General features: G+C 40.5%; 2 protein-coding genes and 1 long non-coding RNA gene across 5 annotated transcripts; 1 reads left to right on the top strand and 2 right to left on the bottom strand.

Moving 5' to 3' along the window:
* Positions 1–10,886: 10,886 nt before the first annotated feature.
* IL22 (interleukin 22) lies at positions 10,887–15,382 on the bottom strand. The gene is made up of 5 exons (XM_025882688.1): positions 15,197–15,382; positions 14,696–14,761; positions 14,428–14,571; positions 13,455–13,520; positions 10,887–10,964 (listed from the first exon to the last, which is right to left on the bottom strand). Exons 1-5 carry the CDS (start codon positions 15,380–15,382, stop codon positions 10,887–10,889), a joined length of 540 nt encoding a protein of 179 aa, XP_025738473.1.
* A 31,941-nt stretch (positions 15,383–47,323) lies between these two features.
* MDM1 (Mdm1 nuclear protein) lies at positions 47,324–80,294 on the bottom strand. 3 transcript variants are annotated; one of them, XM_025882960.2, is made up of 15 exons: positions 80,129–80,294; positions 79,026–79,140; positions 75,147–75,520; positions 73,920–74,054; positions 67,981–68,148; positions 66,359–66,462; positions 66,178–66,277; positions 61,089–61,118; positions 60,576–60,751; positions 59,212–59,523; positions 58,319–58,428; positions 58,120–58,229; positions 51,017–51,127; positions 48,732–48,791; positions 47,324–47,468 (listed from the first exon to the last, which is right to left on the bottom strand). In XM_025882960.2, the coding sequence occupies exons 1-14, from the start codon at positions 80,144–80,146 to the stop codon at positions 48,774–48,776; spliced, it is 1,881 nt and encodes a 626-aa protein (XP_025738745.2). In that variant the 5' UTR covers positions 80,147–80,294; the 3' UTR covers positions 47,324–47,468; positions 48,732–48,773. The 3 variants fall into 3 exon arrangements, with proteins under 3 accessions (XP_025738745.2, XP_025738743.2, XP_025738744.2); XM_025882958.2 differs by having other exon boundaries at positions 50,875–51,127; positions 80,129–80,293; XM_025882959.2 differs by lacking the exon at positions 61,089–61,118 and having other exon boundaries at positions 50,875–51,127; positions 80,129–80,293.
* A 225-nt stretch (positions 80,295–80,519) lies between these two features.
* On the top strand, positions 80,520–121,387 carry LOC141374117 (uncharacterized). The gene is made up of 4 exons (XR_012380730.1): positions 80,520–80,638; positions 84,883–84,936; positions 120,412–120,562; positions 121,235–121,387. It is a non-coding gene; the product is annotated as an uncharacterized lncRNA (long non-coding RNA).
* The last annotated feature ends 22,792 nt before the right edge of the window (positions 121,388–144,179 follow it).

Below are 144,179 nucleotides of genomic sequence, written 5' to 3'. Positions count from 1 at the left end.
ATGTGCACTTGTAAAGAATGTGTACTCTACAGGTATTGGATCATCTAAATATGTCAGGTCAAGTTGGTGAGAGTGTCACTTAAATCTTCTATATCCTTACTGATATTTTGTAATTTATTCTATCACATATTGATAAGGGAGTACTAAAATCTCCAGAAGAAGAAGAAAAGAAAAGAAGAAGAAGAAGAAAAAAGAAGAAAGAAGAAGAAGAAGAAGAAGAAGAAGAAGAAGAAGAAGAAGAAGAAGAAGAAGAAGAAGAAGAAGAAGAAGAAGGAAGAAGAAGAAAGCTTCACGTCATAGATTAATTAGCAGCAGTTTTTCCTTTCTTGGAGATAAATAAAATACTGGTGCAACTTTGAATGTATGGTATCTTAAATTTGTTGAAATACAATGATTAATGACCTCAGTGATTGGCATAATTCCTTAGGATCATAAATCTTAAAATCTATAAAGTTATAAATAAGTAGATGGATCTATTTTAAAACTAGTTATGCCATTAAAAAACCCAGAAATACAATAGGTCTTTTCCAGGATAGAGCCAGAAGATATAGGTAAGAAACAGTCACAGATTGATCAAAATACTTAATACAATGACATCTTGGTTTTTTCCTTTCAGAAAAGGTTGGTCCCTCTCTGTCAGACAGTTCCACCCAGGAAAGATGTTTATCCTGTGTTTACATCATCAGAGAAATGGATGAGACCAGGCTAGAGAAGGAATGAAGAGTGCTGTAAATGGTCTGGATGGGAAAGAAAGGGGATATGGAAGCTGGACTCATGGAAGAGCATGAAGAGGAAAAGTGCATGAAAATCCTCTGAGAATCTCAGCCTGTGTTCCCTGCCTGTGCCAGGTGGCTTGTACTCTATATGTTTTCCCCCTTCATCATTCATTCAGTCACCAAATATTTTTTGAGTGCTGGTTATCTCCCAGGCTTACTGGGGCTTAGGATGCATCAATAAACAAAACAGAAAAGTGCTGATTTCATACAACATTCTTGTGGTAGTGGAGGAGGGAGAAGACAAAAAATAAGTAAACACAATCAATATAATTTATTATGTAAGTTACACAGTTGGAAAATGATAGATGCTTTGGAGAAAATGGAATAGAATAAGGAGGGTTGGTGCTCAGAGGGGGAGGGGTTGTAAACAGGATGATCACAAAAGGCTCGATGGAAAGGTAACATTTACGCAACAGTAGAATGAAGTAAAGGAGTAAGTCATGAAGATACCTATTCAGTCAAAAGTCACAGTCAGTGCAAAGACCTTAGGGAAGGTGTATGCTTAGGATGTTCAGTACCGCTCAGAAGCCTGTGCGATCAAACCAGAGCAAGTGAGGAGGGCAGAAGAATGGGACATCAATGAGGAAAGGTGGACGCGGGTCACAGCCCTTAAAGCTATTAGTGGGACTTCAGCTTCCAGTCTTGGTCATACGGGAGATTTGAACAAAGGAGGTGTACCATCTGACTTCGGTTCTTTAAAAAGAAAACAGGACCCAAATGTCTGTGAATGAATGAATGGACAAACCAGGTATAATATATCCATACAATGGAATGTTAGTCATAAAAAGGAATGAAGTACTGACACGCTACAGCATGGATAAACTTGAAAACAGTATGGTACATAAAAGACCCTGAACACAAAAGATCACATATTGTACGATTTCATTTCTGGGAAATATCCAGAATGGGTAACTCTAGAGAGACAGAGAACAATTTGATGGTTGCCAGGGCTGAGGGGGGTGGGGGTGGGGGAATAGGGAGCTACTGCTGGCTTCCCTTCGGGAGTGATGAAAATGTTTTGGAACTGGATAGAAGTGGTGGTTGTGCAACATTATGAATGTACTCAATGCCAGCGAATTGCTCATTTTTAAGTGGTAAATTTTACATTATGTGACTTTCACCTCAATAAAAGGAGAGAAGGATGGAAAGGAAGAGAAAGGAAAGGAGGAGGAGAGAAAGAGAGAGAAGCAAGGGGAGCCCAGCCGCTGATGCAGCGGGAGGGAAAGCAACCACCTGAGTCATAGCTACAACAAGCCTTATCTGCGGTCGTGGTCCTTCCCTTCTTGTTCAATCCAGAAGAGAATTTTTTTTTTACCTTTTTTTGAAAAACATTTTTGTATTTAGATTCAATTAATTAACATATAATGTATTATTGGTTTCAGGGGTACAGGTCTGTGATCCATCAGTCTTACACAATACCCAGTGCTCATTACATCACATGTCCCCCTTAATGCCCAACACCCAGTTACCCCATCCCCTCCCCTCCCACCCTCCAGCAACCCTCAGGTTATTCCCTATGATTAAGAGTCAGAAGAGAATTTTTTTTAACTGTATTGCAAATGTGAACAATTTAGTAGCCCTAGAAAAACATTTTTAAGAGGAAGAGAATCCTACCTCATCCAATTTTTAAAACATATTCAGATCCATCTGAATGCTTTCTTAAGAGGTGAAATCATGCCCTGTCTACTTGCTTTTCTGCTGAACCTAGAATTCATGAAATTAAGAGAGGCCTTGACTGTCATGTGTGACAACTTAATATTCCACAGGCTGGATGGAAGGAGACTGCTTTCATATCCTAAAATCAGGGGCTAGCTAAATACTTTTCATTATATTTGAAAATGTAGGTAGTTTTTAGATCATCTGGTATTGCTCCATTTTACAGACTCCAAGGAAGTTCAATCATACACCCAAGTGACCCTTAGATCAAAAAGGCAGGGGATTCCATCCATGTTGATGAGACTCCAAAGCCCTGTGTTTCCCACTGCCTGTGCTGCCTCCCACCGCCCTGGAGAACAGGACACATGGGGTATCGGAGGTTGTGATGGACACCACAGACAATAAGAGATGGGACAGTGGCCTAAGGGAAAAGGAACAAGAAGAAAAAAACTAAGGAAGAGTAAAACAATTGTTTGTGGTATTTGACAGCCCTTGCATATATATTATAAAAATATCTAACTTTATATTAAACTCACGAAGTATTCCTTTACTTGTTCTTCCCAACATTCTATAAGAGGTGAAGGAGGTCTTGTTTTTTCCAGTTTGCAGGTGGAAGAGCTGAGATGGAAAGAGGAAAAATGACTTCCCCCGAGGCACGGAGCCAGGCAGGAGCAAACTTAGGCTTGACCCGTGTCTTCGAAAAACAAACCCAGTGGTATTTCCACTAGACCATTTTTCCTCTGGGTTTATAAGTAAACATGATTTATGTGTGACTCCAAGGTCTTCTGATGGGAAGTATAAAAATAAACCTACTATTAAAAAAATCATTATTCATTCCAATAGCTATTTTTCGGTATCCATCTTCTTCATAGCTCTGTAGGTTTTTGGCTGTCTTAGCATTTGCTGCTTTGACACATTGGTACCACCCACACTGGCCATTCATTCTCTGGCAGTGAAAGGCACATCAGCCATAAATCCTGCAAAGAATATGATACCCTAACCAAGATTTAAAAAATACAAAATCAAAAATTAGAAGCAGATGATCATAACCCAGCACAAAGGATGACAGAAAACAGATCTCTGCTGCTGTCCCCTTCCCTGAGCTCAGCTAAAGAAAAGGAAGAGGAAGGAAGCACAACACAGATCCAGGCATCCTCCAAAGTGTTGTCAAAGGTAGCCTTTCTACCTCATTTTCAAAGTGTATTAAAAATAAGTTTTGCAGTAATAACAGCAAGAATGGAGACGGAGTTTAGAAATCATCTTCTGAGAGTCTTAGAAATAGATGTACCTTTTCCATCAAAATGGATTAATCGTTGGTCTGTCTCCTCAGCTCTGGGGCCCTGTGGCAATCAGCACCAACACCTTATAGACTGTACTCAGACTGAGTAATGCATTTGAACCTGAACTTACACTAGCAACACGATTTCTCCCCTAAGGACTTCCCCCTCACATTCAGAGTAAAAACCCAAGTCCTTTCAATGGCCTAAGGGCCTACCTGATTTTGCCCATTCCCTATACCTTTCTGGCCTCTTCTCCTATTGCGGTCCCCTTGCTCTCCTGATCTAGCCACAACACCTCCTCGTTGCTCTTCCAACTCACCAAGCACACCTTTGTCTCAGGGGCCTTTGTACTTGCTGTTCGCCCAGATTTCTGCATGGCCAGCTCTTTCAAATTTTTCAATACTTTGCTCAAATACCACTTTCTCAGCAAGGCTTTCCCATGATATCTGTTATGGGCTGAATGTTGTCCCCCTCTCCCCACCAAAACTCACATGTTGAAATCCTAACCCCCACTACGCTAGAATGTGACTGTATTTGGAGACAGGGTCTTCAAAGAGGTGACCAAGTTAAAATGAAGTCCTCTGGGTAGGCGCCAATCCAGTATGACTGCTGTCTTCATAAGAAGAGGGGGATTAAGACAGAGACACCCACAGAGGCCATCTGCAAGCCAAGGAGGAATTCCTGAGGACAAACCAACCCTCCTGACACCTGAGGTCAGGCTCCTGGCCTCCAGAATGATGAGAAAATAGATTTCTGTTGTTGAAGCCACCCAACCTGTGGGGCTTATTATGGCGGCCCTAGCAAAGTAATACACTACCCTAATAGAAGTAACCCCACTCCCAGCTCCTCTATCTCATTTTCTTTCTTTTTTTCAAAGCCCTTGTCGTTATCCAACATATGATATATTTTACTTATGCATTTTGTTTACTGTCTATCTCCCTTCACTAAAATCTATACTCTCCCAGAGCAGGGATTTTTGTCTGCTTGTTCATCGCTATTACACCTGTTCTAAAGAGTGCCTGGCGCATAGTATGCGTTCAGTAAATAGTGTTGGATTCCTGGATACAACCCAACACGATCACCACCCAATGCCCTGGAAGGGAAGAAAGACCAAAGGGCTGTCAGGTTTCGGAGGAAGAGGGAGGAAGAAATTTTGGTGCTGACACAATAAACTCCTCCAGGGAGGGCTTCTCAGATATTTCTTCTCGACCTGCTTCCGAGCTCTGCTGGGCAGCCACAAGCAGCTCTTTATCTTCTACTGTTGCCTAGAAGGTCTACAGAACCCATAGTGGGCAACCCCCCACCCCCTGACTTTCTGTACTGTTTCCTGTCTCTCCTCTGTATTTCAGACCCAACCAGAAGTGTATAGACAGATCAGAGCAGCTGACCGGCTGGGTCTGATGGGAACCTGGCCGGCAGCTCTGGGTTCAGTGATGCTGCCTACTCCTTTTTGTTCTGTATCTTTTCTCGTTACTTCCTACACACCAGCTCTTCACCTTACTGCAGTTAAACACACCTGTGTTTCTTGTAGTGCAAGCCTGGGTGCTCTCTGACGGCAGGAATCAGCTAGGAAGAGGTCTCTCATCCTTCCCACAAACTTGTTTTGGTGCTAATGTCTTCCAAATGTTCTGCCCTGAATCAATGTGTTCTTTTATTCTTTTCAAATGCAATATATATGCAAAATTTTTTGCCTCGCAGGGAGTTAACTTCTCACCTCTGAGTTTTACCTGGCCCATCAGCGCTTCAGGGGAAGAAAGACTCCACAGTCTGCCCCACGGCACTTTTCCTGAGTCTGAAGTGGCAAAAGGAGCCAGAAATGAACAAAGCTGGGAACAAGAGAGGCCAAGAGAATCCGAGTCGGCCCATAAGATGGGATACAGAGATTTACTTTCTATTGTAATAAGAGAAATTCACAAGAAATAGCTAACAACAATGTAGATAACCAGTTGTGACAAATGTGTCATTCTGTTGGGGATGTCAACAGTGCGGGGGGAGGGGGGGCTATGCATGTGTGGGGGCAGGGCGTATATTTGAAATCTCTATACCTTCCTCTCAATTTTGCTGTGAACCTAAACTCTAATAAAATAGTCTATTTTTGTAATGGCTAGCAAGACAAAACATTGCTATGGTAATGATTACAGTTCATGGTTTTGCTGTAACAACTCATGGTTGATAGGGAAATTTAATTTTAAATGTAATTTTTGTTGACTCTGGGTTATCTTCAATGCTGAATACATTGGCCATTCTGTCACTCAGAGCAGATCTTATTAGTTGCCCACAAAGCCATTCCCTTTTAATCCCTCTCACAGAATTTTGTTTGTGCCTAGTGCTAGAAAATGAACTGTGAGTGATCTAAGCCAGGGGTTGGCAAATTACAGCCCAAATCTGACTCACACATTATTTTTATAAAGCCCATGAGCTATGAAAGGTTTTTATACTTTCAAAGGATAGAAGAGGAGGAGGAAGATGATGGAGAAGAAGAAAAAATGTGCAACAAAGGTAATATGTGGCCCCCAAAGCCTAAAATAGTTACTATTTTGCCTTTACAGGAAAAGTTTTCCCATCCCTGATCTAAGCCAATGATTGTCATGAGCACATGTACCATATCTGGACAACAAGATGTGGAGGCGGGCTGCCTGGGGTGTGTCTACTTTTTGGGTAGGGCAGAGAGGTGCCTCCCCGGGCTCCACACTTGAGGAGAGAGAAGGGAATTGGAGGGTGTTGCACCTTATTTCTCTTTTCTGAACATCATTAAAATTCAATTCAGGGGTACCTGGGTGGCTCAGTCAGTTGAGTGGCCAACTCTTGATCTCAGCTCAGGTCTTGATCTCAGGGTCGTCAGTTCAAGCCCCACGTTGTGCTCCACACTGGGCATGGAGCCTACTTAAAAAAAGAAGAAAGAAAAATAAAAATGAAATATTTTTTTAAGAATTCAATTTAGGAAATTCTACTTCTAGCCATGATGGAGTGATCTAATTCTTACATGAATGTAGGTGTCACTCTCCTCATTTGAAGAACAAGGAACCTGCAGTTCAAAGATTGTGGAGACAGTGAAGAACAGATTGCACATGCTCTGGGGACATGCCCCAGTCCATTAGAACCACCCACCGAAGACGAAAGCATAGAGACTTTGACAAAACCATGGACAGAAAACACAGAATGATGTTACCATGGCTTTAAATCAGGGGTTCTCCAGCAGACTTCACATGTCAGAGGTTATCAGCAAAAGTGGGCCAGGTAGGCTGTGGATGGGTCTCCTACAGGGTGGATGTTCTCCAGGAGGTGACATCTCTTGTCTGGCTGTGTCAGAAACTATGGAATTGCTTTGTATTTAGCTTTTTGAATGGATTTCACTCCATACCATCAGCAACATCACATTTCCCATAATTCTTGTGAGGCATTTGGTGGTGAGAAGTGTTAGTGGATGTCAGCTGCCCAAACTCAAGCAGGAGAAAGAGTACAGAGTGTTGAGGCAGTTGTCTTATCAGCTCATCTTAGGTTAAGGGCCAAGGCATGGTGTGAGCCCAAATCCTATTAATTCACTAAGCCCCTTATCTGCTTATCTGCTATAGTTCCTATTTTTATAGCTGTTCACATGACCTAAATTAATAATCATGAATTCCTTCTTCCACCACTCATTCCATTTTCCCTTTACCCTCTGCCTGCACCTCCATTGGATGGGGTCCTTCACCTGGTAAAGTGACTTAAACCCTCATTCCTATAAAAATGGAGTTCTTGATGATCCTGTCTTTTTCAACTGATGCAGTTCTCCATTGACGAGACTATTGAGTGAATTGACAAGACAATCCAGTCCATGTCTTTGGACCAGTTACAGTCTACCCAGCCCTCATGGTGTAGCAGCAATACACTTTTTTTTCTCTTTTATTTACTTTATTTTTTTGAGGTAATTAGGTTTTTTTATGTTCAATTAGCCAACATGTAGTACATCATTAGTTTTTGATGTAGTGTTCAGTGATTCATTACTTGCATATAACATCCAGCGCTCATCATCACACATGCCCTCCTTAATGCTCATCGCCTGGTTACCCCATCCCCTCAACCCCCGCCCTTTTGCAACCTTCAATTTGTTTCCTGGAGTCCAGGGTCTCTCATGGTTTGTCTCCCTCTCTGATTTCTTCCCGTTCAGTTTTCCCTCCCTTCCCCTGTGGTCCTCTGTGCTACGATTTTCTCTTGGTGATCAGGATCCATCATCCCAGTCTTCACCTGTTTTTTCAACAAACAGCATTTTCCAGCATTCCTTGAAAGTGTGTATGTGCATATATATATATATACATATATATATATATTGGGGATTTTTTTGTTTCTTTTGTTTTTTTTTTTAAGAGAGAGCACAAGTGGAGGGGAGGGGGAGGGGCAGAAGGAGAGAGAGACTCTTAAGCAGGCTCCACACTCAGCACAGGAGCCCCACGTGGGGCTCCCCATCTCACAACCCTGAGATCATGACCTAAGCTGAAATCAAGAGTCGGAAGCTTAACCAACTGAGCCACCTGGGAGCCCCAAAAGTATATGTTAAAGATAAAGTCACTAGAGCTGTGGTTGCCTCAGAGACAAAGGGACCTCAGCTTTCAACCTTTGGTATCACTGCTTCTCATCTGATACGTGTCTTCGCTCAAATCTTAAAATCTTTTTAGAACAAAATCCCCTGTCTGTCCTTACTTATATGAAGCACTGCATGCTAGTGAATAATATAGTGTAAATGAAGAACCAGAAGAAAAACTAACAGATCGCTTTTCCTCTTAGTGAATCTGACCTACATGTAGCCCTTATTTCCCAGGTAACCCAAACCGAGTGTCACAGAAAGGGTCACATGCCAGTTTTCTCCGGCTCTACTCTCATCCTCCCCAGTGTAATCATCACCTCCCCGATAAACTATTGTGCTGAACTTGCTTCTAGTCTTACCCCTCCTAGACTTACTCTCCACCCAACACCAAAGTGATCTTTTTCGAACATAAGTCATATTAAGTTTTTCCCACACTCAAAACCCTCCAAGCGGCTTCTCACCAGTCCTAAATGCTGGTTGGTGTCTCTGGGGGCTTATGTCTCATGCAGCCTCATAGATGAGTCTTCCTGAACACCTGGGTGTTGCCGTCTGCTACTGGGAGAGGAGATACCCAAGGCCTCTGCCAATGCCAAGAACAAGAGCAGTGTTGATAGCGCCAGCCAAATGCTGCCCACGGCCACTGGCACAAAGGGAATTGCTTCAGCAGGTACTGAGGATTATGTCAAAACTCCCTATGAGGAATTTGGACTATCTCACGTAGCTGCAGAATTTGCCAGCACTGCCCTTCGGAATTGAAGAAGATCCTGGTACCTTACGCTTTATGTTCTTTAGCATCCAGAATTTTTAAAATCTCTTCATTTCAGACTCCTTGCCCTAGATGGAAGCATTCATAAATCCAGTTCTAAGGACATTCTTCCATTTATGGCTCAGATAATAGATTACTCCATAATTGGTCAAAAATAAGTACAATCCCAAATTTTGCTAAGTTATTACACTGAGATGCATTTGGAAGAAGAAAGAGTCCTACACCCTAGTTTATCCCAGAAATAATTATAATTCTATTATCTATGAAGCTTAGCTTTGGGACCTGTCAGCATTTGGAGCCCACAGCCAAAAATATTAACTCCACTTTACCCATGAGTGAACCTGCAATTTACATGCGTGCTCACCAATCACCACCAGACTTGACCTACCCCTGCAGGAACTTGACAAACAATTGGTGAGTGACCTGTACAATAAACCCGGGGTTCCTGACTTTTCAGAGAAGGAAATACCATATACAGTCGACCACTGACCCACTGAGCTCTCCTGACCACTGACTTTCACTTTCTGTGGAAAAAAATTACACATCCCTCAATGCTGATGTCACTTGTCCATTCTTCTATATAGAAGCAGTCCAGCTATCTCTACTGCTTCTCTCTTCTCTCTACCACTGCACAAATTTTGAAGACTCCCCAGACTCAGTGCGCTTCCCCTTTACTTTATTTCCTGACTTACAGGAAAACTGAAGAATGCCCTCCCTAAAAGATTCAAACTAGAGCTAAAGTAGCTCCTCCCCAGCAGAAACCACTGTATTTGTATTTCTCTGCTGGCAATGGCACTCCATTCTTTTATCCACAACTGCTAATGAGGCCAATGGATTCTTTTCAGTGTCTTACTGTGTTTCTTTCACAATTACATGCTGACTCAACATAATACATTTATGTAGGCAATATAGCAGAGAGCCCAGAAATCAGACAGACCTCGCTCGATACAGGTCCACTACTTATAGTTACCCCAATGTTTGTAACATGTCTCTGATTTTCTGTTTTCTCACCTTTAAAATAGAGCTCATACTAACAGCCAATTAACCAACATATAGTACATTAGTTTTTGATGTAGTGTTCAATGATTCATTAGTTGCGTATAACACCCAGTGCTCATCATCACACATGCCCTCATTGGCTTAGAGTCAAGAACAAAGTATATGAGATCCTTGGCCCATTTAGCAAATGGGAATGATTACATGATGATGATGGTGATGGTGATGATGATGATGGTGGTGATGGTGAGGATGGTGATGATGATGATGATAGTAAAGGGACACAAATCACAAAGACACAAGATGTAGGATATCAAAGTGTTTATTGAGGTCAAATAAACATAGCTCCATAATTACTGTCATAAATATAAATATTAGCTTTATACTTAAGTCACAATATCATATGCTTCTATAAATAAATCTATATTATTAAAATGACATAAATAAAATGTGTACTGACAATAATAAATAAACTCATAAATATAAAGTATTGATCCTGGAAATGAAATTATCTAGGTTTTTTTTTTTTTCCCTAAAGGAAGGGGAAGTAATCTTTTTTATGGGAATAGACAATTGTTTTTAAAAAATCAATTTCTGTGTCCCAAACACCAACTACAATAAAATGTTATCAGTAATTCTCAATAAGCTTGGAAGGTCTACCTTCTGGTCTTCTGGACACAGGTGACATTGTTGTCTTTTTTAAGCTAAGCAGGGATTTGTTTAGAACCTACCCATGATTGTAAAGTTTGGCTTCCCATTTTCCCTCTGGTAAAAGAAAACCTGTAGGGGATCTTGTTGTTATTTCTAACAGGCAAGAAGGGTTAGTCATCTGTTTTCCAGCTTTGCTCTGGTCAAATGCAGGCATTTTTCAGGGCTATAAACAGCAAATTCAGTTCTCCAATTGCTTTGATCTCTCCATTCTCTCCAAGCTGTAAAAGTAAGAACACACGAGCATTTGAGCATTTATACCATGCTTTTTAAAGAGGAACAAATTAGAAAAAGATGGTGAAGTTGCTGGAGACAGAAACCAAGTTTTTGCCTTTTTGTAAAACAGTCTTAATAATACCCTTTTAGCGAGACTATAATATGATTTGCCATAGACCTTACAATTATGGCTAACTTAACTGAAAGGGCACCAGCAGGCACCACTCTCAATTGCATCTACACTAATAAAACTGTTTCAAGTCACTTCCTCCCCAGAGCAAGCGGATGGAAGCTGTGCAGGCATCTGCAGGACCGAATGCCCCCCATTAGGCCTCGACCTGCTTCATCCCCTCGCCGACAGTCTATGACCAACTAACTATAACAGCTCAGCTCACACAGCTTTGAATCAAAACTGCACATTTACCGGTACATGTGGGTTTTTTCTGTTCCCACCTCCCTAACAAAGGGGGAAAAAAAAAAAGGTTTTCACTTTTGTGGGGAAAATACCAAATAAGTCCCATCCAGTTGCTTTAATTAGTAGAAAGCCAGATACACATTCTAAACACCACGTCTTTCCTCCTCCTTCCAAGTCCTACGCGAGTGAGACTTCCAGACTCCATAGGAGACAAAGGTAAATTCAAGTCCAAAGCATCCTCCTCTGAAATTCCTCTAATCTATTAAATTTGCCGTAGATTCTTTCAAGGAAAACCATAAGCCATCATTGTCCTCGATGCTTTGTTCTCCTTTCTCTTCCTGCTGTCTCCCATCATTCCCCCTTTCATACTTCCTTGCACATAATGCCAAGCGGTACTTCTTAGATCTCAAAGACGCCCAAGAGCGCAAAGAATGCTTCAAGTTCTCTTGCCCTACCGTCTATCATGCGTTCGACCACAGCCTGCTCTCTGCTGTTACCTCCAGTGGCAGAGAATTAACACCTCCAAGACCGCCCTCCCATTTCAGCCAGTGCCGACCAGTTTCCCTCAGGTTGAGCTTCCTCAGAGTAACATTCCTCTCTCACCTATGCTTTCTGGAGCCACTGGGTTAAAAGAAAAAAAAAAAGAAGAAGAAGAAGAAGCATAACCGCTCTTCCACATGGCACCCTATTGCAAATGTGAACGTCGATTCTCTCAAAACGGGTTAAAAGCTTTAAAATCTATTTCCCCACATGGATCCCACTCAGATGTTTCTCTCTCACACTGCATTTTTCTAAGGCCAACAAAGGAAACCGACCTCAGGAATTCTTCAAACCGGAAGTGCAAAGCACTTCTTGGCAATGGCGTCCTAATATTCAGCACTCCTCACCTGGGTAAGAGACCCACGACAAGAGAATTGATCTTCACAGTGAAAGACTATGAAGGCTTCAATGATCACAGAAACGGTCACATTCAATAAACCATGAGCGAGAAGAAATACTTTTTTTTTTTTTAAAGAAACATCAAGGAGGGGAAAGGGAAGATTGAGGTTACACCTGTTACTAAAAATTCCATCAGCTAGAACCTTCGTGCTGCTGAGGTTTAGTTGTACCCGCTTGCAAGAGCATCACTTTCGCTGCTAGCAATCATTCCTCTGGTTTTTGGTGAGTCACAACTGCTAGCCTGAGCCTTCTACTAGTAGTTCTTTTCCCTAAATAGGCCACATGATAGTATCATTCTCTGTACAAATGCACACTAGCCTACACCAGATAGATGCTCACTGGGGACATGAGGGAGGGAGGAAACCAGAAAGGAAGGGGGAAAGAGAGAGGAAGAAAAGAGAATTTCCAGTTCAAACTTGCATTCACTCTAATAAATCCATTCTATTTGAAACTGCATAAAAGAAATTGGGGGTGGCTCACTCTTGCTTTTAAATTAAAATCAATAGCTGTTAGGTATGATAATTAAATATAAGTATCAATCATTCCAGAAATTCATCCTATCGGTAAGTACAACTCTTCTGTTATGGTTGTTCTGGGTTTAGTTCTCCAAGTTTTAGATCATAAAGTCAATGGCTTCCAAAATCACCTCAAATAAATTTGTCCCCAAGTACTCCTCTGTTTTTGAACAAGTGCTTGTTCAAGTTATATGAATCAGTAGGACTCTCGAATTTCCTGAAGAATTAATCATACTAAAACGAACACAAATTGCTGCTGGAAAGAATGCTGGACGGGATTCAAGAGACCTGCATTCTAGCCCTGGCTCTGCTACTGGTCATGCCCAGAACATGGCGTGATGAGATTAGAGGACCTAACTTCCCAGCCATTCTATGATTTGCAAAATTTGGAGACTTATTTATAAATATACAGATATATATAATATATACAGGTATATTTTATTATTATATATATATATATTTTTATATATATATATATATATATACACCTAAATAATCAAACTGATGTAGGCAAATCAGGTAGAAAGTTATACGTAGGGGAAAAAAGAAAGAAAGGGAAGGAAAGGAAAACAACATTTGTGTCTCCTATTTAATAGGTTAGCATTAATAGTTATTAGTAGTAGTACCTTTTTCACTGTGTCCTTCAGCATTTGCACATTTCTCTGGATATGCTGGTCATTGCTCTCAATATGCTACAAAATGAAAACCAGAGCACTTATTTTAACACTGTTGTACTGAAGCTTTATGAACTCCAGTATCCCTAATTGAGGTGTGTTACGATGCACCTGGAGTTAAAAGTTCTTAGCAATTTTGCCCACAATGACCTAGATTTCACCAGTGACCTAGATTTTCAGAGCTCTTGAATTCCCTTGGACGCCAAAATCCAGTCATTTCCCTTACATGGGACCTCTCTTCATCTTTGGGAAATCCTACTGAGGTTTAAGTTTGTGGAAAGAATGGAGTGGTTTATGCAAATTCTGTGAAGAATAAAACCCTAAATCTACCAAAAAAAAAAAAAAAAAGCATGCTCAGAACAAGAAACGGACGTAAAATGTCTTGTGTGAACAGGAGGCCCTCTTCAATAAATACTAGGTCCCTTCACTCTGTCTACTCCACTCCAGTCTTTTTTCATAATTTTAAATGTTCAGAGCCATCAAGGTCACACACCTCTGACTTTGTCACTTCTCCTGACATCCAAGGGGCAATCATCTTTGCCCACCCAGCACTGAACATTAAATCTTTCTGTTACTCTCTCTCTCCCATCCCTTCCATTTATACTCGGGGCATCTATGTCCACATCTAGGCATTTTTCCCTACAGTTCCCAACGCCTTTCTCGTCTCACATAACCTGAGTTGTTTTTTCCCAGGGACAAAGGAGCCTTCTGTGCTCTTGTCTTTCAGACCCCCTTCATCACCATATATTCAAAATGTGACTCAATTAAAGTAGTGATTCCAAGTGACTCTTGTGATGGTGTTGCTGAGGCACCTCTTGCTGCCAGCATGGAAAGGGGCAGGGCAGAGACGGGCTCTAAAGGGAAGAAGGGGGGCAGGCAGGCAAGTAGGAGAGGGTGGAGAGCCTAAGCTGAGAGAAGAACTCACACATTGGCTTAGCCTGTTGCTGAGCTTGGCCAAGAAGGGCACCACCTCCTGCATATAAGGCTGGAATCTATGGGATTGGGGGAGCAGCACTTCCTCAAGGGTAAAGTTCAGCACCTCCTTCATCAGATAGCAGCGCTCTCCTGCCTGCAGGCAAAAGTGAAACAGCAGGGATCATATTAGAGGGCATCCAGAAGACCCAAACCATCATCACTAGCATCCAAATAACCATGGATGCCACACTGCCCGGCTCATCATGACTATGGCTTACATTGACTCCGTGGAACAGTTTATCCCCAATGAGACGAACATCTGTGTTGTTATCTGCCAAACTAGCCTGGAAGAGAAGAAAAGACTAAGTGCCTGGACATCGAGGAGATAGAAGAAAAGTCTGTGAGTAGAGATGCACTCTATCCATTCTCCCCAGAGCAGCCCCGTGAAGCCTAAAGAAAGAATTCAGATGTGTGCATGAGTTTAAAATAATGCACAGAGGAGTAAGGGGAAAAAACAGTCAAGGTGGGCTCATAAATGGGCTTTTTGGAGTAAAACTCGACGTACATATCATCAAGGCCAAAATGGAAGGTCTTCTGGTAAAGCCCAATCTCCAAAGAGTCTCTAAAGAGACATAGGAAATAATCTCTGGTCTGCCAGTGAGGATAGATGATGGGTTCTTAAAGAGGATCTTAGTAGCGCTCTGGAGAAATTTTTAGGAACTATCATCAGGTTTCAAGTAGAGAAGATGCGAAAGAGAGAGAGAGACTGAGATGAGTACCTCCTCAGCCAGCATGAAGGTGCGGTTGGTTATATAGGGCTGCTGGAAGTCGGAGTTGTCAAGCCTGCAGTGAGAGCCGATGGGCACAGCTGCTCCTCCCTGCACCCACAGGGCAAGGAGAAGGAGGCAGCTGGAGGCCAGAGTCCCCATAAGGGAAGAGTCCACACATTTCTGCAGGGCAGCCATCGCAGACAACTCTAACTGGAGCAAATGGTGACTAGAAAAGGAGAACCTGGTATCAAGAGAACAAGAAGCAAAAACATAAAGGCAAACCATTAGGTATCAAGAAGTATATCACATCAAACGAACCCATCTTAGCAAGTTTGCTGAAACACTTACCTGTTTCGATGATTCTGCTTGTGAGGGGAAGGCAGAAGTTGCTGCTTTTATAGCCCCCAAAACACACATTTTTTTGGTAAAAAATATGACATCAGCAATTATCTAATTTCCAGTACTGTCTTCTGAGAACTACCTAACCACCACAGGAGCCCACAAAACGCCACCTCCTATTTTTCCCACCTTGAAATGCGAGTGTTTCCCTAAAACGTCACTATTAGGGCCCCAAAGGTGTTTTTTACAGATAAATCCCAGAAATTGTCTAAACCTCACTTATTTTTCAAAGAAAACAATCGCTTTGTCTTCGTAGATTCCAGATTCAGTATAATATTTTTTGATCTTCTGTAGTAGCTGAGTAAACAGTTTGGTCATGGACTCATTTTCCCACCAGCTTCATAGATTCTTATCTCATTAAAGGTGATCAGAAATAAAGGACCCGTGTCCTATATCCTCTGCTTTAAAATTAATAGTGATAGCTTGGAGGTAATTCCATTTTTAAAAATAATTTTGTCTCTCTTTTTTTTTAATATGCTGAATCCTGAGGAAGACTCACATTTTAAAAATAACAGTGTTGGCTAATCTAAGCGTTGTTTTCCTCCCATTCTGTGACTTTCTAAGGTAATCTTAACAACTATGGTGGATGCAAATAGATCTTAAAATTTTTTTGTTGGGGGATGCCTGGCTAGCTGAGTTAGTGGAGCATGTGACTCTCTTGATGTTGGGGTCATAAGTTTGAGCCCCACATTGGGTGTAGAGACTACTTAAAAAAATTTTTTTTATTGAATTATAATTGGTATCAATTTAAATTTGGAAATACTAATGCTAAACCATCTAATCACTATTTCTCCTGACATAATGAGTACTTCAAGAATACAGTGGGTATAGTAGCTCATCTTAAAATCCTACCTGTGCTCATTCTAAACAACACACAAATTAAGTCTCAAAATAATATTTCCAAAATTCTTATAACAATTTTTATTATGTATATGGATGTCTAAGGAAGAGAATCTGGCAATAAGGCAGTTATATGTTGACTTTGAATTATTAAAAATACGTCAAGTTCTAAACAACACCTAAAAACTAGACTGGAAACCCTTCCAAGGGGTGGACAGCAGGGAGCATGTGCACTGATCTGTCTCTAGGGGAAGGAATGTGCAAATTCGTTTGATCAGATTTTTCTCCTTGCAACTAGTCAAGATAAGGAGTCTTGAAGAACTGGAAGAAGGAAAGAGAATAACTATAGAATCTTGAGCATTGGTGAGATGGGAGAGATCCAGGTGGGGAGGCACAATGAAGGATTAGAACATCATGATGACACTGAGCATTTGGGAATGTGCCTTAGGAGACAGATGCAAACGGGAAGATTCGGGAGAGTAAATAAAAGCTAGACCCATTCCAAACATTTGCTTGAGGTCATTCATGAGCCCAAGATGAGGAAGCTCTTTTTCATCCAATTTTCTATTATATGAGATATGGCCAACTTGTCCAAAACTCTGTATAATTATATTAGCACTAGGTTTAAGCTATCTTGTGGATTAAATAGTCTTTTGTTGGTTTGCCTGGGAACCTGACAAGCACACCTAATTTTGTTCCCATGGAAAATAAGTTTTGACATAATCGAATTATATGCTTTCCAGGGAAGAGTCTTAGTCTTTTTTATCTTTGTACCTCCAGTACTTAAAACAGTGCCAGACATATGATCTGTGAATTTAAATAACTCACTAAATATCTTTGGGAACACGCATGGAAGTGATTTGGGACTGCCTTTACAGTACTCTTAAGGTGAGGGTTTGGTGCAGTCCTCCTTGCCAGCTTCATTATTATTCCTGAATAGGGAATAAATAGCTGTGAAACAAAAATAGAATGCCAGAAAATTACAAACCAGTCTTTAACAGCAGCGGCCTGGTTCATTATATAGCCCTGAGGGACAAACTTCCAAAAGATAGTGTTAATGGAATCGAGATCGTAGGCTTCCGTGAGCTTGACCAAAACCCACTAAAGTGAAAACCTGCCCTGGGATTTCTGAACAGTGATACAAGACATCTCAAAAATATTTGTTATTTAGAGAGTTGTGAGAGAGAGAACACAAGCAAAGGGGAGAGGGAGAAGCAGGCTCCCGGCTGAGCCTGGAGCCAACTGTGGGGCCATGTTTCCTTACATCCCCACCCACACTATCTAGCTCAGATTTTTGCCAGCTTTTGGAGGTTTCAAATACTATCTTATTATTGTTGTGATTTGATTTTTTTTTTTCTCATACACTTGGAGCCACTTGAGTTTCCCCTTCTATGAATTGATTGTTTATATCAATTGCCCATTGTTCTAGCTGGCTTTGGTCTTTTGTTGTTGTTGTTGATTTATAAGAGTTTCCTGTATATTTTATGTATTATTTCTCTTTTTGCTTGTAGGCATAACAAACTCTACTCTCAATTTGCATTCTACTAACTTTGTTTTTTTTTTTTAACAGAACCTTAATTTGGATGACATCTAAGACATTATTTTTTGTCACATGGTGACATGCACTATTCAAGGCTTTGTTTAGAAAGTCTCTTTCCACCTCCAGGTCACCGAGGTATTCTTCTATCTTTTCCTCTTTTTATGGTTTTACCTTTTACAATCAGGTCTTTAGTGGATTTTTGTATGTGATGGAAAGTAGGGAATCCAGTTTATTTTCCTCCACATAGTGAGCCAATTTTCCTAACACAGTTCATTAACAGTGAGTCCTTTATCATATGTGAGTTTCCATATATAAATAGCTATCTCTGAACTCTGTTTTGTTCCATTGGTTTCTTTCTTTTTCTTTTTGTTCTTGAGCCAGTTTCATAATATTTTTATTAATGAGGAATGTCTTTATATCTGGACAGGAAAGTCTGCCCTCTTTGCTCTTTTTCAAGGCTAACTTAGCTATTTATGGAAATTTCATATGTTTTTTTACAGGAATTTTATAACAAATTTGTCAAGTTCCTGTAAAAAATGCAGAAGAGACTTTGGGCTATCACTTAATTTGAGGAGGATTAATATCTTTATAATATGAACTCATTCCATCCAAGAGTATTTACCATCTCTCTACTAAAGATCTTCTTTTATATTTTTAATAGTGTTTCAAAATTTTCTTCATTGAGTCTTGTGTATTATTTTTATTTTTGTTTTTTAAAAGATTTTATTTATTTGTCTGAGAGAGAGAGAGCATGAGCAGTGGGGAGGAGCAGAGGCAGAGGGAGAAGCAGACTCCCTGCTGAGCAGGAGCCCGATGCGGGGCTCGATCCCAGGACCCCAGGATCATGTCCTGAGCCAAAGGCAGACGCTTAACTGACTGTGCCACCCAGGCACCCCTTATTCATTATTTTTAGTTCCTAGTCACTTTATAGGTGAAGTAAGTTATTAAACTGTTATTAATCACTTTCACCTTGGTGTGAATGAGTACCAAGTTGGGATTATTGGGATAGTCATTTCCTGGGCAAATGAAGGGCACATATTTTTTTTTCAGGGTTAGCAGAGCAGAGAGTTAAAGGTAGCCAACAACAAAGCTAGAGATATTTTACTTCCCTGTTATGCTCAAAGCTGACCCTGACAACACCCAGACAAACTTTCTCCCATGCCTACCACCCCTGTTAACACCCTGCCCACAAAGACACTTGTCAACCATAGCCACCTTTCTCCCCTTCTTGAGGAAGAAATCTTGTGAATCTGGACTGCATCTCATTTTCAAGGGAAGACTATACCCACAGGAATATGTCATAATAGAAATGAGTTTATGTTGCTCTCTAGTAAAACCAAGTACTGAGATCAATTTGAATGATAGAAGAAAGCAACATTTATCCAAATGCCTCCCTACACAAGTACATACAAACAGAATTTGGCATTGGCTCCCTAATGTCTGACCTCTGCTGTCATATATTTTTTCTAAATCAATAGGACTACCCACGTCTCTCATTTCATTTATTATTTTGACTAGTAAATAAGTTTTTAAAAAAATCATAATTCACACTTGCTTATAACATCGGATATTCAAAGTCATCATTAACTAATATCAGTGTATCTTTTATTCCAATTCTCTAATCAATTTTAGAATTATTACTGTTTCTCACAATCATTCCCGTAGGTTAAATACTATTTTAAAACATAACTTTTAAAAAAATTCCTATTCAAAACTGTGTATCTTGGTGCAGATTTATCAGACCTCTTAGTCTCTGGGGGAAAATTGTGAGCCAAGTAAGCTCAATATTTCCTACATTCTCACTACATTGTTGAACTTTTTAAAATACATGTGATCAAACACAATTCCAATCCTGAGGTGATTTGGTTTTAAAATATCATAAACATCATCCTGAGAAAATGCCTTTTTTCCTTTCTCTCTGTCACTGTCCTAATTCAAAAGCCGTGTGTGTGCTATGCATCAGGTGAAGTATCACTAATTTAGGTCAGTTGGAAAAGATGTCCCTCTGAATCAATGGCAAGTCTAAAGTGCAGCATGTTTTAAAAGAGGTATAATTTTGTTACCACTTCCAAACTCATACAACCAAATCAACTAGGCTGATAATATTTCGTTCTGTTTAATAAATACCTATTTTGTCACTATTTGAATATTTTACCACAGAGGGGTTCTTGGACTCATGTTTAACACTTTAAAGAAATGCAGTAATAGGTAACATAGTAATTGTGTTGTAGCAGCTAGGGTTAATCTGAAGTGGGCTTACTTAAAAAAAAAAAAAAGATTTTATTTATTTATTTGACAGAGAGAGAAAACACAAGCAGGGGGAGTGGGAGAGGGAGAAGCAGGCCTCCTGCTAAGCAGGGAGCCTGATGTGGGGCTCGATCCAAGGACCCTGGGATCATGACTTGAGCCGAAGGCAGACGCTTAACGACTGAGCCACCCAGGCGCCCCCTGAAGTGGGCTTACTTTTGAGAGAAAAGCTTGAGTGTACCTAAGTACTAATTAGAGGACTGGAATTTAAACTGTACTCATATTAGTTAATTAACATGATTTTAGAAAAATTAGAAGATCTACAGGCCCTTCGATGAGTAGAAAGGGAATTAAATATAAGAACTGGATGGAAATAGTGCTTGGAATACTTAACAGGTTGACAAAGGGAGGAGTTACAATAAATAATAAAGCCATAGACAAGTGGGACCATCTTTTGGAATATGCAGCTTAAATGCTGGAGTGTAAGAGAAAATGTCTGGGTGAGGTTTGCCAGGAAATAAAACAGAACCAAAGAGCTATTCATAGGGTGACAGGTGAGTGCTGGATGAGAGAAAAGGGGGCAATATGCTTTATTCATTCGTTTACTCATTCATTCAGTCATTCACTATAAGATCAGCGCCATAAGACCACAGACTCCATCTGGCACAATCCTTAGACTATCATAGGCCCTTGATAAGTTCTAGTCAACTGATTGAGAGAACTATGAGCAAAAGTGACCTGATTATTGTTGCAATCATTATATTTTGACCTTTCAATTTTTTAAGCTCCTAGCACAGTACCTGGCATCCAGCTGGCATTTAATAATTGTTCTTTTAGTGGAGGGGACAAATGAATATTTATTGAGAAAATAACTCTCACCACTTTTATCTCTTCTCAATTTTGCAGCCACCCCCTAGCCACCCTAATGTAGAAAAGACAAGTAGTTGTACCCCCTCTTTACAGCTGGGAAGAGTAAGATTTGTTTGTGACCTACCCAAAGCCACAGAGTCATCATGGAAAGAGCCAGAACTTGAGGTCAGTTCTTCTGATACAATGGCCACTGCTTTTACTCTCTATCTACCTCTTTCTTTTCCCATCCTCTGCAGTCTGGTTTCTTCAAGTTCATCGCTGAAAATGACTTTGGGCCATACATTTAATAAGACTGACATTTAGTTTGAATTAAAGAACTGAAGTCCCATGGTTGACATCAGGTCAACATAGAGTAGCAGGCAGGCAGCCATTAAGAGTATGGTCTCTCCAGGCGGTCTGCTTAGATCTGAATCTGGCTCTGCCTCTGCCTAACTAGATAGCCTTACGTAGGTTAGCCAAATGTTCTGTAAAAAGAGCATAATAACAGTACCCACTACATGTAGTTTTAACAATCTGAAGTGCTTGGGCTAGCGCCTGAAACCCAGTAATGTTCAGAAAACACTTGCTATTAACAATAATGAGCCTCTTCATGGACAAAACATGGAACAACCAAGAGAAAGGAGTGGAGATAATTATAAGGTAGCCAAGAGTTAGGAAACAGAGATTATGTAACTTAACTAGATGTTTACCTTGCACAGAGCAAATCTTTTGAATGAAGTAATGCATATTGTTTTTGACTTCAGATTTTAGCATGAGTATCTCTTCTCTTTCATCCACTATGGTCAAACCGTCCTAAATCCTTCTGTTTTTTTCCTTTGAAATATCTCTTAATTTAGGGTCTTTTCATAAATATCTACTGACACTTAAAGTAGGACCACTACAAGTGTGAGTTGTTGTTAAAAACAATTTCAGAAAAAATATTTGTAATATATCCGACAAAAGATTCAAATCCAGAATATGTAACGAGTTCTTGCAAATAAGTAAGAATGACCCTAGAAGAAACAAACAAACAAAGAAAAGCTTGAACATATGTTTTTCAAAAGAGAATATGAAAGGGGTTAGACCTCAGTAGGCATAGGGAAAGGCAAAATTAAAACCACACACCCAGTAGAATGACCAAAATGAAAAAGATAGACAATACCAAGTGTTGGCAAGGATTCAGAGCAAATGGAACTCTCATAAGCCACTTGCAGGAGTATACACTGCTACAACCACATTATTTTTTTAATGAAGTATAGTTGACACTACATTAGCTTCAGATGTACAACATAGCAGTTCAACAAGTCTATATGTTATCCTCACCACAACTCTAGCTACCAGCTGTCACCATACAATGCTATTACAATACCATTGACTATATTCCCTATGCTGTGCCATTTCTTCTCATGACTTATTCATTCCATAACTGGAAGCCTGTACTTCCCACTCCCTTTCACCCATTTTGCCCGTCACCTGACCTCCTCTCCTCTGGCAACCATCAGGTTGTTCTTTGTACTTATGGGTCTGTTTCTGTTTTTGTTTGTTTGTTTTGTTTTCTAGATTCCACATATAAGTGAAATCATATGGTATTTGTCTTTCTCTGTCTGACTTATTTCACTTAGACTTTTACCATCTAGATCCATCCATGTTGCTGTAGATAGCAAAATACCATTCTTTTTTATGGCTGAGTAATATTCCATTTTGTATATGTATCACATCTTCTTTATCCATTCATCTGTGGACAGACACTTGGGTTGCTTCCGTATCTTGGCTATTGTAAATAATGCTGCAATTAATATAGAAGTGTATCTATCTTTTTGAATTAATATTTTCATTTTCTTTGGGTAAATACACAGTAGTGGAATTACTGGATTATATGGTCTTTCTATTTTTAACATTCTGAGGAAATGCCATACTGTTTTCCATAGTGGCTGTACCAGTTTGCACTCCCACTAACAGTGCACAAGGATTCCTTTTTCTCCACATCCTCATCAACACTTGCTATTGCTTCTTTTTTTATATATACTAGTCATTCTGACATGTATAAGGTGATATCTCACTGCGGGTACAACCACTTTAGAAAATTGTTTTTGCAGTATTTACCCAAGCTGAACAGATCCATATCTATGACAAATTATTCAGTTTCTAGCTACATATCCGACAGAAATGAGTTTGTTAATGAGAGACATTTACAAAAATACACATTGCAGGATTCTTCACAATAGCCTAAGCCAAAATCACTAGAATAAAGTACAGTATGTTATATCCCAGAATACTACACAGCAATGATAATATACATGATACTGCTACACATAACTACAGGGATGAACATAAACAAATGCTAAGCAAAAGCAGCCAGAAAAATATAACCTATGTAATTCCTTTCATATAAAGTTCAAAAACAGACAAAACTGGTCTATCAAGTTAGAAGTCAGAAGAGTAACCACCTCCGGGGGGTGGTTAGACACTGAAATGGGATAAAAGGGGATTTCTGGGGTGCTCGTAACAATTCATTTCTTTATCTGGCTGATTATATGAGTGTGTTTATCTGGTGAAAATATATTGAGCTATGCATTTATGATTTCTTCATTTTCTATTTGTATTTTATAGTTTAATAAAAGTTTTCTTAATGTCAGTATTCCTCAAAATCAGTTAAACCTTTTCTGCTGTAGCCCTGTTCATGTTTTCCCTAATTTGGGCAAGAATTTCGAGGGCTTCCTCTGCTCAGTTGTATACCTCCCTAGGTATAGCTTGGAGTAAAATGAAAAAAAACAAACAAAAAACAGGAATATGAGAATATGGCTACTCTACATAACTTCCAATAAATTATATGACTGTTCAAACTGAACATGAAGGTTTTTTTATAGGAAACCTCCTCCCCCTTACATTAGGAGCAGAGATTGAGAGAGGATGGCCAGGAAGAAGAAGAGTGCCATGTGGCCTCAAGGGGAGAGGAGGAGAAACTGCACACCTCCTCACTTCCTAAAGGATTAAGCCTGCATTCACATGACCACAGCATGAAAGGCTCATCAAAGGCTCAAAGGCCCATCCTTTGAGCTATAGTAGGATCTCAAAGACTCACTCAAGGAAGGTCAAATCAGGAAGCATTAGGTCTCTGTGTCTCACAAGAGTTGTCCAGTTCTTCCTATCACAAGCAGGCATGTAGGCCCCCAGTGACCCAATGGCAATGGCTACCCAAGTTCCCCCCTGATCTGCTCTCTCCACATCAGTGGCAGGACTACCTTGAGGCACTCTGGTTGAAAAACCACAATGGCAACCACACATATCGTTACTAGCTCTGCTCTCCTCTTGTTCTGCCAGCCCTGGCCATGCTTGTATGGACCTCCATGCTATTCAGGGTCTCCAATGTCTCCTCCCTAGAGGCACAACCTCATTGGAAGCACCCCACATTCTGGAAGGTCCATCCTGCCCCCAACCTTATAAAAATTTTACCTAGCCTATGTTGCTACTACCCAAGGTGGCACCAGGTAACTGAGACTATAATGACCAACTAACCCATACCCAGGTATGAACAACTAAGACATTCTAAATGAAGATAGGCATTTTTTTGCAGTATTCTTTCACATCTTAGCTCAAGGAATGACGAATGGGAAATTTGGGGAAAATGGCAGGATTGTAATGGAAAAATTTGGATAAATGTCTTTTTAGAAAAAAAAAGATTTATTTTATTTATTTGACAGAGAGACACAGTGAGAGAGGGAACACAAGCAGGGGGAGTGGGAGAGGGAGAAGCAGGCCTTCCACTGAGCAGGGAGCCTGACGCAGGGCTCGATCCCAGGACCCTGGGGTCACGACCTGAGCCGAAGGCAGATGCCTAACGACTGAGCCACCCAGGTGCCCCTGGAAAAATGTCTTTTTGTAACTTTCTGTGCCTCTTTCACATATGTTGGGCTAGGCCTCACCTACCTCTGTCCCTCTGACTTTCTCCTAACATTAAAATTTCTGTGACCTCTTTGGAAATATTTGTGGTTGATGGAATTCACTGTAATTGAGAAAAAGTAGAGAGTGTTTTGATATTTTTGCATAGAATCCCAGAATAGATGTGTTATTTGGCATCAGGTTGACTTCAGGGACCTATAGCATATATACTACCAGGTAGCCATTAATTAACTCCCCAAGGTTGTCCAGAATACCTCTCCCAGAGACTCCTCTGAGGACATGTTCTCACATCACGTTTGCTAATGGGATTCCCCTGTATCACCCTGGTGGTTTAGTATTCTCGACAATGACTTAAAAAATGAACTGGATTGGGGGAAAGAACTGGAAGCTAGCATCACTTTACCTCAAGAGCCACAAATGTTTCCTTCTTTCATTTTTTTTTGCACCCACAGATACAACCAAAACTCCACCTTGATCTTTTGAGATAATCCACTTTCCTAGATGACCACCTTTGTCACACTGTGTCACTAGGTCATTTATTTCATGAATTGGCGAAACCACAGTCAAATTGGCAAGAGGTTCATTTATCAAAATAAATGAAACAATCTGGCATTCTGGTAGAAGTTCTAACCTGAAGTCCTAATCAAGCCACAAAGGACCTTCCCATGAGTTTACCAAAAGCCACTTCTCCCCACAAATCAGTCTCTCACAGGAGCTGAGTGACTACTGTGTGCCCAGCCCTCTACTAGTCCTTGTTATGCAGGAGGGAAGAAACACAGGGAAAGTTCCTCCTGTTATAATTGAATTAGTGAGATAAACACAAAGAAAAAGCAACTAGGGAACATTGCAGTAACAAACAGTATTGATATTAAGTAAAACAGAGATTCAGGCCAGAGTGAGAAACATGTGCATGTACAGATTTCTTCTTTAAAGTCCCTCTGGGTTGAGAAATCTTGCCGTCTTCCTTTTTCTGTTTCTATTAGAGAATAGAAAGAAATTTGCCCTTCAGGGACCCAAAGGCAGCTAAAGAGTTATCAGCGCCTGCTCACAATTCTGCTCTGCGGGACAGTAATAAAAGGAATCAGAATGCAGTATAATAACATTACTTTGGAGTGACCGCCTTCTAGGCCAGCAGAGAGTCAGCCAAAAACACAGGCCCTCCCTTGGATGTCCAGACCTCGAACCAGTTTCAAAAGAAGAGTTTTCTCCTAAATAGAACTGCTCAATAATGGATGCAATGGACTGTCTTGTAAAGGAACAAACTCTTATCGCTAGAATTTGGCATTGCTTATGTAGGACTTACCCTGCTAGGTAATTTCCATAGACCATTTATGATCCTCACCATCATCCTCAAGGGGGGCATGTTGCAGATGAGGAAACAGCCTCAGAGGCTTTATGTGCCTGTTACTTGGCAGTGGAGCTGTGTCCTTCAGATGTTTATTACAGGGCTCCCTCTCAGTGAGGCCTCCCCCAGCCACCTCAGCAACTGCCAATACTACCTAATATATATATTCACTATTTTCTTTTTGTATTCGTCACCAATTGCTATGTAACAAATTGCCCCCAAAATGTAGCAGCTTCAGACAACAAATATTTGTTATGTAATCTAATTTCTAAGTGTTTGGCGCTGGGTCACTCATGATGTTGTAGTCAAGATGGCCACGGTTGCATTCATAGGAAGGCTTAGCAGGGCCTGAAGGATCCACTTCTAAGAAGCCTCATTCACATGGCTGCTGTTGGAGGCCTCGTGTCCTTACCCCTGGGATTCTCCAGACGAGAGCTCATGATATGGTCTCTGACATCTCCCACAGTGTGAGATCTAAGACAGAGAGGTGGGAGTCACTGTGCCTTTCATGACCTAGTCTCCAAAGTCACACACCATCACTTCTGACTGACTCTATTCATTTGAAATGAGCCACTAAGTCCAGCCTACACATGTGGAAAAGGAAATTAGGCTCAGCCTCCTGGAGGGAGGAGTATTGAAGGACATGTGGATGTATTTAAGATCACTTCATCTTCCATGCTCTTTTCCTCCATGGCATTCATTACCAGCTGACAACACATTTTATTTCTTGGTTTATTGCCTGCCTCATACCACTGGAATATAATCTCTAAGGGAATTTTCTCTGTTTTATTTACTGTTGAATTCTCAAAACAGTGCCTGGAATACAGGAAGCACTCAGTAAATATTTGATGAACAACAGGTTGATAAAGGAATGAATAAATGAAGCAAAATTGAAGAGATTGGCAGAGGCCAGGCTGTGGAAGACCTGCTAGGCCAATGTCACCATGTCAAGGAGTTTGGACTTTGCCCTAGAAACATGGGAAGCTATCAAGAGTTATAAACAGGTCACATCACGTCCTGGATGTTGCAGAGTGATTCTTGCATTGGTTGTGGCATTTGAACTCCATTCCCCTGAGGTCCTTTCTGACTCAGAGTGTGGCCCAAATTGCCACGACACAGCCCCTTCAGCTTCACTGCTGGAGCTGGGCCCACCCCCATTGGTCTGCTGACTGTTGAAGTAGTCTCGCCATTTGGAAATTTCTTGCTATAACTAATTGACAGTTTTTAGCTTTCTGGCCAATTATTTTTGACTGACTTATAAAAAAAAGTCAAAGATTTTTATAACATAACCACATTATTATTCAAGGCTACAAAAAAAGTTAGAGTCAGTGAATTCGCAAATAGAGAATCTGCAAATAATGAGGATTGATGGTACATATATTCAGAAGAAGGAACAGTCATTCTCAAAAGAAATTAGCACTGTGGAAGACTATCAGTTAAAGGAGAAAACAAATAATAGTGTCACATTCCACATAGCATTCAAGCAAAATGAAGACTGAGTAAGAGTCCAATAGATGTTGTGAATATAAGGTAGTTGCTGGCATCTGTTAGAGCACTTTCATGGGAGCAGTTGAGACAAGGATTTGGTTACTATGAGTTGGGAAATAATTGGGGGGGGTGGAGAAATGGAGAGAAGGGAGACGGAAGTGTTTTAGGAAACTTGGTCATGCTCATCAGAGGGGAGAACATTCATTCACTGTTGAAACGTACTCTCTGTAAGGGAAGGAGTTTTCTTCTCTTGTGTTCATTGCTGCTTCCTCGGCATCTAGGACAGCATTGAGGAGCACCTGACACATAGGTGCTCAATACAAATCTGTTCCCAATAGGCCTGGTCTGATAGAGCTGGGGGGGGACCTTTGAGATCATGTGCCCTACCCCCTGACTTTACAAAGAAGAAAACTGAGGCCAAAGAGGCTGACCAATTTACCTACAGTTCCACGGCTAGCTGGGGGAAGAATTATGGCTAGAAAACCAAGACTCTTTCATCTTATTTCAGTGTACCTTTTTTTTTTTTTTTTTTCCTATTTTTTGCTATAGCATGGATCCAAAAATAGGAGAATGGAAATGAGAGGGAGCAAAAGTATTTGGCCTCGGGTGCCTGGGTGGCTCAGTTGGTTAAGCGTCTGCCTTTGGCTTAGGTCACAATCCCAGGGTCGTGGGATCAAGTCCCACATCAGGCTCCTTGCTCAGCAGGGCGTCTGCTTCTCCCTCTGCCTGCCACTCCCCCTGCTTGTGTGCTTTCTCTCTCACTCACTATCTCTCTCTTAAAAAGAAAAAATATTTGGCCTCATTATTACAACAGGGATTTCAGCATATGGAGAGGCTGAAGAAAGCAAAGTGCAAAATAGTGTGGATAGCATTTTGTAAAACTCCATTTTTGTAAAATAAGAACAATCTAGCCATCATACCCCTTTTTTAAAAAATGGGGAGTACTAAACGTTAAACTGGTTTTCTCTAAAGGGTGGGATTACGAGGGACCTCCACTTTTAACAATACATATTTCTGCAGTGTTTGGATTTTATCTAAGGTATACATTCCTTTTGTTAAGAGAAAAATAAAAGAAGTACTTTTAATGCCTATGAGAAAAGTCGCTGCTGTTGGAACTGTACAACATTGGCTAAGTAGGAGGTTAGTGGATCTTCGGCCAACATAGAAAACAGGTTTTGTGAAGACGCCTGCCACATCCTGGAACAGCTGCTGGGGTCCTCTCCAAACACCAGAGGGATCTAGAAGGAGAATGGGAGAAGCTAGAATTACTGTGCAAAGTGGGAGAAAGAGAAGGTGGTGGAAGACATTGGGAGGCATTCCCACTATGGGAAGGGGGCCAAGGTATGTTAAAAACAAACCACAGATAATCTAGGAATTAATAACATGGGCACTACTGAGAAAGAGAATGACTCAGAGGTTTGCAGTATCAAGCACAGAGGGTTTCCTGCCCACTCCTATATCTTGCTCAGCTTACCTTCACACACGCACGCACAGATAGCTCGACCATGCTCCCACTGTCTGAACAGTTTGTAAATTACCAAACCCACCGAGCTAACTTCATCAAGGCTGCTCCAGAAGCCAAAGAAGTGATGCATGCAGAAAGTAAAGCACAGCAGCAGACTCATAATAAGCTATTATTGTGGTGGCTGAATAAAAAGGCAATCCTCCTAACGCATACACCTTAGGGAAATGCACAGATTTATTTTATGTACATGCACATTTTCTCTTAATTAAACACCATTGTATAGCATTGTTGGGAAGTGGGAAATGTTGGATGTACATGTATCCTGACTGAAGATGATGCTGGAAAGTCTCTGAAAGGGTGATTCTGCTTTTTGAGAACGTGGTGGACAAGAGATGATTTAGGGGGCTTGTTTGCCAAAGTTCAGGGAGGCACTCTCTTTTCTTTTCCAGGCTGAAAAGTAATTGGATCTTTTGAAAGGTCAGTAAGCCAAAAGCTTGAAGCTCCAAGAGACAGGCATCAAGCATAAGACTTTCCACTTAGATATCACTTGGTAGTAATTAGATAGTCCCTTCTATCCCTAGTATTATTATCCCTAGTAATTAGATAGTTGGCTTCTCAGTGCTCCTCCAGGGAGGTTTCTTTTCAGGAATTGTTTCAAACATCCAAGTAGAACAGGAGATCAACTCTCCACTCAGCCCCAACCCCACACACTCCTCATGCCCTCCCACCCCCATCCCCACGAAGAGGAGGTATAAGAGAGCATCATTCATCATCCACTCCAGGCTGTAACTGCCCACTGCTGTGGCCCTTGCAAGGAGATTGGTGATGGAAGCATGCTGGTGTTAGTCTATATCTATGTGTAAAAGGTGAGACTTATACACACAATATAATTGGCAGGAGCGACTTTCTTTCCCCTTTAAAACACTAAGACAAGGACATCCTCTCCTCCTTAAAAGAAATATTATAAATCATTCAAATGTGCTATAAAGCCTCAATAATTAAATCAGTGTGGTACTACTAGACGAATAGACAAATGGACCAATGGAAAAGAACAGAAAGTCAGAATTAGAACCAAATGCTTACAAGGATTTGGTATATGACAAAGGTAGCATCTCCAGTAAAAATGGACTATTTAATAAAATGTGCTGGGGCAATTGGGCAGTCACATTCAAGAAGACAAAGTTAGATTCATAACATAATGCTCATCAGAATATCACCAAATAAAAAATTTAAACATGGGTGGAAAACAGAAGAAACTATAAAATACAATAAGAAAAGAGGGGAGGGGTGCCTGGGTGGCTCGGTCAGTTGGGCGTCTGCCTTTGGCTTGGGTCATGATCCTGGGTTCCTGGGATCGAGCCCCACATCAGGCTCCCTGCTTGGCGGGGAGCCTGCTTCTCCCTCTCCCTCTGCCTGCAGCTCCCCCTGCTGTGCTCTCTGCCTCTGTCAAATAAATAAATGCAATTTTTAAAAAAAGAGAAAAAAAGAAAAGAGGAGCATCCCTTTGTAGTGTCAGAGTAAGAAAGGCTAACTGTGGCTCCAAACCCAGGGGTCATGAGAGAGAATAATGATGTACTCAACTCTATAACAAATAAAAGCCCTCTGAATGGCAAAATGATGGCAATAGTAATGATGACAATAACAATACACCAAGGGCAATGTCAAAAGATAAGTGACAAACTGGGAAAGATACTTGTCACTTATATCTCAGGCAATGTAATGTCCCCACTCCACATTTTTCACAGAAGGAAACCTAAGTGCCCTTCAACGTATGAAAAGATCTCAACCTTGGTCATAAAAAAACAACTGTAAATCAGAACTGCATTAGGAAACCATTTCTTGCCTATCAGATTGGCAAAAATCCAAGAGTGTGATAACACACTCTATCGGCAGGGTGGTGGAAAGAGGATTTTATATAATGCTTGTGGGAGAGTCCTATAAAAGACAATTTGACAATAACCATCAAAAATGCATTTACCCTTCAATCTACCAGTCCATCTTCTGGGAATTTATCCTTTAGATACAACTGCATGAAAAAAATGTCATTTATACGGGTTTATTTATTGCAATGTTGTTTGTAATTACAAGATTTCAAAAATTTTAATATTCATTATGATTATCTTAATGCCCTAAATGCCCATTAATGGGAACTAATTAGATAAAATAGAGTATAGCCACACGATGGAATACTATGCAAATGTAAAGAGTAAAAAGTGAAACTCGTAGTGAGTAGTAAATAAGTCCTAGAGAGTTAATGCACAGGATAGTGAATAAAGACAGCAATACTATATTATAGTTATCAACTTGCTAAGAGATTAGATCTTAACTATTTCACCCACAAAAAGAAATGATGATTATGTGACAAGATAGAGCTGCTAATGATTGCTACAATGGCAACCATATTACAATATAGAGATGTATCAAATCAACATATTGTACCTCTTAAATTTACGTAATATTATATGTCAAATATATTTCAGTGAAAAATAAAAACACATCTAATAAAGAAAAAAGAGTAGAAAGTAGATCTTTTCCACGTGTTAACATAGAAACATTACCAGGTGTAATATCTTGACATAAGAAATATACATTTGGTCCCTCATCCCCGGCACAGATTTCATAACACCCTTGTGATTGATTTCCTGAGTGATAAGGGTGATAGGACCATCTTTTTTTTTATGTGTTTTTTTGTCCCTGATTCCTGAAACAAAGAGCTTCTAAGCCCCTTCGAACCTCCAGAGTGATGAGTGCGTTTTTGAATACTAAGGAGTAGACTCCTGGTGGGTCCCCGGGTAGCTTCAGGATGTGTGCTGGTTACACAAAAACCAGACAAAGGGAGGATTAGAGGATTGAAACTTTCAACCTCATCCCCCAGACCTTCAGGGAGGGAAGAGGGGCTTGAGATTGTGAAAATCACCAACAGCCAAAGACTTAATCAATCATGCTTATGTAATAGAGCCTCCATAAAAACTCTAAACAAAAGGGTTTGGAGAACTTCCAGGTTGATGAATGTGTCCATATGCCGGGAGGGTGACATAGCCCAAACTCCATGGGGACAGAAGCTTCTGTGCTCTGGACTCTTCCAGATCGTGCCCTATGTGCCCCTTTATCAGAATGTTCATTGCTATTCTTTATAATAAACCATAATAATAAGCAAAGTGTTTCCCTGGGTTCTGTGAACCATTATAACAAATTATGGAACCTGAGGAGGATGAAACAGCCACGAAATTCCCTCACCCAAAAGAGGGACTTGAGGCTATCTTGTGCAGGCAGGAAAGCCGAACAAAGCAGGACTCTATAGTCAAAGGATGCAGCTTGTAGATTCAGTCCAGAAGGTTCTTGGTCACATTTTCTGAAAATCAATGTACCATGGTGCTAAAGATTGAGATCTCCAAAAGCAGTGGGTTTGGATTGAGCCCCAAGTATACCATTTATAGAGGATGTGAACTCAGCCAAGTTACTTCATTTCTGTAAACCTGTTTTCTCATCTACAAAATGCAGGTGATAACGGGGAAGATTATCCACATATGGGCACTTAGCACAATGCCTGGCCCATATAAGTGCTTAGTAAATGGTAACCATTAATATTATTATTTGGCCTGTGTGAAAGGGGGCCTGTTATTCTGTATCTCATTAAGCAAAATATCATGCAGAGTCATTGCAGTTTTGAAGGAGGGATACCAAATATTTTCACTACCTCTCTGTCATTTTATTTTTCGTTTCAATTCATTTGAATTAAAGAGAGTAAGGCCCTCATTTGTACAGCTCCTACTGGAGCCAAGTGTGTAAAGGTATGAGTGTGAGTGTGGCATCTTCCAAATGAACCCACTCTTCATGTTCCTGGTGCAGAGGGTTAGCCCCTTACAGCAGGAAACAAGTCATTTCCAATGACTTAACCACCTAGGGGAGAAAAATCTCAACTCTGGTTGGACATCTTTGATTGAAGGCAACAAATCCTTTAAAAGCAGTTAAATCATTTGGCTTCAGAAAATCTTTTCCATTTAGGGTGCAAATAGCAGTTTGGCTTTTTTCCCCAGCTCTATTGAGATGTTATTGACATATAACATATGTAAGTTTAGGTGTATGATATGATGACTTGATACGTGAATATACTGTGAAATAGTTCGACAATAAGGTTAGTCACCACCTCCATCCCTTCATATAATTACCATTTTTTGTAGGGGTAACAGTTAAGATCTACTCTCTTAGCAACTTACAAATATAAAATACAGTATTGACAACTACAGTCACCATGCTTTATGTTAAATTCCCAGAAATTATTCATCTTACAGCTAGAAGTTTGTACCCTTTGACTGACATCTCCCCATCTTTCCCACCCCCAGCCCCTGGCCACCATTTTTCTTCCTATGAGTTCGGCCTTTTTAGAGTCCATACAAAACTGAGATCATGGGCGCCTGCGTGGCTCAGTTGGTTAGGCGACTGCCTTCGGCTCAGGTCATGATCCTGGAGTCCCGGGATCGAGTCCCGCATCAGGCTTCCTGCTCAGCAGGGAGTCTGCTTCTCCCTCTGACCCTCTTCCCTCTCGTGCTTTCTCTCTCTCATTCTCTCTCTGAAATAAATAAAAATAAAATCTTAAAAAAAAAACTGAGATCATACGGTATTTGTCTTTCTCCCTCTGACTTACTTCCCTTAGCATAATGCCCTCAGGGTCCATCCATGTTGTTGCAAATGACTGGATTTCATTATTTTTATGGTTAAATAGTATTCCACGGTATACATATACTGTATTTTCTTTATCCATTCATCTGTTGATGGACACTTAAGTTGGTTCCATGTCTTGGCTTTTGTCAATAAAGCTGCAATGAACATGGGGTTGCAGAACCTCTTTGAGAGAGTGTTTTCATCTTGGACTATATGCCCAGAAGTGGGATAGCTGGGTTATATGGTAATTCTATTTTAATTTTTTTGAGGAAACCTCGTACTGCTTTCCATAATGGTTGCACCAATTTACATTCCCAGAAACAGTGCACAAGGCTTCCCTTTTCTCACCCACACATGTCATCTCTTATCTTTTAATAATAGTCATTCTGACAGATACGAGCAATTTCGCTTTAGCTTTTGCTTACCATTTGCCTGGTAACAGAAATATGCATGCCCTATGAGGAGATTCAGTAATACTATCCTTGGTGACTAAGAACTGAGCCACTACCCAGAGAAATCATTTCTCTGCCACACCAGTTCAGGGGCGTTTATCTGTTACCTTCTGAGATGTTGCAAGCTCTAAGAGGCTGGTGCTTATCAGGGAACCTCATTTAGGGAAAGAGATTATTCATGCAGAGCATTTAATACAATGCTTACAGCTGCCATATGCAGCTTGATAAAGCTTTCAAATGGAAATAATAATAATAATTCTTATTCCACATGGTCATTGTGGTACTAAAATGAATTAATATATGTAAAACACTTAGACTAGAATAAGGGCATCAAAAGAGCTCAGTGAGCATAAACACTTAAGACAACAAAGCCTCCTCCTATTGTTACAATTATTATCTAATCCTGCTGAGGGGGGGAGAAGAAAAGTTAATCAGGAATCAAAGATTTAATTAATTTATGTATTTTTAAAGATTTTATTTATTTATTTATTTATTTATTTATTTATTTATTTGAGAGAGAGAGAGAGAGAGTGAGCACACAAATGGGGTAGGGGGGCAGAGGGAGTGGGAGAGAATCTCAAGCAGACTCTGCACTGAGCATGGAGCCTGACACGGGGCTCAATCTCACGACCCTAAGATCCTGATCTGAGCTGGATACTTAACTGATTGAGCCACCCAGGTGCCCCATGGAGTCAAAGATTTATTTTAATCAATAGTTTGAACCATGTGAAGTGTTAATATTTGATGACTTGGGACCTGCAGACATGGTAATTTCTTAGGGTTCAACCTAATAGTCTTTTTTAATTTAAACCTTGATGACTCAGAGAAGTGAGTGACACTTGCCCCATTGCAACCCAACGTCCCATGTGATGTTATGGATTGCCCTCTTAAGGACAAGTTCCTTAGACTGGGTGTCTCCTTTTAGGTCACCATTTTGGCATTTATGTAGCTGCCCCCAGGTGAACAGCGGTGCCTCAGCCTCGGGCTCTGCGGGACAACCAGGTGGGCTTTCCTCACCATGGCTAAAATATAACTACCTTAAATATCTAGTATAAGTATTTTTATCATGCTCTAATTAATTAGTAAAAACAAAGTAGTATGCAATGTAGAGTTAGATATTAAGATATTTGTTTTAAATCAAAATAAATATATGGGCCCACTGTAACACCTTCTTAAAACTGCTGTCTTTGCCTGTTTAAACTTTTTTTTCTTCTCTAAGGAAAATCTTTTAGTTTTTGACTGATATTTCAAAAGTCAAAAAGGTTTTGTGTAGCTTCTCATTATTTTAAATTTTATTTATTTATTTATTTGAGAGCGAGAAGACAAGAAAGAAAGCACGAGCAGGGAGAGGGAGAAGCAGGCTCCCAGAGATAATCTTAAGCAGGCTCCACGCTCAGCATGGAGCCCAACGCGGGGCTTGATCTCACGACCCTGAAATCGTGACCTGAGCCGCAATCAAGAGTCGGACACTTAACCGACTAAGCCACCCAGGCGCTACAGTCCTGTACCTTTGAGAGGGGCTCAGAAGTCGTTGGTATGAGGACCAACAGTCATGCAGGAAGATGTACATCTCAGCATACAAGGGGTAGACAGGTAACCGCAGAGGCCTAGTTTCTTTCCTGCCCCCATTGGTGGGCAAGAATGCGGAGACGCCCAAGAAGTGATCGGGAAGCAAGGGGGATTCCTGACCGCAATTATCTGGACTCCATTCCACCACCCACCTGCGTGAGACTTGAAGAAAGCTAAGTTTCAGTATAGAGAAAAGTAAACGCAACTGTTTTGTGCACACCTAATCTTGGAGCCTGAACTGTATACTCACCACTCGAACTCTTAAGAAAGTTGTAATACCACCTGGGATATGTCTGCATGAACCAGTTGAGAACCACTTCTCCAAGCTCTTTCACTGTAAAAGTTGTAAATATTTTTTTAAAAGATTTATTTATTTATGTATTTGAGAGAGAGTGAGAGAGAGCATGAGCAGGGCAGACGGACAGAGGGAGAGGGAAAAGCAGACTCCCTGCAGAGCAGTCAGCCTGATGTGGGGCTCAATTCTGAGCTGAAGGCAATGCTTAACTGACTGAGCCACCCAGGTGCCCCTAAAAGTGGTAAACATTTGATAAGTAAAAGCAAAACAGTATTAACCAACTTGTGATACGTTTTGGGAAAAAAAAACATCTCTTTGAATGGCGCAGTGGTTAAACACATAAGCTGTGTAGTTAAACTTTCTGGGTTCAGATCTTTGCTTTGACATGTTGATGTCTCTTAGACCAGTTGCTGAATTTCTCCAAACACAAGCCTGTGTTTGGTTCCTCCTACAAGGATGAAATGAGTGGGTCCACTCAGGATTATTACCTTACTAAGCGTTCACACAGTGAACGCTTAGTAAGCTCTAGCTATCGTTAGAAGGGAAATGACAGTGATCAATGCATTTTATGGGACTTGTCCTTTGGCTACATTATTTAATTCCTGCTTCCAAACCATTTTATGAGCATTGTCTCCCTTCTGCCAGTATGACAACTGAGGTTAAGATAAGCTGAAATCTAAACACAGATCTTCTAACTCCCAAACCATGTACGATCCTGTCCACTACCATCGAGCCAGGACAAGGGGCACCCACAGCCTTCTCTCAGTGACAAATCAGCGACAATTTGGTAGTCAAATGGACTGCAGGAGATTCTGACTTTAAAATCATGAGAAGTTGGGGCGCCTGGGTGGCTCAGTCAGTTAAGCATCTGCCTTTGGCTCAGGTCATGATCTCAGGGTCCTGGGATCCAGCCCCATATCAGGCTCCTAGCTCAGCAGGGAGTCTGCTTCTCCCTCTCCCTCTGCTCCTCCCCTCGCTCAGACTCTCTCTCTCTCTCTCATTCTCTCTTGTGAAAAAATAAAATATTTTTTTAAAAAAAGATTCTCCCTCTCCCTTTCCCTCTGCCCCTCCCCCACTGCTCACATACGTGCTCACTCTCGCTCTCTCTCTTTCAAACAAACAAACAAAAAAAACAAAAGTACAGGACAAATTTGAGTGCTCTTCCATGCCCATCTGAGGCCATGGAAAATTGTGGGATACTGTTTTACAACCTTTCTGCTAAGATAAGCCACAGGCCACATAGCAAGTCATTTGTACCTTTTGCCAGATGTAGGTTAGACATGCGATGGATTTCCAAAGGTTTGCCACCTCTCTAGACTTTACTCAGGAAGTGAGACAGAGGTCACCTTTATCCTCAGTAGTTCCCAAACAAGTGATGTGCTGGTAAATGTCTACCAACTAGTTCTCCAAGGGGAAAAGTCTTGATTTGTCTCAGGTGCCAATCTCTGGCGTGACGATTCTCACTGTGGCCAGGACTGGCCCCCACAATCAGGTGCAGCGGCTTCAGCACACCATCGCCTCACCTGAACTGAAATACCTGCAGTCCTCACTCATTCAATCAGCCCAGGGCTCCGTTCAGGAGAGCCTGGGGGAAGGACCTCTCCTCAACAGCCCACCAACATCTGTTCCATCTCCTTCCCATTTCCAGCTCTAGTCTGGCCACTTTGGGTCTCCTGCAGGCTAGAAACACTGGCTTCGCCTGACTACAAGGTCATCCAATGTTTATCTTTTGAAAACAAAATCCTAAAGCTTGACTTTGTATTTCACTACTCAGTGACAACCTTGTAGAGGTCATAACAATTTGTGTTCTAGTACCGAATTGGGAGAGAAAAACAGTTTAACAGAAAATGCCAGATTGGGGAATGGGGGTAAGAAGGATCTGTATTTACTATATAGAAATAATAGCTTACTACATTATAAAGAATTCACTCCCTCTCACCTCCCAAGCCCCCACCAGCACTGCCTGCCAAGGATTATTCTCTGGGTGACGAAGACGTGGCATGTGTTTCCGTGGTTGCTCAGGCTACAAACTCAGGTGTACAAGAAGCACAATCTCATTTATTTTCCTCTATAAGGAAAATTAACATTTTTAGGATGACAATCTGGCCAATTTATTAAAATTCAAAATACATGTACTCTGTAACCCAACAATTTCCTATTTTCGATACATACCTATTGTAGGCTGAATTGTGTCTGCCTCCCGCCCCCAAGTTCATCTGTTGAAGTTTTAACCTCTCAGTACCTCAGAATGTGGCTATATTTGGAGATAGGGTCTTTAAAGAGGTAATTAAGGTAAGATGAGATCATCTGGGTGGGCCCTAATTCAATAGGACTGGTGTCCTTATAAGGAGATGAGGACACATAGGGAAGACCACATGAAGAGACGGGGAAGAAAGTCACCTACAAGCCAAGGAGAGAGGCCTCGGAAGAAACCAGCTGTGCCAATACCTTAATCTCAGACTTGTAGCCTCCAGGTGTGTGAGGAAATAGATTTCTGTTCTTTAAGCCACCCAACCTGTAGTGCTGTGTTACAGCGGCCCCAGCAAACTAATAGAAAACCCTAGAAAAATACTTGCACATTTTTACAAGGCAGGTACTTCTAGAGCAGCGCTTAGACTTTGAGAACTTGACTGCAAGGAATCAGAATGACAGAGGACGAGAGAGCACAGTCCTGCTGCGGACACTAGGAGTGAGCCCTCTACCCGCCACCCGAGGCTTCAGTGCCCCTCTGCTGATTTCCAGCAGCAGCACCTGCTCTCCTGGGCCTGAGGGCTTTCCTGTCACTTCCATGACAAGCCAGGGCATGATGCCACTGATGTTCTTCACTTCCCTCCGCATCCCAGCATCCTTCCCACGGTGACTGATGGGAGTTCCTTCCACCTCCGCGCTGAGCTACAAGCTCCCAGAGTTTTCCCAGCTGTGCTAAACTCAAGTTACTCAGCACTGTAGCTGGCTTATAATACAGCCCCTTTACTGGATGCTTCTGTGATTAATCTCCAGGGTAGAAGCATTGCTGTAGTTGCAGTTTTCGATATGAAAAACATCTCTCTGGGGCGCCTGGGTGGCTCAGTCGGTTAAGCGTTTGCTTTCGGCTCAGGTCATGGTCCCAGGGTCCTGGGATCAAGTCCCCGCATTGGGCTCCCTGCTCCGCGGGGAGCCTGCTTCTCCCTCTGCCTGCCGCTCCCCCTGCATGTGCTCGCTCTCTGACAAATGAATAAATAAAATCTTTTTAAAAAGCATTGTCTCTCTTTTCTCTTTTTTTCTAACTTCTCTTTCAAGTCCCGTTCAGGTGGGTGGTAAAATGCCGTCAGGCGAGAGCACGCGTGAGGTCCAGACAGGAAGTCGCCAGTGCAGGGTGGTACCCCTGTTAGGGTTCGCCCGCCTAGCTCTTCGGCCACTGCCCCAACTTCCTGTCTCACTAGCTAACCACAGTTTCTTCAAATACTAAGTTAAAATTATTTTTATCCCTCCCGGTGTCCCTCGTCTCCTTTAAAATAGAGCAACTTTCGGCAATAAGATAGAAAATTACAATCACAGTTATAATTATTGAACTCTTGACTAGGTGCCAGCATTGTTGCTCCCCATGCATGAAATTATTTAATTTCCACAGGAACCGTTTGAGACAATGTGTTATTATCGCTATTACCATTACCCCGGTTTATGATCCGTATTTAGCATACTATCAACAGAACTCAGAGAAATTAGGTAACAGACCCAGGATCACACAACTAGCACGAGGTGGAACCAAGATTCAATCATCTTTTGTCGGACCCAAGAGGGAAAGCTCTGTTTAAAATGAACATTGATAGGTGTTTTGTTTTTCCAGCTTCTTTGTTGTCTTTTTTTTTTTAGATTTTATTTATTTATTTGAGAGAGAGAGAAAGATAGCGAGAGAGGGAACACAAGCAGGGGGGAGTGGGAGAGGGAGAAGCAGGCTTCCCACCGAGCAGGGAATCATGGGATCATGGGATCATGACCTGAGCCAAAGGCAGACGCTTCACCGGCTGAGCCACCCAGGTGCCCCCAGCTTCTTTGTTGTCTTAAGATTGTAAAGGAAATCTACTGCAGGAAGACTTGTGGCGATCGATTCATTCACCTAGAGAAAAAGATACTAACATAAAATAGGGAGGGTTATCAGATATTTTTCTAGAAGCTTCTCCAATCAAAAGTATTCAGTTTCTACATTTTATTTTTATGTTGTTATTTAAGTAGTGAATAAAGAACTATACATGTTGATTAGTCTCCAGTACTCTGTATTTTTATATTTCTTCAAATTATAAAAACAAATCTGAATGAAATGTCTTTTCTGGTCTCTACATTTTGATTCTGAAGGATGAAAGAAAGTGACAAGTTCTTAGATCATTGATCCACGATGTTTTTAAAGTCTTAGCAGCTATACTTCATGTAGTAATTAATTTAAATGATCAGGCTAGGGTGTTGGTAACGCCAGGTTATGCTAATTTGCAAAACATTTTCAATGTTTCTGTTTTTTATTTTTTATTTAAATTAAATTAGCCATGGTATAGTACATCATTAGTTTTTGACATAATGTTCAATGATTCACTAGTTGAATATAACACCCAGTGCTCATCACATCACATGCCTTCTTTAATTCCCATCATCCAGTTACCCCATCCCCCCACCCACCTCCCTTTCTGGAACCCTCAGTTTCTTTCCCCAGAGTCAAGAGTCTCATGTGGTTTGTCTTCCCATTCCGTTTTCCCTCCCTTCCCCTATTGTCCTCTGCACTATTCCTTATGTTCCACATATGAGTGAAATCATATGATAATTGTGTTTCTCTGATTGACTTATTTCACTTAGCATAATAACCTCCAGTTCCATCCATGTCCATGTATATGGTAGATACTCATCCTTTCTGATGGCTGAGTAATATTCCATTGTATATATGAACCACATCTTCTTTATCCATTTCATCTTCACAAAATTACAAGTCGTACCTATACTGTTAGTGGTTCTTTATGGAACCAAAGAGTTGGTGTTGTCATACAAACCTATTTTCAATTTTCTTTGGTTTGTCCAGAACCTTAACTGTTTTGACCTAATTTTTTTAACAGGAACATCAAATGCTAAGGTACTCATTGTGGGCAAAATCTTCCTGAGTGACATGCCCAAACTCTGACTGCAATTGAATTTGTAAGTGTAAATCTCCTACATTTTCCCAGAATGTGTGGCATTTAAGTTAGTTTATATTTTCTTCTTGAAATTACAAAACTTTGAGTTTTATATCATCAATCTCTAAATAAAAAACAACTTGTAGCAAACATAGGAAATCTTTGAAATTGGTTGGGTATATTCATTTAGAGACCAACCTTGCCTATCTTTCCTTTCATCAGTAATTATGGTGGGTCCTTTACCTCTGCATTGCCTGACTCATTCCTGATAACATCTCCAATTCATGGTTACACTGATACAGTTTGCATATCTCAGGTAATTGATTCCACCTTCTAGAGTTGCTGAGTCACAAGACTGTAGTCTTTTTTGCTTTACCACATAGCGGAAATAGACAAATCATTTCACCACCCTGCCCCATACTGCCTCCGTGTGAGCTGAATGTAGGTCATCACAGATAGGGCTTTGATGCCAGATGCCACAATTTTTTTTTAAGATTTTATTTATTCATTTGATAGAGAGAGAGGGGGAAAGCGAGCACAAGCAGGGGGAGCAGCAGAGGGAGAGGGAGAAGCAGGCTCTCCACTGAGCTGGGAGCCTGATGTGGGGCTGGATCCCAGGACCTGGGATCATGACCTGAGCCAAAGGCAGACACTTAACAGACTGAGCCACCCAGGCGCCCCCAGATGCCACGATTTTAGGATACACTGCCTCCTGCTTTCTAGATTTAAACTTAGCCTCTCTAAAACATGCTCTCCACCCCCACCCCCATTATTTTAATGAAAATTTGCCTTCAACACAATAGGACATTTTGAGTATCTGAATAGGGGATATGAAATACCTTTAGAGACCTTAAGCCATGGAATCTTAACTCTTGCAGATGAGGAACACAGAGTCAAAGAAGTTTAACCAACTTGCTCAAGGTAGAGTTGGAATTTGACCATAGGTTACTGTAACCCCAAAGCCAGTAGCTCCTAAACTACCTGAATATCAGAATCACTTGGAAGATTATACACACAGACTCCTGGGCCCTACTTCTGGGTAGTACCATGGATGGATCATGGATAGTCTCCCTCTACAATCTATTATCTGCTATTTGTAGCTTATTTTTATTTTCTAGGTGGACTTCAGCCAAGAAAGGAAACTAAACCAAAGTATTTTTATTTTTTTTATTCAAGTATAATTAACATGCAATGTCATATTAGTTTCAGGTGTAAAATGTAATGATTTAACAGTTCTCTACAGGTTTCAGTGCTCGTCCTGGGAAGTGTGCTCTTAGTTCCCCTTAACTCTTTCACCCGACCCCCCGCCACCTCCCCTCAGGCAACTACCAGTTTGTTCTCTATATTTAAGAGTCTGGGTTTTTTTCTTTGTTTATCTCTTTTTTTTCTGTTTGTTCATTTGTTTTGTTTCTTGAATTCCACGTATGAATGAAATCATGTTCTATTTGTCTTTATAAACTAAGGAAGATGTGAATGGTTTATAGCAGCTTTTCTTGGGCTTCCTCTTCTCCTTTCTGAAGTGGACTATTTTCTATCAGGCAAATGATATAAAAATAAAATCAGAGACTGGTGTAGTGGTCACATTGCTGGGCTTGAAACTGCCTCTGGTGGATAAGTGGGGAGAAAGCCCTGATTTATAGCACTGGCTGATTTCTATGGTATAAAGCCTCCCACCATGGTCAGTTTCAAACTACTGAAGGTTTAACAACCTGCTCTCAACATTTCTGAATATTTAATAATTGGCCCAGAAGCCAGCTCCAACATACGAGCGGGTGTAGAATAATGGGGGAAAACTGAACAATTTCCCAACATTATCTAGATTGTCCATTATGTGATCCAAATTGGTTATAGACCTCCCAAATATCACTCTATCTGTTGGCCTCATGCTCTGACTTCCAAAGGCACCTCAGTGCCCCCAGTTCTCATCTCTCACTCAATTTCCAAGGACATGCTGGGTCTGGAGCATAATGAAGCCATGGATGGGACTAGTGGATGGAGCATTTCATGGAAGAGAAGGGAAGGCCATCTTTGGGATGACTACTCTTTCCCTCTCACCAGCCATATAGCAAGGGTCAGACTATGGGAGAGCTGCCCTCTGCTTGAGAGAGGCTGCTGTCCTTCATGGGCCTCGCAGGATCAGGGAGGAAATGAAATATGAAACAGGGTTGTAGGAAGTTTGGCTCTCAACCTGAGAGGAATAAAAGTGGCTGATCTTTCTATGCTTCTGCTCACCCTGGGAGAAAGACCAGAGTGCAAGTTCAACACTAGCAAGATAACCCCAGCCTGCTTTTCATCCATGAGTTACGCTAGAGGGGCAGGCTGGCTTCTCACATGACCAGGCCTGGCAGAACACAACCCTAACTAGTCCAATGACGGAGACTGTTCCTCTGCCTGGAGTAGCCTTTGCACAGCTGACTCATCTTGGGAAAGTGAGTGGTGATGGCAATTTGACAAAAACTGGGCCCTGAGCATGCTAACATGACTAACACCACCTCACATAAAAGTACCAAAAACATATTCCAAAACCAAATGTAAACGATTCTAGGATCAGTTTCCATTTTAGATTATTTGTTCCTTTGGTGAACTTCCAGAAGTCAGGATAACTATTTTTTTGGGCGTCGACAACTACAACAAAGGTAAATAATCTATCCTTGAGCATCCTGGGTAGCCAACCACACCCATGCTCTATATAAGTACAAACTTGTTTTGAATATTGACTCACTTTCATATAATTCAATGTCCATATAACCTTTCCCCGACTAGAAAGACACTTCAAAAATTGAGTAACTCCCAAATAAATCAACCAGAGAGAGAAGTGATCACAGTAGGACTCAAAACTTTAGCATAAACTCTCTAGAATAGGTAGCACAGGTAGATTTCTAGAAGGCCTAGATTTAATTCACCAGCTATGAGATCTTGGTCCAGTCATTTAATCTAACAGCATTTTCCCCTCTGTAAAATGAAGATCTTTATACTTAAATCTCATGGTAACATTTCCTACCATGTACTAAGCATATTTATCATGTTCTTTATCCTTAACCCTCAAAATCAGCATTCAAGAGTTCTTAATATGGAGTTCAGATTCCCTAAGAGATCCAGAGGTGATATCAGAAATGAACATGCAAAGCCTACCATACATGCATATGTTTACATTTTTATCTGGGTTCTCAACCAGGGACACATGAGAATCTCAGCATCTGGGATGAAGATGGGTGAAAGAACAAAGGCACAGGTGTGTGCATTTTGGAAAAACTTTCCACTGTGATTCTGATGTTTGTTCCCCAGTCTAGCTCGTGAGATACCAATTTTGACAAAAAGACCAAGCCACCAGTTTAAAATAATGATTTTCATGTATATTCAAAGTAGAAATTATATTAAAGATGAATAAATACTGAATTACCTATTTTCCAGAGAAATGAAAGTGTATATCCACACAAAAACTTGCAAATATTAATAGCAAGTTTATTCATTACAGTCCCAAGCTGCAAACGATCCAAAAGTCCACCAGTGGGTGAAGGGATTAAAGGAACATAAATGTGAAAACATAGAGGACTTCCAAAAACACACTGCATGAAAGCAATGTAAAAGATGGTTCCATTTATATAAAATTCTTGCATACTATACTGACAGCAGATTAGTGATGACCTTGGGATCAGGGGTGGAGGGAAGGACTGAACTGCAGAGGGAAATGAAACTTTTAGGATGATGGACTATAATAACGTATCTTGGTTGTAGGGTGGTTTCATAGATGTATAGATTCTTTCCCAACTCATTGAGCTGTAATTTTTTTTTAATTATTGCAATTTGTTTTTTGTTTTGTTTTTAAGATTTTATTTATTTATTTGACAGAGAGAGACACAACTAGAGAGGGAACACAAGCAGGGGGAGTGGGAGAGGGAGAAGCAGGCTTCCTGCAGAGCAGGGAGCCCTATGCGGGGCTCGATCGCAGGACCCTGGGATCATGACCTGAGCCGAAGGCAGATGCTTAACAACCGAGCCACCTAGGTGCCCCCAATTGCAGTTTGTTGTATATAAAAGTATGCCTTAATAAAATCAATTTTAAAAATTAACAATGCCAGCTCCTAAACTCCAGCAAGTATCATGGCATATCTCTCATGTAACTAAAACTATTTACCCACCAACTCGAATGCATGTCCTTTGAGCTGCTTTCAGTACAGAGTACTAATCTCTCAACACTCTTCTCTCCCCAGGGCCACTGAGTAGGGCTTTTACAAGGTAGTCGGCAGTATACTACAAAGCTAAATTGTCACCCAGAGACTGGGGATAATCTCAGCCTCGTAAGAACCATACCCTAATCCATCGAACATCCAATAGAGCAAGTTCATGTGGTGAGACTTATTCCAACAGTTGTACCCATATTTTACAGTTTGTAGCTTAGGTAACATAGACTGTGTTTACACAATTCCCTGCAAGCTAGCTGTAACTCCTTTCTTTACTGTCGATCAGTGGTCGTTGAAAACTCTATCGTAACCAACTAGATTAACGAACTTTTGAGGAAGAAGACAATGATACCTCTAAGCGTCTAGAGACACCAAAGAAAATAAGTTCCAAAATTATTTTACAGATAATATGCCTCAGTACATATGTGTATGAAAACCAAATAATTTTGTGTTCTAAACTGCAATTACACACTAATTTCTAACTTTTATTCCCACCTTTAGTGCCTTAATAACTTCTATCAACAAACTATTTTAAAGTCAGTGAGATGTAAGCAAATATTTGTATGCCGTTATTTATAACCTCATAAGATCTTTAATAAATTATGAATATGATTTGCAAAAGCACTTTTGACCAAATTAAGCACTTTAAAACAGACTTTTCATTTGTTTTCTAACCAACAGGCATGAATATTTTGTATATTTTATCTTCAGTACCTTCTGTGTATTCTTGTAAACATCACATGTAATATTTATGAAATTCGTATTTTTCAGAAAATTAGATTTATGATTTGCAAGATGAAGTAAAGAGTAAGAAAACAGAACATGTCCTATGAGTAAAGAATAGTCAAAAGGTATGTGTTAAATTTTTGAAAATAAGTCTGCCTTAGAAATGCTGTATTTTTCCTATATTCATACAAAATTACTGTGGACTCAAGTTTTGTTGCATATGGACAGCTACAAAAGAAGTAGAACATTTGATTAACGTGTTATGAGTAAAATGTTTCTAAAAGATAATTATTTATTCCAGGTAGTAACTTTCTGGAGAAGCCAAAAACTTGAAACACTTCAAACAAACAGAATTGAAATACTTGATCAATTTTTATTTCAAAATGTCTACAAAGTTTTAACTCTCCATTATACAAATAATTTTTCAAAATTGAGACATTATTCAAATGTAAGCCAAAGTCCTTATACAAATAGAATACACACAAAGATCAAAAATATACATATTCTCTCAGCAAACTTTGTTACATAAATAAGAAAAATATATACAGCTCATATTTTCAATTTAAAGTACAATTGTTTTAACACTGCAACCACACACAGAAGGTACTAAAATAAAAAGAAATGCTACAGCAAGTTACAGGAACAACAAATTCATCTTATGACATCTACAAATCATAAAGATACACATAACCAATCTTCAAGGAATATATACATCACACTTGGATCTTAATTTTTACTTCACTTTGTTCATTTTTTAGAATATTCTGTGGATAGGTAAAATTCACAATTCTACCAGCTATCCTTCATACAAAACTTAGAACATGTGAAGAAAACTACGTCTTTGTACTTTGGAATAAGTGTCAAGAGAATTCTTTAAGTTGAATTTGTATGAACCTGTGTTAAAATTTTCCAAGTAAACTGAAATGGCTATTGAAAAGTCAACCAATTCTTTTTAAGTAGGAAATGTTGGGGGAAAATATCCAAACACTTGAAAAGTCTCAACATAGTAAAGCAATAAAGAAAAATTATGCCAATGGTGCCCTAGATTGTTAAGCAACTCAACTAGATATATATTTAATTATGTTTTGCCCCAGAAATTCTCCTTCCTTTTCTGAGCTCGTGCCAGAGTTTGAAAAGCCCGGAGGCTAGAAGCTGCAGAGCGAGCAGAGATCTCAGATAATCTGTCCTCATCTGCAATGAAAAAATTACAATCAGTGTAGAAAATACCTCTAATAAAAATACTATGTTTTATAACATTAACAAAATTAAAAGCATCAAGCTTTGTAATGTCAATATTGACTCTGTCAGAAAAAAATTATTAAAATATAAGATATTAACATTTTCAGGATAGTTCAACTATAATTTCCCAAGTTTACCATACTTAGAAATCAAACACTTTAATGTTAAATGAGCATTCTGTTTCCTGCCTGAAATCCCACAATGTCATTACCTAAAACACATGGCCTGTGATTTCAGTATTACTTGGAAACAATTCATCATCATACTGTCTTGTCCTACTTTAAAAAGCACAGCTGTTCTTGGCAAAAAGCTTTTATAAGCATTTTAAAAACAAAATGCTATACCTTAACATAGTGCTTACATCACATTTCCAAAATAATTTCACTTAATGTAGAAATAATGTTTGACTTTAACATGCTACCCTTCATTATTACAGAAATTCCTCATTCTCAGTAAGCAAATCTATTATAAGGTTATTTGTAAACACTGTTCTTCCATTAAAAAAACACAACTGGATTCAAAGTGTCCAGATGTTTGCATTTTAAAACATGGTAACTTGATTTCTAGCTCACTGAATTCTGAAAAAAGTCCCAAGTTTGCTAAGAGAAGAGAAAATCTTCAATGTATATGAACTTATAATACATAAAGTATTAATTCAAAGTTACTTTCATATCCAAAATTTATAAATTCAGTAATTTCATACATTTTAGGATGAATTAAATAATAATTTTGATTGTTCACATCAGGAATCAAAATTCCTCTAGCCACTATCAGAAGCAAATGAATTTGTCAGAATGCTACACAAGAAAAAAGTCCACATCTTCCCTAATCATATTTTTTTGAGAACTGAAAATTGACAATATACAGATATTTGGAAAAAATAACAGATATGCTAGAGCAAATTCCTAAGCCCCCAGCTAGCCAGGATGGAAAAACAGAAAGAGTACTGATCTCAGGTGTGATGCTAGGCATAATCTCTCTTATCATCTGTTTGCCCTAAAAAAATTCAAGATTTTAGGTCCCAGTTTACTCATTTGTAAATGGGGATAATTTTACCCCCCTCACAGGATTTCACAGATCTAATGAAATAATATCTGTGGAATTGCTCTGTAAACTATAAAATGCTAATCCAATGTTAAGATCATAATACTATTATAAACTACCATATAATAAAACCTCATATTTTGATCATATGTTATTTTATTACTGAAATACCTTCATCATTAAAGACTTCATGCTGAGGCAACTGGAAATTGTTCATCTTTGCTTTTCCCACTTAAAAAAAAAAGGCAGAAAAATTATCCTTCGAAGCCACCTAACAGTATATCTTATTTACAGGAAAACCTTAGTGAAAGTAGACTGTCAAAAATTTTATTAATTTTATATTTTAATAGAAATTATTATTAACAGACCATTCACTAATTTATAATGTGCTTAGCAAATATGTAAACAAACAATAGAAAATTTCTAGAATTCTCTGCAATGACAATATTGATCTATTCTAACTTTAAAGAAATGCAGTAGGCTTCTGTTTTTAAAGATTTATTTATTTATTGGGGGGGGGTGGAGAGGCAGAGGGAGGGGGGAGAGAATCTTAAGCAGACTCAGTGCTGAGCACGGAGCCTGACGTGGGGCTCGATCCCATGACCCTGAGATCATGACCTGAGCTGAGACCAAGAGTCAGACATTTAACTGACTACACCACCCAGGTGCCTCAAGAATGCTGTAGGCTTCTGTTTAAAGACGGTAGATGGACTACACACATTTACAAGAATGACATAAACCCATAGGACAAAGAAAATGAAAGACAATGAAACAGCAACAAAATTTTGGAAAATGGAAAGCAAACAGAAAAGCAGTGCGTATGTTATCATCATATCCAAACTGAATCCTAAGCCAGCAGAGGAAGGAAACCAAGAAGCAACCAATTTGTTCTCCTCTACTGGCTCAGGTTTAGGAGCACTAAGTACCCTTGAAAGTTGGAGGGAAGGTAAAACTGAACCAGGAAACTGGTTTACAGAACAGGCTGCCAAATCCTTCTTTAAATTTGCACCGTTGGCTATAACTCCTTCCTCCCAAAAGAAGAATGGAGGTTTCATCTTGCAAGATTTATCAGAGCGACTCTGACTGAAGGACACAGGTTCAACTGAGGGCAACGGTACCATATTCAAAACAGGGGAATTCTATATACCGCTTATCTCTTCAAAGGGATAGAACATGACATCCATAAAATAAGAACAGGATGCTGAATAAGGGAGTATACAGGGTTTAAAAATTCTTAGAAATTAAAAATACAGCAAAAAATTTTTTAAAACTCAGAAGAAGGGGTAGAAAATAAAAATGAGTAACCCTTTCAAATTAAAATAAAAAGACAGCAATGGGAAATAGGAACAGTAAGATAAGCTAATTAGATCATGTCCCACCTCGGAATAACAAGGATTGCCGGAAGAGGAGGAAAGAAAAAATGGAGGGGAAGGAATTACTGACTAATTCGAGAAAGTGAGGAACCAATTTCCCTGGCTGAAAAAGTCCACAGAGTACTAGCAAAACGGAGACCCGCGGTAAAAGTTCAGAGCACTGAGTGTGAAGAGAAGGTCCCCAAAGATGCCAGGGGAAAAGAAGCCACACACAAACGATCAAAAATCAGAAGAGCACAAGATTTCTCAACGGCAAAAGTGGAAGCTAGAGAAGAGCACAACAATGCCTAATAAGACGAAAGGAAAATAATTTATGACCTTGAATTCTCCATCCAGGCAGCGTTTAGCAATATCTGAAGACATTTTTAGATGTCACACCTGGGAAAGGGGCGCTGCTGGCATCTAGTGGGTTGCCTCTATGTGTATAGGAAAGAACTTGAAAGAAACCTCACACTTGGGGCACATGGGTGGCTCAGTCGCTTAAGCAGCTGCCTTCCGCTCAGGTCACGATCTCCAGGTGCTGGGATCGAGTCCCGCGACGGGCTCCCTGCTCAGCGGGGAGTCTGCTTCTCCCTCTCCCTCTGCTCCTCCCCACTGCTCATTCTCTCTCTCTCAAATAAATAAAATATGAAAGAAAGAAGGGAAGGAAGGAAGAGAGGAAGAGAGGGAGAGAGGGAGAGAGGGAGAGAGGGAGGGAGGGAGGGAGGGAGGGAGGAAGAAAGGAAGGAAGCTCACACTTACACAAAAGTGAACTGGGGTTATATCACAGCTGAGTGTTCCAGAGAGATGAATGAGACTTTTCCCATTTAAAGAAATCTGTTACATTAACTAAAATACTAGGTAACATAATTTATTAACATAAAGTACTTACTTAAGCCTTTGTACCCACCAGTGTAACACTTTCATTTTAAAAGACAAAAAATTAAAACCAAAATAATTACCATTATGCTGAAATTCTGGATCTCTCAGAGAGCCCTGAATTCGACGAGAGGGATGCCAGTAGGATGGAGCACAGGGTGGAGAAGGAGACTGCCCAGGTGTGTTTGTTGGATATTCTGGAATTTTTGAAACTGGAAGAGTTACCTCAGCAAATTTGGGGATACTGGTTTCAGAATCTTCCCTCAAAGGCAGGGGATCAACTGTTTTTATACCAGCAGCTGGAGAAGTCAGGAGGGATATAGCGTGACTTTCTTTCTAAGTGACAAAAAAAAAAAAAATACAGATATGTCTGTAATATATATAAAAAATCAAACCTTTAAACACAAAAAAAAATAACCATAAAAGCAGTAGGAGACATTATGGGGAAAATCTATGTAACCTCTGTGTAGGAAGATTTTATAAGCCAAACAACCAATATTGGTAAACATATTTAGCTATATAAAAATATACAAACATTAAAAAAATTTTAAATCACAAATTTGAGGAAAATATATAACTTATGTATTGACAATGAATTATCATTGCTCCATAAATATTTCTTTTTGAGTTGTAAAAGATAACTAATTAAAAATGGAAAAAGGATATACATATAAGCAATTTATACAGACATAAATTACAAATAGCAGAAATATTCTACCTCCCTAGTAAACAAATAATTTTAAGATAAAAGCATCAAGATATTAATTTTTCACTTACCAAATTAAAAGATTAAAATTTTTTTTAAAAGCTATACTATAATACCCAGTGCTGACAAGGATGTGGAAAAACTAGCACTCTCCTAGAGTACTGTTGGGAGCACAATCTTTCCAGGGAGCTGGAGAAACAGCAAAAGCCGTAAAACTTTGTGTTCTTTTATCACACAATTACACTTGGAGAGTATTTACACAAAAAGAGATAATATGAACAAAAAAGTAGCTAAAGGACAATTTCTTTACAGCATTTTTCCAAAACAAAAAAATTAAGAAATAGCAATAGGCATCTAGTTTTAAAAAAATTGCTTTCAACAGTAAACAACCAGTATAACTATAGGTTGCATATCATGTCACCTTTAAAACTTAATTGTAAGTGATATATAATGATATGTAAATATGTTCCCAATTCATTGCCAAGTGAGAAAAAATAGATTATGAAACCTTACCTCCAGCACAATAGCCAAATACACTATATACCTAAAGAACTCAAACATTCAATAGTGGCTGCCCTGAACAGTAGGGAGGACAGCATTTATTTTGTTTAGTTGGTCAGTATTTTCTATTTTCCACAATGATAATGTATCACTAGCCTAAAATCCTTGTATAATTTTACTTATTAGGAGAATTCGAACCAGTAAAATCAAACACAGTTCCAAACTTTCCTAGTTATTCCTTGTAAATGTGGCTTTTACTCATTGACTTTGGGTGTATCAACACAATATTAAAAACACTGCTTTCTGACCCAGAGATAACCATTTTCTGCAATGAAAGGACTGTTTTTTGTTTTGTTTTGTTTTAATTTATTTGGCAGAGAGAGACACAGCGAGAGAGGGAACACAAGCAGGGGGAGTGGGAGAGGGAGAAGCAGGCTTCCCGCGGAGCAGGGAGCCCGATGCGGGGCTCGATCCCAGGACCCGGCATCATGACCTGAGCCGAAGGCAGACGCTTAACAACTGAGCCACCCAGGCGCCCCAAGAACTTACTGCTTAAAAGTAGAGAAGGCCTAGGGTCTTATCCAACAAACGCTTCTTTTTAAAGCAAGATCTAAAATAAAACCACAAATCTTCCTCTTGCTTCCCTTTTCATAATTATAGGTATCACTTAGGAAAACTGTTCTTTTGATTTATTTTTTCTTTTTCTACATATATACATAGAATTTGAGATCTGTCATACTGCTTTCACGATTGCTAAAAAGGTCTGAATGAAATCTCTAGAATATTTGTAACATATGGGGTTCCCAAGTTTAATTTAACGGCCTTGGTGATCTGGGTTTGAGCCTAAAGCTTTCTCCTTGGCCTCACCATCCCACTCCCCATACAGCCCATTCTCCACTGAACAGCCAGAGGGATTTTATCACATAAATCAGACGTTTGCTGTGTAGATTTAAACCCTCCCAGGGCTTCCCAGTGCCTCAGAATAATAGCCGCACTCCTTACCCACCCTCCCTTCTAAAGCTCATTTCCTACCCTCTCCTCGCCCCAGCCCCACTGGTCTTCTCACTCTTTAAAACTCTCATTGCTGCACACTTGTACTTACTGCTCTTTCAAACTGGAGAACAGTCTCCGCTAATCTCTGCCTGGACACATCCCTCATGAGTCAGGTCCTGGCTAAAATGTCACCTCCTCAGAGGTGCCTGTCCTGACGGCCCAATGTAAAGCAACCTCACCCACACCTCGGAGGTCCTTTGGGATTTTATTTGTGCTGAAATTATCTCTTTAAAGATTTATCTATTGCTCAGAATGAAAAGGTAAGCTCCACAAGGGTAGGGATTTTGTCGTGATTACCAGTGAATCCCCAAGATACTAGAACAGTGCCTGACACATAGTAAGAGCACATTACATATCGAACTGAGTGAATGAAAGTGAAATTCCTGATGTCCCCCTCCAAAGGTGGCTGCTGTCCAGAGCTCTCTTACCGGTACATGGCATTCCCCATCAATCTTTTTGGGCAAGGCAGAAACCTAGAAGTCATTCATGGTCTCTCACCGCAACACCCCCTCAATGATGCAACCCAGCACCGAGCCTTGATGTTGTCTCCCTTACCCAATCCTTCAGTTTCATCCACTTCCGTCCATGCCCACCCTTCCTAGTCGAAGCTATCAGTAAGTCCTACTTCAACCACGCCCAGGACCGTCTAAGGAGAACCACAGTCTACTCTTGCCTTCCACTGTAACCAAAAAGGTCTTTAAAATATTTCAATGGCTTCCATTGCTCTCAAGAGAATGATAAAAATTTTCCATATTGCTATCTTTTCTAGACTCATCTTGACTTACTCCCTGCCACACACTATACTTGCCTTTGTTTCTTAGAACTCTACGGGGGCCCCTGGGTGGTACAGTTTGTTAAGCATCCGACTTGGTTTTGGCTCAGGTCGTGATCTCAGGGTCATGAGATCAAGCCCCGCATCAGGCTCCACCACTCAGTGAGGAGTCTGCTTAAGACCCTCTCCCTCTCCCTCTCCTCTGCCCCTCCCCACAATCGCTTGCACACTCTCTCTCTGTCTCTCTCTGAAATAAATAAAAAGAACCCTATATTCTTTCTCACCACAGAATACTGACACATGCTATGCTTCTCCTCTCCACCCTTTTTACCTCGTCAACTTTTCCTCTTCCTCAGTATCTCAGTATCTTCTAAGAAGCATCCCTGACTTCCAAGAAGCTTCCAGACTTCCAACTTCTGACCACCACCTCCTACCTTTAAAACGAATCCCCAGGGGCGCCTGGGTGGCTCAGTCGTTAAGCGTCTGCCTTCGGCTCAGGTCATGATCCCAGGGTCCTGGGATCGAGCCCCACGTCGGGCTCCCTGCTTCTCCCTCTCCCACTCCCCCCTGCTTGTGTTCCCTCTCTCACTGTGTCTCTCTCTGTCAAATAAATATATAAAATCTTTAAAAAAAAATTAAAAAAAAAAAACGAATCCCCATGGGTACCCTAATTTCAACAAGTCTGCCAAGATGTTCCACTGATCCTGTCACCTCTGCACTGTGCCTTACCTTCCCAAGTCCTATTTTTCTGCCCTAACTAACTCAGTCCCCAAGGCCAATCATCATAGTCACTTCCTGGCATATACCTTAGCTCCCTGACCCCCTTTCTCATTTCCTCTTCCTCCTTGACAAAACATGAACTCCAGTTAAATCCAACTCTCTACTTATCCTGCACCTCTGCAGCCAAACATTGCTGGAGAAAAACACACAACTCATCAACACCAAATTTGTGACCACTAGCCAAAAATGGGCCCTTTATGTTACCCTGCATTATCTCACATTTCCCTGCCCAATCCCTCTCCCACTCTCTTGAAAAGACTATTTCATGCCTTCTATTCTTTATTCAAATCTCCAACCTTTTCTTCCCCAGCCTCATTCTCAGCAAGGATCTTTCTTCATGTGCCACCAAGAAACAATCCAAAGAGACTTTCCCAAAGCCCCCACATCTCCCTAGTGCTCACGTATTCTGCCTCCTCTGTAACAATGAAGGAACTGTCAGAGTGCCTAAAATCAACCCTTCCACTCGCTCCTCCCCAGATCCTATGCAACATCTCGAGTGGTGCAGGGCACTCAGTGCACAGGTGCAAAGGGGCTGGCTGGGGCTGCATCAGCTTTTTCTCTCTTTAAAAGTGTTCCTGTTGGATTACGCAGCCATAAAAAAACCCGAAATCTTGCCATTTGCAACGACGTGGATGGAACTAGAGGGTATTACGCTGAGCAAAATAAGTCAATCAGAGAAAGACATGTATCATATGATCTCACTGATATGAGGAATTCTTAATCTCAGGAAACAAACTGAAGGTTGCTGGAGTGGTGGGGGGTGGGAGGGATGGGGTGGCTGGGTGATAGACACTGGGGAGGGTATGTGCTATGGTGAGCGCTGTGAATTGTACAAGACTGTTGAATCACAGACCTGTACCTCTGAAACAAATAAAACATTATATGTTAAAAAAAAAAAAGAAGAAGATAGTAGGAAGGGAAGAATGAAGAGGGGGAAATCGGAGGGGGAGATGAACCATGAGAGACGATGGACTCTGAGAAACAAACTGAGGGTTCTAGAGGGGAGGGGGGTGGGTGGATGGGTTAGCCTGGTGATGGGTATTATAGAGTGCATGTTCTGCGTGGAGCACAGGGTATTATGCACAAACAATGAATCATGGAACACTACATTAAAAACTAATGATGTAATGTATGGTGATTAACATAACATAATAAAATAAAATTTAAAAAAAAAAAGTGTTCCTGTTGGGGCGCCTGGGTGGTTCACTCAGTTAAGCATTTGCCTTGGCTCAGGTCATGATCTAAGTAAAGGTCCTGGGATCAAGCCCCCAAGTCGGCTTCTCCCTCTCTCTCTCTGCCCCTCCCCACTGCTCGCACTGTCACTCTCTCAAATAAATAATCTTAAAAAAAAAAAAAAACTGTTCTTGTCAACATATAAATGTGTTGTTACCTCCTTCATCTTGACCTCACTCCCAACTACCACCAGTGATTCTGCTTCCCTTCACGGAAAAGACTCTTAGAAGAATTGTCTGTGATGACTGCCTCTGATCTCCTCTCATTTCTCTTGAACTCACTTGCATTTAGGCTTTTGTCCCTCCCCACCACCAAAACTGCCCTTTGTCAAGGCCACCAATAATACTCATATTGTTAAATCCAATCACCAGTTCTTAGACCTTACTGATCCATCAGTAGCACCGACACTCCCTTTTTTTTTTTTTTAAGATTTTATTTATTTATTTGAGAGAGAGAGACAGAGATAGTGAGAGCGAGCACAAGCAGGGAGGAGAGGGAGAAGCAGGCTCCCCTCCGAGCAGGGAGCCCGACATGGGGCTCGATCCCAGGACCCCAGGATCATGACCTGAGCCGAAGGCAGACACCCAACCAAGTCACGCAGGTGCCCAACACTCCCTCCTCCTTGACACCTCCAAGGTACCACAGTCTCCGATTTCCCACCGCTGCTCAAGCTATTCCTCATCAGCCTCTTTGCTGGGTACCCCTCAACTTCCCAGTATCAAAGAACTGGGGCTGACACCTGTCTACACATACACTTCTCTATCTGTACCAACTCCCCTGGTGATCGTCCCCAGTCTCAAGATCTCACATACCTGTGCCACTGATACAATACACACTCAAATCTGTATCTACAGCCCAACCTCTCCTCCCACACTCCAAACTTGGAAAGGCAACTGCCTATGTCTACTAGTACATCTAATAAGTTTCTCAAATGTAATGTGTCCAAAATAGAACTCTTAGTCTTCCCTGCAAACCTTTTCCTTACACAGTCTTCCCCATCTCAGTTAAGTGGCAACTCCATCCTTACGCACAGGCCAAAAATCTTGAGTCATACTTGATTCTTGTCTTTCTCCCATGCTGTATCTTAACCATCAGCAAATCTGGTCAGCTACACCTTCAATGCATATCCAGAATCGGACTTCATCACACGACCTCCACTGCTACTGGTATGAACCGAACGACCATCACCTCTTGCCTGGAGAGTATAATTGACTCCTATCTAGTTTCATGCCCCTGCTCTCGCATCCCTACTGTCCGTTCCCAACACAGCAGCCAGAGTAACCACGGGAAAACCTAAGTCAAATCGTATCACTCCTCTGCCCCTCCAAAGGCTTCCCATTTCATTCAGAATAAAATTCAAAGTCTTTGCTATGACCTATCAGGCCCTATACGGTTTACTTCCCCGCTATGCTTCCGAACTCAGTGCCCACACTCTCCTTCTCTTGCTTTCTGGCTGGGCTCCAAGGAATCGGGTACCTGATCACCTCAGGGACTTTGCACTTGCTGTTCTTTTTACCCAGAATGCCTTCCTACATATGCACATGGGTCAATCTCTCACCCACTTCAGATTCTGCTCAAACGCCACCCTCTCAGTGAAAACTTCCCTGGCTACTTCCTATTGACCTCCCCTGCTTTATTTTTCTCCTGAGTACTTACCACTGTCTAAAATACTATGTACTGCACCTGGTTATCCTATTTATTGTCTCTCTTCTCCACTAGAATAGAAGTTCAGTAAGGGCCAGAATTTTTGCCTGCTTCTTTCACTGCTGTATCTCCAATGCTAAAACAGTGCCTGGAACATAGCTGGAATACAGCTGCCACCCAGTAGATACTCAATGAAAATTATTGTTTTTCTTCTCTTGCCTCCTGTTGAGTCACTATTGACAAGATTTAAAAGTATATCAGCAGAGGGGCGCCTGGATGGCTCAGTCGGTTAAGCGTCTGCCTTTGGCTCAGGTCATGAGCTCCAGGTCCTAGGATCGAGCCCCACACTGGGCTCCCTGCTCAGCGGGGAGTCTGCTTGTCCCTCTCCCTCTGCCCCCCTGCTCGTGCTCTCTCTCTAATAAAATCTTTTTAAAAAAAAGTATATCAGCAGAAATAGAATGTTACTGTCAGAAAAAACAATTCAATGCCTTTGCCTTACTCAAAGCAGGTTAATAGTATCATCTTCACATACAACACACAGAATTTTCTAAGATCTGAACCTATTATTCATTTGTTACATGTGACTAAAATAATCACTTCCTAAAAAGATATTTTTTCCCCCAAAATATAAATATTTACCTTCCTAAAATCATTCTTTGCAGTTTCTAAGCCATCCTGAGAAGATATTCTTTTCCTCTGCTCTGGGACTGGAAGCCTCACTTTAGATGGAGACACTAAAACAGCACCACCTGGAAAAATGCAGAAGACAACTGGTCTCAAACTAAATTCTCATGTAGAAAAAGCAGGTAAAATAAGAACTACAGTGTCTGCCCATTACCAACAGCTGGAGTGGTGAGATCGTGATGAGTCCTTTGGATTCCACCAAGTTCTCTTAGCTTTGGAGTAGGAAGCCGGCCTCCTTTTCCAGAAGATACAGAAGAATCTGACCTACAAGTCCAAACAAGCTACTATGAAGCATTTCCTCCAGGAAATAGGATTAAAAATATTTTGTCATTATTGTGCAATAATACAATACAATAATACAAGTTATAAGATAAGGCCATTTTGTTTCTGAAAAAATAACAAATCCACATGCGGTTAAGAGTGACTGAATATTGGAAAAGAGGGAAGATCACTGCAAGTCAGCAACAATAAAGCAGAGAATTCTTCCATTACATCAGGGCCTAAGTTTCCTATTAGGCACAAAAGTCATGACAGAATGAGAAGGGATTTGGATTATGAACAAAAAGCACCATTATCAGTGGTAAAGAACTACTCCCCAAAGGAATTAACATATAAACCAACAAGAATTAGCTATTTGCAGAAACCACTTATTTTAATATTACAAAATATTGTCTTTCTTTCTTGGTAAAACATTTGATATTAAAGAATATCAGCTATTTTCCTCAAGTCATAAAGAAAGCCATTCTCCCAGACACATTTACAAATCTAGCAAATCATAACTAGCGGGACATAAACAAAAATAACCCTAACTACTTCCTCCCCCAGTAGCTCAGTGTTCAACTGTTCACCTACCAATTACTGGTGACTCACATACCTGAGTCAAATTATAAATCATATAAAAAAATGCCTGCTTTGTGACATTAAAGTAACATCTGTTCTCTATTAGTCATAAAACCAAGAGTGTAAGCCACTGTACTTGGTGACAAAACAGAAAATATTAACTGTGTGCATAATGCTTCCATATACCGACTAATTTAAAACTCTCACCCTTCTTTTATCTCGTCTGCCTTAGACTTTTCAGGTACTTCCAGCTTCCCCAGCTCCCCCAGCTCCCCCGTAGGGACCTGCTTGCCCTTCTCCGTCTCCTCCTCCCCGCCCTCCTCTCGCGGCTGTTTCTGCGCGCCTTCACTGGGGTTCTCTCCATCCCACGCCAGGCGCCTTCTAACGGGTGTGGTGGGAGCCTCTGACATGCCCAACTTCTCTGTGGTATTTTTCTGCGGCTGCTCTTCCAAGACAGGCCTTTTTTCTTCCAGTGTTGTAGAAGGACATTTCTGCAAAGTCTTATGGCTTGTAGGATCTCTGCATAACAAAAAGTTTCAAACTTGACTTTGAGATTTCTAGTTTATACTAAATTTAACGAGTCTGTCATTCCCTTCCCGTGTTCACAACTAGGTTTCCCACAGATATTACCTTGCCCAGATACTGAAGAAAGAAATCTAATTAAGAGTTCATTTGACAATATAATAAACTAAAGCTACAATTTGGATTTTCTATTAAAATGCTCCAAAATAAAATATAGGTATCTCCTCTTACTCCTCCCTTCACACATGCATGCCTGTACCACTGCTGACAACACTCATGAGTGTCTCCTAGACTGGCATTTACACACATAAACCAGGACTCCACATGGTCTAACTCGTTCACTTACTCAATTAGGGTTTATGCACAAACTCAAGTATACTTGTGGATCAAGCAAATTGATTCAAACTTTACACTTTAGATAGATTAATCTTTTCCGGACATCCCTAAAGAATGGATTTTGTGATGAATTTTTAAAATCAGATGTCATAATTAGAACTTATAGTTCAATTCGGCTTATATGACTATTAACATACCATAACTAAAACTATTTTGCTACAAATCAATGTGCTATTTCTCTTATAGTTAAATAATGTTCACTTTAAAACCCAAAAGAGCAGAGATTTGTCCCACAGAATCAAGGCCTAAGTGTCTTATTAGCCACGGAAATCTGTTAATGAATGGTAACAGGATGTACACTAGCTTATATTCTCTAAGGTGTCATTGTTGTTGCTACCTTTTCTTCTTCTTACTTTTTAACGTTCTTTCCATCTATTGCGTAATCATTCCTAGTCTACCCTTCGGAGATATTATAAAAATTACATATATATAGTATAAAGTCCAGTCTTCCAGATTTACACTATATATTATTTACACACAGCTTTACTTTTCACAGAAAATACACTAAAAATAATGAAATGTAATAAATGGCTGGCGTATCTCCATTTGACCGGAAGACAAACTTTGAATGGTCATGTCAATTTCCTGTAAGATTCCGTGATCTACCTAAGCTACAACATACTTTTGTGCCAGCCACAAAGAACATAGCTCACCCAGCAAGATCTAGAGCTCTAATGTTACTACTAATGGTTCCTTCTGAGCTTGTGGTGGAGGAGACATCCCAACAGCAGTTGTTGTCAGACAGAATCTGATTCAGATGGTCCCGAGAAAAATGTGTTCCTTGAACTCGTTTCCTATAAAACTCAGCCTTCTCTCGGAGTTCTTTAACCTACGCGGGAGAGTTGAGACATTGTGTATTATTTTAAGTGCTCCTTTGCAAATATCACAACATAGCTTATCAAAGATGATGCACAAATACAGCCAGAGAACAAGGAGAAAGGAAGGCAAAAAGAGCCACAGACATTCGTCAGACTATGTGCATTTTTAAGCAGAAATTAAAACAGTCAAGCTAAAGCGCAATGCAGTTATTTTATTTCAGGCCAGCAGGCAGGAAGAAGAATTTGTAGCAGCTAAGAAAAATATTGACACCTGCTTCATATTTTGACTGAAATTATACAAGTACTCTATGCATTATTACAGTTTTTAAAAACTCAAAAGCAACCAACCTCCGCATACCACATGGCATTTAGAGAAGCCTAGGAGAGGAATACAGAAACACACTTAATGACAGGTTAATGCCATAGTTGAATATTAATGGGAATCAATGAAATACCTTATTATCCTTCCTTCTAAATATATAACAAAGTTGTCAATCAATATTTTTAAATTATTTTTAGTAATATTTAATTCACTGAGGAAGATATCTTAATATTACCTTGAACACCAGCCACATTCTTGCATGGCTGGAGTGCTATCAACGACAGGTAACCTAATTATTACTCCTCCTCGCCCACCTCTGGAAGAGCAGTGAGAGTAGGCCATGCCGGAAACCCCTATCCCGGCTTTATTTCCTGGCTTCCACAACAGCTCTACTACTCTACAAGCCCCCAGGGAGAGAATCATGAGGCTTCCTTCTCCAACCTCCTCAAGGTTCCGCTGGCATCAGCAAAACCTCAACTTTTAAAAAATGTACTAAATAAAAATTGTAATATATTCAGCAAAGTGACAATACAAAATAATATTCTGATGAATTATAAGGTAATCTGAATTCCCTAATATGCAAATAACATCTTTTCATATGGAAAGGAGCCTTTTATACTCTTTGAAACCCTTTCATTTTATACATCATACTGCCACCTGCTGGCTTCCCTAAATGCAATTCCACCTTATAAAAAAATTAAGTTGCAGCTTAAAATTGTTTAAAATCATCTTTATTTATTCTTCAAAAACTCAATTTCTCCTATCATAAAGATGGGATAATAACATTAAAAGGATATGCAGATACTGTCTGCTAAAATTGTCTTTCACTTACAGGCAAAAAAGCAAATGAAACTTGGCATTGCAAAAGCAATAGAGAAACACATCCTCAGTTCCTTAAGGAGACACTCCTAAATGCAAAAGGATGAAAGTCTTACATCTGGGGCGCCTGGGTGGATCAGCTGGTTAAGCGACTGCCTTCGGCTCAGGTCATGATCCTGGAGTCCCAGGATCGAGTCCCACTACGGGCTCCCTGCTCAGCAGGGAGTCTGCTTCTCCCTCTGACCCTCCCCTCTCTCATGTGCTCTCTCTCCATTCTCACTCTCTCAAATAAATAAATAAAATCTTTAAAAAGAAGGTCTTACATCTGTAGGGAATTAGCCAAAGCAAAAGACAACATCTGTCATGGTGGCATAAGAAACCATATAATCCTAGCAGGGTCCTACTGTTCTAATGAACCAAACCTGAAACATTCCTGAAGGATAATTCAAGATATTTTCTTCACTGCCAAGAAAAATTGAGCCATGTTCATCTAACATTTCTGTTCATTCCTAAACTTTAAATTCCTAGTAGTGGTTTTCGCATTTAACAGGTGGAACTAAGACATATAGTTTGAATCTGTTGAAATACCAACCAGGGTGTTTTGCTGTTTTTGTTTTAAGTAGGCTCCATATGCAACGTGAGACTGGAACTTAGGACTCCAAGATCAAGAGTCGCATGCTCTACCAGCAGAGTCAGCCAGGCACCCCCTCACCAGGCACTGTGAATGCACAGAGGCCTTGTTATAAAGTGCCTTGATATAATCCAGATTTTATTTCTATTAAATCCCCTAGTGTTTCAAATGTCTCACAGCTGCTCCATCACCTACAAGGTCAAATCTTCAAGCTCTAGCACAGCTTCCTCCTCCGTTCTCATCTCTCTTCATGCATATCCCCGTTAGTACTTATTTCATTCTACTGGAATTAATGGCTCTCATCATTCTCCCCCATTAACCTGTAAACTCCACAATGTGAGGGAAAATGCAGCACATCCTGAGTGTCCTGAGTGTGCACTAAGTGCTAGGCCTGAGCTGGATGTCTGGGAGCCAGAGATAAGCAAGAAAGTCCCCGCAGCACTCAGTGTGCTCATAGTCCGATAGAGGAGGCAGACCTCCTCCTCTATGACAAATTATCATCATAATACTGGAGGGTCTATGGTGCAATAAACAAAGGAGATATAAATTGAAGGAGTGGTTCAAAAGGGGGTCCATCAGCCCTGCACTGTATTGCGGGGGGGCGGGGGCAGGGAAAAGCAGCAGAGAAGGCTGTATTCCATCTAGGTGGGAGGACCTCCTGTCTGATGAATGAGAAGATGGGTAAATATCCCCCCATGTGCCAGTGATCCGGTTTTATTTGTCAACAATATTTTTTTTCAAAAAGGAGATCCTAGGGAAATTCTGTAAAACTGAATTCAGTTCTATTTTGTTAATGACATTCAAATCTCAATGTTTTAAATTTATCAGCAATCTTTATTGATAATCTTAGTGCTAATATAACAGTGGCTTACAAATACCTAGTTTTAGATTTCTATGATCCGAAACTAGAATGAAAAAATAGAAAGTTGATATTTCCTAAAGCAAGTTGTTCTACTAGAAAAAGAAAAAAACCTAATGGTATGAACTCAATATCAAGAACAATCCCTACAACCAACAAGCACAGCCACTAACAAGGATATGAACTCAAACTCAATTAAAACAAAACACACACATCCCTTTCCAAGTCAAGTAACACCATCAGATTATAGGATATAAAGGCAAGAAGTAAAATGTTTTCATTTCTGAATTTCTTTTCCCAAAATAAGAATTCAACTAAGTTATTTAAATATATACAGAAAATTCAAATTTAAAAAACTGAAAGATTAAAAAATAAAAATTTTTCCCCAAAAATCATCCCCATCAAAATGAGTCATCTTATGCCTAGCCATCCCTACAATGCCTGTCAAATTACAGCATGTCTCTCAAATGTGGAACTTTATCTTGAAATAAGGTCCTATTTGTGGAAGACACATTAGGAAAAAGTAGCTCAACTAATGTAGTTTGGATGATTAGAAGATTACCTAACAATCAAGAAAAAAGAAATTTAACACAGGTTCAGTAGTTATTCTAAGGATGAGACCAGACAATCACAACTGCTGGTTATTCTTAAAAATAACCCATTAAGTGAGCATCTTAAAAAGCAGTAGTGCCAATGGTTATATAATGGACATAACACATATACAGCCACTGGACAAATAAAACCAACCACTGTCATGTTATATGAACTGGTAGTTGGGTCTTAGGATAAAATACCCAGGCATTAGACTATAAATAGATTCAAAAAGTTTAATATTTCAAGCAACATAGGAGGAAATGAGTATGACATATGGACCAGAAAACTATAACAGGACTCAAAAAGCTAATATTCTAATAATAATAAAGTCACTGATGTCCAAGTGCATTTGAAGAGTGTGAATAATATTCCTTCATGAAACGTTTGGAGAGGGAAAATGAGGGAGTACCTTATATTTAGATACCTCATAAGCAGCCACATAAGTAAATGTCTTCAAGTTAAAAATGAAATCTAAGATTTAAGTAAAATATGGCCCATATTAAATATCTATGACCTGGTCAACTGAAACAGCTATCATCATCAGTGATAAAATTTAGATAAAACTTCTTATTCTTTTCTAGTTCCAATTCACTTTTTGAATTCTTTTGCCCACAGAGATTAAGGCAAACATTGCACTAATTTAAACACTAACAACCACCATTAGCAATGAGTTTTCTTGAAAAGCCTAAAATAGTCATGTTACCAAGATGTTATAATAGGAAACCTTGAAAAGACAGGTCTTAAATTAACATCAACAGAAATGTTTTCTTCCATCAGGGCAGGATAAGGACCATCATCTTACCATGACTCCAGACAAAACAATCCTCTAGTCCATTAAATTTTTAGATCTGATGCCTAAATACCAGCTCATCTTAAAGAGGTCTCAGAGACTAAGAGATAATCTTCCCACAATAAGGAGCCTCTCATGAGTTCAACCTAGTGAAGCCCCTAAATATAACAGGGCCAGAGGCTAATACCTATTAACTGGCCACACTAGCCGTCTATTGCCACGCTCTGGACCCTGCCTCCAGCCCCGGCCTTTCCTCATTCCCCTTGAGACTGCTCAGAGCTCCTTGCCAAGGTCTGGCATGGCCATAAACTGCTCAGGAGTTTCACTGACGCAGTTCCTTTGCTTCATCAGGCTTGCTCCCAATGCTCTTATTTTTAACTTTATTTCACCAGGGTGAATATATGAATTTTGCCTCCAACAATATTTGGGACAGCTTCAAGATTTGCCTTTTACTGTGCCTGTATTGCTGCTGAGCCACGCTCACGTAGGGCAGTAGAGAGCATGAGGGGCAGCCACAGTGGAAGGAATCAAGTAACATTCTGAAACAACACGTAGAATACAGGACTCTCCCCAGGACATTGGCCTGGGGGCTGCCAGTGCCAAGAGCCAGCTGCTCAAAGTGCCAAAGCCTTCCTCCAGAGGCTCATGGCATGCAACTGTTAACCATGGCTTAAAGTACAGAACTATAAAGATTTATTCCCCATTCAAATTATCTCTCTCTTCACAATGATGGCGGAGGGGGTGTTGACTAAAGTCTAAATTGTTTTACTTTTGCTTATTCACACAGAAAAGGCAGGAAACCATCAAGATGGGGTTTAAAAGATGGTAACTGCACAACAACCAGAAACTCCACTGTTTTTGACTGTACGAAGCTTCCCAATTCTAGATTACCCTTTTCCTCAAACCTTTCTTTAGGATCCTCAGAATTTCTCCCATATGTCGGGGTATCCCAACACTGGAACTCAAACCTCTAACAGCACAGGTCACTCCTCCCTTATGCTTACAGACGGTCACAGTACACACTGCCGGTGGATGCCACTGTCAGACAAACTAATCTTGAAAATTAATCTTCAGTTGAGAGACTGGAGGTCTGGATATTATTAAGAAAACTACAATGCTTTAATTCTATAAGCTGAGTTGTATTAACACAATGAAATATTGGATTGTAAAAAGCCTTTTTAACAAAAGACTTTAAGAATAAAAATCTCTAGTTGAAAAAGGAGCTATTTGATATAAAAAAAGTAAACATACTAATAAATTATATCCTAACATATAACTTTAAGGTCCTGATACTTTCAGTGCTACTATTGTATCACACATCTTTAAACTGTAGTCTCTATTACTAAATGAAACTCATTGTGAAATTAAACTAAGATACAGGCTCAAAGAAAATGTGGGCTTACTGAGCTTATGTATACTCACCTGATCTGGTATGTTTTCCTTCACATGGGTCCAAGCCCCGGCTTTATATAAATACTGGGCTGGGCTCAGAAATTTTGCCCTATATTCAGAATTCACCTTCCTAACAGAAATGAAATGAGAGTAAATATTTCACCATGTTGAACATCTAAATACCATGATATTTTTCCTCTAAAATACGTACCCAAGCCTTTGATGTCTCCAAGGAGTAAGCTTCTTTTTAGGCTGGTTTGACTCTTTTGATTCCATCTCTGCTTCTAATTTTAAAGGGTCATCTGTTTTATTACACTAAAATGGAAATAATTTAAACATTTTATGCTTAAAATATGTCATACATTAAAGTGAAAACATAAATGTTATAAATTATAATTGGATATCGTATTATAATTCTGTTTATGGAAGTAAGTTTTAACTACTAAAGATAACCTAGAATTCACAAGCAATCAACAAGCAAGTTTTGAAACTAGTATACCTGGTTGGTTTTTTGAAGTATACCTCAGGATTGGGTTCACTTTATAACAAAGAAATTTTATATCCTTAGCTAGGAAAAAAAACTTTTAATTAACAAATAAACATGTAAATAAATAAACTTGATGTTACTACCTACTGAACAGTGCTTTTACATTTGCCTTTGATATTCCAAATTTACATTTAATTGTGTTACAGTAATTAAGTAGGTTCCACCCAACGAGGTCCTGAACTCATGACCCTGAGATCAAGACCTGAGCTAAGATCAAGAGTCAGATGCTTAACCAACTGAGCCACCCAGGTGCCCTTGGTGTTACAGTAATTACATACTAGGTTCCACTGAGTAAGTTACCAACCACACTGCTTTACTGAATAACTTAACCCTTTTTTTCTGCCTAATATCACAGATCCAAAAATATGTATATATGTGTGTACAGAAATAAATATATAGATGCCAACTGACTTTTAGTCATATAATTTCTATTTTTAGAACCCATAAAGTATTAGCAATAATATTCCAAAAAATTTGAAAATAGGACTTATACTCCATTTACCTATAATTTACAATAATTTTAACCTGACACTGTAACTTAAATAAGGTGTAGTTTCAGAGGCAGGTACTTGTATGTGCTGAGGTAAATCACATAATTTAGACTAGCTATAATTTGGCATGCTGAAGCTTTGGTTTTAAAATGCATGTACATATACTTTAAATAAATAAATAACATAATATAACATAACATAAAAAAGGGGTGCCTGGGTGGCTCAGTCGGTTAAGCATCAGACTCAATCTCGGCTCAGGTCTTAATCTCAGGGTCCTGAGTTCAAGCCCTAAGTTGGGCTCCACATTGGGCGTGGAACCTACTTATAAATAAATAAATAAATAAATAAATAAATAAACAAACAAACAAACATACATGAATGTATGCGTGTTTGCGTTTGACTTCCATTATTTAACTTAAAGTATATATTTCTATCTCTACTGTTAGCCCTATAACTCACATTACTGTAAGGCCAGTCATTTGCTATTAGATATCACAGACTTAGCTGCTGTATTGCCAAGCACTTGCCACAGTATTATATTTAGTTACACATCTGTCTCCCCACTAGCCCAAGAGCTGTGTGGGGCTTAGTGTGGTTATCATTGTATTCTCATTACCTACCTAGTGCCCAGCTCCCACTAAGTGCTTAATGAATATGTGACACTTAATGAACAAACAAAGGAATTAATAAACTAGCTAAAACCAAAAATCTCAGGTAGTGTTTGGTAAAAGAAAATGTGTAGAGTCTAAAATCCTAAGTTTTTTATTTTGTTTAAAGTTAAAAGTTGATGAATACCTTCCTTTCAGGAGATATTGCTTCAAAATTTCCATTCTCTTTCAAATCATTTCTTGATTTTGGTTCTTTCACTGGAGATAAACCCTTGAAATTTCTTCTGTATTCAGTTTCATGGATGATTGAGTTACCTTTGAATTGTGGAACAAATTTGCTTTTATTGTGGAAAACCTTAAAACAAAAATTACTTTAGTTTAGTTTTTTTGTTGGTTAAATATACAAAAATTAGTTTTTCAAATGCTTTAAGAATTTCACATATAAAGTTGAATTATAAGATAACAATAAAGTGAAATTATGACTGTTTATAATTTCATTTCATATATCTAATTAACATCCAAAGGACAACAAAGCAAAAACAGACAAAATGGACTGCATCAAACTAAAAAGCCTCCATACAGCAAAAAAAACAATCAACAAAGAGGCAACCTATGGAATGGGAAAAAATATCTGCAAACACTACATCTGACAGGTTAATATTCAAAATATGTAAGGAAGTCAAGCAATTCGATAGCAAGAAAACCACCTGATTTTAAAAATGGGCAAGGGAGGGCCCCTGGGTAGCTCAGTCGGGTTAAGCATCTGACTTGGTTTCAGCTCAGGTCATGATCTCGGGGTCCTGAGATTGAGCCCCACATGGGGCTCCAATTCAACAGGGACCCTGCTCAAGGATTCTCTCTCTCCCTCTCCCTCTGTCCTTCCCCCCCACCTCATTTGCTCTCGCTCTCTCTCTCTGAAATGAATAAAATCTTTAAAAAATTTTAAAAAATAAATAAAAATAAAAATGGGCAAAGGGACATAAAAACAGACATATACATCAATGGAACAGAATAGAAAGCCCCAAAATAATCTTATGAATATACAGTCAATTAATTTACAACAAAGGAGCCAAAAATATACAATTGGGAAAGTATAATCACTTCAATAAATGGTGCTGGGGAAACTGGACCCTGTCAACCCAAAATAGATCAAAGATGTGAACATAAGGACTGAAACTATAAAACCCCTAGAAGAAAACCTAGGCAGTAAGCTCCCTGACACTGGTGTTGGCAATGATTTTTTGGATTTGACACCAAAAGCAAAGGCAACAAAAGCAAAAATAAACAAGTGGGACTACGTCAAACTTAAAGCTTTTATACAGCAAAAGAAAGCACCAACAAAGCGAAAAGGCAATATGGAATGGGAGAAAATATTTGCAAATCATATTATCTGGTAAGGGGTTAATATCCAAAATAATAAAGAACTCCTATAACTCAGTAGAAAAGCAAACGAGCTGATTAAAAAATAGAGGAATTGAACAGACATTTTTCCAAAGAAGACATATAGATGGCCAAAAGATATATGAAAAGGTACTCAACATCACTAATCATCAGGGAAATGTAAATCAAAACCACAATGAGATATCACCTCACACCTGTTCAAAGAGCTATTATCAAAAATACAAAAGATAAACCTCTTCGACCTCAGCCGCAGCAACTTCTTCCTAGAAACATCGCCAAAGGCAAGGAAAGCAAGGGCAAAAATGAACTATTGGGATTTCATCAAGATAAAAAGCTTTTGCACAGCAAAAGAAACAGTCCACAAAACCAAAAGACAACCGACAGAATGGGAGAAAATACTTGCAAATGATATATCAGATAAAGGGCTAGTATCCAAAATCTATAAAGAACTTATCAAACTCAACACCCAAAGAACAAATAATCCAATCAAGAAATGGGCAGAAGACAGGAACAGACATTTTTCCAAAGAAGACATCCAAATGGCCAACAGCCACATGAAAAAGGGCTCAACATCGCTTGGCATCAGGGAAATCCAAATCAAAACCTCAATGAGATACCACCTCACACCCGTCAGAATGGCTAAAATTAACAAGTCAGGAAACGACAGATGTTGGCGGGGTTGCGGAGAAAGGGGAATCCTCCCACACTGTTGGTGGGAATGCAAGTTGGTGCAACCACTCTGGAAAACAGTATGGAGGTTCCTCAAACAGTTGAAAATAAGAGCTACCATACGATCCAGCAATTACACTACTGGGTATTTACCACAAAGATACAAATGTAAGGATCCGAAGGGGTACGTGCACCCCAATGTTTATAGCAGCACTGTCCACAATAGCCAAACTGTGGAAAGAGCCAAGATGTCCATCGACAGATGAATGGATAAAGAAGATGTGGTATATATACACAATGGAATATTATGCAGCCATCAAAAGGAATGAGATCTTGCCATTTGCAATGACGTGGATGGAACTGGAGGGTGTTATGCTGAGTGAAATAAGTCAATCAGAGAAAGACATGTATCATATGACCTCACTGATATGGGGAATTCTTAATCTCAGGAAACAAACTGAGGGTTGCTGGAGTGGTAGGGGGTAGGAGGGATGGGGTGGCTGGGTGATAGACATTGGGGAGGGTATGTGCTATGGCGAGTGCTGTGAATTGTGTAAGACTGTTGAATCACAGATCTGACCTCTGAAACAAATAATGCAATATATGTTAAGGAAAAAAAAAGAAGAAGATAGCAGGAGGGGAAGAATGAAGGGGGGGAAATCGGAGGGGGAGATGAACCATGAGAGACGATGGACTCTGAAAAACAAACTGAGGGTTCTGGGGGGGGTGGGGGGATGGGTTAGCCTGGTGATGGGTATTAAAGAGGGTACGTTCTGCATGGAGCACTCAGTGTTATGCACAAACAATGAATCATGGAACACTACATCCAAAACTAATGATGTAATGTGTGGTGATTAACATAACAATAAGAAATTTAAAAAAATACAAACGATAATAAGCATTGGCAAGGATGTGGACAAAAGAGAACCCTTGTACACTGTTGGTAGGAATGTAAATTAGTACAGTCATTATGAAAAACAATATGGAAGTTCCTCAAAAAATGAAAAATAGAACTACCACACAATCTAACAATTCCACTTCTGGGTACATTTCCAAAGGAAATGAAATCAGTATCTCAAAAGAGATATCTGCATTTCCATGTTCACTGCAGCATTATTCACAATAGTCAAGATGTGGAATCAACCTAAGTGTCCACCAACAGATGAATGGAGAAGGAAAATGATACATACACCCAATTAGAGGAGTATCATTCAGCTTTAAAAAAGAAGGAAATACTGTCATTTGCAACAAAATGGATGAAACTGGAGAACATACGCTAAGTAAAATAAGCCAGGCACAGAACGACAAATACAGCAGAACTCACTTCTACTGGAATCTAAGTTAAGTAGAAGTCAGACACAGAAAGCAGCATAGTGGTTACCGAGTCTAGGGGTGGGAGAGATGGGGAGATGCTTGTCAAAGGGTACAAAGCTCCAGTTGGCAGAAAAAGTAAGTTCTGGAGATCCAAGGTACAACACAGTGACTATAGTTAATACTACTATACTATATACTGGAAATTTGCTAAGAGGGTAGATCTTAAGACACACCCACACACACAGCCAGAAAGGTAACTATGTGATAAATGTGTTAATTAGCATGACTGTGGTATTTTCCAATGTATATGCATATCAAAACATTACATGTATACTGTAAATATATCATTTTTAGTTGTCAATTATACCTCAATAAAGCTGGGGAAAAAAATTCAAAGATCAACTTTCTACACTCATTACTATGTTTTGAATAATAGTTACTATAATAAAAATAATGCTTAAGCCAAAAAAAAAAAAGACCCATATCTTTTCTCCCCAAAGTTTCCTACCTCTCCCTCCCATCAGTATGGTAATGGGATATGTAAAATAGGCATATTTTAATGATATGAACATAGACATTCACTTTATAAGGCAATTCTATTGTCAGCTCTAAAGGTTTTTTTCCTTCCTAGAATTTTTTTTTCTTCCTCCAAAAAGAGAAGATTCTTAACATTTTGAATGTCTGATGTGTTCATTTGTTCTGTTTTTCTCCTTTGCTTGCCTACCTTAAGCTAAATGCAAGGGAAAAAAATCAGGTAATTATTATGTTTTTATTTTTATTTATTTTTTATTTTTTTAAGATTTTATTTATTTACTTGTCAGACAGAGAGGGAGAGAGAGTAAGCACAAGCAGGGAGAGTGGCAGGCAGAGGGAGAAGCAGGCTTCTCTGAGCAAGGAGCCCGATGCAGGACTCGACCCCAGGACTCCGGGATCACGACCTGAGCTAAAGGCAGACACCCAACCGACTAAGCCACCCAGGCATCCCTATGTTTTTATTTTTAAATGTTTCTTCTTATCTTTAATATTTTATAATATGGTTTCTATTTTATGGTATATCACCACTGTCTACAAAGAAAGCAAAAGGAAAAGATAAGGAGCGCAAATTAGTTATATTACTGCTTTACAATGCTGACTAGTGCATCTTCATACAGATCAAATCCAAACAGAGTATCCTTTTCCTGAGTAAAACCTCAAGGACTTTTCTGCCAAAAACTGTTCAGACTCCTTTACATATTAATACAAGACATCCTTTCAGAAAACAGGTGTTCGATAAAATAGAACTGAATAGCTTTAGAGGTTCCCTATCAACAAGCATTGAAAGTTTCCATCACATGGCTCTTCAATCCACAGACCCTGAAATTGATATGCTTTGAATTAACAAAGAGCATTTGCTTCCCCACAAAATTATTTGAAACCTTCACTGATGAAAGCAATAAAACTACTAGTGAAGGTATCGCCAGCAATTTATTTTATACTATATTTTGGGGCCTATAAAAAGAGCATTTCTACACAATGTTTCCACTGAAATACATAAAAGCTGTCAGTGGGGCTTTGATTTGAATTAGCTTTAAAGGTTGAAAGGTGAAATGCTCTACAAAAACTGAACAATTATAATTTTCAGGCAGTAAGTAATTTTGTAGGTACACTTACTATTCAAGGACACTTGTGAGCCAGCAAAAGAAGTACTGTTCCTATTGACTAGATTCACAAAGGGTACAAACATCACCTTACGTTATTTTATATGTTCCTAAAATGTTATACAAATTTCAGTTTTTTACAAAACTGAATAACAAGTAAGCAAGCCCAAAGCCGCCACAATTTATAGGATCACGGGTATTATTACCTTAGTGTAAGATGACTAATATTATTGTCTTGTTGAATCTACCCTCTCAGTCCTCAGGGGTATATAGGTTACAAGTGAATGTTGAGATACAAGAGAAAATGAATGTGAGGGTGTATGAAGGGGAGTGTTTGTTTATAAAGAAAAATGCTAAGATTGTGAGAAAGAAAAGTGTAAGCTATCATGGGCCTCTGCAGATATTCTAAATGAGGTATTTCCTGACCTGGGCCTAGAAGTACGGTTAAGAACATAAATGAGAGTTAAGAGCCTAAGAACTGTCTAGATGATGATGGTAGTAAAACAAGAGTATTTATTAGTAATGGTTGTCTGGTACCAAAAACTGTACAAGTACACTGAAATCTAGTATCACATTTAGTTATCATAGCTTCTGAATTTTATAAATATAGTTAAGCTGACAATTCCTATTACTGCTTATTTGATACAAAAACAAGATTATGTATCTTGTGCTACTTTTAACGTATCTTGTATTTACTAAGATATTCAAAGCAGTTATGCCTTTCTTGCAAGACAGAAAACATGCAACGTATTAGTCAATGAACACAATGTTTTAGATTAAAACCAATTTAATAATCTTTCTATTAAATAAAAAAAACTCAGCATGCAGAAACTTACCAGGCATCAAGTTTCATTACCCTGTCTCATATTTAGTGTATGTGATGGATCTGGCAACAATGATCATCAGTAGCCTAGGACAGTATCATATTACTACTATAAATCAGAAGTAATAGAATGATTTTAGCAAAAATCTCATTTTCACTTTTCTAGAACCTACCTCCAAGCCTACTCAAGTACCTAATTTCTTTTAGCTCTTAGTTCTGTGTAAATCTGCATCACTAGATTAGATGATGGTACTTAAAAATGTATTACATCCATTAAACTACCTGATTGGCTGCAAAAACTGGAGCAGTTTCTTTAGGGGTCTTCCAAACAAACTGCCTTTGATATTCAGAATTCCTCAAGATATCACGTGAAGGAACAACGGTCAATCCTGCTTTCTTTCGAAGAACTCTATCCAACTGTTAGGGAAAGAAAAATCCCACCCAGAGTCATTAAGAGCTTCTATTCAAACTTCTTCTTGTACTTTGGTAAAAAAAAACAAAAACAAACAAACAAAAAAAACACATATAACATGAAATCCACCCTCTTAACAAATTTTTAAGTATACAGTATTGTTATCTACATGCACATTGTAGTACAGCAAACTTTTTTCAATTGGTGATAATCTCCCTTTTAAACTGTCAAACCATTTAAAATTCCTTTCTTAATACTGTCAAGGAATTTTATTTCTTCATTTCTGTGCATTCCAGAAAAAGATAGCATCTTTCAGTCCCTTCCTACCAATTACTCATAATTAGATCTATTACCAAGAAACAGCAGCACCTCACCTTATCCACACATTGCTTCTGGGACACCCTTCCCCTGCCCACCACTTACACATCACCTTCCTTGATTCTACCGTGCCCCCTTGGTTTTCACAACAAGCCAAGGATTCTTCACTTCTGAATGCCTCTCCGTGGTTCTGGTGGACATGAAATGCGGAAGAAGCAGTGGACTGAAGAAAAACGTGCGAGGCAGGCAGATGTCTGCACAGATCCCTGCAGCCTATGCTTATGTGCTCCCAGGGACCTTCCACAGGCCAGGTGTGACATAAGAGAGCAGAACTCCAAGATCTTTGAGATCCAGCCAGAACTGCCCTTCCTTTTGCATTTCGTCAATTGGGATTCTGTTTGTTGACACAGTAAGAAATTGAAAAGGGTCTGGGTAGAGGTCAGCTCACCGGTCCTGCCAGAGGTAATGGCCTACTACTCTCCCTCTCTGTCTCAATTTGATCTCTCCCTTAGGACTGTGGTGCTGATACAAGATGAATAAAATCCAGAGGCAGGCTGTCCATCCAATGAAGAGATATCTTAGTATAACCAGTACAAAATGGCAACTCTTAAGAACAGAATTCCCAATAACTAAAGTCAACAGTCTACTATTCTATAAGACATTAGATAAGAAAACAACAATGGAAAATTTTTAAGCACAAAATGTAGTATTACTGAAATGATGATGAAATTTACAAAGAATGCTATGCTTTCCAAAAGAAATACAGTGAATATACCTACCCCGTTATCTACATTTTCTGAATGCAGCTTGGTAGAATGCTCCAGGTCCTCATTTTCATTAACTGGTATATGGTTTGCTATTACATCCGCATCATTTTCCACAATATCTGGAGCCCCTTCAGCTCTGGAGTCTGTAGAGTGAGATCTGGTTCTTTTGGGAACCCTGGAGGCTTCCAGTGCAAGAACACTTTCTTGGTTAACAACATCTTTTTGTTCTGCCTCCTGTGATTCTGTTATTTCTGGGGCTTCAGGTTTTGGGGATACAACCACATCATTCTCTGAGATCGCTCCATTCCACTCAAGAGATTTTGAAATCTGTGCATCATGATAAGGGACTCTTCTTTTTGAAATAAAACTCGGCTCTCTTGTGATTCCTACAAAATATAGTGTAAAAAAATTGCAGCTACTGAAAAAGTTACAAAGACAATTTTTCATAACATTTATGAGAGAAGAAATGGAATTGAAAATTCAGGTGAGATACAATGTCCTTCAAGTTGCAGGATACAAAAAAAAAATAGGTATAGTTTGTCAACATAAGATCTTTAACTTTGCTTTTAAAAAAAAGTACTGAAAGTTTGACATAGAAAAACTTTAAAAATTGGGATCACAGTGTTTGAGTTATCCCAACATAAGTCACCAGAATCGCAACGTGACAGGCCTGGCAAGTGAGGCAGGACATGTTGCCTCCGTTTCTAATTACTTTCCTGTGCTACTTAACAGAACAATGGGCCCTGGTACTGTCAAAATTTGGATCTTTTCACAAAGCTTCTCTTATGCACAGTAGACCAAGAAGAGAAGGGATGAGATGTCATTATGCTGGATCTTGGTTCTACATTTGCCTTGATTTCCTGAGAATTAAAGAGAATGAACCCTTTTAACAGAAGCTAAGATACTAGTTCTCTATATTTCTGTCTGGCAAGCAAATGTCCAAAAAACTTAACCTTCTACCCAAGTAAGAGGAGCTCTTTGGAATGACAGCCACCGAGATACTGTCCTAGTTTGAGGTCATTCTTCAAATAGAAGGCTGTGCAGGGTGGGGAAGAAAGAAAAAGACTAGAGGGAAGGTGAACCAAAAATCTGGCATGACATAAAACCCACAGTTCTTAGCCTCTGCGACAGATGTTTTGGCCATTGAATCCAGGGTCCCTACCCTTACAACACTTCCCTAGTCTAGTGGCCTTCAAACTGGGTGCATGCATGTGTCTGGAGGCACATGGAGACATTCTGGGGGACAAGCAGAAATGGGCCACTTAAGGGAATCATTTTGCAGATCCTAACTCTATATGCACTATTTCCCAACACTGGTCGGCCTGAGAGCTGCACCTGCCATCTTCAGTCTTCATTCCCATCCCCCCATTTCCCACTTCGCAAAAGACACACCTCTCAGCCAGCCCCAAGGAACAAAAAATTCTCCTAGGTGTGGAGGATAAACAAAGAGACAATTCAAGAAAGTGTAACTACTGAGAATATCTGACAGCAAAGCAAAGAAGGCAGAGACTACAAATAACAAAGAAACAGTGCCTTATTTCATCCAGGTCCACACCTTTCCCACCTACCTATCTTAGAATTAAAATTCAGGAGTAAGAGGGTGGTCACGTGAAATGAATAGATATTAACATATGTTAACACATTTATAGGAATTGAAAAACAGAGTTAGACTTTTTTCTCAAAGAAAATAATTCTTTTTTTTTAAGATTTTTTTTTATTTATTTGGGAGAGAGAGTGAGAGAGAGCATGAGAGGGGAGAAGGTCAGAGGGAGAAGCAGACTCCCCACTGAGCAGGGAGCCAGAGGCGGGGCTCTATCCCAAGACTCCAGGATCATGACCTTAGCTGAAGGCAGTCGCTTAACCAACTGAGCCACTCAAGCGCCCCTCAAAGAGAAGAATTCTAATTTGCCTGGTTAGTTTGCCAATGAGGACTGACTTTACCGATTATATGATGAACATTTACCAAAAATTGAATCAGCTACACTGGCAGCTCCAAAGTTTTAAGAAAACATATGTGAAACATATGCACAATATTCAGTATGCCAGAAATCATATCCTTTGAAACTATTTGTTACACTTATGATTAAAAACATTAAATATCTACTTAAAAATACGAAAGGATACAAAGACTTACTAAACTCTCTTAAGGGATATGAAAGCAAGAAAGTTTAAAGACCATTGCCCTAGACTTCCCTCTGCTTTAACACAGAGAGAGGCTTCTGGTAGAATAGCAAAATGAAAGGGGAAGATTCTCAAATGGTCTGCCCTTCTCTTCCAGCATCAGTAAAAATACACTAAGGGGAAAAAATACACTACATTAAAAGAACATCCAGCCGATCCTAGGTAAAACTGTTGTTATTCCTTGTTGGTCTCCCACCTCCCTTTCTGAACATCCTGGAGTTCTCACTCTGCCCTTCCCCTTTACTTAATATTCCCCATATTCCCCATTAATATACCTCCCCTAGACCGTTCCTGCCTTCATAATGTACCATACTCCAAATGTTGCTGATCTAAGCTAAAACGTTATGGGGGCAACAATCTGGTTAACCAATTCCCCAGTGTCATAAAAGGCCATCAGTGGGATATCTACACTTTAAGATTTACTTTGGGTTAATCTAATGGAGCCTCAAATTTGTAGGATTTTGAGTCATTTGGAGGATTCTGAGCACCACCTTGTCCAAGAAGCAGGGACATCCACTGTTTGAAGTCAGGCTCTGGGTAAGGGATCCTGATGCTTCAGCGGAACCCACAGCCACCCACTCTAGCCCACTCTTCTTTTTCTTCTCCAAACCTAATCCTGGAAACACTCTTCTCATTTTACTAATTTCCTAGGCTTAGGAAAATTATGCTTATTTCCCATATGTCTTTTTTTCTCCCGGTTTCAAATATCTAATATTTGGGGGACATATATATCACACTTCAAGCACTCTCAGATGTGGGGCCCCAAGCACTATATATATGCATATATATATATCTATAATATATGCACCTGGCCCTCAACAGGCAATATCTCACTTAATCCCTCCCAGCAATCTTGTGCAATGGGCTTCCTAAACCCCACTTGGTAAAACAGGCCAAATTTGCCCAAGGTCACGCAGTTAATGTGCATTGTCACTTTTTTTCATTTATTCAAACACTAGTTTTAATAAGGACTAGAGTGTGTCAAGGCTGTGTGTCATCTACTAGGCAGGAAGATGGAGCCCTTCCTTAGAGATCTTATATTCTAGCAAGGGAGAATGAAACAGGCAGGTAGAATAAAGTCAGTCTGTTTATTTTCCCCTTTACCATGCTCCGGGAAACCTTGGCCCAGGGTTCTGACTTCCCTGGGATTCCAGGAGGAGACATGTGTGATGACAAAAATACAGCCTCCAAACTCATAGGCTTTCCACAAAAAAGACTTGATTTCAAATCATGGTTTTGCCACTCACTATGAAGTTTGGGCAAGCCACTTACTCTAAGTTTCCCTTTCTGAAGACCTTGGGAGTACACCTCCCCAGGTCTGTCTGCTCTCAGCTTTCACGTGTCAGCTCAAATATCACCTCCTCAGAAAGGCCTTTCTTGACCATTGAAGCTCAAGTGTATTCCTTCCAATCTAGCCCTCCCCCAAGTTATCTATAGGCCAGCCTATAACAACCTGAAATCACCTGGTTTATTTACTGAGTTACTTGTTTATTGCTTTTCCCTACAGTTAGAGTCTTTGTCTGATTCAAGGCTATCTCCCTAGAAGCTGGAAATAGTCGTGGCCTATAGGAAGCCCTCAATAAATATTTGTTAAACAAATGGGCAAGCCAACCCGGCCAACTGAACAGTGCTTCACAATTTTTAAGCATTTTGCAAACTTAACCCCAAGGTTTATTTAAGCTATAATGACTATTAGTTTGTTCAACTTACCTAACTGATCTGATCTAAGTCCAGCCCATGGGTACCTTCTCCCCACTGAGGGATTATAGGACTCTGACAAATAGGACTTTTTCCACAGAAAGTTTCTCTGGTATTCACTCAGCCCCTGTAATACAAAAGACAATTTGAGTACAAAGCAATTAATGAACGTTGCTTTAAAGAAGACATCAGTAAAAATAATTTCTGAACCACTACAGAGTTGAAAGTCTTGAGATTGATAAACACAGAAGAACTCCTTGATAACAGCCACTGTTTATCCAGCCCCATGCTAAGCAGTTCACACTGTTCTATCCTTTAATCCTCACAACCACCTGAGGCAGATGCTAGCAGGAATCTGAGGCCCTGAGCAGTCACATTTTGCTGGGTGTCCGAGTCCAAAGCCTGGGCTCTTGTCTGATAACTGGTGACAATCCAAATCCTCATCACTAGAATTATCCTAATTAAGTTCTCAGTTGAGTATGATGCCTCACCTTTCGAAATTTTGAAAAGTCAACCAAAGAAAAATTCCCCTCCCATTCTGGATACAAGCCCTTAAGTTAAAAGAAAAAAACAGGGTTTGTGAAATGCTGTGGCCAACTGTTACACTGATGGGTGCCTGACAGTTACCACCTACCTGAGACTTGCGCACAACTATGAACAATGTGTATTTCTTACACCCTATCTTTACATTGTCAAGGTCCCATTTCTCAATCCTTTAAAAGACACAGGCACTTTAAGGTGTTAAAGGGCAGGTAAGGGGCGGGGGTTAAAGGATAAGCTGTGAGATGGGACCACAGGTGTCCCAACCTGAAGCCACTTGAGATCTCATTACAAAGTGCCCTCCTTCCATCTCCACTTCCGTGTCCTCCAAAATCAGTCTCTCTCAACACCATCTAACGCTTCCACACTGCAACTTGGAAGTGTGTGTGAGCGGAGAGGGAGCTAGGTGGAGGAGCCAAGCATCCTGCAGGATCGTGACTGGCAAGCTCGGGAGCTGGCAGGCTCTGGCGGGGCCCAGGAGCGCCGCGCAGAAAGCCAGCGTGGCCCCCGCGCCCCACACCCGCCCCGCCACGACTTCCCCAGGCAGCCTTCAGATCCGGAGACCACGGCCTCACCTTGAAGCGCACCGGCATGTCGCCCGGTGCCGGAGCCCCCGCCACTCCGACAGTTAACGGGACAAAAAGCCCCGAGGGGGCGGGGCGACAACAGTCGGTTCCCTAGCAAAATCCTCGGCCTGGCGTCCCCGACTACGCGCCGGCGCACTCCGCGCTTTCCTCCTTGAGCCCGGTCGCTCTGCCTTTCCCCGCCCATTCTGAGGCCTAAGAACCAATAGAGACTCGGAGAGCTTCTTGCCGTCGTTAAGATTCGACCAATCAGTGCCCGAAAGAGAGACGCCCGCCTCCCGTGGCAAATCCCGGGGACTCACAGAAATGGCGGGCGGAAGACTGGCCAATGAGGCTCCCGGAACCGGGGTGGGTGGGGCCCACCAGCGAGAGCCTCGTCCTGGGGAGAGCTCCGCCGCTCCTGGTATTGCGGGTCCTGTGTGACAATGGGTCTACCGGCTGGTGGGATTCGTGTGTCGCAGGCCTCGCTGGGCCGAGTTCGTGACGTCACAAAACATGAAGGTGTGTTCTTAATTCCAGATCTGTGACGAAACCGAAATGTTTCTTTTTCTGATATGAAAATGTTCAGGTCTATTCTCCTGAATACCCGTTCTTCCAACTGACAGCCATGTTACACTACTTACTGTCACATCAAAAGGGGTCGGCAAAAAATAAATATTGCTTAGGCAGGCCAAAAAAAATTTTTTAGTGACTCTTGAAAGAGAAACTGCTTACGTCCAGTGATGTTCTTGCGTCCAGTTCTCCCACTACCCCGCCCCCACCAAAAAACACGCACATAGAGCTCTTATGTTAGAAAACATGAATGATGCTTGTGTCAACTTCCAAAGCTTCAGCGTTGTCTCTCCTTTCACTCATTTTAAAAAATAAAATTCCATCTGATTTTAATAGACTGCTGCCATCGTCACCAATAAATATTTCTCCAGATTCTACCATTGACAGAACACTGTGCTGCCTCTGAGAATGGGAAAGAAAGAAATTGTCCAGACAGTTGTCTAATATAATTGCAGAGAATGAACATCTATTTATTCAATAATAGTATAATGTATCATGTACTAAATTTTCAAATGATAGGTATAATAATAAGGGCTACAGGAGTTGGAGGAGGGAGTTGTCCTTAAGGGAAGAGATGATTAGAAGAAGCATCAGGAAGAAATATTCAGACTCAGCCTTGAAGATTAGAAGGACTGAAATAAGTAATGAGGAAAACGGGACCATCAAAGGGCAGATGTCTGAATGGAATGCTGCCAGGCTTCTTTCAGGAACAATGAAAACAGTGCCTTTACTTTTGTCATTTGTTGACTGAAGAAAAGTATACCCTCTTTTAAACTTTCAAATATTAATAGCAGTCCTTGATGCTCTAAGCATTTTCTGCAAAGACTTGTGTTCCTGAATCCTAATTGATGTCTTTGTTCTTCTTCATCATCACGGAGATACTTAAAAATTCATTTGAAGGAGGCACCTGATATCTGAAACAAAGAGAATATTAAATTAGCCCCTATGTGGCCATGCATCCAGGGGGCCCTTGATAAATGTTAATTGGTGATGACAGCATCTCTGTCGTGTAAATTAAGAATGGCACAAACAAGACATGATGGAACATAAAACAAAGGTCCTCTGCAGGAAAACAGCCCAGATCTTACAAAGTAGGAAAAACACAACTCTGGTTGTATACACAATTTTGTTACCACATAATGCTGAGGTGAAATCAGCAAAAGCAAGCATGTAGAATGTAGCCTGTCTGCTAAACAAGGGCCATGATAACTGCAGTAGAGCTCTACTGAGCAGGGAATAAAGGACAAGAACAGCAGAGGGTAAAAATAACTTGAGTCACAACCTGGGTTTGCTGAGATGGGTTATAAGATTTAAAGAAGAAGAGTACTTTATTTTATTATTTTTAAACAAAAGCCCACTCAAGTTAACGAGGCAAAGATGTGGAAATGAAAAAAAAAAGGGCCAACCTTAGTAAATGAGTTTGTAGCCTGTGTTTTGCCAGCCTTTACACTCTCTACTACCGCAGGAAACAGACCCAGTACCTACAATGTTCCACCCAAGAGTTTTGGGGGTCCCTAGGAGGTGTTTCACATGTGCTTACAGCTAGCACATATGGTATGCTGGGCAACACTGCCTCAAATTCCAATAGCCACACATCTGTATGTGTCACTCTTGCCGCTGGCCACCACAGCCACATTTGCTGAGTACTGAGTCTCCACTGGGCACAGCATGAAGCCTCCTCAGACTGCCCCACCCTGCTGGTGATCTGTGACAAGGCACCTCTCTCCCATTTTTGTGTTACCCTCTATTAAGTGAGTATCAAAGTGTCTTAGAGGGCTTTTCCATTTGTATTTTAGCCTTCCTTCTCTCCAAAGGGAATTCCATGGAGTCTGAGCCAGAAAGTAATCCTCAAGTGATAGGTTTCATTCTGTGTCAATCTATGACCTTCTATTCTAGACGTGCTTCTCTCTTCCACTGACCAAGGCTCTCTTACTAGGACAAGGGTGTCCTACCTGCCTCCCTCTTCCCTTTGTTGATTTCTCTATTTCTCATGCAGTTAGATTTCTCTTTATTACCTGTGAGAGATTAAATTAGTACCACCTCTATGAAGGACAATTTGGCAATCCTTTTGACCCAGCAATTCTACTTTTATAACTTTATCTTACAAATATACTTGCCCATGTGTGAAAAATATTTAAGGTTGTTTACTGCATTGTTTAGAGTAACAAAAATTGGAAACAATTTAAATGTCCATCCTAGTTAAATATATTATGGTTGCTCCAGGGCCCAGAGCAAGAACAGGCTATGCAGCAGGTCCAGGTGACAGTGCAGGCTGCTCTGCTCCTTGGGACTTCCAACCCAGCAGATCCAGCTGAGTCAGACCCACTTCAGGTGTCAAATATTACATCCATCAGGGTCTGGCTGGGAAAACAGAAACTACCAGAGGCATTTGGAGAAAGAAAGCTTACTATAAACTGTTGGTTAATGAGTTATTGGAGAACTTAGAAAAGCTAAAAGGAGAAACTGAGGATAGTAATTCCAGAAAGCAGCTCACACTCCTGAGGTTAGAAGAGCAGAGGAAAATGTTGATGTTACTGGAACACAGAGGTTTGCCCTAGAAGCTTCAGGGAGTTGGCCAGACCTCTGAGAAGGATCACTGCCCAGCTGGTACTGGTGCCTCTTAGGGAACAAAGTGAGGCTGCCTCTGGGAATGACAGGGAGGGAGGGAGGGAGGGAGGGAGGGAGGGAGGAAGGAAGGAAGGAAGGAAGGAAGGAAGGAAGGAAGGGAGGGAGGGAAAAAAGGAAGGAAGAAAAGAAGGAAGGAAGGAAGAAAAGGAAAAGTTGGTGACTGCAACCAGATGCTACCATGGAAGAAAAGGTCATCATTAAAGTGCTGCTGAGAGCAAACAGTGAGCAAAAGCGAGCATTCCGGCCTCTAGCTTTAGTTAGTTAGCAGCGTCCAAAGGGTCTGCAGAGCCCAAAAGGTAATATTGGAAGTGAGAGACTGTAACTTGTTAACTTCCACCCATCCAGCCCTTAAAAAGAAAGAAGCAGGGCGCCTGGGTGGCTCAGTTGGTTAAGCAACTGCCTTCGGCTCAGGTCATGATCCTGGAGTCCGAGGATCGAGTCCCGCGTTGGACTCCCTGCTCGGCAGGGAGTCTTCTTCTCCCTCTGACCCTCTTCCCTCTCGTGCTCTCTGTCTCTCATTCTCTCTCTCGCAAATAAATAAATAAAATCTTTAAAAAAAAAAAAAAAGAAAGAAGCATTTTTTAATGAGCTAACATGGAAGGTATAAAAAAAAAAGCAAACTATGGACATGTGTATAGTATACCATCAGTTGGGATAAAAGAAAGACAAAGAAAGAAAAAATGATGTTATATAATAGCATCATTCACAGGTACTTGTTCCCTCACTCATGAGTCTAACTCTATTAGCAGCAGCTATGAAGATGAAGAACATTTCATTCAACTTACTTATAAATACATGGAAACTTTAAGGTATTGGTAGTTACTATGGCTATTCTCTTTACCTAAAATAACTCCATTAACCCTTTCTAGATTCACTTTGATTTGCATATATTGCAATAAGTCTGTTCCTTCTTTTAGAGACAAAGGCATATCAAAATCCTTTAAAAACAACTTTTATTTGCACTTAAAACATAAATATGCTACCTATTCTATTAAAAGCAGGAAGTCAATCACTTCACAGATCTAACAATCTCCCATCATTTTCTTGGCAGCAATTGGAACATTGGAGAATTTGTACTTGTATTCGAATTTATGTTTGTGTTGAATCTGTATGTGCCTCTAACCATATTTTTATTTTACAAACAAAAATGTATTACATTTTTGTAATAGAATTACAAAATTACAATTACATTTTGTAATAGAATTACAAAAATTACAAATTACATTTTGTAATTTTGTAAGCAGGACACTGCTAGACAAAAGGGTTGAGGAAAGAAAATACAAAGATGAGTAAGACACAGAGCCTGCCTTCCAATCTGATTACAGTCAAATGAGGGAACAGACACATACAGAAAGAGCTCAGGAAAGGATAGAAAGAAGGATTCAAGGAAGGGGCTAAAAGTGAGCACTCAGGTATTCTGAAGATACTTTTAAATCCAGTGCCAGAAAGTTTGAGCCAAGACTGGAGACTAAAGAGCAGACAGGATAAGACAGCTGCTTTTAAGTTACATCCTGGGAAACACCTGATCTAGAGGACCTTTCACTTTCCCTTTTGTTCTGCCCTAGGTAGCTGAATGCAGGGCAGAACTAACATTTGCTCAAGATTGGGTCCCAAAAAAGGTAAGTTACTTGCTCTCTGTTGTCTTTTTTTCTCTTGTTGCTTCATAAATCAGAGTAAAGCTGTTTTAGTAACCATCATTCCATCAGCGCAGTGATTCATCCACATTGTGTTTGCATATATGTAATTTTTTTTCTCAGATACCTTGCAAGGTAACTGAAATTCCAGTTTCGAGGCTTAGTAATGCTCTTGAGCTCTGTCACTTCCTCTTGGGTCATATTTACGTGGGCTTTCCTTGGTAAATCTCAATCTCAGTCTCTGCCAAAAAGCAATCAGTCTGACAGCCGCTTTCTTTGGCATTTTTCCATCGGTTTTAACTGCTTTTTCCTCACATGAATGAATTTCTGATTGCACAACTGAAAAGAAAAATGACAAAATTAAATCAATGGATTCTGTCTCAGAAGCAAAATTGCTTATACTTCACATTAGTGTCACTAAGAATCAAATAAACAGGGTGTGTGATTAAGACTCACCAATGAGCCAGGAGCAATTTATCCTCCAGACTTTTCGCCACGGGGTGCCTTTGTTGACAAAGAAGTGTCTGGCTTTTGAATCAATGGGGCACCTTTTGGAGGGACTCCAGGTTCTCTTGACAACATGTACTTTTTTTTTTTTTTTTTTTTTTTTGGGTGAGCTCAAGGGACTCCTAACCTTACAAGGCCATGACTGAATAAAGAAAGTGATTCTTAGTAAGGCATAAGCCACTGCAAGCCTCACATACCATAATAACATGTTGTGCCTCTGCTGAACAAGACACAAGGAACAAAATATGAAGGTACAAAATTCTTTTCACTTTAATGCCTTCACTGTTGATGATTCTGTGATCTAAAAATTGCCTTCCCTTTTCTTCAGTGATTATTGTCTTAAATCACCATCTGTATGAAAGTATCCACAGGGACACAGGTTTTTCTAGAATTTCTAACTCTGTAGATTGGGAAGCATTAATTCTCTGACCACTCAAAACCAGACGTCATGTCTTAAGGTCAGGTCAGAGGACACTGTCTTTCTAAGAACCTTCTAAATCCATACCCTACACCAAAATAAATTTTGAAATATTCTTTTATCACATAGTGTATAGGCACCTTAAGAACTTCAGGTCAAGACCAAATGCCTGTTATTATTCCTTCTGCAATCACTATTCTATTAGTAATGCTATATCAGATATCAAAAGGGGAATAAGATTTTTTTCAAAACATAACTCAGTTTTCCTCTCCTTAGTGACTTATAATTGTTGGTTCCCTTTAAAACTTATTCATTTGGGTTTTGCTGGAACAATGAGTTCATAAAATCTTAGTACTGTGTTGTTCATCCTTCAGTCTCTCAACTTCCTGTAATTGAATTAATAATGTTCGACCCTACAGAGAATGATATACCCAATTGTAAAACACTGCACATATGAGTTTAAAGAAATTGTTTCAATATCACTGAGCACAACTTACAGAATAAGGTTTAGGAATCATGCTCATTTAAGTTCATCATAGCTGTGGCAGATACTGAGGCTGACACTGCAAATCCACTCCAACCTTCTCATGTACTACAGAAATTAGAAAGCTGAAAGTTCCTTTGACACTAGGCCCCTTCGCAGCTGAATGTCAGGTATAACTTACACTTCGCTGATGACAAGCACTTGCATAAACTGAATTAGATGGGAGAAAGGCAAAGCACAGGAACCTGTTGTGATGGTGTAAGTCATGGCCGGAGCGGCAGGAGCGTGGTTCTGATCGGGCAGCTCCAGAAGCAGCTGCCTGATCACTGCAGCAGTGACAGAGTTCTGGAGCCAGGGTTTACAGCAGTGGTTTATTGACTAGCCAGGAATTTCCTCGTTCGACAACTCCTGGCATTAGTGAGTCTATTCTGTGATGTGGCCCTAGAATTTACTTCTTCTGCCTTCCCAAGGATTCTGTAAGCCACTTTGTGGCTTACAAACACCTCCCCCCAAATGTGGTGGCTTAAAACAATAATCATTTATATTGCTCATGAATCTGTGGGTCAGCTAGCCAGTGCTAGGAGTCTAAGTTGAGCTTGGCTGACTTCATTGAGCTTGCTCAAGTATTTGTGGTCAACTGATGGGGACTTTAGAAGCTGGCTGGTCTCAGATGACCTCCACTAGGACAACTCACTGCTCCCTCACCTTCCAACAGACCAGCCTGGATTATTCTCATGGGAGAGGAAGGTACCAAGAGGGAGAGCAAAGTGTGCAAGGTCTTTTGAGGATTAGGTTTAGAAACAGCACACCATCACTTCTGCCGCATTCCATTGGCCAAAACAAGCCAAAAGGCCAGCCGGGATTCAGGAGGTAGGGAAACAGACTCAATCCCTTGATGGGAGGAGTTACAAAGACAAACTGTAAAGGAGGAAAGAAAATGTGGGGCTGTTATTACAATAAATCTGCCTCAACACTGAATATCCTGGAAATACCCTCTCTGCTTTAAAGGGCTGAATAAATTATGTTCTCTGCAGTTTAACTCTTGTGGGTTATACATTTGCAAGTATCTCCATTCCCTCTAAAAATGCTATAAAATGACAGTAAATGAATAAAACTGATATAAATTGGTGAGGTCGGAGAGAATGGCAGAGGAGACAACTGCAAAATAGAGATGTCGACAAATATTGGTGATAGGGAGAATAGAGTCTGTTGCAGGCCGGGCTCTGTGGGAAACAGACCCCAAGCTGAAGTTGAATGTGCTGACAGTTTATTAGTGAGGCCCCTTAGGACCAACACTTGTGGAAGGGAGCGCACAGCAGCAGGATGGGGTAGAAGAAGTCAGGCTTCAAGGCAGGCCTGACAACAACTTCAGCTAACCCCATGCGGAGTCCACAACTGAAAGGGCCTGTCAGCCCTATCCTGTGCTGGGTCTTAGGAAGGGCATGGCCTCGGGGAAGGTGGTTCCCTGCAGCAGAGGTAACAGCACAGGGCACAGACAGTAACAGCCGCAACGACCCTCCCCTGAAGTGGGACACGGACAGATGCATCACTGTAAGCATGTTCCTACTAAGTAAACAAAACAAACAAACAAAAACATGCATTTGAAGCCATAGGCGAAAATATCTCTGTTCCCATGGGGAGCCAGTCTCAATATAGCTATTAGAGCCTGAGTCCCCAAACCTTCAAGAGTGAAGGAGGGTACCTGTCAGCCCTGGTGCCCTTAGTTCTGGTTCAGAATGCCTAGAGACAAAACACCGGACCTGGATCTCACGGTGCCCTTTCCCTTCCCTAGGCTGTCTCCTCTACCTTACCATGTTGTGGTTCACTTTGCTCCCGCATCAGGCCACCCACAGCCTTGTGCTTCTGGAGATTCTGCCCGTGTTGGTGCCAGGCAGACAGGAAAGCCAGATGCAGGGGCCAGCAGGACATTCTGCTTATGAATTTCACAGGCAAAGGGTGGGAATTGGAGCTAGAGAGGAGCACAGGAACCCCTATCTTAGAGAGGAGCAAAAGAAAAAGACACTGGACCTGAGGAACTGGCCTAGGACTTGCCTTTTTACCTATAGGTAAATCAAACTCACATTTAAAAAAATTGTCAATACTAGTGAACCAAGAAGAGAAAAAAAAATATTGACTCCCTAAAATTAATTCCAATTACAATCATTTATAAGCTGGCCGCTACCATTTATACCTGATTACCATAGAGCACAATAACCAGCGTCCGTGTCATAAAGGGTATGTTCAGTAAATTAATTGATTGGAAAGCTAAACTTTCCACTATATGGACAGCCGTTAGGGTTTGCTACTTCTTCCTTGTGATCCAAGGCTCACCCCATAACCCTGGAGGGCACACGAACCAGAGGGCAACTCCATTCTCTCCTGATGAAAGAGCACTCTGTGGAACAAATCATGTTTCAAATAAATGTTCTCTTTACAATATAAGCCACTTTCTTCTTTGAATTCTGATGTTCTCTTGATCATGGGCTTTTATTGTTAAGAAAGCAAGGGTCCATTTCCAGTACATGCTTCACCTCAGCCAAATGCAGTGAAATGTGTGCAAACACTTTGTGAATTGGCAAACATTATAGAAATGTGAGCAGTTCCTGGTATTAGGTGTTAAGAATGGTCTCCTTTGTACCATTTTGTACCACTCCTCATCTTTGCTCTTCCTAAACAGTGGAAGTCATGCAGTTTAACATTACTAATTAGTCTCCAATTTATTGTGAACAATACCTTTTCTGATCATTATTATTATTATCTAATATTTATTGAGTACTCATTACATGTCTTAGGACTGTATATCCTGGATCAGAATGGTTTCATTAGGGAAACAGGGCCACTGTCAATAGTATAGGAATAAGGGGCTTCATATAGAAATGATGGCTTACATAGATATGAGAGCAGCTGGTGGAGTAAAGGTCTAGAAGGTGGCAGCCAGAGGAGTGGAGAGTCACTGATGTGTTCAGTCTGAAGTCCTAGAGTGTGGATGGAGAGACTCAGCTCATGGGGCATGTCCCAGAATCCTGCAGTAGCTACAGAATGCTGGGAACCTCTGTGTCTGGTGAAGCCCTAATGAGCCTAAGCAACTATTATCCCAGAAACAATGGTTGCCCTTCACTTTTGCCTTCCAAGTCTTGTGCAAGTCACAAACTAAAAGTCACTCACAAACTCCAATCTGGAACCATGTAGGAAAGGAGATTCTGGGAAGTTCCAGATATTCTGGTAGTTTCCAGACTTAGATAGGAATAATATTGGTGGTGCCAAGTTACCATCAGGCAATGCAGCACACAGACACCTCTAATATCTAGGAAACAAGTGTTACTATTAACATTTTTTGGCAATTAAAATGCTAGGATGTTTAATGACTTGCCTGAGGTCACATGCTAATAGATGTCAGAGCTAAAACTCAAAACCCAAGTCTGTCTGAGACCTATGATCATACTTTTAACAGCTCTTATTTAATGGCCCTTCAAAATCTATAAATACTGATTATCCGTCATAATATTTAATATTATTTCCTGTCTCTGTGAGAGCCAGAGACATATGTTTCGACTATTCTAGAACACTATGGTTAAGAGATACAGATCTCAGGACTAAAGTGATGTGTCAGGGATGCAAGTCTTCTTTGGGACCGAGCTGAGACATTTCTGTTGCCCAAGGTATCATGGGTTCAGCAGCTTACAGAGCTACATCATCAGGAAGTCTCATTTCTTCCTCTGGCTGGAAAAAAATTAATGCCTACACCCCTTAATTCTCCCATCCTTTCTACATGCTGTGACCTACACAATGATACCTTGAACCCGCCTTTTGGGAGAGAGGAAAGAATATACTTTCCATTACCTCAAGCCAAGTGAAAAGAGCTTCCAGGGAACATTTGGAGATCTTGACAAATGTTCCGTGGACTCTATGAAACAGAAAGGCTATTATCTAATTCCTGCCTGGGGACACACAATGGTGAGAGATTACAGCTAGAATTGCTGGTTTAATGGCAGAATGACAAGAGTTGGGTGCATTAGGAACAAACTACATTTCTGCCCACAGTAGGGCAAAAACATCTGAGTTTCCTTGTGGCCAAGTTGGACAGATGAGAGGGAGTCAACCTGGGGTCATGTTCGCTCCTACCTCAGAGTATTGCCTAGAGGGGAAATGTGACCGGCAGGTGGACTGTCAGAAGTCCAGGTGCTGAGGGTAGGATCATGGTGGCTATTGATGTACAGCCCCACCCACACTAGGGGAGCTGCTGTCAGAGGTCCTCAGTGGGCACACCTCCAAAACATCCATCCCTCAAGGGGAAAAGCCAGCAATTGCGCACCTGCCACCTCAGAGGAAGTCATCAGATTACAGGCTACACAAGCCACAAAAAGTCTTTTTCATTAATCCCCTCTCCTTCTGAGCCTGGCCCTGGAATGGTCAGAAGCAGCACCTACAAAACAGGGAAAAGTAGATGGACAAGGTAAAACAAGCAAGTAGAGAAGTCAAGTGTGTGTCTGTCTCCAACTGGGCACAGTTGCAGGGCAGTGGGGGCAGAAGGAAAGGAAAAAGGAACTGGATCTGAGTTTTATACTACATGAGAACTTTAAAAACTACCAACTGGAGGCTGTTCTTGTGACTAAAAGTAACCAAGGAAATTTTTTTTCCCCTATCTATGAGTAACTGAAAAACTTTGGGTACCAAGATTGCATCCAGGAATGGGATCTAGATGGGAAAGAATGAAGTTGATTTCTGCATGACCCTATTCAGTCCAGCTTGTAAGTAAAAATGATTATACCTATATAATAGGAACAATGGGACAACACGAAAGAACTCCTAGCAACTAAAAATATTATAGCAGCATCTTAAAATGCTATATAGGAGTTAGAAAATAAGTTGAAGCCACCTCTTGGAAGTTAGATCAAAAAGAAAAAATCCATAAAAAGAAATAAAATACAATAAAAGCAGTCGTTGAGGAGGTCCAAAATCTGACATTACAATAGGAGTTTGTAAAAGGGAAAATGGGGAAAAATGTAGAGTAAGAAATTTAAAAAATTTTTTTCAAGAAATCTTCCCAGAATTGAAAAGATGAGTTTCTAAATAAAAGTTCCCACCAATCATATGCATTAATTATTCAGCAAATATCTGAAAACACTGTTTTTGTGCTAGGCCCTATTCTAAAACTACAGCAAAGACTAAAGCCAAGGATGTGAGTCCCTGCCAAGGAGCTTGCATCCTACTAGGAGAGACAGGTAATAGACAAAGAAATAATGACATATGACAGATGGTGATAGGTGTCATTAAGGAAAATAAACCAGGATAAAGGAATATGGAATAATGCGGTGGTAGGAAGGGATTGCTATTTTAGGCTAGGTGGTCAGGGAAGGTCTCTCTGATCATGTAACAGTTGAGCAGAGGGAGCAAGAGATGCAGACATGCTGGAAATAGAAGCACAGCAAAGGCAGGATTCTTTGTCTGCCATATTTACAAATGTATCCCACCTGTCTAGAATAGTGCCTGGCTCATAGGAGGCACTCCAGAAACACTTGTTGAATGAATGAATCAAAGCATAGGGAAAAGCATATGCAAAGGCCATGATACAAAAACATCCTTGGCTTGTTCAAGGATGCCAGCGAAGCCGGAGCAACAGTAGCTTGGGGAGAAATAGTAGGTGATGACCTTGTAGGCCACGGCAAGGACTCTGGATTTTATTCTGAGACAGATGAAAATCCATTGCAAGTATCTAGACATCAGAGTGTCATGATACAATTGCTGTTGTTAAAGAACTACCCTTGCTTCAATGAGAAGGTAGACCGTAAGGCGGTGAGGCTGGGGGCAGGGGCACCACACTAGTCCAGGCAAACTTATATGTGGCTTAGAGTAGGCTAGCATGAGTGGAGATAGTGAGAAATTATCAGATTATTGATAAATCTCAAACACAGATCACACAAGACTTGCTGCTGAATTCGATGTCATATGTGAGAGAAACAGAGAAGTTAAGGATGAAGCCAAGGTTTTTAGCCACAACAATTAGGAGGAGGGAAGGGGACACTGTTAGATGCAAGGTGTGATGTAAGGACCAGATGCAAGGGTGAGAAATGAGAGGTTATTTTGGACTTAATAATTTTGAGATACCTACAAGACATATAAGTGGAGATGTCATATGTGTCTCTTTCCTAAACAAATAAATTCAGGGGGAAAATGCATATTCAAGTTTGGCCTCCTCAGTGCAATGCATCTATCTCAAGGGCCAGATAAGTGACCAGATTTTAAAGCCCATTTCCAACCCTGAGACCTAACAATCCAATAGTCCTCTCCTCACCGCTGAAGTAAAAGCTATTGATTCTCCCCTTTTATGACGCCTACAGGATCTTTCCTTCCCCACATGTATTCCTTGCATTTTTTTAAAGATTTTATTTATTTGACAGAGAGACAGCGAGAGAGGGAACACAAGCAGGGGGAGTGGGAGAGGGAGAAGCAGGCTCCCCGCTGAGCAGAGAGCCCAGTATGGGGCTCCATCCCAGGACCCTGGGATCATGACCTGAGCCAAAGGCAGCCGCTTAACCCACTGAGCCACCCAGGTGCCCCTATTCCTTGCATTTTCCACACCACATTCTCCCTCTTTCCTCTAGCTTCCTGAGGAATAGGTCTCTCTTACTTTGGGAAAAGGAGCAAAGAAATACAAACCCTTCATTTGACCATCCTGTTCTTTCTTCCTCATTTCCCTGACAAAACTTGGCCGCTTCCCCCTCAGGTCTCTGATGAAGTTTTCTCTTCTTAACCCTGATTTCCCTCTCCAGCCCTATCCCTAACCCAATTCTTTCAGGGCCAAGCCTACAGCCTATTCTCTGATCTCCGCATCCTCCCTGGGGCTCTGCACCATTCCCTGTGGTTGACTTCTCATGGGGGCATCCCCCAGGATTCATTTTTGGCCATCTGCTCTCCTATCTGCATGCTTTCTCCCTCAGGAAGCTCATCATTCCTATAACTGCAATGAACACCCCTGCATGGATGACTCCCACCTGTTCATTTCAGTCTTCGCTTCTTCTCAGAGTTTGACTTCCTAAGAGTATCTAAGCAAAGTGGTGACCTGGCATAAGTGCTGAAATCAGATGGCTCAGGTTTAAGTTTAACTATATACATTTGGGGTTATATTTAGCCTCTCATCCTTTATGAAATGGGAATAATAATAGTACCTAACTCAGTTTCCATGAGGATTACATGAGTTTTATGTATAAAACATATAGCCCCTGGCACATAGTAAACAATAAATGTTAGCTATCATTATTGGAGATCACATTATCATTGTAAACTCAATGTATACAACCCCAAATTCTTCCTTTGCTTCTCTCCCTCTCTAATTGGTTCTCAAGTTTTTCTGTGCTATCTCTAGTTCTCAGACCCACAGATGTAACATTTGTGATAATCTTTGATTTACCCATTACTTCAATTTTTTTAATCCAGTCAGTTGACAAAATAGGTCTTGCTAACTCTCCTACTAATTTTTTCTTGAAATGTAACTTCGATCTTTTTCTTTTTTCTTCATCCCCCTGCTATGCCCCAGCTTAGTCCCCATCTGCTCACACTAACGCAGCCAAAGCAGCAACCTCCTCATTAGTCTCCATGGACTCAGCCTCCAACCCCAAATGATAGAGATATTATCTCAGAAACTTTGAGTTCTTCTGTTTCCATTCCTATCAGGTGAAGAATCCTCTAAGTAGATAGAACTTTCTAGAACTTCCATAATACAGCTCCATTCTATGCAGTCTTATTTCCTTCCATTCACCTGCCTTGCCAGCTCTGTCCCTCCACTGCTCCAAGACCATCTCATGCTCTTTCTGGCCCCTCTACTTTCGTGCACATTGTTCTCATCTGGAATGCCCCCCTCACTTTTCTCCAGCTGTCTCAGTCCTACCTGTTCTTCAGCCCAGCTCCATTTCAGCCTTCTCCCTGAGGTGCATGAAATGAAATCTCATTCATTTCGATTACTCCAGCACCTAAAATCAGCATCTGATCCCATTTACATATTGTAGCATATTGTTCCATGAAGTGCGAAATATGTCATTTTTTTATGTATTAGATGATAAGATTTTAAAAGGTTACAATGTTTCCTAAACTTCAGTGTTCCTGCTTCACCCCTTCCCTACCCCATGCCTAGGAAAGCTGTAAGTAAGTGGTAAAGACCCAGGAAGCCTTGATGATAATATAAAAATAAAAATAATGATGATGATGATGATAATATACACTATGCTTTATACCAAGTACTCATCTAAGGAGCTTTTTACATATATTAATTTGTTTAATCTTCACAATAATTCTATAAAGTAGAGATATTATCTCTGTTTTACAGCTGAGGAACCTGAGGCACAGAGAGGTTAAGTAAGGTGACCATGACTGATTACTGACCCAGAATAATCTTCACACACGCAAATATGTGAAAGAATGCAGAATATAATCTAGGAAGACTATATTGTAAAAACTCCATTGAAGACCCAAAGAAAAGAAATACTACCACTCGCCCTCACTTCAGTGATACAATGTAACTGTATTTCTGGGTGGTGAAGGGGAAAGAATAAATAGGGATCACATTTTTTTTTTAAAGATACAATTTGTCATCTCTATATTTCTCTGATTCTAAATGAATCATAGAAGAGACTGGAAAAAACATCCGGTCCCACCCTCATTCCCCGCCCCCCATGTATAAATAAGGCCACTCAACTACAACCATCGTCCCTCATGAAATAAGCATCCATGTAAATTGGCTACTGCTCTGCCCTAGAAGGAGACACATACTACATGGTACGCTCCGAAAGTCACGTGCTTCTTTTCTTTACCAGTCACAAGGAACACTTTGGGATATGCACAAATAAGGAAGTGCTGTATGAACAAACTTGTGACTGTTTGAAAATCAGTGAAGTATTCCCCACAAATAGCAGCTTGTAGGCACCTACCTGAACTCTAGGTGTTCACTCTTTAGAAGAGAGCGTGAGGAGGCTGGAGCCATCCCTCCATGGCTGGCCCAGCAGGCTGCACTCTAATATGGAAAGCGAATCCCCAAAGGCTGGGCTGTCCCACCAACACTCAGCACCTCCCATGGGTGAAGGAAAGACTGTGGCTTGACTGCAGCACAAGACTAATGTGGTGAGGTGAAGAGTTGAACAAATCAGTCATTTTCCTGTTACGTAAGTAGGAATTTGTACCTCTTGGCTTTTTGTTAGCGAAGGAGGGAGAAGTGTGGCTTGTTACCTCAGAAAACTCTGCCCAATGAGAGGCTGGTCCTTCAGAAGATCTGCCCTGGTTGCCACACAGAGTTTTGCAAACCTGGCTTAAAAGTTCTTGAAATAGTTATATTTGCTTACAGTAGTGGTTAGAAAAATGAAATGGGAATTAAGAAACCTTGTAATATAATACTCTGTACCACCTCGTTGGTATTCAAATATGTTTTTCTAAGCTCAGATGATTTCCATATGGGTGGAAGACTTCAGATTTAATTTTATTAAAGATAATTAACATCCCTCTGAAACAGTAGTTATCTATATGTCACTCTACCTCCAGCAAAATATTTATGTGTAAGGATGTTTCACCTGCCACACATATTCTTGACTGGCATTCAAGTGGATTATTAGCTGTCTTGCCCCTAGCATCTATTCTGTCTTAATGACTCCTATCCTCCTACACTGCTGAAAGTGACTTGAGGCAGTACAGATTCCAAAGGCAGCCTGCCAGATGAAGCCGAGAAGCTGCAGGAAGCATACACGGAAAGAAAAGTGAGTGCAGTTCCCCTGAGATAGGTGTAAGTTAACGTAACCATGGTTTTTAATCTCCTCATATACTCTCTTTGTAACTATACATGTCTTAAATAATAGGTTCAAAAGAAGCATGATAATAGCTAACAGCTGGACTCTTTCTAGCACTTTCTTATCAAGTACCTTCCAGTTTGCAGCCTCCCAGAACAAAGAGTGTCTCTGTTGCTTAAGCCCAGAAGCTTGATTTATAAACTTAGCATAATGAACCCAGTCAAAATTTTATTACCAATTGGTTTGTACCATAATATATATGTGGAGCAGCTATTGTATAAGAATGACTTATTTTAATGCACTAGAACTGTCCCTTTGTTAACTTTCTCTTAGCCCTGGGAATTGTAATGTCCCCTTTGTTTGTATTTAGATAGCTGCCATTTAACCAGCTACCATAAGATAGCCATCCCCATCTGATTTCTTTGGAGCTACAATTCACATATTAAAGTGGAATCCATATCTTTTATCCCCCTGGGGTAATGAACAGAAAAGATCCTGTCCACAACTGATCTAACACCTGTGTGTTCTCATAAGAGCCAGTACCCAAGTTAAATCTCGAACTACGAGTACTTATTACAGTCTTTCTGGAACCCACAAATGCCAAGGTACTTGCTCCACAAGACAGCCTGGAACCAAGGTGTAATCAAGCTTTTCAATGGTCCCACTGGACTGGGCTATGAATCATCTCCCTTTCTTACCCAAGTGGCACAGATAAATAGCAACTGAACAGCACTTTGTCTCCTGAAGAGTATAATTTCCTTAAATTAACATAAGGTACTAGCTGTTGTATTCACTTGCAGCTTTTATAAGGCCAGACACATCTCAGGAAGGCCTAACTAATCTCAGGAAGCAACCCACACATGGAAAAAAACCTATTACAGAGTTGAAATCCTCTTAAGGAGATGGAGTAGGCAGAATCGTCCTCACGATCACCTGTCTGGGAAATTTGAGCTGATGGGACCTGAACAGCACTCAGCTCCAAGCAATAACGCCACCTTTTGTGCTCAGGTTCATTTTATTGCCGAAATCATTCTGTCACCTGCCTCTTCCCTAGGGGCTGAGGTAATAAGGGATTGTTACATCTATCGGCAAATCCATCTGGTTCACTGAAATTCATCTCACAAATAGTAGCTGGTCAAAAGATGAGAAAGTGCACAAAGTGGTCTAATTTTTATGAGTCCCCTCCCCCACACACACACACAACTTCGTGGGAAAAAAAGCACCAGATTTTCTTTCACTGGAGCAGCAACCTGTAAAGTAATGGATCCTTTCAGAGCCTTCAGAAATGACCTGCAGTGGGGCTGATATTTATTCCACTGGTTTCTGGTATTTTATTCCGGTTAAAATTGCAGTGTTTCGGTCTTCCACTGAAAGTGACTTTTTTCCCTAATCTTCATAACCTGGAAGGAGTGCAGATCGTTTAGGCATATAGAAAAGGTAATAATGCATTCATGGTATAAACAATAGGTAGGAAAAGTTTTCTTCCTTGTGGATTCCTGCTAAATATTTTAGAATCAGGGGTGCCTGGGTGGCTCAGTCATTAGGCGTCTGCCTTCGGCTCAGGTCATGATCTCAGGGTCCTGGGATAGAGCCCCGCATCGAGCCCCTCATCGGGCTCCCTGCTCTGCGGGAAACCTGCTTCTCCCTCCCCTACTCCCCCTGTTTGTGTTCCCTCTCTCAGTCAAATAAATATAATCTTTTTAAAAATTTTAAAAATTTTAAAAATAAATAAATATTTTTAGAATCAGTGGGGATTGTGATATGTATTCATTTTTTAACCATGGGTCAGATTTGCAGCACCCCATCCACCCCCTGGTCTGTACCTAGAATGGAGTTTCCCAGACTTGGTGCCCTAGTGATCAAGAACGCATGCTCTGCAGCCACCTGGGTTTGAATCCTTGCTCTACTATAGAGCTAATAGTGGCCTGGAGATAGTAATAGTACCTCCATCATGAGATGGTGATGAGAAGTCATTTGGCTAATACAGGTGAAATATTTAAATAGTGACTAGCTCATGATAAGTGCTACATAGTAGCTTGACTATATTCCACAGAATACTAGTTCCAAGAGATGTTCCTGGGGAAACAAGAGTCTGTGGTCAAATAAGTGTGAAATACTTCACACTAACATATATCATGAAATCTCTAAAGCTATCAGTTAGGTACCACGAAGAAATAAAAAGCAGGACACAAGGCTCTCCTGGGGATTTGGTGGTTTTGACTTCGGTTTTATTGCTTTCTTGGCACATGCTGGGTAACCCTTTTGCACCTATCTCAGTAACAAAATACACCCTCAACTACAGGACATCTGCCTTTCTTCAGTTCTACCCAGCACTTGGTTATTGCTTTGCAAGAAAATATGGAATTGTTAAGCCTGCAGTACTGCAGTTTTGCCACTCTAACATCAATACATAGACCCCACTGCTCTGTTGCCATACCTTCTGGCATATACAGTAACATTTCATTTCAGTGCCAGATCATGGTGTGACCTTTTGAAGACATTCTAAAGAGCAATTAAACATCACATACATCCTAAGAAGGTACCTAACTCAATTAATGTGATGACAGCAGGAACAGCTGTGACCAAGTTCACACTGCCCAGCAGTGACCTCAGTTGAGCAGGCCTCAACAGCTGCCTGCCAACAGCCACTGTAAGATGCTGCTGTCCAAGAAGTATCCTAGCTTCAGAGATGAGAAAATGTGGCAGCAAGGTAGTGCTCAGAATTGATGAGATATTTATGTACTCCTTTAGGACATCCCCAATGCTTATTAGTATATTAAAGGTGGAAGGAAGCCCTGCAGGAAAGAAACCATCTTCCCTGATTTAGGCCAACATATTGGACCACACAGCCTTCTTTACAAAGTTAACACCTATCAACATGTTGGGGTGTGCTCAGATAGAGCCTGACAAATCTGAGCATTACAGGGTAATTAGAAGAGAGCTTTGCAGCTCCTTTATAATCAAGCAACAACAAAGAGAAGGAAGACTGACCCTGATGGGATTCAGAGCATGCTACCCCAAAATATGGTACCTTGGCATATTGAATATTTTCATCTGGAGGAGTTTGAGTAAAGGGCAACAGCAGGAAGGTCAGTCACTCTTTTCCCCTGAAACAGCTCATAAAACCCTTATATGAGAGTGCCCTCCCTCTACCCAGAGGAAAGGAGCATCCTTATCTCCAAAGACAAAAGTATGTCCAGAAGAATCCTAAGAGGCAGGCCCTGCTAGTTTCCCCTGGTTTAGTGCGTTTACCTTGTACTCTTGAACCTATCATGTTTCTCCACAACTGCTCACTCTTCATCAAACCCACTAGAAAGATACACAGATCTGTTTCTTTAGGTCTTCCTTTCCCTATGAAGCCTTCCATATCACCTAAAACCTATATTCAATACACTTGTGTGCCTCTTTCCTGTTAATCTGTCTTTGTCGGTTTAATTCTCAGACTCAGCCAGGGACTCTGAGAAAGTTAAGGAAAACTTTTTCCTCCTCTACAACCCTGTTTAGGATCAAAGACAGAAAAGTTGCCCCCAAAGAACTCCTGCAGACTAGGTGATGACTCAGTCTCTCCATACTTTTAAGGAAAATACTTGCCTTGATATCAGTCCAGGGTTCTTATCACAAGGAGACTAACCCCTTAGAACTGGTCAAATTCCAGTTTAATAACAAACATTATTGAGGTCTCAATATGTAACAAGCCCTGAGTTCAGCAGCGGAGCTTTGAAATGTTTGTGAAGGTTCCCTTTCATCATCTGTAAAAAGGTAATAGTAACAACACAATAATAGTGTTATTGTCCATAGGCAATGAAGGAATGGATGGGAATTAAGAAACCTTGTAATATAATACTGTATACCACTTTAATTATAGTGCCCGGCACAGATTGTTGCAGGGTTCATTCCAATGAGGAAGATGGAAAGGAAATGTAAGAAATGCTAAAGGATCAAGGGCCACTGTCCCTCCCCTGTCCCTTGCTTCTAAAAGGGCAGATTCCTTTAGAGGCCACCAAGCAAATGGCTTACTGTGCTCTGGCTTAGTTTAACTTTAAATTCAATCCATTCTAGTTCCTTTGTGCCTGCAAGAGGACAAGAGCTAAATGAGGCTTCAGCCTACTTGGCATCTGGTCATCTGCCCCTTGCAAATGCTGGGGTATGGCAGAGCAAAGCAACAGGAGAACCAGCAGTGAGAAGATCTGTTAGCAGGGGGAGAGAGGAGGTGCATAGGAGCATAGGGAGGTAGGCTCGAGACAAAAGTCAACTCAGGACTCTCACTTCCAGCCCTGGAATGGCAAGCCAAGTGAAGGGTGGTGCCTCAGGTCCTGCCTGCCAGCCCCCACTGACCCTCTGAACTGGGGGCCACTGAGAACTTTGTGAGATAGCCAGGCCCACTTTCACTGGAGTTAGAACCAGACTAGGTATGGAGATTTTAAAGACAGAGATACGTGTCCTCAAGGGCACCCACTTCACAGCCAAGCTTCCTGATCTTTCTCCCTGTCAGAGAGGCACCTCCAGCCACTCCTACACCTTTGTAGCGCTTCGACTACTCACAGCTACTCAGAGCAAGATGTCAGAGCTTAGAAGCTTAGCCTCCTGCTGGGAAAGAGAAACTTGAAGTGAAAGAGAGTGGTTTAAAGGGGGTCATTTGGAGGATGGGAAAACTATTAAACCAGCTTACTTTCTTTTCCTGTTTTTCATCTTAAGTGACTCAAAAGGAGGGGAGGAAAAAAGGGGGACACTTCATCACTGAAACAATGACTGCTGGCAGAAAGTTGCAAGGGCAGCGGTTCTGAACGTTCTCTTCAAAGTGAGATACCTGCTGCTGTAGGGCCAGGTCTCACCCTATTAGTCTGACAACTAAAAGTGACTTGGTAACATGGAAAAACGTATTTAAAATACTCACTAGGGAATGCATATGCTTCATTGCTCCAGACTAAGTGTTTTAATAAGGTTAGCTTGCCTTCATGGGCCAAATCTCAATCAAAAGAACAAAGAATATCAAATTTTCAAAAATCTAACTGAACTCGTTTATAAAATGTTAACTAATACAGACAACCTGGTATACTATCCATCTGATACCCCATGGATGGGTAACTGGTGTTACTTGATTTCACTCCTCTTTAAGAATTACAGTTAGGGCTATCCAATAATGGTGACTTCTTAACAGTTGAAACAAAAGACACAGAGACGTTGAAACTTCAGTAATTGGCAGCAGTAACAAACCTGATAACTTTAAGTTGGGTTTGGCTTCTCCTCTCCATGCAGACATTAATAGAGATAAGGAACAACTTGTTGAATCAACAAAGATTGTCCCCACCTACAAGGAGGAAAGGAAGAGCAAGACAGAAGAGAACAAAGGAATAGAGAAATATGCTGCCCAGAATTACACCCATGAGAATGAGGGGGGGGGTAATACAAGAGAAGAAAGGTGGAGGTGGAGGTATAGGGAGGCATTCAAGGGAAAGTTTAGTACAGAAGACGTTTGCAAACCAGCGAAGGAACTTAAAAATGGTAAGAGGAGGGAGTTAATCTTATTTTTGTGGCAGCCTCTACAGCTGCCTGGAGGATGGAGAGAGGCCATAGAGAAAAAGATGGCGTATGTCATTGGTTTCCATGGTGATGACTAACGGTGTCACCATCAGAGCATTATGACTTCAGAATAGGAATGAGGATATAATAACTAATAATAGCATATACTAACATATTCCTTTTAAGTCACTCCCCAAGCTCTTAGTATTTATTCACTAATTTTTACAATACCTGTGACGTAGAGAGTATTATCCATTTCATTTCAGACATTAAGAAATCAAAACAGGAGCAGTTCAAATAGACACAGTCCTGAGAAGTAGTATTGCTGCTAATCTTTCACCCCACAGAATAAACTTAGAAATATTCTATGTGAAAGACTTTCATTGGTTTCATAATAAGTAATGTATTTTGAGCTAATTATTTTTGGAAAATGTACTAGCATTATATCGAGGAAAAACCATTTCTAACAATTATTCATATGTTTCTTCTTTGCTTACAAAACAAGAAAAAGCAGAAATTTCAACCATTTCAACAGCTCAGCATTGCTTTCCAAACTTTTTTGCATCAAAGATTGCTAGTCTATCTTCCCCTTACTGCAACTGGCACTCTTTCAGGCTTTTTATATTTTTTTTTTCTGAGCTTTGTTTTGCTTTGGTCTTCTGTTTCCCTCTCTTTCTCCATTTATCTGAGCCATAATCCCCTTCAACACACTTTTAAAACCAGGGGTGAGACCTGTGACCATATCACTCTAAAATTCTTAGCAGAACTAATTAACATGGAGAGGAAGTTTGTATAGCAGTGGAGAAGGCTTTGGAGTTGCACACACTGGGTTCTGATTGTGCCTCTGCCACCTACCAGCAGGGTGACCTTGGGCCAAGCACGTTCCTAACCTTAAAATAAGATAATAGTAGGTACTTCACAGAGTTGTGAGAATAAAATTGAATAATGTATATAGAGCACTTAACAATTATTATTGCTGGGGCTTTGAAAACCCAGCGGTCTCTCCCTCGGTGGCTCTCTTTCCACTCACTTATATCCTATTTCACATTTCCTACCTTGGCTCGAAAGTCTTTTGACACTTACCTCCCTTTAGATTGTTCTCTCTATTAATATCATGAGGACCAAGAAAAGAATGCTCAGAAAAACTACATCCACACTCAGTACCTATGAGGACCTCAGGAAGTAGCTGAGGGACTATAGATCCAGAGACCAAAGTTTTCTTCCTGTGTGCCCTCTTACAAATTGTGTGATCATGGGCAAGCTACTTAACTTCTCAGGCCTTCATTCTCCTCTTCTGCAAAATGTCATCAATACTTCATAGGGGGTCAGAGGGATCTTGTGAAGGTTAAATGTGATGATGAATATGAAAATTGCCTCGTGCAGGAGCATAGCACACAAGAGATGCTCAATAAAGTGTGAACTGAATGTGACTATGAATTTAAAATATTCCCTACCTTCTCACTTTCTTCAAATTTAACATATTAACAACTATAATACAGTTGCTAAAATCAGGTAGTAAAAGAACATTTATTGACATGAGACAATGCTTATGATATATTACTAAGTGAAAAGAAGTATTTATATCATTTTTGGGTTTTGTTTTTTAAAAAGCCACACACACACAAAGAAAAGGGGGCTGGAAGGATTTTTACCAAAATGTTGATGATGATTATCTCTAAAACGGTATGGGTGTGGTTTCCCTGTTTTCCAAGTGTCCCAAATTAAGCATGAACCCTTTTCCTTTTAGGAAGAAAAAGTAAAACTAAAACTTAAAAAGGAAACCATGGCAACTTTTTAAAAAAAGTATTATATTCTTAGGTACATAAAGAATGACCATGGAAGAAAAGCCGTAAAAGCAGCAGGGAATGTGGAGAGAGGAATAAGCAGCCAAGAGCTGGGGGGGAAGGGAGAGGGAGGAAAAGGGGTCAGAGAGAGAACATGGGTCAAAGTCAGGGCTAAGACTCAAGAAGAGCCTTGTCTTCTTCCACACATTTGTTTCTGGGACCGCCAGAAAGCCTGTGGGGCTAGAAGGCTGTGTCCCAGCCAGGCAAGCCAGCACATTCCAGTTCCACCAGAGAACTGGGAGTCAGTGGGCTTCTGAGCCCTGGTGGTTTCAAACTGTCTATTTTTTTCTCTCTTGGGCCCATAGAAAGGGTGATATCCTTCCCTGCTTACAGAAAACCTAAAGGATGACCCAGATGGCCTCTAATGTGGCTTTCAAGCCTAGGAGTCTTTGGTTTACTAGGGTAAATGAGCAATAAACCAAAAGCTCTTGCCACTAGGTGGCATGCCCCAAACACTATTTCACTTTGAAACTGGCAGAAAAGTTGAACCAGACACCCTGTAAGTCCAAAGCATTAGAGGCAACAAGATGAAGACCATTTAAGGTTTTGAGTTTCTCCCTGGTAAAAACAAATAAGAACAATCACCACCTCTACAACACTACTCTCCAGAATAATAAATTCAATGTATTTCTCATGGACACCTCCAAAAGTCTCCTTGGAAGATTCCCCTTTCCCCTAACTTCCTCCCACTTCTCCCCCACTCCCAATCCCCATCAGGGTCTGTAACCAACCACTCATCCTTGGCCAACCAAAATAAATAGGTGCCCCCACAATACTCCAAAGGTAAAAATAGGTCTCTGGAGTCATCACCGAATAATGTCCAACCATAGTGTCAGATTAGCATTAGATGAAGGAGGATAAGAAAGGTCCAAATGTGGGATCTGTTATTGTGAGGAAAGACAAGAATGGTACTCAGCCCAAAGTGAATATACTTCTTTTAACCTAATAAACTTCTCTTAGTAAATAGCAGTGCTACTGCCAGGACCTCTATATTTAGCTAGAGCTATCAGTCATTTACACCTTGCTGTCTTTTCTCCTAAAAGTTACGCACTATTGGATATTCTGTAAGAAGAGGCTGTTGTTCAGTTGGCTAAAGAGAGGGACCATTTCAGAGCACATGAAAAGTGCACTCAGAGAGGAGGGGACAGGGTGGGACCTTGAACTTGAGGACTCTACATGTGGCTACTTAGGCTCACTGAACTCTTGGCATTTTTGAGTGAGGAGAGGAGAGTGGAGAAATAATTAAAGGGAAGTGCTGAAAGAAAGGGATGTGGCAAGACACACTTTGCATAATTTGCAGATTTGCCTAGGACTATCTGGATCATAAAGCCCTAGTGATGAAATATGAAGAAATATAGGCAGTTTGGTATTTTCTGATTATATAACTCTAACAGGAAACTGCCCCAGTTCCCTGTTATTTAAGTAAATTAACTATATGAAATATGACAGTAAATATAAGGACAGATTTTTTACAGCAAATTCCTATGTATATTCACATAAATGATACTACCCCTTTCAAAGTGGGAACCTTAGGAAGCTGATCACTCATTTTAATGATACATACCGTTTGGGGAGTTCCTCTTTTTTAATTGATTTTAGCAACTGACACATATCTTTTGAAAAGCCAGAGTACTAACAAAACATCATTCTTTCTGAAGATGGATTTCACTTGTTGATAGAACCAGAAGTTGTTTGTAGCTAAATCTGGCAAAAAAAGGAAGGATGATCAATAAGAATGTTCTATTTTTGGTCAAAAATTAGATGACTTTGAAGTATTGATTGGAAGTGTGTGCTCTGGTTTCAAGCTGGGCCGCAATACCCATTCCAGTATTTCATTAGATTTGTAAATATAAGCAAGTTATGAAATCATTCTGTGCCTCAGTTTCCTCATCTGTAAAAGGCAGAGGATAATATTACCTACCTGACAATGTTAACATGTGATTAAATGAGATAATGCATATACAATATTTCCACTGGTACATACTTTTTACTAAATAAATAGTCATATTGGCAGGAGTGGCATTAGCCATAATAGAAGTGGTGGCAACCACAGTAAAATATGGCTTATTAACTCAGAGGTAATTTAAAAAGTATACAGCTTCCCAAAGTAGCAGCTTTTAATAACCACACTGATTTGTATATGTGGTCTGAAATATTTTTTAAATCTTCTTTTTTACTCATTAGCCAATCCTTATATAAACTCAGGTGGTACATATTTCCAAAGAGGTCCTCCAGTCAGTGGAGAATATTTAAACAGCAGTTTCTGCATCGGTGGTTTTAAATTATTATACCAATACGTTTGAGTTAATTAAGATGCTCTATTTTCTAGACATGTCAAATTGTATGTCTTTTGTTAATTCACAAGAAAGATGTACAAGGCTAATGCAGATCATATTAAAAACTACTAACATAGATCTAATCAGCCAATCAACAAATAATTATTGAGTATGAATCTTGGGCTGAATGGGCTGGCCATTGTTCCAGCCACCAGAGATTTAGGGTTGAGCCAAATAGACATACCAGACCAGCAGGAAGTTTTTGGATTCTTAAAACTACTTTTAGTTAAAAACAAAAACAAGGGGCACCTGGGTGGCTCAGTCGGTTAAGTGTCTGCCTTCGGCTCAGGTCATGATCCCAGAGTCCTGGGATCAAGCCCCACGTCAGGCTCCTGGCTCAGCATGGAGCCCGCTTCTCCCTTTCCCTCTGCCTGCTGCTCCCTCTGCTCATGCTCTCTCTCTCTCTCTCTCTCTCTCTGTATCTGTGTCTCAAATGAATAAATAAAATCTTAAAAAAAAACTACTTCTAGCTAAGTACCCCCCACACACACACGCACACACACACACAAACACACACACACGAGACATCACCTCTAGAAGAACACCCAAGACAATACTGATTGCTTCTGGAAAGCGACCATTTTATACCATTTTGTACTGAGTTACCACGCATGTGCATTATCTTTTCAAAAAGTAAAGAGAAGCTAAAAATTAAAACTTTGTAAGAAAAGAATTATTTATTTTAGAGAGGGCAGAAGGAGAGAATCTTTAAGCAGACTCCCCGCCGAGTGCGGAGCCTAGTATGGGGCTCGATCCCATGGCCCATGAGATCACAACCTGAGCTGAAACCAAGAGTCCGATGCTTAACCGACTGAGCCACCCAGGTGCCCCTAAAATTTTAAACTTTTACATAACCAAGAAATGTAGTAGTTTATAATTCTGATCCATCTATTTTAATTATCTCTGTGTATCCCTCTTAACTTGGAAAATTAAATCGTTCACTGTGATATAGTACTGCTATTGATCCCCAGCCCATTAATTACTCCTAATTTCCCTTGTAAGCACACAGTAACAGCAGTGCAATCTATCAATCCATGTGCCCCAGTGACAGCCTGTTGAAATGCTTTACTAAATGAATTTGGTTGTGGCAGGGTTATCAGGATCTCACTGTCTGGCTGGGTAACCATTCTGTAGCTGGCCAGCAGGGGCTACAACCCGCATAGCAGAGCTGGCCAGTGTCTTCCTCATCCATCAGCAGCATGTCTCCCAGAGGCACTAAGCCAGTGACCTTCCTCCATGAATGCTGAGGCTCATTTTCCTTTTTGAAGCTCAGTGGTCTGTGTTTGATTCCAGAGAGCAGTATATCCTTCAGCTTTAACCTTGTCAAGAAATCCATCAATCAGTCTACCAGCAAACATTTATTAATCACTTCCGTGTTCAAGGCACCATGATAGATGCTTAGGGGGATGTCAAGAAATACAAAATGTGGTTTCTAACCTATAAGAGTTTATAGTCTAGTGCAAGAGATAGAACATATAACAATTCAAAAAGTAGAATCATAAACGGTAGAATATTAAAAGTGACAAATTAAGAGGTGAAGGGGGAATGAGAACTAACATTTATCAAATGCCTATACACTGTGCTGGTTCTTCGTATGTGCTTTTCACTCAATCATCCTGCCAGCCCTGCTTTTAACTGCATTTTATAGACCTAGAGATAAAGACAGTTGCCTAAAATCACACAGATAGGTAATGGTAGCACTTGCATTAAAACTTCAGTAAATTTGATTCCAAGGCTCTGCTTTGCTGACTCTAAAGCTTTGTTCTTCCCCACGTGTATTATACTTCCCCATAGAAAATAAATGCCCCAGGAATTGATTGGAATGTCTGAACACTTGAAGTGATAGCATTAGATACCATGAATAGGGTGTGAAATCTGAGGAAAGCTTTCAACAGGTTAAAAAGCTGAAGATAGGTGGAATGTTGTGAGGTAAGAGGAAGTGTATTTCCATTTGTAAGAAAGGCCTGTACTGTGGTGTAGAGATGGAAAAGCCGAAGCTGTCACCTACTCTTCAACACAGGTGTACAACATGGTCGTGAGAGCATGTGGGTGCTTCAGGCATCAGCCAGTTTATAAATAAGTGGGCTCTTCTTGGGAGGCTGTACCCCTGGGAATACACTGGGAATGGCATGGGACTGGAGCATCTTAAAACTTTTTATGTTGGGGTGCCTGGGTGGTACAGTTGGTTTAGCGACCGACTCTTGGTTTTGGCTCAGGGCATGATCTCTCAGGGTCATGAGATCAAGCCCTGTGTCGGGCTCTGCACTCAGTAGAGTCTGCCTTGGATTCTCTCTCCCTCTCCCTCTGCCCCTCCTGCTCTTGTTCTCTCACTCTCTCTCTCTAAAATAAATAAATAAGTCTTCAACAACAACAACAACAACAACAAAAACCCCTATATGTTTCCTTAGAGATTCTTAGTGTGTATGTCAGGGACCCACCATACAAGACTAGCAATATTACTTGCTTATAAGTACTGAATATATTAAAACAAACAGATATTTTGGAGTGGAATCCAACATTGACATTATTTTTTTTTTTAAATATGAGGCACTAATGCAACGCCTAGCTTATATAGTAGGAGACACCAAGAGCTTTGGGCACTGGCCCAGACAACTGGTAATAATAGGTTACTGTCCTCTGCCATTTGGGGTCTCTCAGGGTAGAGTTTGAGAAGTGCTAGTATAGACAAGACACATACAGGGCATAGCACATGATATGTGGAAGCAAAGGGAAAGGAAAGGAGGTCTAAGTCCCCTTGTTCTGGTCTCCCTTGTCATCCATACTCTCATTTTGTTCTTATTTCTTGCATTAACTCATTAAAAAATCTCTTATTAGGACATTTTGTGCACTGCTTTGTCCTGGTAAGTCATCCTTGACTTTGCTGTTTGTCTTAACCCCACATCTGATCCATCAGCAAATCTTGTTTTCTCTACCTTGGAAATGTATCCAGAGTCCACAGTGTCACCACCTCTACTGCCAACACCCTGGCCCAAAGCTCATCTTCACTCTCCTGCGTTGTCAGGATAGCCTCCTAACTGGTTCTGCACTTTGGCCCTTACCCCCAGAGTCTACTCTCAACAGCAGCTGGCCCTCCATGTTACAGCCTACATCACATCATGAGAGTGCTCTGCTCAAAACCCCCAGTGACATCCTGTCCCCCCCAGAGTCAAAGCCCAAGGCCTCCACATGGCTTCCAAGGCCCACGCAATCCTTTCCAGCCACCTCCTCTGTTCTCCCTGCCCTCACCATTCCTTAGCCACACTTGTTCTGCTGTTTCTGAGCAAGCCAGGCCCCTTCTTCCTCAGGGCTCTTGTACATTCTCTTCCTTCTCCCTGGGATACACTTCCCTGAGACATCCACATGGCATTCCCCCACTCCCCTCCAGATCTCCACAAAAATGTCATTTTTTCATTGAGGTCTGTCCTATTTTTGCAAAGCCCTTCCATGCCCTGCTAGCAACATCTGACCTACCACGTGTTATACTTGTTTATCGTCTACCTCCCTCCACTAAAATGCCCTTTCCACAAGGGCACGGATTTTTATCATTTCATTTACTCCCAGCACCTTGAACAGTGCCTGATACTTAGTTGGTAGGCAACAAATAATAGTCGAAGGAATGAATTTGGTAGTCTTTGGCTCAGAGAAGTTTTTTGTTTGTTTGTTTTAAATAAAGCACAGATCAAACTACCTGCCAAGAAGCAAAGAGAAATTGCATTTAAATAAAATTTAAAACAAGTTGTAGAATTTGTATAGTACAATCTTACTTTTATTGTTGATGCGTTTGGGTATATATTATTGAGCACTAACTATATGCTAGCAGTTTGATAAACATACTATACATAGACCATGTGATATACTCTTATGTAAATTTTTGCAATTGCATGAACAAAGCTCCAGAGAAATACATATCAAACTATTGGAGAATGGGAACGAGGTTTGAGGGAGCAAGAGAAGACTAGCTTTACTTTGTACCCTTCTCCATTAGTTAAATGATTTATAACAAAAATGTATTATTTTATAATTTAAAAAGAAAAATATCTGAAAAGACTGGATATCAGTCTTACTTCTGTTGAAAGCTTTCCATTTTCATTTTTTACTTCTCACAGAATGATTTCCTTTGGATTTGGGGCCTGTGATAATTTGCATGATTGTAATTCTCTCAGGAATTCTTTCTTGGCTACTATAGAAAATATTACAAGTGTCGGTGCCATCCAGAAAGCAGAGGATTATGATGCCCTTTTCTCCCCTTTGGGTTGAGATTTGTTTTAAGATATCTTGTTCCAATTGGCATGGTTATGAAATGAGAAATATTACATACAAGAATGCTGCAATCCACATTTTCTGCCTATCTTTATGTCCCACATCTTCTTAAGATTTTTATCAGCTCAGTATCTACAATTTCCACATCTGTAGTATAACAGCATGGTGCAATAGTCCTTTGCAATGCTGGAAGACCAACAGAAAGAAGCCATGCCCAGCCGCAGTTTCACAACACACAGGGTCTTTCTGCCTCAGCTGGACAGATGCCCAGAAGGACTAGACAGAGGATTCTTAAGGTCTCCACACAGAGACCAGGCCTGTCAGAACTGCAGGGGCTCCACAAAGTAAGCAAGGGACATTGTATGTGCAGCAGTCTGCCTGCATCCCTCTGGCTCGTGTTTGTTGTTGAGTTGAGCAATTGAGGCTGTTCACGGGCAACAGAGACTCCACTACCTATCCCATCTGGGTTTTCACTGCTGCGCTTATGAGAGTTACTTCTGCTGGTCAGTGACCACGCCTTTTCCCAGGCTGGGCCCACAGGAAGTCAGGCTGGGAGGGGAGGAGGCGTTGCAAGTTGTGGGAACCACACAAACTCCAAATACTGCTGACAAGATCTATTCCACCCCTCATTCAAGAAACGGGCTCAGAACCAGCTTTATTCCTCTCCCCCATCCCCCAGCCCTCTTGCCCTGAAAGGCTAACTTGGGTGATGTTTATACTCATGTTTTTGTACTTAAGGAAGTTTGGGTGCAGGGATCGACTCGGTTACCACTCAGATGGCACATAAGAAGTCTGATGCTGAAACATGCTCAACCTCCGTTAATCAAGTCATCCAAATGGGAAAAAAAAAAGATAGCATTGTGTGTGTGTGTGTGTGTGTGTGTGTGTATAGAGAGAGAGAGAGAGAGAAAGGAGGAGAGGCAGAGAGAAGGAGAGATTTTTTTTTAATGGTAGCAGTGGTTGCCCAATACTTGGTTTCATTTGACTGCTGCAAGAATGCACAGCCTTGGTACCACCTTTCTGAAAGGTAATTTGACAGCATGTATCAAAAGCCTTAAAAGATGTTCATATCTACCAGTAACTCCATTTTAGAAATTTAATCTAAGGAAACACAAGCTGTACATACAAGAATGTTCTTTGGCAGCTTACATCCATAGGCATGGGTTACTTTAATATTTTAGAAGGTAGAAGGTTTTTCAAGGGCACGAGAAGGTGTTCAGGATAAATTAAAAAGCCCCTATATTTATGTTAAAATGTGCATATTCTATGTAAAAATGTACGTATTCCATGTAAAAATATGCATGAGAGAGGGAGTACTCCTTTCTCTTGAACTACCTTCTCTTGTCGGCTGCAGAGCACTGCACTCTCCTGATTTTCTTCCTAGTCACTGGCTACTCCTTCAGTCTCTGTGTGTGTCCTCCTCCTCTTTCCAATGGGCACGTGTTGCACGGCCTCAGGTCTCAGTCTTCAGACTTCCTGTCCATCTTTCTTTAACTCCCTAGACAGGTCCCATCCTGTCCTCAGAGCTCCCGCCATGTATCCAGCTGCCTACTTGACATCTTCACCAAGAAGTGAGATTTTCACTCGGGCTTCACATATCCAAAACTGAACTCCTGAACTCTTGATTTCCACCACTGCATCTCCCCCACCACACACACACACCTGCTTCTCTCTCATTATTCTCCACCTCTGTAAATGGATCATCATTTCACTGGAAATAGAATTGGACATCATCCTTCTCATGCCTGCCTTCCTTACATCCAACCCATCGGCAAATCCCACTGTTTCTCTGTTCAAAATATATGTCAAATCCAACAACCTTTCACCATCTCTGCCAGTCACTCTTCAGCCCAGGACACCAACATCTTTCCCCTAGACTTCTATAACAGCCTCTGCGTCCACACTATGGGCCTACAGTCCATTCTCCACACAGGAGCCAGTGATCATTTTTTAAAAATACATAAATCAGATCAAAAGGCATGAAATCCATACCAAAATGTTAAAGTTAGCCAGGAATGACGAGATTATGAGCTGTTTTTTATTTTTTGTCTGTTTCTCTGTTATATGTCAGATTTCCAACAATAAACATGTTTTACTTTTACTAGCAGGAAATCAAAATGCTTTTTTGAAAAAACAAAATCATTACAGGTTTGAATGTTAGGAGTTTATCTCCCACGAATCAGTTCTGGCAGACCAGGACCAAACAAGCTACAGAGCAGTAGTGAATACTCAACCTCCAAATGCAGCACAAGGAGCAATGGAGGAACATCCTGAACTTGAACTAAGGTGGCAAATACACAGCACTTGTGATGCCACTTCTCCTACCCCTGTGCATGGCAGACATCACTAAATGATTGCTACCATTGCCAGCTGAGCTTAGAGGCAGCCTCAGAATCCTTCTCAACACAGAGGCAGCAACTATCACTCAGGATATTTAAAGAGGAAACATATTAGTCATCTGTAATAAACATTCTGTCTGAAGATTGAGAAGTTAAATTATTATGCTCTCTCTTAAGTGAGTACAATGCACTAAACATTTTCAAATCAGTTTTATATCTAAAGTATAACTTTGCAAAACCCCATAAGGTGGGTAGGGAAGATATCTATCCCCCTTTTAATGGCAATGAGGGCCACAGTGGTGAAAGTCACATAGCAGGGCTCTGGTCACGTCGTTGCCACACTCCTGTTTGCTTTTCCATGGTTCCCATAAGCCTCTGCAGGCTATGAGAGAGGTCAGAACTGCACACCAGACCCTGACCACAGGAGAAAGGGAGGTGTGGGCCCGGGTTAGCACCAAACCTGAGCAGAGATGGCCTGTGTGTAGGTAATGAGTAATTCATGGCCATTAACAACTTTGAAAATAAATAGTGGTGAAACAGATGAAGTTCACAAATTTCATAACAAAAGCCATCACCCTCCTCAGGGGCAGGACCTCTGAAAGCCAAACATGTTTGTTGGTTACCACAGCAACCGTGACTGGCCGGTCTTCCATGTGACCTATTCCGAAGTAGCTTTTTATTCGGGGCTCCCAAGCCTGCAAAGAACAGATAGCTCAAGTGGCTTTAGCATCTTTTCATACTTTCTTGTCACCTTCTCTGCAGTCGTACGCAGGCTCAATGACCAAGAAAAATAAAGCATTTGTATGACTGCCATGAAATAAAGTACAAATTCCCACTGCTGTTCTGTCTGAAGTAAGCCGCTTACTCCATCAGCCACTAAGCAATTCTGATTGCTATCAGAGATAGTGTGACCCCTGTCCTTGGCAAGCCAATTAATGGAAGTTCCATGGTAGGAAATAAGTGGAGGAAACTCCTATTCCCAAAGGAATAGACATGGCACTCTAAAATAGAAAAGACTAGTGAGAAGATTAACCTTTTGTAATGTGGTCCAGCATCATTGGCAAATGGGGTTCACTTTCTCCTCAATCTCCCCTTCTACCCCCTTTCCCCACATGTACCTCCCATTAACTGCTCCACCCCTCCCCACCCTCCTTCAGCATTCTCCCCAGTCCCCCACAACCAGATACCCAGAGGCTAGATCCTTTATACTCTTTTCCCATCTTTATGCCTCTTTAGTTTTAAAATGAACTGCTGCATCTCTGAGCAATATACAAATGAGAGGGGTCATTCATCAGCCAAGGAATTTCTTCTTCCTGATATCACAATAAGAATGCCCCCAGTATAGACTGGTTCTGCATTTTTTAGGTGCAAGGGTGAAATGGAGGTAGGGAACTATAGAGCACTTAGGGTGTGCTTTCAGCCCCACCTCCTTTAAACCATATTCCGCACACCCCCACCCTTCCACGCTAAGACTGTGGGCACTTTGCTGCAAGAATGGCCACTGCCCCTATGGCTGGCAAATGAGAGCCTAAGACTTTCAGGTGTGCTGGGTACAAGTGATTATGCAAAGTGATACTGTTGAAAGAATGGTGGGCTGAAGTCAGAACACCAGGATCAGAATATAGTATTTGGTCCCTTCCACTTGTTAATCACATGTGTGGACTCTGATTTCCTCTACAGGATAATAATTGCCATAAAGTATGATGTGCTCATGTGATATTAATGGAATACTATCTATGCCAATTATAGACACTAGAGAAGTCAAGTGAGATGAGAAAAACAAAGTGTGGTTTAGCTGAATAAAAGAAATAATCAGTAAATTGCTTTTTTAACAAGAAATTGCTAAGTGCTGTGCAACCCCCAGTAATAATTAGGTGTTCTGTTAAATATGTGCCAGACTGTCTGTTGTAAATTTAACTCAATACAATAACTGGACTTATACAGGGCCATTTGCTCACAATAAAAACAAAACAAAAAGGACCTGTCCATCTCCATCTCCCCTTCAGGAAGAGGGGAGCCGGCATCCATAACGTGCCCCATGTTACAGTCTCCTGAGTCTGCCCGCTGCCCATGTCCAGTCGCACTTTCTGTTTTACTCTGTGCCACTTACACACCTTCCAGCTCCATCTATCCCATGGATTCCTAGGTTTGGGCAAAGGGAAATAGGTCCCTCAAGGACAGCTAACCAAGTGGCTTCCCTGAGGGGTGCTGACAGGCTGGATCAGAATGGCTGGCATTTCTTAATGGAAAGGACAAGGCAGAGAGACCCAAGCAACAAGTACATGGGCGAGAAGGAGGTTGTTTGCAGGAAGAGTGACAGGAAGAGGTGCCGGCTGGAATGAGCCAAAGCGGTGTTCAGTTGTAGGGATTACTGAAGGATAAGCACCAAAGATGCAGGAGTCAGAAGCCAGGAGAAAGATATCCCCAAAAGACAGCCACCAGATGACAGGGCTGGGAAGCAGTGGGCCTTTCCATCGGCCCAGCTTTCTGGAGCTCTCCCTTGTTGAGGGGGCCTCTCCTGCTCTTACGGAGCCTGAATCCTCGCAGCAAGACTCTCATCTATATCCCAAACAGGTCTGAGAAAAAGGAACCAGGCTGGACAAGTTCAAGGGAAAGCCATGAGTCCACTTTTCACATTAAAATCATAAAACACAGGGGCACCTGGATGGCTCAGTGGGTTAAGTGTCTGCCTTCGGCTCAGGTCATGATCCTGAAGTCCTGGGATCAAGTCCCCTGTCGGGGTCCCTGCTCAGCCAGGTGCCTGCTTCTCCCTCTGCCCCTCCCCTGCTTGTGCTCTCTCTCTCACTCACTCTCACTCTCTCTCTCAAATAAATAAAATCTTTAAAAAATAAAATGAAATCATAAAAAACAAAAGATGGTCCCCTAGGTCACCAAATCTGTGTCAGATCTATCATCCTAAAAATGGCAGCTCTTGGACCCTGCTTCAGGAGTGAAGTTTCTCATATGGGTCAAACACAAGAGGCTAGATACCAAAACATAAGGGAACATGATAACAAGGGGAGTATAGTTACATTTGTTGCCTTATAATTATAGAATCCTAAAGCAATAGGCTTGAAAGGAATTTGATACTCCACACCCAATAGGGAGAATATGGGTCACAGAGGACAAATCCATACACAAGAGTTTACCATGTGAATTACCCTATCCCACCCCACCCCACCTCCACACACAAATATTATAGTTACACTTTTGCCAATGCAGGGAGGCATATTCTGGTGTCAAGTTAAAGCTTTTAATGGTTTTCCATTGTCCTTGGAATGAAATCCAAACAACAGGGCCTACAAGGCCTGGCGTGATAGGGGCCCTACCTGTCTGGCATACCTCATCATTCGGTGTTGCTGCCTGCCGTGCTCACTCTGACTTAGCCACTCTGGGCTGCTCTCCAATCCTTTTCCCTGCCTCAGAGCCTCTGCACCTGCTGTTTCCTCTGCCTGGAGTCTGACACCACCTCTGTTCACAAACAGCTCTTTCTCATCCTCAGACCCCAGTTTCATGTGTACCTCCAAGAAAGCCTCCCACTAATGAGGTCATCCAGCAGATACTGAGAACTGGCAGTGGGTCAGGTGCAACAGTGAACTGCAAAGCCCCTGCCCTTCTGGAGCTTACATTCAAGTTGGGGGGTCACAGACAATAAACAAATACACCAAGAAATATTATACATACTCTATCAGATGTGGTAAGTGCTATGGAGAAAACAAAGTATGGTTCAAGGTTAAGGGGTAAGAGGGGGTAGGAGAGAAATATTCTATTTAAAAATCTTTTCCAATATTCTCTCTCTTAGCCTTTGTTCTCTTTATAATGCCCATCACAATGTGTAACTTTTTAATGTATGGGTTTGTTTTTGTTTTTAATCTAGAATGTGAACACCTACTAGAATGTAAACTCCATGGGGGTAGGAGGGTGGATTTGATGCCTTATTTTCCATGTCTCCCAGCGCTTGTGCTTGACCTAGTAGCTGCTTGATAGATTTGTTGAAAAATGGAGGGAGGAATGAAAGCAGATAAAGAGTAGGAATTATGGAGAAGAGCCAAGAAATCAGAGCCAGAAAAAAGACAAGCTGAGTGGGAAGGTGGTCTCAGCGGATATTACCCTCCAGTGGACTTTAAATGATTCGTGAGTGTGTGTGTGTGTGTGTGTGTGTGTGTGTGTGTGTCTATTGATGTAAGGGTGTGAAATGGGAGTAGAGGTTGGCTTGAGTTCATCTAAAGGATTGACATAGACTAAAGGGAACAAACTTAAAGCTACCTCCCTCGCCTAAGAAGAAGAAACAGATGTTTAGAGTGATTGCTCAGCCAAGTGGGGTGAGAATTGAGAAAATCTGCACTCTGAAAATGGAACTGAGACACTGCCCTCGGAAGGGAGTGACAAGAGGGACAAATGTTGGCCCTATGTCCTTAGTGCTGCTGTCTTTGGGGGGTACATGTTCTTTGAAAGTTTTTAATGGGTGAAAAGAAGTGACTTTATTGAGGATGAATGAAATGAGCACTCACATAAATTGATGGTGGCAATATAAATTGATAAATAACACTATAAAGGCAATTAGGCAACATGTATTAAAAACTTCAAATATCCAGTGACCTTAAAATTTTATTTTAGGTGTTTTAAGGAAATAATTCAAAATATGAAAAAGCTTTATGCCCAAAGATATCCAAAGATGTTTTTTGATTAACAAATTATAGCAGGCAAAATAATCTTAAATATCCTACAATAGAGGATAACCAGAGTATATCCACTTGATGGAATAGTATGCAGTCGTTAAAAATGAAGTTTATGAAGGCTGGGTAAAATTGAAAATACTTTATATAATGTTAAGAAAAAAACATAATAAAATGTTTATATGATACAGCCTCTAACATAAAATTCACATGATTAATTATATCTATGTAGAATGGAAAACACAGTATGATTAAAGCAAAGGTTATGAGGCAATGTTTCTAAAATGTAAAGACTATGGACTCTGAGAAACAAACTGAGGGTTCTAGAGGGGAGGGTGGTAGGGGGATGGGTCAGCCTGGTGATGGGTATTAAAGAGGGCACGTACTGAATGGAGCACTGGGTGTTATACGCAAACAATGAATCATGGAACACTACATCAAAAACTAATGATGTAATGTATGGTGATTAACATAACATAATATGTAAACAATGATTCGATTTAAATTCACCTCCACAAATATTTATTAAGCCATGTGACATGAAGTAGGCACTGTGCTATGCACTGAGGATAAAGGGAGACCCTTACAGACAAGAGCTAAAATACTGTACAGTGAGCTAGATGGTGGAGGAAATAAAAAAGGACGACCTCCAAACTCAGATTTGGTAGGGCATTGGGGAAGGACAGTCAAGAATGGCGTTTTAGGGGGAAAGTAGCGTCTAAATTCTGAATCAGAGAGAGAAAAAAGATAAACACAGGCAAGGAAACAAAGAGATAAAGAATAGAACTAAGAAAAGTGAAGAGAGTTTTAAGCAGAGTTAACAGCTTGTGAAAAAGACCAGAGACAGCAGGAGAAGGTGCAGCTCATTTAAAGAATTGAAGGAAATTCCATTTGGCACAAGCATAACATGATAGGGACTCAGAGGAATAGGAAGCCGAAGACACAAGCAGAGCCAACCCTGTTGAGTGGTTTGGACACTGAGGGCAATGGGAAGCCTTTGAATTGTTTTAAGATCTGTGTTTTGGGAATATCTCTCCCTGGCATGCAACTAGATTGGAGGGTGGCTAGGCTGGAGGGAAGGGGGTCAGTTTTAAAAGGCTGTTTCAATAATCCAGGAGAAAGAGAAGGATGGATTTGTGTTTGAGTAAAGGGATTATGGATAATTTTTTTGACCTTCATATTTTTCTACTGTTTCCAATCTTTACTTAATGAACATGTGTTATTTTCATAATCGGAAAAAGAAAGATGTTTTAAGGAAGAGAAACTGTATAGTATTATGCCTGAAAGTTCTTCTGAGCTTTTGGGACTATCTGCTAAGCCCAGGGCCTCTGTGTTTGTATAAGAAGCCACACCCACATGCTGACCCATAATACCCTGGGAACCACCCACAGTCTCTACCCTGAGATAGTGGAATTTACCATAGGCGAGGGACTCAAGGTATATTTGGCAGAAGTAACAGCATCTGAGAAAAGAGACAGATGGTGTCCAGCTCATACATAAAAATCCAAGTATTCATTCATTAAGTTATGTATGCATTCAATTCACAAATACTGAGCACCTACTAAGTGCCAGGCACTGTTCTAGGCAGTGGGGATACAGAAATGAACAAAATCACAAAGTTCCAGTTACATATTCTAGGGGGCAAGACAGATCATCTACAAATAAAAATTTACCCATGTACCCCATTTGTTGGGAAATTACCTTGAGCCCTACTGCCACTTATTGACAAGAATGGCTTAGGAAACTCTGAGAAATAATTGCAGGTTTGCTGATTCATATTCATACTAAATGTGATATCTGTTCATAGACCTAGATGGCTACAGTGTTTGCAACTGGATTGAGTGAGGCTCTTTCCTAGAACAGTATTTTCAGTATCAATCTCTTATGCATGCATGTATATTTACAAACGTAACAAATTTCTCCAAGCCTCCCCAGCCAGTGGGTACAAATGAGGTTACAATAACAATTCACATCTTATTCATGTGTTCTCCTACCATATCAGGAGGGACCTCAGCAATCTGTTCTCCCATGCTTGTGTTTAGGGCAATCTCATGGTCATCTCAATCCAAGGGCATCTTATGTGTCTTATGTTCTTGCATCCCAGCCTCATCAGTGATATTTGCTCTACAAGCAATCATTTGGAGTAGCATCTCACCCCTGCCCTTCATAAGAATTTTCTTTCCATGCCCAGAAAGCAATTAAGAGATCCCCAAACTGCAACTCTTTTCAACAGGGAAAAAAAAAAAAAAAAAAGGTTTCTTTTATCTAACCCAAGGGAAAGACCCAAGCTGAGTCCATTTTAATTGTTCAGGATTCTGTAAGCACTAGCTCTGGAAGTGATTAGCAATGTTTGGGTACACCCTGAGTAGCATTTTCTCACCTGGACCCCGAAACAACTTTGCTTGTGGCCCTTTGTGTCAGAGTTTCTCGTAAAAAACAGCCCCTTTGGCTTCTTTCAGTCTCCTCTCCACTGAACCCAAACCTAGTCCACAGGCCTGGCTGGGGAATAGCCCAGGGCCCCCTCCACACACTTCTCAGCTACAAGCCCGAAGCACAAATCTCCCTTCAGGCCAAGCAACTCAGCTGGGGCCCTCTGGGGTCACCAGATGGACCCAAACATGGCTAACTCTCAATTTATGCAGGTGAGATGGAGCAAATTCAAATAGATTAAGCATGGTTTAGGAGAATATTAGGGCAGGAAAATCCTTCCTGTGCCACTGAGAAAGGAGGAATTAACAGAGGGGAGAGCAGTCTAGAGTCAGTAGTATGCCCCTTAGGACACTGTGCATCAGGATGCAAATGTCCCAGCCCAGGGGACAAACCTACCCTCCTTACTATCCCCCTTGCCGCTTGGCCCAGTACTTCTCACATATGACCTCTAGTTTAGAAGCCCTGCTATGGAGGACAGAAGGCCTCAGGGAAGGGGAGAAGGGAAGACTAGAAATATTGCCAGGAACTATTTCTAAATTTCAATTCTGGGGCTGTAATCCAAATTGTGTTTGATTGCAAGCTTTGCCCTGTAGAGATTCAGGGCTTTTTCAGATGATAGTTTTTGGCCCCTACTCAGCACTAGAAGGTCAGTTCAGGAACCTACTGTCAGCTCCAAGACCACTGATTGAAGTTAGTTATTTATACAGAGAGACCCCAGCCCCCTTACTCCCTAAACAAGCTGGAAATCCTGAAGGGAGTGCCCAGAAATAGAAACATCCATCTGAAAGGCCGACTCAAATGCTAACTTCTTCCATGAAACACACCTGGAGCTCCCACCCCCAGAGCCAAACTCCTTATAATCTTTTTCTTCCTATAAAGTTCTCCAGGACTTGGCCTCTCTTCACCCCATGGTGTAGGGATTTGTATGCCCATTTCCTCTACTAGAGGTGAAACTACCCATGGCAGATGCCAGACTTCATCTCAGCAACCCCAGCAGCACCGCACAAAGTCCCTCCATAACAGACACTTGGTAAGTAATTACTGAGCCAAGTAGGTTTCCAGGGGACTACTTATAAAGGCCATTTTCCTTTGGCCTTGATGTGGTAGGCCCCAAGTTGGAGAGAATTCTCATCCAGTCTGTTATATTCCGTAGGAACACGGCCACAGAGGCTGGAATTCCTTGGCTCAGCACAAGGGCTCCCTAGTCTTTTTGTGACTCCATCAAAAGTAGTCAAGGATTTTCTGGCACTGTCTTTTCTCAGAGTCCCTGTTGGCAAGTATTATGGGTATTGTCAGGATGTTTTCCCAAAAGGAATGATGACCTACCCCAGACTGATAGCCAGCCCAAACCTCTATAACATCAAGGCCTATGTCTGTCCTGATTGGTCAGGACCAGTCCCTGGCCTGTCCCATACCTCCCTAGAGTCCAGTTGTCCTGGATTCCCCCTGAATTCTCCACCTCCTTTACCTACCCTGTTCCCTCTTTCCTCCACCAGTCAGGCCCATAATCATTCTTTAAAGTCCAGCTGGAGGTCATCTCCTGTGTGAAATCCTCTGGCCCCTCCTCACAGCAGAGTGGGAGTGCTGCTTTCCCCCAGCACTCTGCAGATAGCACTTTACCACAGAGCACTTATTCCGTGCTGAAATTGCTTGGTGTTCCCATCTCCCCCACTAACGTGAGCTTACATTTCACTCATCTTAGCAGATCCAACAATGCACGTTGCCTGGCAGGAGAAATAGCAGCTCAACAAGCGTTTCTTGCATAAATGAATGGGCATGATCCTCGCAAATGTTTTCCAAGAAAGCAGGCAAGGAGGTTCCCCTGAGGCACTCAAAGTTCTTACTATTTTGTTGGGTACAGGTTCGTGTCTTGCTTTATAAATTGAAAAATAATGCCTCAGATTTACTGAGCACTTGCTAACTGCATAATCATATTAAAATCCAAAACAGCCGTCTGAGGTAGAGGTTATTATTGCATAGGTTTACAGCTGAATAAATGGAAACTGAGGGAAGTTAACAAGTGTATCCATATTCATGTAACTGCTAAGTGGGAGTCTGTTAGGTTTGAAAGCCTGCTCTCTCAGCCACCAGGCCTTCCACACAGTCTTTCTACCAAACATGAATTACAGTAGGAATACTTTCCTCTGTCATTAAACTATTTTAATGTCTTTATTATATAAAGAATAAATTTCAACACATGACGGTAGTATCCTGCTACTCACAGTGTGGTACCCTGACTAGGAGCACTTGCATCACCTGGGAACTTGTTAGACATGCAGGATCTCAAAAACCCCAGATCTACTGAATCAAAGTCTGCATTTTAACAAAATACTTTATGATGTGGACATACATTAAAGTTAGAGAAGCACTGGTTTAGATCAGGAGTCAACAAGGAATAGGCATGGGCCAAACCCAGTCCAGCCCCTGTTTTTCTATGGCCCATGAGCTAAGAATAGTTTTGACATTTTTAAATCGTTGAAAATTTTTTCAAAAGAAATCTGTGACATGTGAAAACTATTTAAAATTCACATGTCAGTGTCCATAAAAAAAGTTTAATTGAAACACATTCATTTGTTTACTTACTATCTATGGTTGCTTTTGAACTACAGTGGCTGGCAGGCTTGAGTAGTTACAAAAGACTGTATGTTCCACAAAGATATTTACTATCTCGTCCTTTACAGAAAAAGTTTGATGGGCGCCTGGGTGGCTCAATCGGTTAAGCGGCTGCCTTCAGCTCAGGTCATAATCCCACGGTCCTAGGATCGAGCCCCGCGTCGGGCTCCCTTCTCAGCAGGAAGCCTGCTTCTCCCTCTCCCTCTGCCTGCCTCTCTGCCTACTTGTTCTCTCTCTGTATCTCTCTGCCAAATAAATAAATAAAATCTTTAAAAAAAAAAGTTTGATGATCTCTTCCCAGTTCTGCCCCCCACCTGCAGCCACCAGCACATAATGGGCGTGGGAGGAAATGCAAGTGACATTTGGGAGGACTAAGGAAGAAAGAGCGTCCCCAGAGAGATCCAGAGCTCAGCGGAGGTCACGGTGCTCCAGGGGCTGATGCAAGGGGACTTGCCATGGAGTGGAAGTCCAGAGGGAATGGGCTGAGCACATGGTGTGGTACGACAGGGGCAGGGGCAGTGAGGAAGAGGAAGCACAGATCAATGAAAAGACCAGAGTACAGGAGAACACAGGTGACATGAGGGGGGGAGCTCCTCAAATGAGCATTGGGAAGGGTGGCCAAGGCCAAGGATGAAAGGGGTGGAGTTCTCAGCCTCAGGATTCCCTGTAGAGCCCAGTTGTAGTTGTTTTGAGACTGCAGCAAGTTGAAGGGTCGAGTTGTAGTCCAGTTGTTGAAATTGGTAGACTTTTCCTGGGGTTTCCAAACTGTGAGGGTGAAAAGGTATTCTCATCCCTAAGAAATCCTAAACTTGATGTGTATAGGGATGAAATGAACTAGTTCTTTGTACCTTTATCTTGAGATGGAATCAGCTGCAGGCTTAAAGAGCTTGTTACATATGCAGACTCCCGGCCTCACCCAGAAAGCACCTGATTCAGTGGGAATCTATATTTTAACAAGCATCCCAGATTATTCAGATGCTTTGAGAAATACTGCTTCAGTGAATGAAAGATCTCTGGAAGGAGCCAGCTTGAATAGATCATGCCTCTAAAAGTAATCATTTATGTGGATAAGAGGTTGCTTTCTGGTTTTAGATGGTGCGTAGGCCTTCGGGAAGAGGCAGTGGCATTAGAGAGGAATTGGTGGGCTCTATCTGCTAATACAAATGAGCAAGAGTGGGGGAAGGCCACGGGCATCTGGAAAACTCAAGGAAAGGCATTACCTAGGAAAGGCCATCAACGGAGCTGGGCCTGAAGCTAAGGGTTCTAATCCAGGGGATACCACCAATGGCCGCATGATGGCCAGAGAATAGAAATACCTGCCTCTCCCTAATGACATGAAGATCTCAAGTGATATTTGTAGGCTCATGGTCACCATAGGCAAGTGGTAGATCTAATATGTACTTGGGTTGTTTTCTGACCTTTGTTAAATTTGACCCCTACTCCCACAACACTTCCATGGTCTTTCATGACTGTGCACTGTATATATATTTTCCCAGGTGCTAGATGGGGACTTAGTGGCAATTAAATTCTGATATTGGCCCCCAAGGAATCTCTGACACCAGGGTAATATGCTTTGACAGCTTATTTTTCACAAATTACAAAAATAAAAATATCAGGTACCATGAATACAAGGCATTGTCTCATACATCAAAAATTCAGTTCCCTAAAAAGGATGGGTAAGGAGAAGAAGGACAGTATGGGAAATTAGTGCTTGTTTCAATCTGCTTTGGAGCTACTATGGAAGAGCAGTTGTCTTCTTTGTTTTTCTGTATTTCCTGTCCGTTTAAGGAAACCACGCTGGAAACAACCACATTTGAGGCACAGCATGAAACATCTGTCCTGTTTTGGCTTCTCATTGAGATGTTGGTTCAGCTTTTGCATGCAGCACCTTGCTGCCTTGAGACAAAAAAAAAAAAAAAACATTCCCAGGCTCTTTAAGCTATTATGTAGGGTTGCTATTAGGAACTGAGTGCATTTAAACAGACTCTCCAGCCCACCCAGGAATATAGGTCTGACCCTTAAGGATAGTAAATCGGGGAGTCAGATCCAAGAAAGGCTGACACTCCCTGTCCAGTTATTTTTAAACCCCGGAGGCTACTTCTGCATATGATATCACTTATGTAACTTCTCTTTGCAAGGACCCCTCTGTGCCCCAACCCGCCCTCCACACCCATCCCGCCCCGTAGCATCAGCACAATGACACATGTGCTGCTCCACCCAGCTGTGAATTTGCCAACATTTTAAGGATGTGGACATTGAGTAAATAAACACACAAAAATGAAATTGGCTTTTGTGCAACCGGCTTTCAGGAGTTACATTTTGTTCTTTTAGGCTTAAAATTTCAGCACAGTGGGATAAGAAAATAGCCCAAACTATATTACAAAGCCGATTAGGAATTTCCATCACCAGAAATAACATTATGTTACTTTGGAATAAAAGATTTTTAATTTAGAGTGCAACTTCCGTGTAAGAATATGACTATTAATCTAGAACAATCCTCCTAGTTTCTATATGCTGGGTTTATAAATGAGTTTATGATTAAAACCATATATTAAAACTTATAAATAAATTCTAACAGTAAATAGTGACCAACCACTCTCTAAAAAGTGGGCACTAACTAATAGGATTTTGCTTCAAGGAATCTGGCCTATTAAATATGACATTAAATATTCATCTATTTAAAAAGTTGCAAATGTCAATGAAGGAACAAAACTGACAAATGCTAGGAGGATTTCATTAAGAAAACACTGATGGGACGTGATGAAGTTGGGGACTCAGACAAGCTTTTCCTGCTAGTGAGGCAGCTATTGGTATTGTTTATTGTTACCAAGATGCCAAAAGAGCAGGAAAACAGCAGTATGGTGTCCTGAATTGAAATTTCTCCGTGTCTACACTTCTACTAGCCCAGTCCTATTGAAAAATAAAGCCTTTATGTAACTAAATTAAGTTGACTCATGGAAAATCATGACATCAATACTATAGTTAATTTGATTACCATAGCCAGGATAAGAGAGTTAGAATAAAATGGAACATCAGCATTTATAGTAACTTAAAAGGGTCATTTTAGCAATTTCTTTTAATCTTCCTACCCCCTAAGTATTTCAGGCAGGGATCCTTTTGGCTGCAAGTAAGAGAACATCTAAATAACAGTAGTATAAAAAATAGGGTGTTCCAGTTTCTGTTGCTGCATAAATAAATCATCCCCAAATTTAGTGGCTTAAAATAATATTTATTTTCTTCCTGAATCTGGAATTTGGGAAGGACTTGGTAGAGGGCAGCTTGTCTCTTCTCCTTGGCTTCAGCTAGGGCACCTTGAAGACTGGGGCCTGGAATCATCTGAAGACTGGGTCACTCACATGTTTGTTCATCCTTGATGGGAAGAGTGAGAGAGCTGGAGCCTGGTATAGCTGGGGCTCCTCTGGCATCTTGGTCTCTAGTGGTCTCTTATGGTTTCTCCAGCACAACAGCTTTGGTGTTGACTGACATCTGATATGTTAGTTCATGGCTCCCAAGTCGTACATGAGACAGAAGAATAACAAGGCAGAAACTGTATCACCTTTTATGACCTAGCCTGGGGAGTCATGTATTATCCCCCCTACTGCATTCTGTTTGTTGGAAGCAACTCACTAAGGCTGGCCTCTATTAAAGAGAAGGGGAATTAGGCCACATCTTTTTTTTTTTAAAGATTTCATTCATTTATTCATGAGAGACAGAGAGACAGAGAGAGAGAGACAGAGAGGCAGAGGGAGAAGCAGGCTCCCAAGGAGCAGGGAGCCCGATGCGGGACTCGATCCCAGGACCCCAGGATCACGACCTGAGCCAAAGGCAGATGCCTAACCATCTGAGCCACCCAGGCGCCCCATCTTTTGATGGAAGAAGTGTCAAAGAAAGTAGCCATGTCTTAAACCCACTACATAGGGATTTGCTTTTCATATACAGTGTATAGAGGGAAGCAATTCTGTATAATGTGGGGCTCCATGATATAATAAAAGCCAAGGTTTTTTCTATAATTCTACTCTACTGTCTTTAGTACGTTGGTTTATTGTCTCAAAGTTGTCACCGGATGACTGTTGGAGATTCAAACATCATAACCATTGTCAAGACCAAAAGAAGTGAAAGGTGTAGTACCAGCAGCTTCTGGCCTCTTTTATCAGGAAATAAAAGATCCTTCCCAGAACCCTCCACTGCAGAATTCCATTTATATTCCATTGGCCAGAACTGTGTCAGAAGGCATGTTTGTTTGCCTTGTTTCAGGGAAGGTTAGAACATTGAATATTTATCTTCTTCATTCTCCATTGTAGTGGTAGGCATGAGTAGAGAGTTCTGGAAATGGGCACTGGGTCAAGCAAGCCATGCTTCTGCCCTAATAAACCTCCATATCAGACCCATAAAATCACAAGTAGGAGGAGTTTCAAAGAGTTCCTTCTTTTCCCTCAGCCAAAGTTAACAATGAAATGACCCAAATATGGTTAGCAGAGGGAAAATGCATCAGCTAATGAATGGAATCATTTTCAGCTATATATCTACATATAGAATCAAAAGCTAGAGATTGAATTAAATGAATTGTTTATACAGTTGAAACAGGAAGCAGAATTGGGTCACCACAGAAACTTGCCAATAAGATAGGAGGACAAAGAAGAGAGGAGATCACTGACTTGTGATAAAATGTTAAAGATGCCTAGCAGATTACCTTGGGTTCAGAGACCCTGAGCCTAAAAATAATTGCGGGCAGGGCATAAAGGAACTGCTAACTTATAACCCTAACCCAAATTTTGTATCTTACTTTATAGAACATTCCTTTTTTTTTTTTAAGGCTTCTGTTCACTAGTGAATAGAAACAGGAAAAATGCTGAGTTGATGGATTTTATTTAACCCACCTGCAACAATTCAAATTTAAGCTTTAAAGGTTTATAACACTTAGCTAAAGAAAAAAAATCAAAATTCCTTTCTTTCCTTCCTGTAAGCACAGAGCCCCCCAGGTCTATTGATTCATGGTATGGTCTCAAACAAATTAGAAACTGCACTGCAGCAAGTATTTTCTGGAGCCTTCACTCATACAAGCATTAGTACATGACCCCAACAATAGCTAAGACTGAAAAATGAGACAACTGGATTTATTGGCGCTGATGCCATAGAGAGCTCTTTCCCAGGTAAATTAACAGACATTCACAAAAACACATGTGCTTGAGGGAGAGCGCTGAGTATGAAGAAAGTATGTGCCCACAGTGGGAAACCCTGTAAATCCCAGGTTACAACTTGCGGTAAGTATAAAGGAATAAATGAGTGGTTAATTCTCAGAGAAAATGGAATGGGGAATAGGAAAACTTTTCCTTTATAATGAAAGAATTCTAACATAAGGAAATTAAATAATTTCTCCAAAGTGATATGGCACATATCAAACAGAAAAAAAAAAAAAGTCCAGGCATTTGCAAGCATTCCCATTTATAGTTTAATTTGGGAGAGAAAGTCATGCAGGCCTTTGTTCTAAGCACCTAATTTGATCTATCATGAAATAGACACTTCTTAAACAGAATCATAAAACATATGTATGGGAGTTACCAGTGTCTTTTTATCATTTGTAAGCTAATAATCTGTTTTCAATGTTTCTATCATCTGCAAAATTTAATTAAGAAGTAAAAAATAGGCTTATAAAGATCACGACCCCACATGCTTTTTACTTACATTTCAAATTATAATCATATCATGATGTCTTTTGATCCTCAAAGACTACAACAAAATAATATATTTGAACTTTTTCTTATTAAAAAAAATACCAATTTAAAGACCTACTATATCATCATCATTAACCATCAGGGAAATTCAAATCAAAACCACACTGAGATACTACCTTACACCAGTTAGAATGGCAAAAATTGACAAGGCAAGAAACAACAAATGTTGGAGAGGTTGTGGAGAAAGGGGAACCCTCTTACACTATTGGTGGGAATGCACGTTGGTACAGCCACTTTGGAAAACAGTGTGGAGGTGCCTCAGAAAATTAAAAATAGAGCTACCCTATGACCCAGCAATTGCACTACTGGGTATTTACCCCAAAGACACAGATGTAGTGAAAAGAAGGGCCATATTCACCCCAACGTTCATAGCAGCAATGTTCGCAATAGCCAAACTGTGGGAAGAGCCGAGATGCCCTTCAACAGATGAATGGATAAAGAAGATGTGGTCCATATAGACAATGGAATATTACTCAGCCGTCAGAAAGAATGAATACCCAACTTTTACATCAACATGGATGGGACTGGAGGAGATTACGCTAAGTGAAATAAGTCCAGCAGAGAAAGTCAATTATCATATGGTTTCACTTATTTGTGGAACATGAGGAATAGCATGGAGGGCATTAGGAGAAGGAAGGGGAAAATGAAGGGGGGAAATCGGAGGGAGAGACGAACCATGAGAGATGATGGACTCTGAGAAACAAACTGAGGGTTTTAGAGGGGAGGGGGTATTAAGGAGGGCACTACCGCATGGAGCACTGGGTTAACATACGAAAACAATGAATCGTGGATCACTACATCAAAAACTAATGATGTATGGTGACTAACATAACATAATAAAATAAAATTTAAAAAAAAGATACTTCAGATACTCCCAAACCATGTAGCAAAATTCTAAAGTGCAGAAACTATCATAAACTTATTCTGTAATTCTCAAAAGCAACTGCCAACAGTTCGAGGCCCAGGATAAGTGTTCAGTTCATACTCACAAAATTTCATTGGATATTCAATATCTCTCACAAATACATATATATTCTTTGTGTATGAAAATATTTTTCAGATTAAATATCTTCCACACTAACTAGAAATTCCCATTGGGTTGTAAATGAAAAGATTTATTAGATATTATTCAATTAGGTGACAATATTAATAGTCCCCATTAAACGCTAATTTGCTCTTTATTCTGCAAAGACTAACACAGATGTAAAACAGGGGTTGGCCACCCCCAGAACATATGTCTAAGACAACAAGCAAGCTGAGAGTAATTTGAAACATGAGCTGGCTGTCCCTTCCATAATATCTCCATTTCACTGCCAGTTCTGCCACAGATGCGATTTAACACTTTCTATAGCATGTCCAAATTCCTCGGTGCTAGTAGTTTTTATGGGGAAGGGGGACATGTCTGAACCTGCGCGCGCACGCGCACACACACACACACACACACACACACACACACACACACACACACAGGTTAGATCAACAAGCATTTATCAAGCGTCTGCTACCAGGCACCATGCTGGTGTTATAGATACAGTCGCAAAAGGTGCAGCCTTGGGAGTCCGGCTGTCTAAATTCACACCCCTTCTCATCATTCACTAGTTATATAACCGCAGGCAAGTTCATCAGCCTTTAAGCCCCTAGCTTTTTTATCTGCAAAATGAGGATACTAATAATACCTACCTCGTGGGAGTTTTGTGAATATTAAATACTTCATATACAGAGCCTGGCACCTACTGAATGCAATAAACTTAGCTATCATCACCACCACCACCACCACCACCATCTCATCATCATCATCATCATCATAGCATGGTCCCTCAGTCTTTATCCCCTGGTAAGCTAGGAGGAAAAGACACATAAACAGATTATTCCAACTGTGGTAAGTGGAACTCATAAGAGAGGCACTTACCACAACTTGGAATTCAAGAAAGATCTCTGAGCTGAGAGTTGAAAGATGAGTAGATTTAGCCAGAAGAAGAAATGTTCCAGAGGGAAGAACTTGAGCGAAATCATGGGAAGCATGTTGTATACAGGAACTGGGTATGGTTTGCTATTATTAGACATGAAGCTCAAGGTGGGGAGTGGTGAAGATGAGGCTCATGAAGAAGGCGAGGACCAGGTCATCAGAAGTTGTATATACCATGTTAACATGACTATTTCTGTAAACCAAATTTCCTAAGCCAAGTTATATAAAGTACTATTATTCATAAAGGTATTCCATGAGCTGTTCCTTGGCATTTCTCAAAATAATAGCTTCACTCTGACTTACATCTGAAAACATCCTCACTTTTACCCCCTTTGAGTGATTCACAATGCACACATTAGCATATGGAAGGCTCTGAGAAGTCCTGCAATAAAGGAACCTCTTTATCTCACGTTAGCCCAGTATTTTTTTGAAATTGATTTTATTGTAGGACATCATTACAGAATGCTGGGAGAGGTTTTGCTGGGTGTTGTTGTTGTTGTTGTTGTTGTTGTTGTTGTTTTAAGTAGGCTCCATGCCCAATGTGGAACGCAATGTGGGGCTTGAACTCATGACCCTGAGATCAAGACCTGAACTGAGATCAAGAATCAGACACTTAACCGACTGAGCCAGCCAGGAGCCCCTGCCAGGTTTTAATTAAAGAATGAACTATATGGTTTTTATTAGTAAAATCGCTCTAGGTACAGAGATGCATTTTAAGGGAGCACTGCTGGAGAACATGAGTGAGGTGATGGTGACCCAGGATGGAGGAAATGGACAGGTGCAAGAAATAGGAGGTAAAATCTGTGAGTTTTACAATGGAGTGGAGTGAGGGAGACAGCTGTACAGAAGGACCTAGAGTTCTGGCTTGAGCTAAAAGAATAATAGTGCCACTTCAAAAGGAATATAGAAAAACATGATGTAGGCAAAGGAATGAGGGGTGGGTCAGATAAAGAACTTAGTTTTGAGACTTCCAAGTGAAATTATATATAGTAATTAAGTCAACAAACTATTATTCAGCCCCAATCTAAACCAGGATCATCTGACAAACAATTCCCTGGTAGTCCTAATCAAAATGTCAAAGTTAATTTAGGATTCTATAATGCATTATGCTAATTCTAACAGCAAATTACTAATAATAAGAGCAGAATTTAGTCATATTAAAAAACTTGGGTTTTCTCTTTTTTTAAAGATTTATTTATTTATCTGAGAGAGAGAGAGAACAGGGGGAGGGGCAGAGGGAGAAAGAGAGAGAATCTCAAGCAGGCTCTCTGCTAAGCAAGGAGCCCAACACAGGGCTGGATCTCACCACCCTGAGATCATGACCTGAGCCAAAACCAAAAGTCAGATGTTTAATCCACTGAGCCACCCAATCCCAAAACTTAGGGTTTTCTTAATGCATTCCCAAATGTATCCCTACCTCGGGGCCTCTATACTTGCTGTTCCCTCTGCATCCATTTTTCTTCCACCTGGCTCTTCCCTTGACTGGCTCCTTCTCCTCATTCGGGTCCCAGCTCAAAATGTCACCTCTCTAGGGAGGTCTTCTCTGACCACCTCATCTCCCCTGTGATTTATTATCCCAACACCCTGTGTTATTTCCTTCATATGTTTGTCATTCTCTAAAATTAGCTTGCTTATTTAGTTATTTACTCATTATTTTCCAATTTCTCTTCTAGATTATAAGCTTCATGAATGCAGGGACTATGTCCATCTTATTCATTGCTCCATCCCCAAGTCTAGAACAATGTTTGGCACAAAGTAGCTTCCTGATAAATTTTGTTTAAAATAAATGGATGAATTTTAAAAAGAAACCAATAACACACAGTCTTGGACTTTTGAAATATGCCAAAGTTTGTGGTTCTGAAAAATAATTTTCTTGTCTAAAATCTCCAAGAGCAAAACATAATTTTAGACTTAAGTAAAAACTAATTGCAGTGTATATGACTCAGAAATAGCCAGATATACTTAATCCTGCTAATTATCCTCTATCACAGGTAAATATTTTTGCTTACCACATACTGTTTAACCTAGGTATAGTAATATAATGAGGACTTAGACCCTTGACTAAGTTACCAAGTGACATGTTTTTAAATAAAACAAGCTGTCAGGAGTTTGGAAGGGAGCCCAATAGATTCATAGTTCAAAGCTTTCAGATCCATTTACATGTGGTAGCACTAAGGAAAGGCTATCCTACAGAGTGTTCCTATGGACAGCACTGAAAGTCAGGGATTTCTTTTTCTAAATTCTTTAGTTACAATCCAGTGAAAATAAAACGTGTAGGAAAAATGTCCAAGGTAATCAATACAGTCTCTTTCAGGGTCAGGTGTTTTCAAAACCACAAGCAGAAGGGTATACATTTCTGGTCAGTTCTCTTTCTAGATGGTTTATTCAGCAATTTGGAGATTTTATGGGGTTATGCCAGTATTTTCATTAGTAAATTCTTTGAATCGGAAGGAAAGGGGCAAGAGTCTTATACCACTGCCCTTCCTAGCACTGCTACAGAAGCCAGTAGCAGAGCAAGTAAAAAGGCTCAGTGCCTGGAATTCCCAAAGACATTGTTGTATTACAGACAGTCCCGAAGGGGAGGAGGAAAGCCGGTAGGTGCTGGGACAGGTCAGGGCACATAGAGAACACAAGGTCCTAGGCAGCAGCAAGGAGCACTCCCAGAGTAAGGGCCACTCTCTTCCCTTGGGTCCTTTCATTTCCTCTGCTTTTCTCTTTCTCCAAGCATGGTCCACAAAGTCCTGGGGACCCTTTCAGGGCATCTGCAAGATCAAAACTACTCTTACAATATGTTAAAGAATGATTTGCCTTATTCACTATGTGGATTTTTACACTGGTGGTGCAAAAGTAACAGTGGGTCAAACTGCCAACATGTTAGTACAAGCCAAAGCAGTGGCACCAAACTGTATCTAATGGTCACCATATTCTTCACTACCACAAACTCACAAGGAAGGAAGGGAGGGAGGAGAGAGAGAGAGAAAGAGAGAGAGAGGGAAAAAGAAAGAAGGAAAGAAAAAAGAAAGAAAGAGGGAAGGAAGGAAGGAAGGAAGGAAAGAGAGAGAGAGAGAAAGAAAGAAAAAGAAAGAAAGAAAGAAAGAAAGAAAGAAAGAAAGAAAGAAAGAAAGAAAGAAAGAAAGAAAGAAAGAAAGAAAGAAAGGAGGGAGGGAGGGAGGGAGAAAGGAAGGAAGGAAAGAAAGAAAAAGAAAGAAAGAAAAGAGAGCAAGCAAGCCAGTTTTACTTAAGAAAGTCCTTGGTGAAGCATTAAAAATTGTTAGTTTCATTAATTCTCAATATTTCAGTATAGGTCTTTGTAAGATTCTGTGTAACAAACTAGGAAGTACACCTAAAGCACTTCTGCTGGAGTAGCACAATTGTCCCCAAGAAAAAATTCTTGTGTTATTGTTTGAGTTGCAAGCTGAACTAACCGTTTTATTTTTTCTTTTCATGAAACACTATTTTTACTCTAAAGAACACTTTGTTCAGATTTAGGTATTGGGAGGAATTTTCCTGAAAATGAACAAAGTGAGCCTGTCACTTCAAAGAACATATCTGGTAATATTTGTTGCCAAATAACCTTTAAGAAACTATCTCTTGTTGAGGTTTGGGGTAGTATCTGCAACCATCCAAAAATGTTAAGATACTCCTCCCTTTTCCAACTATATATCTCTGTGTACTTTAATAAAAATGACATACATCACATTGAATGTAAAGGCCAATATAAGAATCCAGCTGTGTTTTATTAAGTCAGACATTAAAAGGATTTGCAAAAGTATCAAAAAATGAGACTCATTACTTTTCTTTGCTTAGGATATTCATTACTATGATACTCATTACTTTTCTTTGTTTAGAAAGATATTTTTTTAATAAAAAGATGTTATTTATGGGGCACCTGGGTGGCTCAGTTGGTTGAGCATCTGACTCTTGGTTTCAGCTCAGGTCATAATCTCAGGGTTGTGGGATCCAGACCCACATCAGGCTCTGAGCTTGGTGCGGTGTCTGCTTGGGATTCTCTCTCTCCCTCTCCCTCTGCCCCTCTCCCTGCACTTGCATGTGCATGTGCTCTCTAAATAAATAAATAAATAAATAAATAAATAAATAAATAAATAAATAAAATCTTTAAAAATTTTAAAATTTTAAAAAATTTTTAAAAAGACTAACATAACATAAAATAAAATTTTAAAAAATTAAAAAATTTTTTAAAAGATGTTATTTATGTTACATGTAATGTGTTTATTGCTGTTTTCAAATGGACTAATATTTTTTAAATGTCTCAGTTTTGGCTTCTAGTGTGGTTAATATCCATAGATATAACCCAAATAAACAAAAGCTCTTTGAGATCCTCAATAATTTTTAACAGTGCAAAAGAATCCCAAGACCAGAACCTGCTACAATAGATAGCTATGTTAGAAATACATTATAGAGCTACGTAAGAGAAATAGAAAAAAATGTATGATAAAAATATATAACAAAAATGCAAAGCATAGATCTCGTAGATGAGATCATTTTCATTCTACCACAAAGGAGAGTTCTATTATACAGTTAAAGTAAAAAGTCATGTAGTAGAGCCTGGGTTACTACCTAGCATGTCCTTAAAGTAACCAATGGCTTGTAAGAGTTAAAAAGCTGTCAGAGAGAAGTGGCAGGTGGGCTCGTGACACAGGAAAAAGCCAGCAGTGACTGGACTGGAGAACAAGATAAGGCATCATGGGATAAAACGCTGCAATGTTTTATGGGTCTATCTAGGTACAGAGATGTGAACAATGAAAATTGAACTCTGACACAAGATAACTTTTTAAATTCCACTGTAACTAATATAGAGTGTTGTATTAGTTTCAGATGTACAATATAATGATTCAATAATTCTATACATTACTCAGTGCTCATTACAATAAGTGTACTCTTAATACCCCTCACCTATGTCACCCATCCCCTGACCCAACTCCCCTCTGGTAACCACCAGTTTGTTCTAAATAGTTAAGAATCTGTTTTGTCTCTTTTTTCCTTTGTTTTGTTTCATAAATTCCACATATGAGTGAAATCATATGGTATTTCTCTTTCTCTGACTTATTTCACTTAGCATTATACCCTCTAGATCCATCTATGTTATTACAAATAGCAAGATTTCATTCTTTTTTCTGACTGAATAATATTCTATTGTATGTATATACTACTTCTTCTTTATCCATTCATCTATTGATGGACATGAGGGTTTTTTCCATATCTTGGCTACTGTAAATACTGTTGCAATAAACATACAAGTACATATATCTTTTTGAATTAGTGTTTTTGTTTTCTTTGGGTAAATACCCAGTAGTGGAATTACTGGATCATATGGTAATTCTATTTTTAATTTTTTGAGGAACCTCCATACTGTTTTCCACAGTGGTTGCACCAGTTTGCATTCCTACCAACAGTACACAAGTGTTCTTTTTTCTCCACATTTTTGAAAACACTTGTTTCTTGTGTTTTTGATTTTAGCCATTCTGATGGGTGTGAGGTGATATATCGTGGTTTTCATTTGCATTTCCCTGATGATTAGTGATGTTGAGCAGCTTTTCATGTATCTGTTATTTCTAGGTATTTTATTATTTTTGGTACAATTATAAATGGGATTTTCTTAATTTCTGTTTCTGCTACTTTATTATTAATGTAGAGAAATGCAACAGATTTCTGTATATTGATTTTGTATCCTGCAACTTTACTGAATTCATTTATCAGTTAGAGTAGGGTTTTTCTTTTTGTGGAATCTAGGGTTTTCTATATATGGTATCATGTCATCTGCAAATAGTGAAAGTTTTGCTTCTTTTACCAATTTGGCTGCCTTTTATTTTTCTTATCAGACTGCTAGAGCTAGGATTTCCAGTACTATGTTGAATAAAAGTGGTAAGAGTGGACATCCTTGTCTTGTTCCTGATTTTAAAGGAAAAACTCTGTTTTTCACCATTGAGTATGATGTTAGCTATGAGTTTTTCATATATGGCCTTTATTATGTTGAGGTATGTTCCCTCCAAACCTACTTTGCTGAGAGTTTTTATCATGAATAGATATTGTACTTTGTCAAATGTTTTGTCTGTGTCTACTAAAATGATCATATATTTTTTATCCTTTCTCTTGTTGATGTGATGTATCATGTTGATTGGCTTGCAAATATTGAATCATCCTTGCATCCCAGGAATAAATCCCACTTGATCATGGTGAATGATTTTTTTTAATGTGTTGTTGGATTCAGTTTGCTAATATTTTGTTGAGGATTTTTCATCTATGTTCATCAGAGTTAGTGGCCTGTAGTTTCCTTTTCTGGTAGTGTCTTTATCTGGTTTTAGTCTCAGGGCCTCATATGCTGGCCTCATATGATGAATTTGGAAGCTTTTCTTTGTCCTCTATTTTTTGGAATAGTTTGAGAAGAATAAATATTAATTCTTCATTACATGTTTGGTAAAATTCACCTGTGAAGCCATCTGTCCTGGACTTTTGTTTGTTGGGAGTTTTTTTGATTACTAATTCAATTTCATTGCTAACAATTGGTCTGTTCAAATTTTCTATTTTTTTTTTCTGATTCAGTTTTGGGAGGTTATATGTTTCTAGGAAGTTATCCATTTCTTCTAGGTTGTCCAATTTGTGACATATAATTTTTCATAATATTCTTATAATCCTTTGTATTTCTGTGTTGTTATTTCTCCACTTCTGATTTTATTTAAGTCTTCTCTCTCCTTTTTTTTTTTCTTTAGATGAGTTTGGCTAAAGATTTATCAATTTTGTTAATCTTTTCAAAGAACCAGCTTCTGGATATATTGATTTGTCCTATTGGTTTTTTAGCCTCTATTTCAGTTATTTCTGCTCTAATCTTTATTATTTCCTTCCTCCTACTGGTTTGGGGCTTTGTTTTTCTTCTTTTTCTAGCTCACAAGATAACTTCTTTAGATTAACTTGTGTTTCTCCTTCTGTTTGCCCCTCTGAGCAACCCCTTCATATGAGTACCAGGCTCTGTGCTCCCTTGTCTCAGTGAAAGTTTGAGGTTCGAATTCCTAAGTTTTGCTTTCAAAAGCCTGAAGGCATTAAGAAGAATTCAGTTAAATCTGAGGTGGAATATCCCCTGTCTAAAATGAAAGTCTCTCCAGCTTAGGGAGGAATCAAGGTCTGGGGTCCCCTATGTCCTAACTTACTCCTTGTCACTGCCCAAGGGACACAGCAGGACCTCAGAGAGATTGGCCATTAGTGCACCAAGAGATGGAACGTTAGCCCAGACCTCCCCAACCACAAAAATAGTTCCCATACTCCAAAGGTGGCACAAAATCAGCAGAGAAGAGGCCCTTAAAAGGTCCATAGAGGGAGAGACAATGGCATCTCAACAGTAACTTATGTGACCAGGTGGCTGATGCCTTACTGGGCCTCTGAGATGTCTCAACTCTGCTTGAGTGTTTGGAACCTTGACATAGCCTCCAGTGGGAAGCTCTAAGAATAAGTTTAATTGCTCACCAGCCCTTTGGAAGTGGGGAGAGAGTCAAAGTTAACTATTGAGTTAAAAATAAAGAATTATGAATATTATTTGGCAATAAAAAGAATGAAGTATTGATAGATGCTATGACATGGGCAAACCTTAAAAACATTAGGCTAAATGAAAAGAGTCAGTCACAAAAGGTTACATATTGTATGATTCCATTTATAGGAAATGTCCAGAATAGGCAATCTACAGATGAAAAGTAGATCAGTGGTTGCTAAGGGAAAGAAGAGGTAACTACTAAACAGTAGGGTTTGGGGAGGGTGATAATTAAAATGTTCTAAAATTGATTGTGGTGATAGTTGCACAACTCTATGAATACACCAAAAAATGCTTAATTTTATACTTTAAATGAGTGAAGTGTATGGTATGTGAATTATATCTCAACAAAGCTGCTACCAAAAATAGTAGAGAAATGTGATAACTCTTGCCCACTTGAGTTCTGTTCTGAGATTCATACCCATTTTATGTGTATGATGCTTTACAAAGTTATTTTATAAGGTTGTGTCAACCTAAGGTGATAACTTCTGAACACACACACACTGTACCCACTCAGGAGCTAGTCAGCAAGCCCAAGACACAAGCAATGGGGAAAGGTACAGCAGAGAACAGAATGTGGGCTCCAGGGAACAGGTGGTCTAGGCAAGTAGCCTGCACCACCAAGGAACCATACATACCACCAGGGCACCATCTTGGGGAACACCATAGATGTGGGAGGGCAGCCAACATCAAGGACATCTTGAGCAAGTTGCAATCCCTCACTTCTTGTAAGGGGCCCAGTCACTGGAGTCCTGCCCCAGTGCATTATTGTAACGAGGGCTGTAGCCCCAGAGAGACTGGAGAAATTATCCAAGAAGGATCTAAGGCAACCAAGCAGGGACCTAATTAGTGATATGAATAATAAAAGTATATAACTGATCATTTATGTATAATATTATAAAGTATAAATCAGCTAGGTTCTGTAATAATAATAACAAACACTATTTGCCAGGTACTCTTATATGTACTTTTATTTATAAATTTACCAAATCTTTACAACCTTCTGAAATAGCTACTATTACTCTTCTCATTTTATTTATTTTTTTTTACTCTTCTCATTTTAGAAATGAGAAAACTGAGCAACAGAAAGATGAAGTCATTTGCCCAAGGTCATTAGTAAGGGCATAGCTGAGATTCAAACACAGGCAGTAGGTCCCAGGGCCCATCTGAACAACTCTACGATCTGCATTAGAGTAGAGGCCCACTTATTACAGCCACTTCATAAGGACCAGCAGGAACCATGGTTGATGCTGAATCCTCTTCTACATTGAACTAAAGATCTTTAAATCCTTCCCATGGAAGAAGGATTGGTCCTGAAGCCTGGGCCGGGGCTGAGCCTAGAGACAGTGGTTAAGTGATGGCCACTCTACAGAGAAGCAAGATAGGGAGCCAGATAACTGCTGACATGCATCATTATTTTTCCATTTTCACCATGATGTTGACATAGCTATTACTTCCTTCATTTACTGAGGAGCAAACCGAGGCTCAAAGAATTTACACAATTTGGCTGAAGACCCAAAAAATAATAGAGCCAAGACTGGATCTCAGACCTTCTGATTCCAAGGTGAAATCCATAAGCTGGCTTTTGAACATTGGCAGGCAATATCAAACAGCAAGTGAATTGGGAAATAGGGTAGTAGAATGATTGCAAATGTGCTTGGTGGCCAATTAACTCCAGCCATGCCAATTACCCTATGATCTTGAAAGGGCTACTTAACCTTTCTGAGACCTAGCATCTTCATCATAAAACAGGTTTGGTAGTAATAATAATAATAATCCTCCTGGAGTTGCTCTGGGAATTAAATGAAACACTGTGTATATGAATATCTAATAGAGTGCAAACATACAGTAGGTGCTCAATAAGTGGTAGTTGTTTTGAGCAGGCTCTTATTGTACTGCTGAGTGAAGGCAAGCTCCGAGGCAGGCAGCCCAGATCTTTCTCCTGAGCCATTCCTCTTGACTCAGAGAACATCAGTGCTGGAAGGAACATTAGAATTGCTTGGATCTAGTTCTCTTTTAACAGATGAGAAAATTGAGGGTTTGAGCAGTTGTATGAGTTGCCCAAGGTTTTACAGCTAGTTAGGAAGAGACCAAAACCAGATCTTTTATTTGTAACTTAAAAGTTTAAATAGCTGTTAGAAGGAGATAAAAAAGAAGAAAGCCTAAGAAGAAATAAAATTGAGAGAACCTCAGGTTGCCCTTCAATCAGGGATGTAACTTAGCGGGAAAAGAAGACCTGCCACCCTGAGAAGAGCAAGATGACTGATAATACCCTGGCAGGGCCCCCTCTCACTGTCAGCACGCACACATGAAGGGACACTTCCCGGGAAGCAGACAGTATTGCTTTCAGATACTCATTTCACATTATTGCATCCCTACACTGTGGTTTTGTCTGGACCAAACAAAGGAAACTGGACTTTGGTTGATACACAAGAGAAGTTAACAATAGGAAGGGAACTGCTATCTTGGAAAGCATATGGTAGGTATGTGGTTAGTGTTAGTAAAAGGATCAGAGGCAGAAAGAGAAAGAAAGAAAGAGAGAGAGAGAGAGAGAGGGAGGGAGGGAGGGAGGGAGGGAGGAAGGAAGGAAGAAAGGAAGAAAGAGAAAAGAAAACAGAAAAAGAGAGAGAGAAAAAAGCCCTTTTATACCATTTGAGTGGGTTGCCTTCACTTGCTAAAGACTAACTGAAAATTGAATGGAATTAACAAGCAAGCAGGTGTTAGATGAGGATGCAGAATGTTCAAGAAGGTGTATTGAACTGAACAGGTAACAAAGGGCTTTCAGAATGAGGTTTGAGGAAAGCAAATGTGTATGTTTGCACAGGTGCACATATATATATATATTTAAGAGAGTGCCTGTCTTCCCCCTTTACAGTTAATTTAAGAGCTGCCCTCTGAAGCAAATTAAATTGTGTCCACTGCACTATTTACAAGTATCGAGGGAGGTTCTTGGGCATGATGGGAGATGTGGTGGGAGTCTGACAGGGCAAAGCAGTTAAGGATTAAGGAGCAGAGATTCCAAAATGAAATTGCTGGGTCCACTTGCTATGCATTAATTATGCAACAATTACTGTCTGTTTAGAGTCACTGCTGCATCTTTTAAGAGAAAGAGGTACATTTGGGAAAACAGCTGACAAACCTACTCCCAAAGAAAGAAAAGGTTAGAATTTTGTATGTTTTTTTAACACATATATTTTTAAAAGAAACTAATGATCCCATTTAATAAAAACACACTGAGTGATTATCAGGCAAAGAGATCAGTCTAGACTTCAAACCACTGTTCTAGTCCTCTTTGTCTGTTATTTTTAAGCACCCAAGTGATATTAACTCACAAATTGTTTTACATAGACTTGCATTTTGACTTAAAGAGGCACACGGATACAAATATGCAAAGGAAAAAGGCAGTTAATATTGCAAACTCTCCACTAACACCATCAGTTGTGCCATCACACACTAATAAGATCAGTCTCAAAGACCACAACTCTTCCTGGAGATTCTCCCAACAGGAGAACCATAAGTGTTATGGGAAAAGGGAATTGCCCCAAAATTGAAGTGAGAAAGTTGGCACAAATTACAGATGATGCAGAATTCCAGTCTAAATATGTACTTGCTCAGATGAATGATGCACACGGATTCCCATGTGACTACCACTCCAGATGTTACCATTCATTGCCTGCCTGCTAGGGCTGCCAGTTCGCATAGAGAAGATGCTGTGGTTAGTTGTTCTGCTCAGGCGGCAGCTGTCTTTTCTTGCAAAGACATCCTTGGGAAAGTCCAATTTTTATCCATCTTCTAGTCTTGGGATTTTGATGGTGCTTGTCCTTCTGTCTTCACAGAACATTTGCAAGCTCACTAGCAACCCTCTCTAGCCTTCATCTCCCTCAACTTCTTTCACAGATATGATTTTAGGTTGGTGGGCAACTATTAGTGTTTGTCCAGGAGCTGCTGGATTAACAGGTGTGGCTGGAATTTTCTGTTATATTTGTTTGTTTTTGTCTGTTTACACCATTGTTTGATCCATTTCAGTCCTTTTGGGGAACTTTGAACACATACCCACAATTTACAAGCACTGTTTTCAGAATGTTTTTCATTAGTCTCTTCCATATTTTAAATTGCCTTGGCCATATAAATACACGTAGAAGTAACTGGAATATAATTCCTATATACCTCTGTTAGCCATGTTGGTGTACCTCTAAGAAAAAATGTCAGTGTTCTCTTGCTCCTTAAGTAAATTAGGTAGGAAATCAGTAGCAGCTCTCACTAAAGGGAAGATTGGAATTGGAGCCTTCATTAACAGGATTAGATTTTACCTTATCCCATTCCCTTCTGGAGCCAAAACGCCTAAGCAGCAAGAACCTCCCTTGATGTCAAGTTTCTGGGGGTTTACAAGGTATGAGAAAGAACCAAGGGAGAAAATCCATCTCTTGTGAGAAAGGTGGTGATTCCAGAGAGAGGGGACATGGGCACAAGTCTGCAGGCCGTGGGAGGGGCCAGTAAGAAAAGAAAAGGGAATTGAGGAGAGAAGGACCAACAATTTAGAACCCCCTCTTCCCAAGGCCTCAGTCCTTTGAGTGCTTTCTTCTACTTAGCAAACAGCAGGGAAACTTGAGTTTAAACTGCTACTCCCTCTGTTCCTCCTACACTGCATGGTTCTTTCAGATAGGTCCTAGGGCCAAAGTCTCAGGGTGAGGAAGAACAATCCCCAGGGGCTGCTGAATACTGCAGCCTTTGCTGTAGTGATAAAGGCAGCCCAGGGGCCCCTAGTCCTCCAAATAGACCTAACTAGAACAGTTCCTCCATCTTTCTCGGCGGAGAAGCTCACTAAATTAAGCACTTCGGTGATCCACAAAATACTGAATTCTTTCTGAATCTGCAAGAATTTTGTCCGTCCTTTACCAGAGCCCTTGCTATACTAACGTGCTGATTTTGAGAATTTCAAAATGTGTGAGGTTCCTTGGGGCCATTATGGAAGGGAGATTTTTTTTACCTACTGCTATTCTTTGGGGTTGTAGAATTTCTTTGTGTTTTCTTAAAAACTTCAGGAAATAAAAAGGCTAAGGGAAATACAGGAATGCCTCTAGGACAAATGATCATCCACAAAATGTTCATTTGGGTTACAAAAACAGAACATACTTGAAATATCTTTAATAGTGACCGTACTAAATGTAAGATAAAGTACATAGAGCAAGACATTGATTCTCAAATTTTAATGTGCCTCAAAATCACCTGTGGGACTTGCAAAAATGAAGATAACAGGGTACCAACCCCTGAGATTCTGGAGTGGGGCAAATCTACAATAAGCCCCACAGGTGGGCTTGTTGCAAGTGGTCCTAAACCAGTTGTTGAAAGACATCAATTTCTCATAAGAGTCTCAGTTTCCACCTTCTCCACTTGCTCTCCCGGCATTCTCCCATCCCACCAGTGCCTTCCATGTTCCCAAATCCGTGCTTCATTCAGTCCTCATCTTGTTTCACCTATTGACAGGATTTAACACAGTTAAACACAGTTTTCCCCCTTGAAACACTCTTCATCTGGTTCTAGGGCACTAATCTCTCTTGGTTCTCCTTCTCCCTTCCTGGGTACTCTTCCTCAATCTCACTTGCTGACCTTATTTTCCTAATTTCTAAACCTTGGAGTGCCCCAGGATTTCAATCCACAGGCCTTTCCGCCTCTTAGTCTATACTCATTTCTTCAGTATTTTCATCCACTCCCCTGTTTTCACATACCCCATTAATGCTTGGAATTCCCAAATTTGCATTTCTAGTCCACTCCACTCTCCCGAGCTCCAGACTTAGATATCCAGTTGCCAACTCAGCATCTCCACTTAAATGTCTAATTGGCATACATTAACATGTACAAAACCCCTTATACTTCTCCTCTTAGAACCTCCTCCTCCATCAATATTTTTCAGCTTTTTAAAGGGTAACTGTTCTTCCAGTTGCTAAATCCAAAAACCCTGGAGTCACCACTGATTCCTCACTTTCTTCACAATCCACATCCAAATCATCAGCAAATCCTGTCAGCTCTACTAGGAAATATATCCCAAGTCCAATCACTTCATGCCATTTCCAATCCTATCATCCTGGTCTAAGCCATGATCATGTCTCAACTGGATTAGTACGAGAGCCTTCTAGCTGGTTTGATTGCTTTTACTCATGCCTGCTCCCCTACTTTGTTCTCCACACAGCAACCAGAGTGAGCCTCTTAAAACACAAGTCAAGTCTTCTCACTCCTCTGCTCAGAAGCCTTCCCATCTCAAAGCAGAGTCCAAATTCCCCACAATGACCCACATAAAACTACATTATTTCATCCAATGCTTTCTCTCTGGCCTCAGTTTGTGCCATTCCCCCCTTCCCTTCAGCCTGTGCACTAGCTGTTTCCCCTGCCTAAAACACTTTTCTCCTGGATAGCCACATGCCTGCTACCTCACTTCCTTAGGTTTCTGCTCAAATGTCATCTCATTAGAGATGGCTCCCTAACTGTAATAGGCAGTTTCTAAGATGTCCCCAGGGATCCCCAACTGCCAGTATTCATACCCTTATATAATCCCCAACGCTTGAATTTAGTGACCTGCTTCTAGTGAGTAGAATTAGACAGTGGTGATGGGCTGAGATTAGGTTACAGAAAGACTGTGGCTTCCATCTTAAGCACAGTCTCTCGCTCTCTTGTATGCTTACTCTGAGGGAGGCCAACTGCCATATTGTGAGCTGCATGTAGAGAGGCCCACATGGCAGAGACTTGAGGGAGCCCTCCAGCCAGTCACCAGCAAGGAACAGAGCTCCTCAGTACAATAGCCTGA

This window comes from Callorhinus ursinus, unplaced genomic scaffold (assembly GCF_003265705.2).
Source record: "Callorhinus ursinus isolate GAN/ISIS: 27379988/994484 unplaced genomic scaffold, GSC_fseal_2.0 scaffold14, whole genome shotgun sequence".
Taxonomy (NCBI): domain Eukaryota; kingdom Metazoa; phylum Chordata; class Mammalia; order Carnivora; family Otariidae; genus Callorhinus; species Callorhinus ursinus.
The sequence above is the reverse complement of the archived record's forward strand: the minus strand, read 5'-3'. Positions and strand labels throughout refer to the sequence as shown.

Bases quoted from the DNA above. Each gene is read 5' to 3' on its own strand.
- IL22 (XM_025882688.1), bottom strand. From the start codon at position 15,382: ATGGCTGCCCTGCAGAAATGTGTGGACTCTTCCCTTATGGGGACTCTG. The intron at 14,762-15,196 runs GTACTCATCTCA...CTTCTCTTCCAG, and splicing joins CCTTCATGCTGGCTGAGGAG to GCTAGTTTGGCAGATAACAA. The intron at 10,965-13,454 runs GTACTACTACTA...TTACTTTTACAG, and splicing joins TGAAGGACACAGTGAAAAAG to CTTGGAGAGAATGGAGAGAT.
- MDM1 (XM_025882958.2), bottom strand. The intron at 61,119-66,177 runs GTGAGTATACAT...TTCCTCTCCTAG, and splicing joins AGGAAAACATACCAGATCAG to GCTTCTCTAAATGCCATGTG. The intron at 47,469-48,731 runs GTATTTCAGTAA...TTTTCATTGCAG, and splicing joins TGAAGTCTTTAATGATGAAG to ATGAGGACAGATTATCTGAG.